General features: G+C 35.5%; 1 protein-coding gene across 1 annotated transcript; it reads left to right on the top strand.

Moving 5' to 3' along the window:
* Window positions 1–15,228: 15,228 nt before the first annotated feature.
* On the top strand, window positions 15,229–119,966 carry LOC149779439 (pre-mRNA-processing factor 40 homolog A-like). Its single transcript, XM_089940100.1, has 26 exons — window positions 15,229–15,282; window positions 18,392–18,445; window positions 19,135–19,261; window positions 20,951–21,028; window positions 25,644–25,744; window positions 28,723–28,833; window positions 38,285–38,405; window positions 45,556–45,583; window positions 51,313–51,507; window positions 54,202–54,316; window positions 57,142–57,279; window positions 63,778–63,869; window positions 64,808–64,916; window positions 70,419–70,569; window positions 75,112–75,245; window positions 77,211–77,325; window positions 85,170–85,261; window positions 88,652–88,768; window positions 91,947–92,003; window positions 95,186–95,266; window positions 100,222–100,398; window positions 110,420–110,522; window positions 111,730–111,791; window positions 115,943–116,023; window positions 118,920–119,043; window positions 119,720–119,966. Exons 1-25 carry the CDS (start codon window positions 15,277–15,279, stop codon window positions 119,010–119,012), a joined length of 2,538 nt encoding a protein of 845 aa, XP_089796226.1. The 5' UTR covers window positions 15,229–15,276; the 3' UTR covers window positions 119,013–119,043; window positions 119,720–119,966.
* The last annotated feature ends 698 nt before the right edge of the window (window positions 119,967–120,664 follow it).

The following is a 120,664-nucleotide window of genomic DNA, read 5'->3' as shown; positions in this document are numbered from 1 at the left end:
ATGATGCCATGAAAACATCCACTATTGCCACCACAGCAGCCATATGTAAAATCTTGTTGCTTTTCCACCATTTATCAACTTGAGAAGTTTCACTAAAAATCATATGATGTATATACATGTAGTTGCTTCAAAATAAAAATGGTTCCCCTTGGACATATAAAAGGCTTGAGGTGTTTTGTTGGTCTAAATAAATATTGTGTCAATCTTATATCAAATATGGTCACCATATATGCTACCTTTAAAATCTTCCTTCTAGATGGAAAGTCATATAAAACATTTGGTTTTCACAGAAGACTTCTAACGTCTAGTTGTTATTAAATGAAAATAGTGCAGACCTTATATCCAATATGGCAGCCATCTTTAAAATTTTCGTATTGGCACTCCTCCTACATGAAATGTATAATGATGGGGTTTTCACCAGAAGAATAATTGTGATATCTAGATGGTCCTGAATTAAATGGTGCTGGTGTGATCCAAAATATGGCTGCCACAATAAACATATTTAAAATCCTGTTAATGATTCTCTTGAATGGAGAGTCGTATTAACATGGGGGTTTTCACCAAAATTATTCTAATGTCTAGTTTGTCCTAAATGAAAATGGTGCCTATCTTTCATCCAGCATGGCTTCCCACATGAACTGATTTGATAGTCTTGTTGCTCATGTATACCAGAAATAGTTTCAGCACATGGCAGTTAAAAAGTAAAAATGGTGTTGAATTTCAGGAAATTATTTTTGAACAGTAGAGAGTCAGTTCCTTCACGAGGCTTATGTATGATTGACGTGTAAAACTTGTTCAGCTGAATGCCATTGAAGTTTTGCAACTTTATTACATAAAATTTATCGCTGAAATATAGTAATGCAAGTGAAGTGTAACATGTAAGTCACAGCAGTGACATAGTTTCTTGGCATCCATCCGTCTACAGGAGACGATGGCGTAGCTCCAAAGTAAGCATTTGTCTATCCTTCTTTCTAGCTCTCTTTTCAGCTTGTTTTATTCTTCTCTCTTCCTCTGCATTTTGAACTCCCTGCCTGACAGCTAGGCGCCAGCTGGAACGGTTGTTTGCACAGCTCTCCCAGTCGTTGACATTGATGTTTGCCGTCTTCATATCCTTCTTGCAAACATCTTTGTAATGCAGATGTGGTCGTCCAGTTGGTCGTGCACCTTCTGCTAACTCCCCATATAACAGGTCCTTGGGGATGCGACCTGGGTCCATTCTTTTGACATGGCCAAGCCTTCGAAGGCGCTTCTCGCTGAGAATGGAGAACATGCTGTTCATGTTGGCATGTTCTAGAACCTCTGTGTTGGGTACTTTGTCCTTCCACTGGATGTGCAGAATGCACCACAGACATCTCGGGTGGAAGCTGTTGAGTTTCCTCTCGTGTCTTGCATAGGTGGTCCATGTTTCGCTGCTGTAGAGAAGTGAGCTGAGTACGCAGGCTTGGTAGACACGCAGTTCGGTCTTCTCTGTGAGGTTGGGGTTGTTCCAGACTCTCTGGTTAAGTCTGGCCATCACTGCTGCTGCCTTGGCAATCCTGCCGTTCACCTCAGAATCAATGGAGAGTGTGCTGGAGATGTTAGACCCGAGGTATGTGAAGTTCTCGACAACTTCCAAGTTGTACCCATCGATGGTGACAGAGGGAGGGGAGTCTGCGTCCTGCGCCATGACATTCGTTTTCTTCAAACTGATGGTCAGTCCAAATTCCTTACAAGCATGGGAGAGGCGGCATACCAGCTGCTGCAGTCCATCTTCCGTATGTGATGTCAAGGCTGCATCGTCGGCAAAGAGCAATTCATGGATGAGTACCTCTGTGACTTTAGTCTTAGCACGGAGACAGGCAATGTTGAACAGCTTGCCGTCAGCCCTGTTATGGATGTACACTCCCTCGCTGCAGTCCTTGAATGCGTACTGGAGAAGCATGGAGAAGAAGATGGCAAAGAGCGTCAGTGCAAGGACACAGCCTTGTTTGACTCCGCTGATGACTGGGAATGCTTCAGATGTTGCGCCACTGAAGCACACTGTGCTGTGCATGTTCTCGTGGAACGACATGATGACAGCAAGCAGACGTGGGGGGCAGCCGATCTTCTGCAGGAGTCTGAAGAGTCCACTCCGACTAACCAGGTCAAATGCCTTTGTCAGGTCTATGAAGGCAATGTAGAGGGGCATCTGCTGCTCGTGACACTTCTCCTGCAGCTGACATAGTGAGAAGATCGTCTACAGTTGATCTGCCAGCTCGAAATCCACACTGGGACCCTGGGTAGACGTGGGAGGCTAGGATCGCCTTTTTGATACCCTCATACATTCCTCTTGTATCCCCGGTGTCAGCAGCTGTCTGTATACTGTTGCAAAGGTTCAGCTAGTAGGTGTTGGCACAGCAGCGGGCAGTCTTCTGGGCATTGTTCCTTGCAATCCTGAGGGCTTGTAGTGTTCTGGGGCTAGGTGCAGCCTTGTATGCCAGGAGGGCTTTCCTTTTTGCCTCGGTCACGGGCTCCATCTCCTCCCAGTTTGCCTCATGCCAGTCGACATTCTTTCGCTCCCTCTTCCCGTAAGTTGTGATGGCTGAATTGTACACAGAGTCACGGATATGGGACCACTTGGAGTCAATGGTGTCATCAGGTGTCACTTTGGTGAGGGCTTCCTTCAGTTTGCTGATGAACTGCTGTGTTTTCTCTGGGTTGCTTGCACAGCAAGTGTTGATGCGTGGGTGACCCTTCTTCTTGGCGTGGTGCAGCTTCTTGGGTAATATTCGCACCTTGCTGGCCACGAGGGAGTGGTCCGTGTCACAATCGGCACTGTGGTAGCTGCGGGTGAGGAGGACACTGGCCAGTTCTGCACGCCTGGTGATGATGAGGTCTAGCTGGTGCCAGTGGCGTGAACATGGGTGTCTCCACGACACCTGGTGGATCTCCTTGCATTTGAAGAAAGTGTTGGTCACACATAGGCTGTGGGAGCAGCACATCTCCAGCAGTCGCTGACCATTCTCATTAATCTTGACCCTTCCGTAAAAGCTGAGACAGGTGGACCAGGCCTCATGGTCAGCTCCCACTCTAGCATTGAAGTCTCCTAGTAAATAAAGGCTTTCATTGTTGGGGATACTGGATATTGCCTGATCCAGAGCCTCATGAAACTTGTCTTTCTCCTCGTAGGTGGAGCAGAGGGTTGGGGCGTACACGCTGAAGATGTTGACCGGGCCTAAGGATGTTGACAGCCGGAGGGCAAGGATTCTCTCAGTACCTGATGATGGAGGTTCAATGAAGGCGATTAGCGTGTTCTTTACGGCAAAGCCTACACCATGCTGCCTAGGTTCATCCGAGGGCTTCCCCTGCCAAAAGAACATGTAATTGGCTTCCCTGATTGTGCCGCTGTCAGCCAGTCAGGTCTCCTGGAGGCAGGCAATGTCAATGTTCAGTCAGGAGAGTTCTCTGTCAATGACGGCAGTCTTCCGTGCATCGTCAATCTGCTGTAGGTCAGCGGTCAATCCAGGACACATGGTCCTGATGTTCCAGGTTGCAAAACGAAGAGTTGGAGTCTTCTTATTTCTTCTTTTAGTCTTTCCTGGTGCGGAGTTTTGTGGCCCACTTGTTGAGATGGTTCTCTAAGCTCCACGCACCCAGTGAAGCAGGCAGGCCATGGTGGGCAGCACCTTACTGACTGGGGGCTGCCCAGCTTGAGGCGGGCGGTAGCTGTCCAGTGAGACCTGATGATCTCTCCCACCATCAGAAGTAACCCCTGGCGCCAAGCTCTACGCCAGTCGAGCTTTGACTTAGAACTGGTAAACTGCTACTTCTCATGTTGTGCCGACACCGTACAACGACGCTGGAGTGTCCTCTCCAGTGGAGCTATGAAGCCTGGGCAGGGTGGTATGGAGAATCAGCTGTTGTCCATGCAGCAGATCCCCCCTCTCCATGCAGCTGGTGTGCCCAAGGGAACGACGAATGCCGATACAGCTTGGCACCAACGGCGTCGCAAGAGTTGCCAGAATGACATTGAAGTCAATGTCAGACCGCCTTAGGGACTCCATCTCCAGACTTTCTGTCGGGGTTTACTCCCTTAGCCTTTCCCATGAGTGGGTATAGCCACAAGGCAGCAGAGGTTTGGAATCGGAGTTTTCCTTCTCCTAGATGAGCTACCATCCAAGGTTTACGAGTCCCATCTACCCGAAGTGACATAGTTACTACCCATGAACCCCCATAACTGCAGTGGGATCCCAAAATTCCTATCCAACAACTTCTTTTATTTGGATGGGGCCCCAGAATTAAGTTTGGGTGGGTTTGTGAGTGGGTCCAGAATTTCTTGCTATTCTGACCTTTTGTGATTATGGATGCATGCATGTGCTTCCTTGCAGACTTGTAAAGTTTTATTAGTATCAGATCTCAATTGACTTGCAAGTTATGCAAGTAGACACTACCAGTGTTGAATTAAGCATAGTGCAAGGCATTTGGTAAAAGAAACACAAGTCAAAGATTTAAATTCATAAAATGTTTCAAACAGAAGATCCTAACATTAAATCATGATATTCAAACATGATCGGGGACCAGGGTGGTCGAGTGGTCATAAGTGATCGCCTTTACCAGTCACTGCCATTTTCACCTCTGTTGGTGTGGGTTTGAGTCTCAGGCTTGGCCAGTGTTGGTATGTAAATAAGTGGTTCTTACCGGGGTTTTTCTTCATCAGCCAGTTATTCTAGCTGTCATGTATAACCTATCTTGCACTGAGAAATGGCATTAAACACAAAACAACAACAAACAGATGAACAAACTTGGAATTCATGATACATTTCAAGCATGTTAAGATTTCTATCTGAAATGTAGTTGTGAGAGATGATAGCTGCACACAAGCAAAAGGTTCAAGATTTTCAGGTATATTTTATAGGAGAAATCAGAACCAAAATTTGGAGCAATTCTTGTCATCTTTGGGGATGTTAAAGCATCAGAGGTGTAAAAGTACTATCTCAGTTTTGTGAAATTACAAATTTCTCCAAAACTTCTGAAGTACAGTAGGGTTTGTTTTCATTAGCTGTACTGGTCCATTATGACAAGCTTCTTATTGATACTCTTCCTAAACTACTTAAAGGATTGTCAAGAAACTTGACCCACACATTCATCCAATGGTCTGAGTTGATCCTAGATGAAAATGGTACTGATTACACATTCAATATGGACACCATATTGTTAGGGCTTCTCCTGGATTGATGGTCATATCAACATGGAATTTAGACTAAACAAATTTGCAAGATATCTGTTTGGTCCTATATGCAAATGATGCCTTTCTGATGCTCAATATAGCCACCACAGCATCCATCTATAAAATCTTTTTATTGCTACATTTAATATGGCTGCCACAGTGGCCAGCTTGAAAATCTTGTCACTACTCGTGAATGAATGGTCATATTGTCATGAAGTTTTCATTAAAAGACTTGTGATAATATTTTCTAAAAATGGTGCTCATTATGTGGACATGTTGAAAATCTTGTTTTTACTACTTCTCTTAAAGGGAAAGTCATTATGACATGGAGGTTTTATCAGAAGAGTTAGTCCTAAATGTAAATGACTAACTCAGTATGTCCACCATGGTATTGAAAATATTGTTATCTTTGCTCCCAAAGGGTGTTTTCACCAATAGACCTCGTACAATAACTAATTGAAATGAAAATGGTGACAGTCGTACATCTAATATGGCTACCATGACCGTTGTCAAGAAAATCTTGTTGTCACTAATCCCCAGAATTGAAGATCATTATGACATGGGGTTTTCACCAAAACACTTGTAATGGATGTCGAATTTGTCCTAAGGGAAAAAGGTATTAATTTGAAATCTTGTTATCACAGAAGAATATTAAAGATATTTTCCACACAGGAGTTAAAAGAAAGAAATGGTCTTATCTTGAGTTTATAAGAATTCTTTTCTCCCAGTAAAGCATCAGTCCCTTTAAAGAACTCGTTTATTTTATATGTACAATGGTTGTGTTTACTTTGTTTTATCTCAGTTTTGTACTGTATTAGATAATGTCAGTGCACATTTTGTGGGGGAAAAAACTGAATGGCTCTCAGCAGATTTTAAAAAACAAACAACAGTTTTAAGTAATAATAAAGGCACTTATACAGCACCAAACTGGACACAATGACATATTTTCATTTTTCATTTCTGTCAAATCCTTGAAGAGAATAAAAAGCTATTTCAAGTGCTTTTATATCTTAAACTTTTTTCATTTTGTGGCAAATGCTGCATTTGTGTTACACAGTATAGCAGACATTGAAAGAATTTTTGAGCTGAAAACAAATCTTTGCTGTATTTGACACAATCCTTTCTAATTATAATTGCAATTGCATTAGTTTGTAAATGTAGCAAAGATTTCCACAGGTCAGAAATAACCATGTGATCAGGGTGAGCTGCATTTATTTCTTTATAAACTGTACAAAGAACTACTTAATACTAACTTCTTTAAATAGAGTCACGTGCAGAGTAACCAACTTAAATACTGAAATGTGAAGGCAGAAACACTGCATGCCTTCAAAATGAAAAAAATGTGTTTTTTTTAAATGGAATAAAAATTATTTTGATAGACTCGTATAACTAATCTCTGTAATTTTCTTTCTACTTTGACCATATGTGCTATAAATCTGGCTAGAAATGTTACTTGTTGTGTCCCCAGTACTCTGCATGCATCTGTTGTGTCCAGAATATCAGAATTATGAAATTTTCCTCAGATTTGGCCACAGATTAGTTTCTTACATAGCAATCCATTAATATCTAACCACAGGGTTAGGTATAGTTGCTAATACAATTTGCCTGTATGTGTGATTTGACATGCCTTCTGATGTGGACAATATGTCACAAGCTGAGTTATGAAGCATGTTGAATGAACTAAGTAAAATTTAGTCCCTTGCCAGTTGAATAGCAGAATGACCACAAAACCAAAACGAGCTAAATCTGTCCAAGAGGGAGGATGACCAGAAACCAAAGCAACTTATATTTCTGAAGAGGTGAAATATCTTAAGTAGATCCTTATCTCAGAGCTGCGGACTGCTCCAGTGGCTTAATGGTTAGAGCACCCGCCTTTGTTGCATGAGGTTGCGGGTTTGAACCCCAGCTGAGCCATACCAAAGACTTATAAAACTGGTACTAACAGCTGCCACGCTAGCTGCTCAGCATTAAGACGTTAGTGTTAGGTCAGCCTGGTATCAGGATAATGTGACTGGGTGGGACATCATGCTATATGTTTGTGGCATGATGCCCCAGTGCTAGACATCACTAATAACTGCCACACTGCAGAAATTTTATCACTATGACTGACAAATTGTTAAAGCTACATTAAAATTCCAAAGCACAGACACACATCTCAGAGCTGCAGCACTCAAAATCTACCGATGAAAATACAAGGGCCACAACATTTAATTTCACTGGGGTTTGTTGCCAATGAAATTAAAACTATAGAGTACTGGAAAAGTGGATTGGGAGAGGGGTCCAAACACTAGCAATGTGATACTTGGACCACTAGTCCTAACATGTAAGATGCCATCTCTTGTTAGTTACTATGTGGGGGTGGGAAGTAAGTCCTGCCCTATCCACCAATAACTGGCTGGGTTGATATCTTACTTTATATGACCATTGGTTTCCATCGCGGGGCATTATCTGCTGTGAGATTCAACAAAGTTTATAAGAGATAAACACAGAAAAAAACATCAATAAACTCTTGAATGATTGATAAATTGATGTTCCATTATTTCCATAACAAGTGTATGATATTTTGTCCAAATTGTAAATTGTATTTCCTCAATTCGGACATATCCTTCATAACACAAGAATGATCATAGTAATGGTGGCCTCACCATCAAATCTATCAGCTGCCCATCTTATAACACTGGTTTGAACATCATAATGTTGGCCTTCACTATGGAACGTATCAGTATTACTATGACTACTTACAACAAAAACAACAACATATTACATATACATGTACTATCATTCAGTATTATTGTGACTACCTACAGCAACAACATATTACATATACTATCATTCAGTATTATTATGACTACCTACAACAAAAACAACATATTACATATACTATCATTCAGTATTATTATGACTACCTACAACAAAAACCACAACATATTACATATACTATCATTCAGTATTATTATGACTACCTACAACAAAAACAACATATTACATATACTATCATTCAGTATTATTATGACTACCTACAGCAACAACATATTACATATACTATCATTCAGTATTATTATGACTACCTACAACAAAAACAACAACATATTACATATACTATCATTCAGTATTATTATGACTACCTAAAACAACAACATATTACATATACTATCATTCAGTATTATTATGACTACCTACAGCAACAACATATTACATATACTATCATTCAGTATTATTATGACTACCTATGACAAAAACAACATATTACACATACTATCATTCAGTATTATTATGACTACCTACAGCAACAACATATTACATATGCTATCATTCAGTATTATTATGACATCCTACAACAAAAACAACATATTACATATACTATCATTCAGTATTATTATGACTACCTACAGCAACAACATATTACATATACTATCATTCAGTATTATTATGACTACCTACAGCAACAACATATTACATATACTATCATTCAGTATTATTATGACTACCTACAGCAACAACATATTACATATACTATCATTCAGTATTATTATGACTACCTACGACAAAAACAACATATTACATATACTATCATTCAGTATTATTATGACTACCTACAGCAACAACATATTACATATACTATCATTCAGTATTATTATGACATCCTACAACAAAAACAACATATTACATATACTATCGTTCAGTATTATTATGACTACCTACAACAACAACATATTACATATACTATCATTCAGTATTATTATGACTACCTACAGCAATAACATATTACATATACTATCATTCAGTATTATTATGACTACCTACAACAAAAACAACAACATGTTACATATACTATCATTCAGTACTATTATGACCACCTACAACAAAAACAACAACATATTACATATACTATCATTCAGTATCATTATGACTACCTACAACAAAAACAACAACATGTTACATATACTATCATTCAGTACTATTATGACCACCTACAACAAAAACAACAACATATTACATATACTATCATTCAGTATTATTATGACTACCTACAACAACAACAACAACATATTACATATACTATTATTTATAAATTATAGTTTCGTTAGAGTTGTTTAGTTAATAATATTTTAAGTAGAAAATTTGTTATAAGTATTAAGTTCACACTGTAAGATGAATCTTGTATCATGGGCATTGATTCATCCATAAAGTTTCAGTGTTGAGATGTATTATAGTTCAGGTAAACATCATGTGACCTAACTAGAGGATAACTAAATTGTCTTTACTATAAAACAATTTTGGTCTTGGTTTGAAATACTGAATTCTTACTAAAATTAAAGCATTTGGCAATTTTAGCTCATTGAATATTTAATTATTTGAATCATTAAACACATTTGCTATCATTAATTTATTCAATATTTAATTATTTAAGTCATTAAACACATTTGCTATCATTAATTTATTCAATATTTAATTATTTACATCATATTCTAAAAGACAGAAATTCCCAAAGTGTCTCAAGTAGGTCAACTTTTAAGGACTATAATAATTTTATGTGTAATTTGTGCTTTGAATGTATTATTTTACATGAGTAATTTCCTATGTAGAGTGGTTTTTGATTTAATTTAAAAAATATGGTGTAGCTGAACACCAGCTTTGAATTTTGCCTTCCTTACAGCTCAAAACTGGTATCGGGGACCCTGAGTGGCCGAGTGGTCTAAAGTGCTCAACATTACAGATCATTGCCATCTCACCTCTGTCTGCATGGGTTCCAGTTTTGGGCTCAGCCAATATGGGTATGTGAGAAAACTTGCCAATAGCTTCTCGTGGGTTGGTGGTTCTTCCTGGGGTTTTCCCTGGTTAATCCTCCACCATTTATAATGGCCATCATGTATAGCCTATCTTGTGCCAAAAAATGGTGTTAAACTCTACAACAACAACAACAAAACTGGTATCCTCTTACACCTGAGCAATGTAACCATTGGGCATTGTAATGAGTGACACCTCTGTAAGGGAGGACAGAAAGCTGTATCTCTCTTTTGGTCTGAGAATTGTCCCACCAATAAATTGGAAATGGTAATTTATAATTAAATGATTATTGGTTGGAAAGGTCATTCTAAGAATTTATGAAAATGTCTGCATACCAGCCAGTCTGATTAAAATTAGGTCTCTGCTGTCTAACAATGAAGATCTGATTTTAATCAGATTGGCATAATAGCTCTACCTTTAGTTTCAATGTGATTATCGTGTGTGTTGATTCTCAAGGGTGTTGAAGCATGGACTTACTTTTTAAACCTGAGTCCTGTCTGCGGCGGTTCGTGTCTAAGATTCAGCCAATGTGGGTATGTGAGAAAGCTTGCCAGTAGCTTCTCTAGGGTCGGTGGTTCTTTCCGGGGTTTCCTGGGTTCTTCCTCCACCATTAATACTGGCCACCATGTATAGCCTATTGTGTGCTGAAAAATGGCGTTAAACCCAACAACAACAACAACAACAACAATAAACCTGAGTCTAGAAAAAATAATAGTTTTGCTAGGAGAAAATAGTTTTATACGCATTATTTTTTATGTCAAAGATCAAGCCATCCATTTGCCTGCCTCTGTATGTGTGTGTGTGTGTTTGTGTGTGTGTGTTTGTGTGTGTGTGTGTGAGAGAGAGAGAGAGAGAGAGAGAGAGAGAGAGAGAGATTTGAACTTTTAATGTAGTGTTTAACAATTTTCCAGTTGTATCACTACGAGGTGAGCAGTGTGGCAATTTATAGTGATGTCTAGCAGTGGGGCTCAGAAATGCTTGCATCATGTCCCACCCAGTCACACACAAAAGTTTTGTAAAATTAAACAAATTAATAATTAATTGCCTTAGAATATGAAATGAAAATTAAAACAACTTACAGTATTATGAATTAAATCCCAGATACATGTAGTTTGAAAAGATGCAAAATAAGGACCAGGATGAGGGTCATCTTAATGGTAATGTCCATCCAACTATAATCTGTTGCTAGAAAATTCTAAGGTCAGAATCAAGGCTGTATCTAGAATTCAAACTTAGCAAACATTTTTACCCTACATGACATTAGGCATGTTGGCCCAAACTACTATCTTCAATTTTGGACAAAGGTCATTCATGCAATACAAATTAAATATACATTACATATAATCATTGGCAAAAGCAGACATACAATACATAGAGAAAAAAGAAAGATTTATACAATAAAGTTTTCTTTTACACAGTAATCAATATGCATACAATGCTAAAACAATTAAAATTATATAGAAAAAAAATGTCTTATAAATAACATAAAATATACATTAAGCAATATATTACTTCTGTACACATGACAGTGCATCTGGCCAGTATCTTTGAGCCAATGGTTCTTTTAATGTTGACACTGTAATACAAATTGTAAATCAAAGCAAGTGATTTTTACAATAAAAATAAATAAATAAATAGATAATTGTCGCATCTACTATTATACATTATTTTAAAAAAAATTCTACATATGAGAGGTCAAAATGAATCAACACTGTATGAACTTGATCAGGCAGTGTAGGACACACGGTACTAATTATACGGAAGAACTGTGAACCAGTCTAGAAATGGGTGAAGAAATAATAGAGTATTTACAGGTTTGGTGGTCCATAATTGGTTAATAATGAAAATTAAAATTTTAGGAAAAATATCTTTTGAGAGCCTATCCTATATGTAATGTAAAAAAAATATTGACAAATTTCTACTGATGCAATTATAGCATTTTTACAGGCTTGACTCAGGAGTACTCAATACTGAAAGTAGCACCTGATTCATTTGGTGTAGAATCAATAACACGTGTTTCATGCACATGTATGTAAACAAATTGCCGCGGGTCATATGGTGTTCTCCACACATAAGCTTGCACCAAGGTTAGATGTGCACGAAAAATTATAGGTGTCATTATCAGCACCCACAAATTTTAAGTTATTGAATTTTGAATATGACAGTGTTTCCATATGTTTACCATTGGAGTGGAATTAGTACCGTGAGTCCTATATGTGACCTATACCATAATAGGAGCTTGTTGTTTCCATGGTTACCACGTGCATCCAGGGTATCAATTTGGTGGTTTTTACATATGACAATCATAATGGAGTCTTTTTATCATGGTTTACATGTGATTTTGGAGAAAAATTCTATACAAAAGACAGATGGGGATGGTTTTATACACTGGAGAGTGGAAGTAGATAGCTCAGGCCATAGGAAAAAGAGCATAGTATGGCCTGATGGCAGAATTTCATATGATGGTACCCATAGATTGGCCTGTATGGCTAAATACCATTTAACACATGCAATAATTCCCCAAAATGGGGTGGGGTGGGGTGGGGTAGATTTTATATGTAAGCCACTTATGTCACAATCACTTATGTATCAGCACTGATCATTTAACTTTAGAGACACACTCAGCAGATCAAAGCAGAGAACATTGTAAAAATAAGGACTGTGCACAAAACTGCACATGCTGCATTGCCTCAACCTGTAAATTGAATTATTATATGTCAGGTCACATTGAATATCAATTATACCGGTCTTATTTCTTATCCTAGAATTAAACTCCTTGACACCTATGTTCAGCATGTTTCTCATATTGGTACATTACATTTTTGGGCAAACAGTATTGTAACTTTTCTGCATTCCTTTTGCTGAGGGAGCAGGGAGGGATATTTTCACTTAAAATAATAGTTTTCAACCTTCATTCCCAATATAAGTCTGTAAAAGTCCTATCTGTATTGCATTCTTTACACAGGCAGTTTTTCTTCCCCAACCTCTCTTCATACAGTTGAAACATTCTTGATGTATAACTGCATGGTGAACATACTGCTCTCTCCCACCAAACCAGATCTCTTTTTTCTTCATGTACCAAGTCCCATGATAGAAAACCTTTATACTCAGGGTATTGCAACTTGTGGTCTCAGAACACATTATTCCAAATCTCAGCATTTGATTACTGCGTGCACTAAGTGATATGTGTTTTGTTCACCATATATGTTGTTGTGAATAAATGAAAACAAGCTTCATGTCAGAAATATGGTTTCATATTTGAAACAAAAGCTATTTATAAAACCTACATTGCTCTGTTCTTACCATCAAGTAATAGTAAGGAATCATTTAGCTGTAAATTAGAGCTTGCTATTTGGTTTGCCAAATCAATGTGTATTACCTCCCCTTTGACTGTAATTGAGTGATTGCAGTGTTTGCTTTGTTTCTCTTTTGTTCAATAATATATGCACTTTTTCAGCTTTATATTAAAAAGTAAGTAATTTAACACTGCTTATAGTGGAAAGTAGCCACAGTAATGATTTTGAGACTTTTTCTTAACTTTTTATGAGCTTTGGGTAAATGTAGGTATATATTTATGTATTAGACAACTTCAATAAGCAATTCAATTCTATTACTTAAATTTAACAAGTAGTGTATTCAGTGATAATTTTTATCAGTGTCTGCTTATTGCATAGAGACATGAACTTGTCTTGGCATAGCAAAGTTTTTCACACATTTCTCCACCTCCAGCATACCTAATGGCTTGAGTCATAACAGTTTGTGCATACACTTTCTGTCTCCAACATCAATGTCAGCATTATAGGAACTTTGGATAGCTTTTTCAAATTTGTCTCTTGTTGTCCTTATGTAACATACCTCATGTTGATGTGTTATTTGGGTTGATACACATTCCCCCCCCTTCCCCCACTTGTTGTGGGGAACATTACCAGGCTTGAAGAAATTACTCTGTCTATTCTTTGCTTATTCACCCTTCCCCATAGTTTTATACTAAAAAGTAGCACTGTTATTTAATTATTCAGTATAATAAAGCTTATGGAACTCTTCCTTGGCTTTTATACCTTTTTGATAACATTTGGGGGTCATGAATCACATGTGATGATAGTTTAAATAAGTTTGGAATGTCAGCATCTCTTGATGCTTTATGGGTGTGTGTATTTGTTTTAGTCACAAAAGGGCAATGGCCTCTTATCATTTTGACCTGTCATGTGGCACACTTATTTGTTTTGTTTGATTGATGTGAATAGGGATGCACTGTATCTTATTTCTGTGAGAGTCAGCAAGAAAAGAAATGCAATTTTGAAATTTAAAACATTTAAAACTTGTCTTATAACCAGTGAGAGATGAAAATACAATGCGTCATGTAATTTGATACCCTGTGATGTCATACTTGCTGATGTCAGCATGCTTTTGTTTCTTTTGTGTAGCATGCATTCCATAGAAAGATAACATGAAGATACAAAGGCAGAAAACAATTATTTTAATAACAAGAATAAGCCATTAATAAGTACAATACAACACAGCAACATGTAATGCGGATGCAATTTAACTATAGATATTGGTATCACATAAAATGCTATTGCACTATTATCCATGCACAAGCATGGCCAATTCTTTCTTACAATTATGCTCTAATATCAAGGAGTAAAATACAACTTTTTAAAAAAAAATTAAATCTGGTTATAGGACACATGGTACTAATTATACGGAAGAACTGTGAACCAGTCTAGAAATGGGTGAAGAAATAATAGAGTATTTACAGGTTTGGTGGTCCATAATTGGTTAATAATGAAAATTAAAATTTTAGGAAAAATATCTTTTGAGAGCTTATCCTATATGTAATGTAAAAAAAATATTGACAAATTTCTACTGATGCAATTATAGCATTTTTACAGGCTTGACTCAGGAGTACTCAATACTGAAAGTAGCACCTGATTCATTTGGTGCAGAATCAATAACACGTGTTTCATGCACATGTATGTAAACAAATTGCCACGGGTCATATGGTGTTCTCCACACGTAAGCTTGCACCAAGGTTAGATGTGCACGAAAAATTATAGGTGTCATTATCAGCACCCACAAATTTTAAGTTATTGAATTTTGAATATGACAGTGTTTCCATATGTTTACCATTGGAGTAGAATTAGTACCGTGAGTCCTGTAGCTGCTGAGGTGTTTCATTCATTACTGCGTCTTGGTTAGTAGTATGTACCCAATATAGACTGGTGATAAACTTTTTAATACTATAGAACTCTTAAAACCAAGTTTGTGAAGTATGTTTCGTAATCCAGTCAAAGAAAGAAGTCATGGCGGTATGTATTTTATAGCGTTTAACTTATTTTAAAATCAAATCGTATATCTGTAGCTCTTTTCACCAATTCAGTTAGTATCCATTGAGAATTGTTTACTTAGACTATACATATTGCCATATTAGACATGCATGGCCAGTCTGCATTCAGTAAGGGTTGCGTTACGCAACTGTGTCGCAGGAGACGACATTTGGTCATAGATTTTTTGGGCCATACAGTGTATGATATGTAGAACACAATAGCGTGTCATTTTTTTGTAAATAGTAATAACTACAACCATTCACAAATATATTTCTTTCTAAAAATCTATAAAAATTACAAGTAGTTCGAGCGTAGCAAAAATTCGGAAAGTTATGAAAGAGAACCGTACGTTTAATAAGTCAAACTGGATTTTGTGTTCATATTGTCAAATGATAAGCCGGTGTGTCTGATATGTCAGAATTCTCTCTCTGTTTTGAAAACAAAAACAATTTACAGAGGCACTACACGTCCATGCATTAAGATTTCGACAGACATTATCCAATCAGTACGAAGGTAATAGAAGACAAAGTTGCTTCCTGAAAAAAGAATCTTAATGGCCAGCAAAGTGCTTTTGGTCGACTGTTGAGCTAAAGTGACTGCTACTGAGGCATGTATAACGATAAGCTGGGTTTTAGTTAAAACGCAGAGACCATATTCAGATGGTGAAAACTGTTCAACTATGTTTCCAAGAAAGTGCAGATTCTTTATTAGCTGAGTTTAAGAACAAAGATGAGATCAAGAAACAGATATAAAATCTTCAGCTGTCTTACCAGTCGGTAGCAAGACGTGTTGAAATTATATCGCATGAGATATTTGAGCAGTTTCATTTTTTGTTGTTGAGGAATGCAGCTGGTTTCAGTCTAGCATTGGATGAGTCATGTGATGTCACTGATACAGAACAACTTATAATTTGGGTTAGATTTGACTTGGAACATAAATTAAAAAAAGAATTGCTGGCACTGGTTCTTTGACTTGGAACATAAATTAAAAAAAGAATTGCTGGCACTGGTTCCATTGCAAAATACAACAAGAGTTGAGGATATAAACAAGGCATTGAAGGATTGTTTATTAAGAAAGGGTATTGATATGAAAAAGCTCTTATCGGTTACCACGGATGGTGCCCCAGCAATGGAGAGTAGGCCTGATCGGATTGCTGATGGCAGATGACAATTTTCTAGGTTTCCAAGCTTATCATTGTATTATTCCCAGATCTAGTCAAAAGTGAGCAGTTCAGAATATCTTTAAAAAAGTTAAAATTGAATTTCTCTGCTCATTTCAAATGCCTTTGTTCAAAACTGAAAGATGATGCACTAAAAATTGTAATGGATATTGTTGTTAAACTTTATAAGAGCAAATCCTTAAAATCAACTGCAGTTTAAAACATTGTTAGAAGAGTATGAAAGCAATTATGGTGATTTTGTTCTTCATACTGATGTTCGTTGGCTGAGCAAAGGGAAGGTACTGGCAAGATTCTGGGATCTAATTGAAGAAACCAAAATCTTCCTCACGGTGAAATCCAAGGAAGAATTGTTAAATTATCTGGAAATGCCAGTGTTCATTGTTATGCTAGCATTTCTTACTGACATCACAGACAACCTGAATATATTAAATTTGAAATTGCAAGGGCAACATCAAATATTGCCAAATCTGATGAAGGAAATTAGTGTTTTGGAAACAAAGCTGGGCTTATTCATCAATTGAATTGATCAAATTTTACACATTTTCCTGCACTTTTCAATACAGCACAAGAATTTCCAGATGTAGTGAGCAGTTCAAAATATAATTAGAAAAGTTTAAATTGGATTTCACTGCTCATTTCAAAGACATTCATAGTATGACTCTGCTACTTTTTTTTGAAAGTCCATTCACATGTGATATTTCTATCATAGCCACAAAGATGCAGTTTTTGGGAGAGATGAGGGTGCAGTGCAGTTTGAAGTAATTGAAATGTAACATAATATGGCTCTTCGTGACAAACATAAGGATATGCCACCAACTGAGTTCTGGATGACACACATTTCTTCTAATGAATTTCCACACAGATTGAAATGTTATAAAAAAAATAGGGACAATGTTTGGAAGTACTTACGTCTGTGAAGCTGGATTTTCTGCAATGACTAATATCAAGTATTTAAAAAAATGAAACTCTTTGATGAGCATTTAGAAAATCTAATGACAGCAGCAGATACTGAATATTAACTGCAAATAAATAAAATAGCAAGTACATTTCAAACTTTTATTGCTATATGTTTGTGCTCTGAACTATTTCAAAGCATACATACATTATTACTTAATCAGTTTATATAAAGATAAACGGTTGTGAATAATTTTTATAGTCATTGCTTTTAAATTTTCTGCTGCGGCCTTCGGTTTCAAGAAAAAAAATCAGTGGCCCATGGTGTCAAAAAGGTTGGACAGCACTGTGTTAAACTATGGTACGTTTCATTGTACATTAAAAAATACCACAGTACATGTTTCATGGTACCCAGCTCTACTGGATATGTCTCCTGCACAATGACATGAAGTTAAGTATCGTTTTACAAGAATTTAATGTATTCCTTATTTGAGAACAGGTGCCCAGTATTTGCAAATTATAGCTGGAACATGGCTTATATTTGTAAACAAAACAGCACTCTTTCAAAATTCAGCTAATTCTCAACTGACATTACAAATATGCATGTACGTTAAACGGTAAAATATTTCTTACAACTTTGCTGCACTTCTCTCTGTTTGAGGTAAAATTGTGGTAATAATTATATTTATTTTGATAATTTTTAGTGTCACATGTCAGTGTTGAGGAATTTGATGATAGAAAGGATTCAGTTTTTAATACTCCCCAAAAAATACACTAACAAAAAGTGCAGTTTTCACTTTCTGGCAAGGTCTTATTAATACCACATATATTAAAGTAAGTAAAAAGGACATTAAAGATTGAATAAATAGTATATCAGTACGTAGTATCGTATCTCCCAATAGGATTTTGCATATGAAAGTCCAGGGACACATTTCTCAGAACACTGAGTGTCTGGCATACAGAAACAGTACACAGATCTCTCAGTATTTACTTTTCTCTGTTGTTATTTCATTTCAGAATCCCATTGGAGGACCTCCAAACCCAATGATGAGACCACCTGTTCCATTTGGGGTGAGATAATTTTTAAACAATATGGGTAGAATTTGGGTTAAGGAAGTTTGTGTCCTTTTTTAACAAAGTGTTATATTTTCGTTTCTTCATTTAATACAAGACCATATGAAAAACTAAAAATCCAAACAAACCAGCTTGTTTCCTTTTTTAGTTTTCTGTTGTATGCATGTGAAAGATTCCTGTATCAATTGTGAGGCTTTTCTTAAAGCCTTGATGTCCAATTTGAACAAACTTTAAAATTAAGTTTTAATACGTGTTAGCCAAGAAAAATTAAGACCAAGTGTACAGTCAGACATTTTGTGTTGGTTTTTTGTTTCTATCTACACAGGGTGTAACTGTAGACCAGCAGATACATTGATATACTCTGGATAATTTTTTTTATATAAAATTTTTGAATTACTTGTTTCTTTCATAATCTTCCAGACTTCAGATTTTAACATGACATTACTTTATGAGGAATGAATCAAGTTCAGTTGCAAATGGCAATAAATTTATGAAGTAATACAGTACATTTACCATGCAGCATTAAGAAACAGAGAATCAATTTTATTAATAGAGGAATGAGTAAAGCTTTGTTAAAGACCATCTGATCTATGAAGTTCAATTTCCAATATTTTGAACATTCTTAGATTTATTGTGCAGGTAACTTAAGGTACAGTTGTGACTTGTGTTCTTTTTTTTTCTTTCAGATGGGTGGACCACCAGGTTTTATTGCAACCCCATTAGGAGGACCAGGACCTGATTTGGGGAAAGGACCGATGCCACCAATGATGCCACCAGGCCTGCCTCCAGCTAGTATACCGCCATCCAATATTGGTAAGTATGATTTACCTGGAATATTATCATTATTTGATACAGTTAGGATGTCTCTGCATGAAATTTGGCAAGTGTAGTATACAAACTAAGATTATGGACAGAATATTTTCGATAGGAGCTTTTAAATATGCTGTGGACTGAGATATGTAAACTCTAGAGGACTCATGTTAATACATTTACCTTGGCAGAGTTTTTAATTTACTTTTTATTGCCTGGATTGCAAAGGAATTCATGGTTCTGGGTTGATGATGCAGATGTAGAACAAATTGGAAATCTATGGTTGACCTTGGGCAAACTTCACTTTGAAAATCAGGTTGTCCAGTGGATTTTTCTGGTTGGCCAGTAAATTTATGTTGTTTCATCTTGCCAATAATATATAATAAGAATAACACAATGAAGAAGATGGAAAGATGGCATCAGTACAAAATAATCATTTGGCTCAAGCATACGTATATGATTCCTGCAAGGAAATTAGAGACTGAAGTTAAATTTTGATGGCTTGTGACAAAATCGTATCAGTAAGTGCTATTATAGTAAAATAGAGATATACATAACATGCTACAGGGTTGTAATTATTCTACTGTCATCAGAATATACACCCCCAGTTTTATGGTTTTTACCCCTATTCATTTCAGAGCATACATTATTCTCTGTAAGTACTTCCAGTACATCCTGGACCCTAAGATGCTTATCTATAACTCTCTGTTTTCTCCATCTCATCATCCTGTTGGCTCATGATAACTAGTTTTAATCTCTATTATCCATAGACCAGAAGAGCTCATGTGATAGCCTGTCATATGGCAGAAGGTTGTCATTCCTACTCCTCCTGAATTACAGGGAGTATTACCAAAAACATTTACAAACACATTCATCCCAAGGTCATAAATGAAAATACCTCTCCACAGACATCCATTCTGGCCATCTTGAAAACCTTGTTACTACTACCCATGAATGGATGGTCATATTGACATGGAGTTTTCACTTAAATACTTATACGATGTTTGGTTGGTCCTAAATGAAAATGGTGCAGATCTGATTCCAATATGGCTGCCACAGCAGACATCTTAAGAATCCTGGTTTTTCAACTCTTCTTGAATATAATATATGTATTTTAAAAAAATTAAAATAATGTTGATTGAAAGACTTTCTGTGGCATCTTGTTAGTCCTAAATGAAATTAGTGCTGATATGACATCCAAAATGACCACCATGGCAGTCGCCTTCAGAATATTATCTTTACTTCCAGATTGACGGGTATATCAACAAAGGGCCTTCACCAGCAGTCATTATAATGGTTGCTATGATGGCTTTCTTAAAAATCTTTTTTCACTATACCCACATTTCCCAAATGCATGATCATCATGACAGGGTTATCACCAAACTGGTTACCATCTCAACATAAATTTTAATTTATGAACAGGCAGACATAACAAGAAGTATTTGTGAAAAACCATGTTTCTAAGGCCGGCTGTTTATGAGTAGCAATAGCAAGATCTTTGTGGACCATGCTCACAACAGACAGGGAAAATAGAGCAGAAGTCAGGATAAAGGTCAAATGTGAGGCTGGATGGCCCTAACCTGTTATTTATATAGTTTGCTTTGTGAATAACAGAGTGCCATTCAAGCTGCACTAGCTATCTGCCTTTTTGTAGATCTAATTTATAATTTATGTTGTTTTTTTTTGTTGTAGGTTTTAATCCTCCACCAACTGGATTTCCACCTGTACCCCCAGGACTGGGCATGCCTCCATTTCAGCCACCAATTGCAGGTAATGATGATGCAGTAAACTGTATTGCATTGATATTTTGTTCTAATGTCTGTCAATCAGTCAATAATACACCCATTTGTCCATTCATCAGGTAGCCTTCCCCACTGGGCTGCCAGATATAGAATATATTTGAAGTGCCTCCTATATGTCATCAGAGGCGACTAATGGAGGCTGAGCTGGCTCATTGATAATGTGCTGTACCTTGACTATCAGATTATCCCAGGTTGGCTGCCGAGGTGTGGGCAAGGTTCATCAGCACTAGATAACCTATTTTTATTGTATGATAAAACACCAAACCATACCATCATTTCTAGTTTAGCCTTTGGCCTTGTGTAATTTCAAACAAGAATCCATACAGAAAAATATTCATATTAAATAAAATATTGCTGAGGAAGTAAACTGGATCCTAGAGTCTCCAAAATTTACAAGAATTTTATATTTGCATTTAAGGAGATAGTATTTATATATTAATTGCTGATCAAAATTTCAAAAGAATAGTTTTTTTTTTATCTTTATGTAAGATCAAAAATGTTGCAGCAAACCAGCTGTTTTGGTATCTTAATTTTTGTGTGTCATGTAGAAATTGTGCTTTCTATTTCAATTTTTATTGAGGCTAATTCATTTGTATTAACTTGCCATCTGCTTCTTAGTGCTGAAAGAAATATTAGAATATTCAAATAAAAATACATTTTTGGCAGATACTGAAATCAGAAATTGGTTATTTTTATTTGACTGTTTATACTTTTATTGCATGGAGAGTTATTTGAACTTTGAGAAAACTTCCAGTATGAAAATTGCCATCAACCCCCTGGCTCGATGCTAACCAATTTTACAGTGGACAGAGGAAAAAAATGAGTAACCAATTCATCTACCCTGCTGGAGTTTTAGGCATATCGAGTAATATTTAATCTTCAAATTATATATGTTTATGATATTTAAAGAAATAGTAAAAACCAAGTGAAAAAACAAGTTAAATGTTAATAATTACAAATTGTTTATGACCGCTGGGTGATATGAAAAGATGAATAGCTCATGTTTAATCTGCATACACTAAATGCTTGTAATTCCAAATAAAGACCATGCTGTGTCTTTGTGATATCTGATGGCACACATGCTACTTCTGATTCCCAGTTTCAACATGTGGAGGTATTTTAATGCTGGAGGCCACAATAGACTAAACAACCAAACACATTTAAGGAAAAAAGAAAGAATTTGACACTTTAAAACAAAAATGGTAGTTGGGTTACATAATTCGTTTGGAATAATGAAACATGATTCATGCTAAGGCCATGCCAGTACTGTTTTAGTTCATTCAGGTCAGCATCGCAAATGATATCCAAGACTGTAGCTCAGTGAAGTTCTATGGAAGCTGCTCATAATGTAGCAAAAGTTACCAAATATTTTTAGTGCATGAATGATTTCGGCATCATTTGTATCAACATACAGAGCGACACTGCTGTTGCCCTTGAGTTATGGAAAAGTTCATTTGTGATACAGGATAAAGCAGTTATGGGAGCTGTTGCATGCCTCAGGTAATCAAACAGTGTCTACTCATTAGACATATAATACAAACATACAGTAAGTAAAAATATTAATTAGATGATGTTTTAGTTTGGTAAACTTATCACCATTTCAACAGGCTCAGGTGAAAATTCACTGACATAAAGACACGAACTGAGCGGAATAAACTAACTGTTCAGCTATATCTGATTCTGCTGCAAGTCCATTTAGTGCATTTGCACAGGTAAAATACTCAAAGCAGAACAACCCAATTTGTCTGAAGTTACATATATCAGAGAGATGTGCTGAAGACCAGGTGTTATTATGCATCACGACATTGAATGAGAATGTTGAAGCCAACTTCATGATCAGTGGCAACATTTCTTTGAAGTCGGATCTTTACTCCATATACATGTAAAATGCAAAACGATTATTTCATTTGTTAGAATAGTGTTCAGGTATGATTAATTTTTGAAGAGTGTGATTCAGGAAGCAATACTCTATTAGAAAAGCAAACAAATTCCAGGTTGGCGAGTTTTACTTGTTCAAGCACAGCAGCAAGTAGAGCATTTTATTCTTTGCACATACTGCACAAAAATGTAGATATAAGTGTTTGATGTCAAAGTCAGTGCTCTGCTTGTACATAGCATATTCAACACGCTGAATTGAACAGTCAGATTCTCTTATTACTGTGTTTACCTTATATATTGGGACATGATATTTGATGGGATACCATAAATGAATTTTCAAAGTAATTGTTTGTTCACTGTATGTTTGGGACACATTGTTCTTTTAGAGTCGTAAATTGTGGGACACCTTTTAAATTATTCGAAAATTACATGTCAGAAATTGCACTTAAGCTTAAAATTTATTTTATTTAAAATATGTTAAAGTGTGTACTTGGGATTAAACTCTTTAATCCACGGAGCATCATCTCGTCAACCTACCCCTTCTGCATGCACACATATGATCCATCCTTTTGGTGCATGAATATTTTTAGCTTCCTCGTGCTTTATCATAGGAGGCAACACATCTCCTGAAGTGGAAACTGAAAAGACTAAATTAAGATTCTTTTTATCTGCACCAGTCATGTGGAATATCACACTTTTAACCCACTTTTTATCAGTAGACTGTCTAGGAAAATGAGGTCAAAGTACCCTGGAATTTCATCCATGTTATGGATCATATTGTCAGCGAAATCTTATTTTCTGGCCTTCACAAATTCATTGAATGATTTTATTTGCTCCAAATCTTCTGAGAGTTGCTGGGTCAACTATGTCAATGCATGAAGCACTAGATTATGTCACATTATTCCATTGTTTCAATTTTTATTAAAAAAATTCCAGTGAATACTGGTACAAAGGAACGAAAGTTGGCTTCCTTATGTCAGCCAGCTTTGTTTATATAAAATAATTTGCACAATTAAAAGAATCCAAAGTAAGCTTGCATTGTAATAAAATAACCTTTGCATTTGATACCTTGTTGGTAAGTTCAAAGAATAAGTTTATTGCTCACTGCCAGTTATGTTTATTATTCATCAGGGGGGCCTCTATTTGTTTGCCATCTGTAATCATTAGTGATATAAATGTGCATTAATGTTTGTGGGGTAAACTGTATACAGAACAATAACTTGCTTCAGTCATACTTTTTGTTACCCATGCTAGCAAAAACATTGTCATTTGCACTCACAGTTGAAGTATTTTCAAATGATGAATTTTATTTGCGAGATACTGTCATATAGTTAACCAGGATATAATATAATCTTGGTTATTTTGCACCTTACACCATGTCGTGTGTGAATGGCAGGTGCCTTCAAGCAATTGGTTAGTATTTACCTTTCTCTCTCGTTTTTGATTTTGTTGGATCCTGTGTTCAGTCTGATAACATGCTCAAACCTTTGAGTAATTGTATTATTGTGTACCAATATATATATATATATATATATATATATATATATATATATATATGCTATTTTTTATCTTAATCTTGCTAAAAGACTAAATATTATTTGACTGATGATTTTCAGGATGATTTTAGCTATGATTTTTTAGATTGAAAGACAAGAATAAGCACATACTTACATGTGTTCTCAAAGTTGATTTGTGTTGATAAAGCATTAATACCCAAATGTACTGAGTAGTATTGTTTATTATTGCTTGATTACCTGTAAAGACCCCATTAAACTTGAAACTGTTATGTTCTCCTCCTGCCCCAGATAAAATGGTCAGTCCCAGATGTGATGTATATTCATTTCTATATAGAGACAAGCATGCATATCTCATAATCAGACTGCATCAGATACAATGCTAATGTTATGGCTGTTGTCCAGAACAACTCAGTTTTCTACTGATACATTAGGTAGTATCATGAGGAGAAAAATGTTGTTGTTATGATGTGGAGCCAAGTCAAGAGTTGCTAATCAAATGTAAAAGTGCGGTGGACTAGTGGTTAGAGCATCTGCCTCATATGCAGGAGGTCGTGGCATTGATCCCCGGCAGAGTCATACCAAAGACTCACAAACATGGTACTAACAGCTGCCTCGCTTGGTGCTCAGCATTTAAGAGGTTAGTGTTAGGACTGGTCGACCTGGTGTCAGGATACTTTGACTGGGTGGGACATCATGCTTCATGTTTGTGTTATGATGCCCCAGTACTAAACATCACTATAAACTGCCACACTGCAGACATCATAGTGATATGACTGAAAAATTGTTAAGCTACGTTAAAAAGCCAAATCACATGCAACTAGAGGTTGTCTGATTGATAATAATATCACAGTAGAATAATTTCATTTATGTGAAGTGGTTTATTGCTTAAACTTGCTTCCTAATGCTGTTTCATGCTACACTATTTATTGTTTGATTATGCTACTGCTTTTCATTAATTATGATTAGAGGTACTAAATAAAATCAGTCTGTTTTAGTGGAATGTTAATGATAAGTCACCCAATGAATAAAACATAACTTATTCTGTGCATCAGTTGTGTGATTCCTTTTTTTCATCTTAAAATGTTTGCAATTACACTGGTGCATAATTTATAGGTAGGGCTTTAGCAAACCTCTGATGCACTTCTTTCTGAGCTAGCAGGTTTTTAATATATAAAATCGTACTTTCAGGAGGAGTTCCCCCTCCATTAAACCCACAGATTGCAGCAGTTCAGCTAGCCAGTTCAGCATCAAACTCTCCAGTTTATTCAGATCCCAAGCCACCAGAAAAGGTAAGTTAACTTAAGTGCAAGTTTCATATGCCGGATTTTTTGTGGCGATTCAAAACAGAATCACTTTTAATAAAATTATTGTTTCATTTTTAATGTATCTGCATAATGCCACGTCAGACTTTGCCACCCCTTACCAGCTTATCTTGGTATCTTCCCCAGTAGTGTACAGGGCTGTGAATGGTTAAAAACTTGATGAAGGTATCAATAGACCTGCCAACCTTACAATTCAACCGTAAGTCATGGGGAAAATGACCATTAAAATACGGACGTGAGGAATAAAAGTAAATATTATATATAATTGATTGTTGTAAAAAAATACAGATAGTGTCTTCTCCATGTTTGATTTGGATCTGTGACATGGAACATTTTTATGTCTCTTGGGTCATGCTCATCCACTCAGATGCCATATTCAGTATGGTGTTCTGTTCTTTTGGATATTACACTTCGATGGTTTAGAGTAATTTTTGGTAAGATCTTTACATTTCATTATGGCTGGAATTATTAGGACTCTTCATTCTGTAACATTTTTGGACATTGTTACAAACATGAAGTATTGGAGGAAAAAAAAACATTTGTAATATGACTATTATAATCCCTTTGGTTCTACTCTGCTGTTATTAAAGTACTTCTGAAAGCAAAACAGGTACTAGATGAAGTTATGTGCATTTGCAGCAGACACAGTGGAGAGAATGTTGGCATGCCTCTATGCTACTTTCATGTGCTGTGATGGAAATTGGTTTATATGTGGTATTAGGGAAACAAGATTCTGCATAAAGCAAGGGCTAGTGATTTAAGAAACTGCTCTTGTAAATAGTGATCTTTAGATACTGTACATGCAGAGTTGTAAATGGACGACAGTAGCGCAGAATGGAGTAACCGGTTGATAAGATCAAACTGTGTGGCATCTGAATGCAACTTGACAAGTTTTTATACATTTTTACATAAAATCTACAGTGTGTTGAAGACAATAAATTTGCTGCCAGCAGGTGGTTTGTATTGTCTCAATAAACCTGATAAAGATACCTTGCCCCTACTATGAGAGACCCACCACCCCAAGGATGTTGTGGAACCTTGTCTATTTACAGTCCTAAATTTATTAAAGTGAAATTTAATAAAATATTACAAAATATTATAATCAAGATATGCTAAGTAGTGTATAATTTCAGATTTAAGATGGCTGCTGCCTTTCCCATATTAGAATATAGTAGGACATTTTATTAAAGTTTTTCTGTGGCAGTAGCACAGTCTACATTGTTAAGAGCTTGACTGAAAATGATGACAGTAATATAGCAACTATTACAGTGCTGTTATCCTTCAAACAGAGTTATGCATAAATGACTTTACATGAGATGATAGATCACTCTGCCTGCAAATCACATGTCCTGATGCCCTGCTAACCTCCAACAAACATACAGTATTTGGCAAAGAAATATGTTTCAGCTTAAGTGATATGTTTATTGAAAATGATTTGTATTATTCTGAAAAATGAAAATGTCAAAGTTGCATACATTATACTGCTGTATGCAATTTTTATATTTCAAGTTCCTATAGTAATAAACTAATTTTTTATTTCAGTAAATAATAAAAATCAATTTCAAAGCTGCTTGAGAACTTATTCATCTACATGAAAATTTGCTCCAAAAGATGCTAATGTACTTAGTATATAAACTTATCCTCGTTAATTTTATCTGGCTTACGTTCTTGCTGCTTTATAAGTAAATGAATTAAAAATTAATAACAAAATCATAAATAAGTACTGTTTAGAACTATACCGCTGTTCATAATAATTTTAAAGTTAAGCTATATTTGCCAGATGGAATTTTGATCAATGATGTCTCTGTGTGTGTGTGTGTGTGATTAGGATTTTTAACGTAGCTTTAAAAAAAATTCAGTCATATTGCTACTATGTCTGCAGTGTGGCAGTTTATAGCGATGTCTATCACTGGGGCATCATGCCACAGACACATAGCATGATGTCCTACCCAGTCACATTATCCTGACACCAGGCTGACCAGTCCTAACACGAACCTCTTAATGCCGAGCACCAAGCGAGGTAGCTGTTAGTACCATTTTTATAAGTCTTTGGTATGACTTGGCGGGGATCAAACCCACTACCTCCCGCTTCTGAAGCAGACGCTCTAATCACTAAGCCACCTGAGCGGTCCCAATGATGTCTGTTAATGTAAACATGTAAATGCATGCTTAATATATCAGACATAATTATCTGAAACCATTGTTTTTGTATTTCTTTATTATTACATTTTTGTATCCCCTCCTTCAGTCCATTGAGAAAGTAAGGAGTTGCTCAGGTGTCTGGAAGATCAAGACGATAAATGATTGTTTTTGGGACAAACCAAAATTAAAGTGTATATATTCAGACTTTAAAATAATACAGTCTGGGGTTCAGTGCTTCCTATTCAAGAAAAATAATATATATCAAAGTCTGAAAGTTTGGGGCTTATCCACCCATATGTTAGAAATGTTTATTTTTTAATATATTTTTCAATTTCAATTCATTTCATTTTTCTTCAAGCCATCGACAGGACATGCTTTTCTACATACTTTTATGCAAACAAACATGTTATAATTGCCATCAGTTGATTCTATATTCAGCTGATCATACATGCGACCATAAAAATGTCTTTATCCATAGTAATTTCATCTATGTTTTGGGAAAGGAATAAATCTAATTCTTCCATTTAGACAATTAGGATATCGACAGTCAGAATTACAAGGCTCCCACTGCCTTCTTTCCACCCTTATCGATGGAGAAATCAACAAATCATTGCGACAATTGTAAATACTTATCATAATCAATTCATTATTGCCACAAGCAGCTTGTTGGAGGAAATGGTGGATGTAAGGAATGCTTGGAGGTGCGTCTAATTTACTCCCGCTGGTCGGTTAATTGATCAGCATGATTAACAAGTGGTGATAGTTCAATTCTTATCTCTTTATCCTTTCCTGTAATGTTTCAGAAATCTGTGTGGACAGAACACAAAGCCCCAGATGGGAGAACATATTACTACAACAATGTTACCAAGCAGTCCAGCTGGGAGAAACCAGATGATCTCAAAACAAAGGCAGAGGTACAGTTAGTTTGTTCTGTATAGAATCGCCCCTCTCTCCCATTTATACTATATCTTTTTAAAAATCTAAATAGTTAAAACAAAATAAATTACAAGAACTGGATGAATTCAAGGAAACCAACAAAGGACAAGGTACAATAAGGCCCCCCCCCCCATCAGATCCAGAAGAAGCCCATGTAGATAAACGGATAAAAGAGGATGAGTTCAAGGAAACCAACAAAGGACAAGGTACAATAATGCCATCCCCCCCCCCATCAGATCCAGAAGAAGCCCATGTAGATAAACGGATAAAAGAAGCCTCGATTTCTTTCTTTTATATATATATATATATATATATATATATATATGTCGTTTTCACTTGAAGACTTCTTATGGTATTTAGTTGCTCTTAAAGTGAAAATAGTGCTGACCTGATATCCAGTATGGCCACCTCATTGACCATCTTGAGAATCTTGTCGTTACTCCTCCTAGATGGAAAGTTATATCTACATTGGTTTTTCACCAGAAGATTTCTAATGATGTCCAGTTGGCACTGATTGAATATGGTGCAGATATACAGCAATCTTAAAAATCTTGTTATTGCTACTCTTGCTAAGTTGAAAGTTATATTGACGTTGAGTTTTCACCAGAAGACTAATTATGATATCTAGTTGGTCTTGCTCTGGAATGAAAATATTGCAGATCTGACCTCAAATATATCTGTCACTATGAACATAAATGTCACAGATTTTTATGAATGGATGTCATATCAAAATGGTTTCACTACAAGTCTTCTAATTTCCATTGTTCATAATGGAAATGGTTTCTATCTTTCATCCAGTGTGGTTGCCACATGGCTTAATTTGACATTGTTGTTGCCCAGGTATGTCACAAATGGTTTCAACATTCAGCAGTAAAAAGAAGAATTGGTCTTATCTGGAATTCTTGGAAATTCTTTTGGGACATACGGGCATAAGTCTCTTCAAGATTCATTGGGGATTAGTGCAAACAAGGACATGAAATTTGCATGTGTTTGATAATTATGAAGGTTTGTTTGAAAAAACTTTATTCTTGATAGCACTGGTAGCTTTTGAGGACTTTGAAGACACAGAAAAAGGGCTGAAAATTTGAGGTTTGTGATGTGCAAAATTTAGGAACAAATTGTTTGTTTCACTGTGTTTGATTGTATCATTGTGTGTCTGTGCGTGCATGTCCCTTATCCAAACTAGTTCTTCAGGACAGAATGGGACACAAAGATTTTGACTGATAAACAGTGACACCTGTACATAAAGGACAATATTTTATTAACCTTTTTTATATATATGTCATAATGTGAAGTATTATGTTATGATATTGTCCATCATTTTTTTCCCCCCGTTTTATTTCTGCACAATAACTGATGTTGTCCACCATTGCATCTGAGGTAAGGAAGAACCCTATTGATTTCAGAGTCAAAGATATTAACGTCATTGTCATTGAAATAAAAACACCTTGAGTGCTCCACCATGTACAGTTACCAAACTTTATGAATGACTTGCACTTGGGGCAAGAATGAACCCTATTGATTTCAGGGTCAAAGGTCAAAGTTAATAAAAATTGTATCAACACAATAACTTTACTTGTACATTACTTACCTGAACCAAGCCTGTGTAGGGCTTGTACTTTTGATAAAGAAGAAGCCTATCTATTTTTTTTTTAATGGTCAAGGTCACATTGACTGAAAGAAGTTAATTGTCTACAGTCAATAACATTTTACTTCACAAACCTGGACCAAACTTTGTGGGTTGCTGATACTTGAGGTAAGAAAACAATCATTTAATTTTTTGCTAGAAAGGCAAAAGATCAGGGTCTCTATGACTCAAAGAAGAAAGCTAGTTTCTGCACACACATTTCAGTGATCTACACTTGGCAGGTGCATAATTTGCAATGTGCTGTTGAAAGTACTCATGGTTTACATTTACATACAAATTGTAGCTGTGTAGAAAGGACATGTGTCCATAGAGACAAAATTTGTGAACCCATGAATATTCCTGATAGACTGATCTGGGATAAAGGCCAACTACCCACCAAATGGAAACAGGCCATAGTAATACCAATCCCCAAGCTAGGTAAAGATCCCAACAACATAAATTCGTACCGACCCATCTCCCTTACAAACAATATTGGCAAAATAATGGAGACAATAATCGCAAATAGGTTAAAACACCACCTAGAAACCAATAACCTACTCTCCATAAATCAATGTGGCTTTCGGAACAAACGGTCCACCACTGACCAACTTCTCAGATTGGAAACAGACATCAAACTCGCTTTTAACGCACATAGGAAAACCGATCGCAACCTCGTAGCGTTTTTTTTTAGACCTAGAAAAAGCGTTCGACCTAGTATGGACCAATGGACTAATGGCTAAACTAAACCAATTTGGAATAACTGGACGCTTGTTCAACTGGATTGGCGATTTCCTTACAGGCCGAAAAATTACCACAAGAATAGGCAACACCCATTCGGAAGAATTTTCACTTGAAAATGGAACACTGCAAGGCAGTGTAATAAGTCCCTTACTATTTAACCTAATGGTAAACGACCTTGACCTCAATGCAGCCTCCAAAAAGATAAACTTGTCACAATTTGCAGATGATAGTGGCATATGGAGGAATGGAAATCCTGCCAACAACACAGTAGTTAAAGAAATCCAGCAGAGCCTAGACAACATAGGGAGATGGGCGGATAAATGGGGTTTCAAAATATCTCATGAAAAAAACTGTGGCAATCAAATTCACCTCCAAACGAAATAACAACCTAGTCTATCCAAACTTCTATATACAAAATCAATTAATCAAATACGTAACAGTAGTAAAATTCCTAGGAATGTTCTTTGACAACCACCTCACATGGAAACAGCACATTGAACAACTCACCCGGAATTGTAACAAAGATCTCAATTTACTCAGGAAACCCTCCTCACAATATATTAAAGCCTAATTAGATCAAAACTGGATTACGGTTGCCAAGCATGTAACTCGGCTAAGCAGCCTGTACTACAAAAACTTGACAATATCCAGAGAAAAGCCTTGCTATTATGCACAGGAACACTCCCCTCAACATCATTAGAAGAACTACAAACACTAACAGGAGAACTACCCTTAAAATTACGTAGGCAAGAACTGCTTCTCTGATACTCTATTCGATTAGATACCCACCCAGACATCCATCCCACCAAAATAGCTATAAATAAGTGTAAAGTTGTCTTCAAACCCAAAATCATGCCCATCACACCAAGTGGCAAAGTAATCCTTGAACTAAGAGAAAAGATACCTCTACTAAAAAAACAGGTAACAAACAATACAGACCAGAACAAATCACCATGGTTACAAAAACCACCAAGGATTAACATTGAAGCTACCAAATTAGGCAATAAAGAAGGACAAGAAAACTTACTAAAACCTGTACTGGTAAACGAAATCAACCAAAAATACCCGGACTATGTTAAAATATATACCGATGGATCAAAAACAAACAACCCACCAAGAACAGCAGCAGCAGTAGTCATCCCTGAATTCAATATACAAACGGGATCCAGATTACCAGACTATTGCTCCATTTACACCACTGAATTCTGGGCTATACTTGAATCACTACAATGGATCAAAGACAACCAAATACCTAAAGCAGTCATTATAAGCGATTCCCTAAGCGTTATCAAATCGATCCAAAATCGCAATACACACTCTAGGGAACAATTCCTTGACAGAGCATGCCAATTAATCAACGATATCACCACAGCACATCAATTAGTCGAACTCATGTGGATACCATCGCACATTGGAATCTCTGGCAACGAAACAGCAGACAAAGTTGCAAAAACCAATCTAGGAGATCAAAACTCTATCAAGCTTAACTATAGCTCTACAGAAGCAATAAGCTTCGCACAAACATATATAGACCAAACATGGCAAGATTTTTGAAACTCCTCCACAAAAGGTAAAAAGCACCATGAAACCCCAAAAAATGTAGATAGGAACATACAGCTACCTAAGAGTACCTATTTAGAACAGAAAACCATAAACAGGATAATAACTGGAAAAACTAAACTAGCAAGCAGTTTTGGAAGGTTTATAGGACCCAAACCAGCAACCATTAACTGTTTTAACTGCCACACCACCGTAGATCTACACCACGTATTCAATATATGCCCAAAATATCAACCTGCTCGGAAAATATTTATCAAAAACGAAAAAGAGATTGGATCACCACACACATACCCAGAGTTACTTATGGACTTTAATAAAAATAAACAATCAGCATATAAAAACATAAATCAATTCATAGACTCAGCAGGACTTAGGAACAAAATATAATTACTATCCCCACAAAACCAAAAGACCCAGTAACTAGCTAAATAAATTTAGAAGCCACCACATAAAAACCCATAACATATCATTCAATTTTATAAAAGTATTAATAAAAAACTAAGGAAACCACAAAATCAGATGTCCTTAACGAACTGTGTAATCGGCTAGGACTCCGGTCTCTTGCTAAATAAAGTATAAATAACATTCAATCTCTAAAAGCATTAATTAATAAATAACTTAAAGAGGTAATATCTAAAAACTTATAAATAACATAACGTAGGAAACACACCCTAAACACCTCGACTAGTAATACCATAATAACCTTGAAAATCTCTCTTCGTACATGATTTCTACTAAGAACCTCTATAAACAGCATAGAACATCCCCCCTCTCCTTTTAGAACATTTTGAAGAAGAAAAAAAAATCGAAAAAACAAAAAAAACAAAAAAAAATCGCAAGAAACACCAGGCAAATGCAACAAGAAACCAGCGATGTAAAGCAAGCGGACTGTTCCCAAGCTCTCCTTCCCACTAATGACAGCCAACCATTCAACTGTAGGGACCTTTATGGACCCACAGATTGAGGCCAAACTATCAGGGTTCCTTGAATCCATAAAAGCCTGGGGGAGGTGGCACCATCCCCTTCCCCAGGAACAACTAGCAGACTGCGGTGCAGTCAGAAGAAAGTGGCACATGCACAATTGTGCACACGCCACTATAATTAAACTCAACAACAACAACTGATCTCACTGTAGATGTATTGTGTGATCTTTGTTGTTGACCTTCAGTGTGACAGAAAATTGTAACCTTTATTTCAAGGAATTAGGATAAACAGATAAAAACTTTATATTGCCCAAAGCCAAAATATAGACAAACTAGCATTTGAAATTGACATTTGAATAGCAGCTTGAAACCACAATTTCAGAACAGGCATGTAACATTTCGTAGAATCAGCTGAATGTATGTCTAGTACATTCCAAGAGTTCATTTTTAAAACAGAAATACTAAACCATCATACCACTGTACATGTATTCCTAGCATTAATTACAAACTGTTACTTGTTCCTTGAGGCTTATTGTGAGGTTGTGAACTGTACAACAGCTTTAGTGTATAATAAGGTACTCCATTTAAAAAAAAAATCATAAGTGAGTGCAATGGGTGGGAAATGAAGGAAATGTATCAAGGAACATAGAGGTGCACAGCAAGTTTGTTAACCTCTGCATACTATTATATCCTATTACCCAAAACCACAAATCACATGCAAGAAACCATGGTGATTTAATAGTTAGCATGCTGGTCTCTAAAAGTTTGTTAGCTACTGAACTACACACTATGATATGTTAATACCAGTAACCATATATAAAAGTGTGAGAGGGGCCTTGGGTGGCTGAGTGGTTTAAGGTGCTTATCTTTATAAATCACATCTTATCTCTATCTGCATGGGTTTGAGTGTCAACTCAGCCAATGTGGGTATGTTAGAATCTTGCCAGTTGCTTCCCATGGGTTGGATTATTTTCCTGGATTCTTCTTCCACCAGATATACTGGCTACTGTATATAGCCTATTATGATGTGCTGTACAATGGTGTGATACTCATAACACCAAATGAAGAGCAAGAACTTATTATTACATGGATAGTTTGCTAGATTCACAAGCTTGTTAGTCACTGGACTTGGCACATTATGTTATTCTAGTAACTGAAACTTTAAATACAAGAGTGTGAATGCATGACGATTCAATGGTTAGCATGGTTGACTTGCAAGTTTGTTAACCATTGGATTCAGCACACTATATCTTAATACCTAAAACCATAAATACAGGAGAGAAGAAGTATAGCAACTTGATGATTATTTCCACACTCAAAAGTTTGTTAACCATTGTTTTCCATATGCTGTATGTGAAACAAGAAATAGAAGAGTGAGGTTTACATAGTGATCTTCTAAGTTTGTTCACCATTGCGCTTTCCACTCTACAATATTATAATGCTTGAAACCATACACAGAAGAGTGAAGAACCGTGGTGATTCAGTGGTTAGTGTGCCAGACTTGAGGGTTTGTCAACCACAGAACTCTCCACACTTTGATAATATATTTAGCATAGCAGCCACCCATGGGGAAAAGGCAAATGTGGCCTTTGTAAAAGGGTAACCTGTGAAGGCAGGATCAGCTCTCAAACTTGGTTTATAACAAATGTACGTACTATAACTGAATAGCATTAGCATTATTAGTATTAATATTATTATTATTTCACATGTGTTGTTATTAGCAGTGGTAGTATGCCACCAAGTTACATGTGTTTGATTGATCTACTAAGCAAAAAGAAAAATAACAAAATTTAATAACAAAAGTTTCACACAAGGATACTGTATCCTAACTTGTTTTGTTTTTTACTTTCCAATGACAGGAGGTGTTACCTTCTAACTGTAGAGTGTGTACATTCAACATCACTCTATTCTGCTCGTCATTTAATGTCTTATGAAACCAGTATAATTTAAATACACCGCCATCAAATCAAGAAATTGAAAATGTGTACATGCACTCATCTCTCTCACACACACATTTATCTCATTATCGGTAGAAACAGCTCATAAATAAAACCAATTGACAGCTTACCTGTCATTGTCAAACACAAGACTGCTTGATTGGGCAGTTGGTATAATTAGGCATGAAAACAAATGTTCACTTTAAATTGATTGCTCAAACTCACAGAGATCAAAAGACTGTTGGCTTTTGTTTGCAACTTCTGATGATTAGGGAATGGAAAGAAGTTTCCTGTGACTATTGTTAGTAGCGCCTAAAATGTAATGGGTATCACTAGTGCAGTGTACCTGTACTCAATCAAAGATTATTATTTTTTCATTAGAAATAGTTTTGATTCAAAACTGAGTTTTACTGGATTAAGGTAAGTACAATCAAAATATGAAACATTTAAAGGTTGATTAACATAATATACCTTTATATAAACTATGCCTTGCTCATGAAGCAAAAGAATTTTAATTTGCGTGATTGGATCAGTCACTAATGATACGCTTCAGTGTCCACAGAAGGCAGAGTGAAATCATTGCTTGGTCAAAAAATATATGGTCGCTGACTGTTGTTGTTGTTGTGGGGTTTAACGCCATATTTCAGCACACAATAGGCTACGCATGGCGGCCAGTATTAATGGTGGAGGAAGAACCACCGACCCACGGTTGCTGACTGAAGAAGGCAGGTGAATCCACTGCTTCATTATGAAACACATAACTACTGACCATAGAAGGCAAGTGACCACTGATTACATGATATTTATATTGGAAATCGGTTGATTGTTAGAATGGCCATTGTGACCAAGGGACTGCTGAACTCAGGTGACCATTGGGATAGATTTGACTGTACAATCCTTCCCACTTTTATGTTGACAAGCTGTCTTTGTCAGTGAAAATGCAAAGTCCCTGGCCCATGGTCTATTGTTACTACCAAACTTTGACATGCTTATGTTGACATTATTGTATAAAATTACACGTGTTGACAAATTGAACAAATCCTTTGTTTTCTAATCGTTAATGTTGACAAGCTGCCAGTTTGAACCTATACTTTGTTTTACAATTATTTGATGATGCTGCTGCAATAACAAATAGGCATTTGTTTGGTCCTCTGAAGTTGGCCTCATGTGGTGACTTCAGTTACACATGTAATTTTCATCAAAGCCAGCTATAATTTTTAAAACAAAATGCACCTATTATCAAAGGAAACTCATTAAAAGAAGTCAGCACCAAACTTGAATGAAAGCAATGGATTCTGATAAGTTCTTGCATTTTCCAAAGTGATTGGCAAATTCTTTTTGTGCTGTGAAAGTTTCCATTTTGCAAGAAAAAACTCAATTTTCACAGTGGTGGAATAAAATGCAAATTAAATTTCCAATCTTTTGATCTGGCTATCAGGTTAATTAAAGGTGTTTCTGAAAATTCTATTTTGTTTACAAGTTTTTACTTAGTTTTCATTTATTGTTAAATAGCTCTTCCCCTTGGTAGCCTCAAAAGGCCTGAAATCTTAGCCAGTTAAAGTACATCTACAAGTAGCATGTAACCAACAACTATACAACACTACTGCTGACAGTAAATATCCTAGAGCAGTTAGGGATATTTGTTTGTTGACAATGGGATACAGATTGACGAGGACTACATTTTGTTATGTGTTAGATATGATTGATACATGAATTTTCTAACAAATGAACTACATATGAATTGGTGGATTTTTCATTTTCGTGTACAGTTATGAAAGCATTATAGATTTTACTACAATAAATGTAAGTTGTCAATATACAAATATATTTCAGAGTAGTTTTGTCTTCTTATATAAAAATTTCCATTGTTTATTTTCTCTCTGTGTAAATCCTACTCACTGATGACAGGTCTCCTCTTTCACCTGTATGTAAAATTAGATTTTTTTAATCAGCCCCCCCCCTTCATCTCGACAGCTACTTATGTTGACAGTATTACTTTGTTTCAGAGAATGTCAAAATAAACAGGTACCTGAAACCACAAATACAAGAAAAATGAACTGTAGTGACTTGTTGGGTTTTATGATGGACTCAAAAGTTTGTTAACCACTGGATTATGCACACTCTGATATCTTAATGCATGAAACCATTATTACAAGAGTGGGGAGTTGCAGTAATTCAAAGGTCAGCATGCTTGATTTGTAACCAGAAGGTGCATGTTAAAATTCTACCTTTGATTGAATCATCCTGTGGTGGCTACAATGTGTGCTCAGTCTTTTTATTCCAGTTGTCTTGGCATGATTTATCTTTCATTTGTTGCTGTGCTGTAGACACAATTAACCAAACCATAAATATATATTAAAATTCCACGAGCTTATAAATTGTCCTTTAATTATTAAGTTTAGTTTGGAATGTTCCAAACAGTGTTAGGTTTCTAGAATGAATTTCAGATACATTTTTCAGATATGTTATTGAACATCTTAGCAGATAATGTGTCTTGGACAAATAATTACTGATCTGGCCTTGAACATTGATATTACTTCACTGGCAATAAAACAGTTGTACTAGCCTTATCTCTTCTGACAAGAATTAAATGTTGCCAGTGACAAATCGTTTTTGTGCAGTTCATGCTTTTTGTTTTCAGCTGATGTTATCCCAGTGTCCATGGAAAGAGTTTAAGTCCGATTCAGGAAAGACTTATTTTCATAACTCTGTGACCAAAGAGTCCAGATGGACAAAACCGAAAGAACTACAAGAGCTGGAAGGTAGACTACTACAGTTTTTAACTTGTTTATTTTATATATATTATGTCTGTTGAGTTTCTCCCACATGTGATGACATGGATATTTTAAGAAAGAACAGAAAACCTAGAGGAAACCACCTACCTTTAAGTCCCATTTATGTGCTTGAACAGGTATTACTCAGAATGAGATGGAAGCAAGGTTAATACATTACTGCTTCACTGTCACACAACTGTCATATTCCCAGACAGTGTTGGGAAGAGTTTGAGACTCGGAAAGTGTGTTTTGACCCACCCACCCTAAAAGTGACATCCAATTAAGAATATGCTACATTTTCATATAAGCATATTGAAAATGATTCGAAATTCAAACCTGAAAAATAAAAATAACTTTTCTGTTTTCTTTAAAGTATTTAATCCACTTTTAAAAAAAAGTTTTTAGTCTTAGCATTGTCAGATAGCAGTACCATACACAAATTTGCAAACACTTACATAATCAAAACCTTACTGACATTAATAAAAACATACAAGTTTCTGTCTTTAAAAATCCATTGGATGGCAAAATATGTGCTTAATTTGATGTAGTCTTTGCTACTCTCAGTAGTTCAGTAGCAGGTTTGAGGCAATTCAAATGTCATTAGTATTCATCTTTGCACTCACTTGAGACTGGGTTGTACTGTTATTCAAACTTCTTCAGGATTCTCTGAGCGAATCCTGTTAAGAACCAAGCTGTTCTTGACCCTTTGTTAGCAAAACTGTCACATCTGATGCAGTCTGATTACAAGATATGCATGTCTCTATTTTGAGATATAATTTGGGCTTTACAGGTAATACAGCAGTAAAATAAACTCCTGTCTAGTACAGGGGTTAATGCGTTAGAAACACAAATCCACAAATCGATTGTGCAGACATGAGCATGTGCTCATTATGGTCTTTCATTTCATGGCTACAACAGTGTATCCCCCAGGGGTGTAAAATTGAGGGTAAAAAAAACACCTTGGTGTCAGAACTGGGGGTCAAATAAAAAATGTGGGGGTCAAAAATGTACTGACAAATTTTTATACGATTTGCACTTTTTCAGCTTGAAATAGAATATTGCAACTTGCACAACGTACTCTCTCTCTCTCTCTCTCTCTCTAAACATACAAATAAACCAACATGCACAATTAACAAACAAATGCATTGTCCATTCAAAGAATAATTGTATTAGTTTATTTTTGTTTTAAAGTCGTACTTTTAACAGTCTCCTTATAATCATTTTGAAGCAATATTATAGCCCAACACAGTACATACAAGCCAATACAAAAAACCAAATAAATCTTTTAAACAAAATGGCAGTCAAATTACTGCCTTTCATAAAATGTGTACTATCATCGGTTTCATTGTACTTCATCCAAGAACATATTTATCCAAATATCAAGGAGGATAATGATTCATCTTCTTTCTAATAAGTTACACTTGAACTTTAAGATCTATCTTTTATTGCAGCAAAGTTAAAAACCAACAAAATCTGCAATGACCCGTTGACTTTGTAATCCAAATAACGCATTTGTCTATGCAAGTTTACTGATTTCTTTGCTGTGAAAGAATGTCTTGGGTTATAATGTGTTCTCCAGATATCTTGTGGCGAACGAGGGCAGATTTTTTAAAATTCTAAAACCCTGTCACGAAAGGATTATTCACTTTTGCAGTCTTCGCAATCACGTGATCATAAGTCACACTGGTAATCCTAATGTATGAATTCCGTATTCCAGTCAAGGGTATTATTTTCTCCATTTTTCATTAAAGTTAGATCCACAGTTACTCTTTTGTGTTCTGCTTCTTTCACTTTCTTCGCTAATGATTTTAGTGCATGTCGTTTTAATCTGGAGATCACTTTCTAGTGCATCAAGCATTGAGATTAAACATCTAGATGCCAGCTTGCTGAGCTCGATGGAAATCGCGTGAGAGCTCACGAGATATGGGGAAGCTACTCCGTCATAATATTGCCTATGCTAGTCTAGTTCATTGTTTTGAATGTTCCCTGTGTTGCACTCTGCTATATGAACAGAGGAGTGCAAGGCAAGAAACAAAGTGGGGAACCAGTCAATGCCTATGCTTGAAGTATATACGATGCCATCCCTCGTCCAATGCATTGGGTATTAAATAAATCCTGATCACATTATGAAAATCCATTGCATCCAAAAAAACGCACGGAAACAAAATGTGTGTGTCAATTTTCTCCAGCGTGCGTCCCTGACGCACAAATGTGCGCAAAGGGAAACACTGCTACAATTGTCCTGAAAAGTATGGGTTTAATTAATAGCTACTGTGTTAACGTGATTAAGATTCTTGTTCAGTTCAGCATGTTAAATATGTTACATAACATGCGGCCTTACAGTTACAGGTGGGGCTTCTATTTTGATGGATGTTGTACAGTCCATAATGACTTGTGTTGATATGATGTTTGCAATATGTGCATAAGATTAAATGCCCCTGCCCCCACTTTGTGAAAGTATAACTCAGTCAGCCAGGAGTTCTTAAATTTATTTTTTGCTGGGCTTTGCTGATAGCTTTATTGCTTCCTGAATCTCCTTCCAAAATAAATTACATATGAACAGTTTGCAGTTTATATATGGAATAAAATCTTACTTCAAAGAATCATTGCCACTGTACACAAAACTGCCAATAATTTGTAATACCAATGGCTTAAAGTTATCCTTAAAAGCAATATGTAATACTTTTGTTCTTCAACACACATCTAGCATCTCTTTGATATACCTAAATGAATTGGGATGTTCCAATTTGTGAATTTTGGGCCCCAAGTATCAGAGGGCTATAGCACTCACCATTATGGATCACTGCCTTCTCATCTCTGTCTGTGTAGGTTTGAATCTAAGGCTTAGCTAATGTGGGATCATGAGAAAGCTTGTCAGATGCTTCCCATGGGATAGTGGTTCTTTTTGGGGTTTTCCCAGGGTCTTCTCTGCCAGTTACATTATTTACTTTTTGAGATAATGCTTCCTAAAAATGACATATTTCATGACAAAACATATTGGGAATATGCAAAATTGAGTTTTTTGCGATGTTTGTTGCTCTGTTAGAGCTTTCCACTTTATCCAAAGTCTGCAGATGTCTTTTAGTTTGATCTTGATATGCAGTACTATGTATCTGAGAAAAAAGAACAACTCTGGTAACTTTACTGTTATTTATAAACTGTGTTAAAAATCTGAAAAATGGCAAAATCTTTTAAAACATACAGCATTTTTTCATGTTCATGAACCAAAATATTTTACTAATTGTCACACCTTTGTAGGTTATCTTTAAACAGTTTCATCTATGCATACAATTCTAAAAGAAAAACCACTTTTATGATGTACATCATTGCAAACAAATAGACAATATGGTCTTAAAAATGCCACATTATGCCTTTTTCTTTCTATTAAAAATTTGAAGTCCAAGTGTCCATCACCAGGAAATAGAAAGACTTTGTCAGGTGGCCTAAATAATAAAATACCAAAAACATGTTTAAAAAATATCTACATTTCCTATATAATTAACTGAAAAATGAGTTTTCTCAGACTTTTAAGGGGAGATAATAATAAAAATATGGACCCAACTTTTCTCGAAATTTAATATTTTTTCTTTGAATAATAAAAACCATTATACTTAATTTTCTTAATGCAAGCATAAAAGGATGGATGTGCCAGTTCACTCAATTCAATTTAGAAACTGTTTACTAAATAATGTAACCACTCTGGTGGCATAGTGGTCAGAGTGTCCGCCTCGGATTGAGGTCGTGGGTTCGATCCCCAGCCGAGTCATACCAGAGACTTACAAAAAATGGTACTAACAGCTGCCTCGCTTGGTGTTCAGCATTAAGAGGTTAGTGTTAGGACCGGTCAGCCTGGTATCAGGATAATGTGACTGGGGGGTGGGACATCATGCTACATGTCAGGACTCCGAGTGGTCAAAAGTGCTCACCGTTCTGGATCACTGCCATCTCACCTCTGTCTGCGTTGGTTTGAGTCCAAGGCTCAGCTAGTGTGGGTACTTGGGAAAGCCTGCCAGTAGCTTCTTGTGGGTCGGTGGTTCTTCCCTGGGTTTTCCAGGGTTCTTCCTCCACCAGTTATACTGGCCGCCATGTATAGCCTATCTTGTGCTGAAAAATGGCATTAATCCCTAGAACAACAACATGCTACATGTCTGCGGCATGATGCCCCAGTGCTAGATCTCTATAAACTGCCACATTGCAGACATCTTAGCAGTATGACTGAAATTTATTTAAAGCTATGTTAAAAATCAAAATCACATCACATCACACACTAACTAATGTACAATGCAACATTTTGTGAAATAATTTACAGTCTTGTATTTTTCAAAAGGTTGTAACATCTGATGCTGCCAGTTACAATCTTAAACATATACATACATGCAAACATTATTAATTTGTGTTCCTCTACAAAAAAAAGAAAGACAGTTTGCAAGAATAATAAAGATTAAAAATACAACAACAAAACAAGAAAAACGGTCCAGATACTAGTCTTGCTCACTATTTGACACAATGTCAAACTAGAAGGATAAAAACACAGTGCCTAATAAGCCTAAAACAAAACATGACCAATGTATATGATAAATTGACAGACAACTGTAACAATATATGGCCTTACACAGAATCTGACTGAAAGTTGAAAGTTTCAGGATTTTTCTCATGTTCATGGCTCCTCATCTGAAAAATTCCACTTATGCTTTTAAACTTTCTCACCCACTTTACATGCCGTGTGATACTTAGAATGATTCTGACACAAGAGGTTGTGACATATCTAATGTCTCCTCATCTGATGAGTTTCACTCACGATCTAAATCTTTTTTACTAAATGTACATGCACTGTGGGACTTGATGATTCTGACACAAGAGGTTGTGACATATCTAATGTCTCATCAGATGAACTCCAGTTGCTTTCACCTGCAGGAATTAACACCATTTATATTTGCCAGTGTATTCAGGTCTAGCTTGTGATTCTGAATTATAACTTGCTTCATGCATGAAATTCGTTGGGACCTTGACATACCAGTAAATGTTTTAATGCAGTCAAGATTTTCAACATGACTTAATCTACTGACTGCCCTCCACATTCGAATTTGGTCGAACTGTTGCCGTTATTCATATTTTTCAAAGCTCCGTGATCTCTACACAAGTATGTTCCTGCTTTTAATTTGCTCCTTCTGTTTTCGTTCATGTTCCACTTGCATTAGTCTACAGTTTTTAATTTTAGCATCCCTCTCGACCTTCCGTTCCTGAAATCTGAATGTACATTCTTCTTTCTTGGAAGCACTATTTTCGAATTTAAAAACAAAATCATAGTATCCTTTACTCTACTGTCACCACGAACATGGAACCTCTTCTATTTTTTTGTGAAATGCTTGTGATGCCTGTTGTACAAAGTATATAGAGCTTTGCCTTCTATCAGAGAATTTGTAAAATGACAAAGCCATGTTGTCATAATTTCATACCATAATGACCCACAAATAACAGAAAAGAGGGAAAATGAACAAGTTTTGTAAAATTTAACAAATAATTTATTTCCAATAAACACAAAGTGAAAATTTAAAAAGATCTTAAAGTATTATGAATTAAATCCTTAATACATAAAATCTACTATCCAATCTTGAAATGTAAATACGAATTTCAGCAACTGATGCATGTCAAGTTCTTTCTTTCGATAACTGTTGTCTTTTTTAAATCCCAAATTTGAAAATTGACACGATTAATTATTTTCTGATTATGATCTTTGCCACAAGAATATTAAAATCATGTGTTTCTAAACAAACTACAGAAACAGATTTCCTATGATATTCTCTACACCTGCTAGAAGATTATTCTTTATTACAGTTCAGTCTCATTTCCAGAACAGCATTTTTACCAAGTTAGTTTAGAAGGCATTTTGGTTTGAAGACCTTACAAGTTTGCAAAAGATTTGCATGAAAGATTTAGCTAGAAAAGACGTACATCAATGGATTGAGCTGAAAAAATGTACACTGGTGGGGAAGTGAGGATATTGTTGCCAGATACTATACACAACTTCTTTTCTAGCTCAGTCCTTTTATCTAGGCCTTTTTCAAGCTAAGCCATTTATGTCTTTTCTTGCTAAGATCCTTTATGTCTTTTCTAGTTAACACATTAACCCCTGGAGGTTTTGTTGTTTTCGCCAGAAATTCGAGTAGGAAACACATTTTGAGAGCTGTTTCTGAATACACCCTAATACATCAACTTCCAGGTGATTTTCTAATAACTTATGCCTAGTTGTGTTAGAAACATCATTTTTCTTGGCTATTTGGCTTTGGATTTTTTTTTTTGCTTAACAGACCTATTATTTTTATATAGAGACCACTCTTTATTCCAAATGCACATCTTATCTTACTTTTTGCAAAGGTTCATCTGCCTGTATGCAGTTCATACTTGTCTGCCTTAGATCTGAGACCAAAAAGTCTAAAATCCAGACACATAATCTGATTCCGACCACAGACGAATTTTGGGTAAAAAAACATCTGGTCCAAAATATAAGGTTTTTCCCTCTGTATTTTGTAGTGCAAACTAGAACTTCCAGATTATTTGGTATCATTATAGAGCTACATCTGTCTACCTTTCTATAATACCACCCACTTTAGTGTATCGTACATAAAATTGACGCTACAGAGCTTGACAATAGGCTACTACCTCCTGTCACTACAACTTGTCACTAGGGGTTAATGAGTAAAGTCCGTTATGTCTTTTCTAGCTAAGTCCTTTATGTCCATTCTACCTAAGTTCTTTATGTATATCTTTTCTAGCTAAGTCCTTTTTGTCTTTTCTAGCCAAGTCCTTTATTTATATCTTTTCTAGCTAAGCCCTTTATGTATCTTTTCTAGCTAAGTCCTTTATATATATATATCTTTTCTAGCTATGTCTTTTATATATGTCTTTTACATCTCAATTCGTTGATGTATGTCTTTTAATCTCAATCCATTGATGTATGTCTTTTCTAGCTAAATCCTTCATATGTCTTTTCTAGCTCAATCTATTTATGTTTATCTGTGTATTTGATAAACCAGGTTTGATAACTGTTTGTTTGATACATTGCAGATGCCATGTTTGAAAATGTTTATTGCTTATGACATTCTCACAAAGATTAAAGTGTTTTTCTTTTTTTTTTCAGAGATGATAGCCAAACAAGAACAGGACCAGTAAGTTTATTCAGTATTTTATTTTTCCATCCAAATAGCCTGATACAGCAAAGCTGAATTACAACTTGTCTTTAGGAATAAAATTGTAAAAAATATATGTCCCTAATTTTCTCATAAATGTGTCATTTGTGCATAAATGAGGCATGTCGTGTGTAATTTCAGATAGATGTAGTCATTCAACACTGTACATTATTGTAATATGCTCACTTGTAAGATGTTTCAGACTGCAGACAGAACGTAATGTGCTGGCAAATCTAGATCTGTGCTGCTTGTTAGGAGTAATCAGTAAAACAAAACAACATAGACCCTGATCTGCCAACACATTATGTGGCAGCAGATCAGGGACAATGTTGTTTACAGTTGGACTTAAAAGTGAGAAATTTATCAATTTCAGTTTATGTGTTGGCTTTCAAAGGTTTGACTTTACCTGTATTAACTAATTCTCACTAGTGTAATGTTTCATTGGCTTGTTTCCAATATTATAAATTTTATATATATATATATATATATATATATATATATATATATATATATATATATATATATATATATATATATATATATTGCCCAATGTAAATATATACACACATTATACCCAATGTAAACAGTTGAGATCTACATCTGCAGTCATGTAATGTCTAGCTTAAGACATAATCAGATAAGACACTGATCAGCAGACATATTATCACCTTTAAAGATGTCAAAATTTTAGAAAAGTTCATCCTGGTACCCATCAAGATTTGTGTAAGTTCATACATGTCATTCCCCCCATAGGTATAAGTATAATTATTAGTAATATGCAGCAAAAATGTGCAATCTGAGCATACAAGGTGTAATCTGTATATATTACATGCCATAATTGCAGAAAACCATATGAAAAAATGCACATTTAATTTTGCTACTAACCTTGATCTGCAGTTAGGTAAAATTCTTGTACAAATTGGCTAACTCCATGTCAGTTGGAGTACAGACAAAAAACAAAACAATAAATTGTTTATACACAACATTCACTTTAAATGGTCTACATCGCATGTTTACCTTTCACTGAAAGGTCATAAAGTCAAAGTCCACAAATTCTTAATGCTGATTTACATTACTAGAATTCCTCTTTCAAAATTTTTAAAGTGCTGTTTTGATTTGTCCTTTTCCTGAAGCAACATATTCTTCAATTTAACAAAATCCCTCTCCTAACAATTTTAGGCATATAAAATCCCCAAGTCACCTTGATAAAGCCCAATTCAGTTCATATTGGGTGCCTTTTTATTTCCTGTATAGACTGGTTTGCTACTTAAGTGCATATCAAACTATAATGAATTGTTTCAAATTTGAGAAACCTGTCTGTTTTCTTAGAAACATATCATGTACAGTTGCTTTGAATAGAAAATAAGGAAACTGTTTGACATACATAGCCAAATGGTCGCACACGTTGAGAATATAAGATTATGTGGATCAGTGTCACATGACATGATCCTTGAACTGTACTCGTTATTCTTTGTCTTGCTCACTCCTGATGTCACCAGATACAATCTTTGATCTGAACTGGAAACATCTTGTTTTTTTTTTTTGTTTATTGTTATTTTTACATGAACTTAAACGGGTACCAAATAGCTAATTTTATTACCCTGGTAATTATGAACATTCAGGTACCCAAGTACCAGGGTACCCATGGACACCTTTAATCATCATAGACTTTTTGGCTTTCTATAGCAGATGCAAATTATAGAGATGGTCTTTTATTCTGTTGCATCTTCTCCCCCATTTACTGCACAGTTCCTATATCTTGCATGTTTTGACAACTGTACATCACTAAGTAGGGAAAATCCATGATTGATTTAAAAGTTCAAACTTGGCAACAAATAGTTTTTGCTGGCAGGTCTAAAATTTGTGACCAGGTATAAGTGTGCTTAATTAGTTTCCATCTGCAATGTCTGACATGGAATTTTAATATGTGATTTCTCCATCTTAATGCATTTCTGTCCACAAAGTCTGACCCGGCGTCTTTATGTTGGATATCAGTCTTTTTGAGTTCCTGTACACAAAAGTTTGCATTTTCGTTTTTTTTGTCCAAAAAGTTTGAAATTTCTGTGTCTTTTTGAGTTTCAATCTACAAAGAATGACCCAAGTTCGAATGTGGAGTTTCTGCCTTGTCAAGTTTCAGTCCACAAAGTATGACACTGAGTCTTGGTGTGGGATGTCTCAGTCCTGTTGAGTTTCTGCCTACAGAATCTGACCCTGAGTTCGTCTGTGGAGATTTCTTTGTGAATCAGAGTCCTTTGAGTTTCTGTCCCCAAAGTCTAACTCAAAGTCTGATTTGTTTTCTGTCTTTGTTTTGTTTAGTTTCTGTCCACAAAGACAGTCCCAAAAAGGATTCTGTATCTTATAGTTCAGTCTGCAAATTTGGACCCAGAGATTGATTGAGAGATTTCCTTCATTAGGTTGGGTTTCTGTCCAGAATATGTTACTCTTTACTGCATATTCTCCAACCCAAATTATACCCATCAATCATACACCAAAATAAATGAAATTAAAAGTTAAATGCCAAAGATAAACTGTATTTTTTATATAGCCTGGATTGTATTTGAGGAAAATCTGGATCATTCTTTTTCTTTACATATCAAATACTATGCAAATTAAAAACTGGAGTGCAGAACCTTTATGTTGAAGACTTTGAATTCAGCAAAATTACTCATCCAACAATTGTTGGATTTCAATCAAATTTGGCATGTTGCTATATATTGACAAATCCTTGAACTAATTTGATTTCCAGCATTCCACAACATTCAGAGGAACTATGGGCCCTGATTTTCCACTACCAATTTTGTTGTTGTTGTTTCTGCATCATAATTTGAATAAGAATTTTTTGGATTTCATCCAGATTTATTATTCTCATTTTCAATGATGAGACAATGGAATAATTTGATTTCTATCATTCTTCAACATTAGGGAATTACTGTAGGTCATTTGGTAGAGAATTAGATTCATAATCCAAAGGTTGCAGGTTAAGGACCTGCCCAGGCCAGATTGGCCTTTGTGTGTCCTTGTGAAAGGCACCTAGCTCCCATTTTTTTCCGCATGTTATAGACAGTAATATTTTAAAACATAGCAAGCAAGTATCTAGAAGATATGCAGTAGTTATGTCCCTTTTTGTCCTCTTGACTTTATTTCCACAGTATTAATTTAGCATGGATTGTTGGTAGTGTTGTTCCAATTATCGATTATAATCGATCATCAGTTGGTTAAGCGAACCAATAAGATAATCGATTGTGAACTCCATAATCGAGTGTGTAAAGGGAGACTACTTTTTAGTTGTATGCAAAAGCACGAAGGTTAGTAAAAACTCCCAGCCACTAAAGTTGACCTCAAAATTTATTAATTCCCTTCACAATTACAAATATAAAACCATATGATATTTTATAGGTGCAGAATTTTATAATTAGGAACATTTAGTCATTATTACATGATAAAGTTGTTAAATTGTTGAGTTAATAAATTTAAACACATTTTGATGATTTGTTTCAGTTTAAATGCAACATCATTCAGGGATGGTCCTGGCTTTTAAAAAGCTGTCGCTAAAATAATCGCCAACCTCAATATTTTGTCGCCAATTTTCAAAAAGTGTCGCCAAAAAAAGTAGTGTACATTTTTCCAAGTGTTAATTTAGTCTATTAATGTAACAGGTAATGAAAATTACAAAAGATGGATTAGTTAATACTTTAATTACAACAAGCATTAACAAAATGTTACAAAGTGTAACATGAAGATCCGTCGCGATTTTAGGGCTGCCCACTTGTTGAATGCAGTTTCAAAGTCTAATTTTTCACATCTGTACATGCTGATTCTCATTAAATTCTCAAGAGATGAGATGCAGAGCTTATTTCTGATGTCAGATTTTATGAGGTTCATCTTACTGAATCCACGTTCACAGTCCTCAGTGCTGACAGGTGACACCAGTAGTCTCTCAGCAGCCCCCCCCCCCATGGCTAGCTTCACAAAGCTTGTAGCGAATTGCTTCCTAAATCCCAAGAATGATCACTGAATGCTGTATAAATTTTCTCGACAAGAAAAATAGGATCTCCATTCCCACGAATGAAACTTACACGAGTCAACACCTGGCAATATAGGACCGTATATATAAGCGTAAATTCACACCCAATTTAGGGATTCTTTCACTCCTGTATTTTGAGAAATAAATAATTATTATTAATTATGCAAAACTGTTTTTTTTTTTGTTGCTATTTCTTGTTGCGGAGTTTAAGTCTCTGCAGCCGTAACACGGGACTGATGACAAAAGAAAAAGATCAATGAGTAAAATGCTGCACTGGCGACAGATGTAATTGTGATTGAGATTTTTTCCATTTGCTTTGTATTTATACACAGTAGTCGGTACTTCAAAGGTTATCAGTTTTCTATGAAGGTTCAGCAAAAATATTGTATTGGTATATGTATAAAAAAAAAAACAGAAGGATTAGCCATACAATTAATTGTATCTGTTCTATTCGCGTCTTCAGAAGTCGGTCAGTTGTAGGTATAGTGCGGTAGCATGATTGACTGTATCGCAGCATACAGTACTCAGCCCAGATGTCAGCATAAGCAGATTATGATGTAACAATGCACTGTAAAGATAGGGTTGTCAATAAGAACAAAGGATCGTTTGTGTAACAGATTGATTCCAATGCATTGCTTAGTCAAGTTTATGGCTTCCTTTCGTTCTGGCTTTAAATTTATTCAGTCCAAATCCATGATTGTATGTACAAATTAAATAACCAAAAAGTATGTCGCCAAAAAAATCGCCAGATGGGATATTTTTGTCGCCAATAAGGAAAAAAAATCGCAATTTGCGACATTGGCGAAGCCCAGGACGATCCCTGATCATTTGTAGTATTTGTAAACAATGACAAACGAGAATACCATGTCCTTTAACACTTTAAATTATAGACACATCACATGACTGAAAGGATTTTTGGGGACTGTAGCAGTATTTCAGTTACATATGACTGATCAGCCATAAAAAGTTTTCATTTAACAAAGTTGTAGAACAAAAATAACTCACAACACAATATAATTTTTTAAAATATTATTATCAGGTTAACATATACATGTCATTAAAAGAGATTACTCCTGAAATTTATTAACATCTTGAACTCTTGATCAAAGATAACAAAAATTAAAACTTGCTCTTAGTAACTGATTATAATCAGTTATCAGTTGGTTAAGTGGAACCAATTATCAATTATGAATTTCTGACCAATTCCCATCACTAATTGTTGGATTAGAACCAATTAGTGCATACAGCTTTATATTGTTGAGAACTATGAGTATAATTTTCATCATTCCATATTTTGTTTTAGAAGAGTTATGACCCCAGATTACCTATTTTCCTGACTTGATTTCTGCAGCATTAATGTGCTAAGGATTGTTTGATTTCAACAAGTTTGGCAGGAACATTTATGCTAATGATATCTGGACTGGTTTGGATTTAAAGCCTTTCCTGTTATTCGGAAGAGTTATGGTCTCAGAATACATATTTTCCTAACTTTTTCCCCAACAAGTTTAAGACTAGCTAAGGAAATTATAGTTAGCTGTGCCTTGTTTGATGCACCTTTTGCTGTTAGTTTTAGATCTTATACAGAAGCTTAGTAATCCTTATTCCTTTCCATAAATTTTGACACATTCGGGTGGTTTTTCCCTAGTCACTTGTTTGGAAGAATGAATGTACTTATTATCTTTAGGAAGCCAGGTGCTGCTGACACTTCCAACACCTCATCATCCACTGATTCCAAGACAACAACACCTGGTACAGAGTCTGGTAAGCCTTCCTCTGCTATAGAGCAGGCTATGTTAGCCACTCTTGCCTCCATAGAGTTACCTCCCCCTCCCCCTACTGACTATAAACAGCCAGACAAACCAGCGGACCCAGAGAGCAGGTAAGAAACACCATTCATTTTATTGTCAAATGTTATAAGGCAAAGTTATCTTGAAATTTTCTTTTTGTTGCTGCTGGCATATTTACTTACCTTAAATTATGTAAGTTTTACTAACAAAACTTTGTAGCTAATTTATGAAGGAAACTATATTTGTGTACATATTAACTGTGATGCAGTGCATCATTTGATTTAGTCCATCATTGATTCATGGCATTTTGGGGTTACATAGAACTGGTTTCTGTGACTGCAGTTGTGACACATGAGGAACAATCCCTTGTCATACTTAAGCTTGCTTAACGGTCTGTTTCAGTGTTTTGTAAGGATAACAATAGACATTGCTAGGCAGATAGTTCTTCTATATGGGTAGCCTTTTATAGATAGTGTTAGAGTAACAGTCCTTCCACACGGTCAACCTTTTATTGATAGGGCTAGATTAACAGTCCTTCTATATGGGATCCCGTTATAGACAGTGCTGGACTAACAGTCCTTCTGTATGGGCTGCCTTAATAGACATTGCTAGACTAACAGTACTTCTGTATGGGCTGCCTTTATAGACAGTGCAAAACTAACAGTGCTTCTATATGGGCAGCCTTTTATAGACAGTGTTAGACTAACAGTCCTTCCATATGGGCTGCCTTAATAGACATTGCTAGACTAACAGTACTTCTGTATGGGCTGCCTTTATAGACCGTGCTAAGCTAACAGTGCTTCTATATGGGCAGCCTTTTATCAATAGTGTTAGACTATCAGTCCTTCTATACGGTCAACCTTTTACTGATAGGGCTAGACTAACAGTCCTTCTATACGGGCTGCCTTTATAGACAATACGAGACTATCAGTTCTTTTATATGGTCAACCTTTTATTGAGAGGACTAGACTAACAGACCAGCTATATGAACTGTCTTTTATATTAAAAACTGCTAGACTAATGGTACTTCCTTATGGGCTGCCTTTTATAAATAGCATGGGGCTAATGGTACTTCCTTATGGGCTGTCTTTTATAAATAGCACGGGGCTAATGGTACTTCCTTATGGGCTGTCTTTTATAAATAGCATGGGGCTAATGGTCCTTCAATATTAGCTGCCTTTTTGTGGCACAAGTTGATAGAAGTTAATAGTTAAATGGTAACTTGATGTCAGCTTTGCATTTTGTTTGACTTACAGAAGAGCTTGCCAACATAAACTTTCTAACTGAGACTAGAAGAAATTAGATATGTGATTAATTTGCCATAAATGTCATTTCCTTTGCATTTATTCCAACCAGTTTGGTTTTGGTATTGATTATATATTTTTAATGGTGAGTAATATTTATTTCTTAATCTAAATTCAGTACTTTGTTTGCAAAGTTGATGCAAGCATTCGACAACCATTTTGAAAATTTCTTCATGATTACAGTCCATTCAGTAGGGCAAAATTCTCTTCTATGCTGTTGTTATTGAATCCATCCAATACTTTACCTGGCTGTTACTACTTCCAAATTTGAAGATGAAGGATTTGATTTGTATAGGGTTAGTTAATATATAGATAGGTAATAGGAAAAATATAATGGGGTGGGGGGTCAGAAGGCACTTATTTTTAATTATATGTGGGGGACAGGTAGGTAATGCAGATTAATCATATTGTTCATTGTTGACCAGTCCAGTTAAAATTATGTGGGCCATGGAGACTTTAAGTAGTGCCTTCTGGCCCCACATAGCCTTATTTCATTGCCAAGTTAAAATTTTACATATTTATTAAACTGTTTGGTATAATCTCTGATAGGGCTGGGCAACTACAGCTCACTTCTGACATGACATATCAGAATATACAACTTCCAGTACAAGATTTGTATTGACAATACATGAGCATATTATGTCATGTTGTCCATCTATCTGTCAGTCCATTTTCCATCTCTGTCCATCCATCTGTTACCAGTTTCATTCCACACAAGTACCAAGTTCTCCACCATCTACAGTTTCAAAACTTTCCTGATAACTTGGAAAGGGAGATGCCTATTGATTGTGGGGCTGAAAAAAGGTCAAGATCACCATCACCTACCTGGGTGAACACTTGGATGACTTGCACTTGTGGTAAGGAAAAAGTTGGTTTTGGAATTAAAACAAGATCATGGGTTAAAAAAAGAGAACCTTGCTTCTATGTTAAAACCCCGGATCAAACTTTGTAAAATGGTTTCTGTTTAGGGTAAGGATGAAGCCTAACAATCTTGGGGTCAACATAAAAAACAAGGTCTCTGTCACTGCCACTGAAAGAAGAAAAATGGTTTCTGCACAGTAACATTTGTTATATATGACAGACATGGGCCTGCCTTTCAAGTAAGAAAGAAGCCTGTTGATTTTGGGCATCAAAAGGTCAAGGTCACTATTATGGAAAGACGAGAGATTATTTATTCACCTAAATTTGAGTTTTTGGCTATGTACATTCACCAGACTTAATGAGTAACTTGCATAGTGAGTAAAAAGAAGCTTCCTGATTTGGGGGTTGAAAAAGGGACTTTTAAATATGGGTGGTCATATTATGTGCTGAGTATTCTTGTTGAATTATATCACAGTGGAGTAAGTGAGATATATCATTCTGCAGTATTCTTGTTGAATTATATCACAGTGGAGTAGGTGAGTTATGTCATTCTGCAGAATTCTTGTTTATCTGTTTTATCTTTTAAAAAGTGTAATGCTTAGCATTCAATTTTGATTGCAGTAGTGAGGAAAGTGAGGAGGAGAAATCATATAAGAAAGCATCCAACAGTGCTCCGATTAGATACAAGAACAAAAAAGAGGCAATAGAAGCATTCAAAGCTCTATTGAAAGATAAGGTAAAGTAAAATTGCATGTGACTTAAAGCATTTGTAAGCACACTACATTTATGTACCTTTGCCATCATTTTTGGAGCCAGGAAGAGTTACAATTCTTCTTCTGCAAACAAATACAGTCTATCAAGTCGGTTGGTCTCTCATAATAGGTTTGTACAAAAAGACCAGTTTCCAAGGTCAGATTTAATCACTATTTAAGAAGGAATGATAACCCAATAACTATACATATATTCCATTCTTTATTCTTGTTTATCGATAAAATATTGATTGCATTTATCTGAAAACAAAATTATACAGCAAAAACGATATACATATATACATGAATTTATTTATATTTGAAAATCACATATAATAAGGTGTTGGTATATTAAATCATTTCTAATTTACACTGAGCTTGTTTTACCAATGTTTAAACTGCAATTTTGTGAGTAGTCTCATCATTTTCACTTTTCAGTTACATTAATTCTTTTCACCAGTGTTAATTTGTCTCTTTTTAGTTTGAATTTCTGCCGTTGTTTTAAGGTGCAGGTGATAACATTATCTATGCTCTGTTTGTAATGACGACTGCAACAGCGGTTTTGATCAGGCTTTGGGGAAATATATATATATATATATATATATATATATATATATATATATATATATATATATATATATATATATATACACACACACACATACACACACATATTCTCACACACATGCACAAACACATTGCATATGTACCAATGAATGTACACAAACACACACACACATTGTATATGTACCAGTGAATGAAATATAAAGACACAGTTATCCAGAAACAGAATCATTTTATTCAGAGACATTAGTCAGTGGCTTAATTCACAGATGACATAAAGGGATTAACTCCGTAAAGAAGGGTGTTAACATGTGCACAAACTTGAATAGATTATGGCTTGGTGTGTGGAATGTAGTCACAATAAGAAAAACACCCAAAAAAAACAAACAACATCACAATCATTTAACATTATCACTTGAATCATGATTCTCACTTGCTGGTTTAATAGACAAATACCTCATTCATTCTCTTGTAATGGACGGACTCCAAAGACAATGTATGCAACCACTACCTTGACTGAGGCACTAAAATGGCAGTTTATGATATGTACTTTAGCCGGTTCTACAGTCTGTAACAAAACACTAAATGCTTTTCCTGCCAAAATTACAAACCAGTAGCCAGACTTCATTCTCTGCTTTTTTTTGGTGGTTTTGATCAAAACAGTTTTTACTTTTCAAGTGGTTTGGTTACAAAGGGTTAAATAAAGGTCAGTGGTGTTTGTCTCTGTTCTCATTGTACGGACATTCAAAGTGCTGGAAGTTACATGTACTTTAGTTGGGTTTACAATCTGCAGTACATTTCACTACATGTATGACCTATTAAAATTTCAGAAGACTGTAGACAGTCTCTGTTTTCGTGATGTGGTCATTCGTAGCAGTGTTGTTATGCATATTTTGCCAAGACATTGTGGTTGCTGGTTGTGTTCAGCAGCTGGCTACTCATGACAGTAGCATTTATATAGTAAAATCTATCTGTGCATTATGATTGTGATCATAAATGACAGATCAGTGCTCATAGCAGACGCCCAGGCCTGGTGACTTAAATGCCTTTACCCAGTTTCTGTATGCCCACATTTCCTTTTTTTTAAAATAATATTTGTCACACAACTCAAATATAAAAAGGCAAAAACAAAATCATATATTGCCTTGTGTGTTTATTTGGATCTCAAAAATATTTAATGTAAAGCAGTGTTTTCCTCCAGGTCCTGAGGTGAGCCATTGCCTAATTGTTCCAACAATGCTCAGTGGATCAACAGTAATTATGTTCATTACAATTGGAAGCATGTTTTGATTTATTCAGTTTCTGTTTATGCATCTGATGTTATTCTTAGGTGTTACTTAATATGTTTCATTACACTAGTGTATGCATGAGCAGCTGAATTATTATTCATTCAACTTGAAGCATCTTGAACAACACAATAGCAATTTTGACAAGACCGTAACAAAATTAATATACTTTAGTGTTTTTGTCAAATCATTTGAAGTCAGTCTTTCTTGTTTATCTTGCCAAAGGATGGCATATTTTTAATCAGTTACTCTAAAGTGAACATGGCCACATTTGATCCCTTTGCTACTATAATACCTCCAAAAAACACCTGGCATTTGGCCGTAACTCTCCAGATTACAACAAGAAAGTAATCAGTTAACAGCTTGTTGTGTATACATGTTAGCCGTAAACCCATTATGTGGCCAAGCATCATTGCACTGGTTGCAACAATTACTGGAATAGCTCCAATACCAGGTAGAAAAGGTTTGTGTACTGAACATAAATATTCAGAATGGTATATTCAGATCACATGTATGTTAATGCCATGTGTGCACTAGTTATAGAAACCCAGGCAATCTGTTCCCCATTCCTAGGTCACATCAGAATTCACAGCATTAGGTCAGAGTATGATAAATACTCAGTCTTCATAAGGGTAAGGGCATACATGGGATAAATATCAACATCTTGAAAATAAATGTCTGCATTTCATCAGCATGATTGAAGTTTTCTCAGGTAAATTATATTTATTTTTGGACAGGCCTGACAGGCACCTCATTTTGAATGCAGGAAGGGCCAGATCTGAAATTAGAGGGGCACCTGGCCATCAATTTTTTCAGTACTTTATTATTGTTCACTATCTTAGATTGTTTGTCTTGAATTGCAAACATGAACACCATGTTATTAACAAATGATCTCTTGCCAATGAAGAAAAGGAGGAAACAATTACAAAACTTGTATGTTGACAAAATGACTTCTTTTATAGGACGTGTCTTCTAATGCATCGTGGGAACAGGCCATGAAGCTGATTGTAAATGATCCTCGCTATGGTGCCCTAAAACACTTAAATGAGAAAAAGCAAGCTTTCAATGAGTACAAGACTCAGCGAGTTAAAGAGGAAAAGGTGAGTTGGTTGCCAAGTCTGTATTTATATCATTGAATATGTATCAGATGTGTTGCTAGTTGGTGTATCCACTTGCTTATAAGTTGAGTCCAACTCCAGACATAGACTTTGATCTGTCATTGCATAATGCACCAGCAGATCAGGGTCTGTGCTGTTTGTTCTGATGATTAGTCTTAACAAATTGCATTGACCAAGATGCAGTGACAGATCTGGGTCTGTGGGGTTAACAGTTTGATCCAACTCATAAGTAAGTACTAAGGGTAGTCGGGCTTGGTTAGGGGAAGGATGATGAGGAAAGTATTCTTTCCTTCTAACTGTAGTTTTATAAACATGCCCTTAAAATGTCTGAACAATAAAGAAATACACACTGTGCTATATTTGTTTGATTTGACAGATGTTACCCATTTGATCAAATAAGTATGACCGTGACATGAGTTATCTGTCTGATACTGTGTTTGCTTTTTTTTACGATTGATATTTGTACATTTGTAATTTAGGCAATTTTGTACTTTTTGATATCCTCAATTTTTACCCACAAAATATTGATGTATATTTTTTATGCATCCATTGCTTGCAGCGGGGGTATCTCCTTAATTTGCTCCAGTCTGTCAAGAAGCTATGTCAGCTTGGTTGTGCAAAGCTCACTCAACGTGGATTGACTGGTTTCTAATGGCACATTCAGCACTTCATGTAGCTACATCATGTATAGACAAATTAAATTCAATTAGCATACTTGTATTCATATTTGGATGACCAGGACTGAATTTCACCAGCATACCTTAATCCTAGGCTTAAATTTGTGTTGAGAATCCAGCAAATAGATTGGCTAAATTTTAAGTCTGATGTAAAATTGATCAATCAAACATTGTAAATCTTGAATAAAGACTTATTCAGTGAAATTGAGATCTGTTAGATTTACATCATATAGGAGAGTGGTTTGTCACCTCTTTCAAATCAATAATGCTTTGTTTGTTTTTTCTGTCTTCTTCAGCTTGTATTATCTTGCAGTTATCTTCATTAACATTAATAACTCCCCAAACTGCCATACTCATTGCTAAAAAATGTACCAGAACATGTGCAGATATATTCAATTCTGACTTAAATAAAATAGGTGAAGGACAGTTAAACCTCTCGATTAAGATCATTAGTGGGACTGGGGAAAGTAGATTTAATTCGTGAGTGGTCTATAATTTGGAGGACAGGCTCTTGCTTGTAATTGCAGAGTAAAGTACCAGTGGAAGTTAATTTTCTGACTGTGAAGATTCATACATATACATAAATGAATGGTAATGAGTGGGTGGGTATCTGCTGGCGCAAACAAAAGAAAAAAAGGAGAAAAGAACACGAAAAAAGTATTGGATATGCACATTTTATTTTTTATCTGTACTAGTCATAGACCAGAAGATCTTATATGATGGCCTTTTGTCTGGACTCTAGGGTCTGATTGCACAAGTCTGTTATCAGGGCTTCTCCTGAAAGTAACTATAACATTGCAATGAAATGTTTTCAACATATTAATCACAATGTCTAGTTTGACCTAAATGATAATGGTGTCTCTCAGACATTCAATATCATGACTGTGGCAGCCATATTGAAAATCTTGTTATTGCTTTTGCTCCGAAACAGGTGGGGTATCAACATTGGGTTTTCACTAAAAGAATTCATATGATGTCTGGTTGGTCCTGAATGAAAGTGATGATCTAACATCCAGTATGGCTGCATTGGTGGCAATAAAGAAAACCTTTTTATTGCTACTTTCTAAATGGATGGTTGATATGACACAATTCAAGTATGTTGAGTCTAACCTAAAACAAATAAAAAATATAAAAATATGATAATTTTGTAATGAATTGAGTAACATTTTACAGTTATATAATCTGATTCCTTGGTATAAATGTCTGCAATTTCATAAAATGAACTCAGTATATGACGTATCATTTCACTGTTATTTTTATGTAGCCAATTTTTCAGGAAGAGTTGTAGTTCTTGCTGTCACACGTGACCTGTGCAAAAAGACAGGGTTTTTACACAAATATTCCCAAACATTTTGCCATTATTCACATAAACTGAATACCAAAGTATTTAAAGAGCAGGCTTAGCTTTTTGTATATGTTCATTCTAGGTGTTTGTTTCTGCCAAACAATTTGTGGAAAAAAAATGGCAGTGCATATGTGTGCCCAATGGACAGTTAACCTATCAATTATGAAAACATGTCGATGTAATAATGTCACCGTTTCTACATATGAAAACAGAAAGTTAATCTTGATTGCCAGCTCATGTTGCCATTTTGAGGAGATGAGCTTGTTGCTATCACAACTGTTCATTTGCAGCACATTGGCTATTTATCTGGATCGTAAGCAACCATGTTGGTGCCACATGACTTGTGATTTTGCTTGAAACAAAGATGTCAGATTTAGCCCTTCAAGCCCTTTGACATGACCTCTAGTATCAATGCCCAACTTCAGGTTCAAAAACTATATACATACCATCTTTGGGGTTATGAGCCATATCAAACCATTTGTAATGAAGGGCTCCAATAACATACCCAACTTGGTGTTATGAACAGTATACATGTTTTGGGTCGTAAACAAGATACATTTCCAACTTCGGGGTCATGAATCGTTTCCAGTAATATGTTTGATCTCAGGGACACCAGATATAGGTGCGATGTCTCCTACAAGAAATAAACCCTTTGTTTGGCTGTACTTTTTTGCAAAAGATCCATGTCAGGTTTTTGGTTTTGAATGCAGCACATCATTCTGAGACAGACTGTCTTTTACAGTAGTCTTGAAACACTAAGGAAAAATTTGAAGTAATGGAAAAACTGCACAAAGTTTGTTAGTAGATCAAACCACAAATTGACCATCACTTTGGACTTGTGTACTGACCAGTTACTTGACCTATGCTTCATCTCATGGGGTCCCTAAGGGTACAGAGGTTTAAGTTAAACGATGCAGCATACTGTAGGTGATTTAAGCTGTGCATTTTTTTGAGAAAGAAACTGAAATTTTTTGAGAAAGAAAGATTAAATTGCATGCCATAATGATGGTAAGTCTTTGGGACAAGTAATTATTATTTTTCATGACCAAGGACGTGATGCATGTAAAATTATAACATTTTCAGTGTCCCAACTCATAGACAAAAATGACAAAACAAAATTGGCCTGATTGTCATATATCACATAACATTAACTAGCTCTTTTTCAGTTGTCATGTCCATAAACTTATAAACCACCATGATTGTTTTAATTTTTTTAAATATATTTAATATATGCACATGCATATTTTCTGAAATCTCTGACATAGAATAAAATAAAGGTAAGTAAAGAGAGGATAAATGCTTGAACTGTGTGAAAATGAACATGTTTCATCAATTGGGTGAAAATCCCAGTATTTTCACAAGTTGTGATTCTTTTGTACCCATGAGTTGAAATATATCACTTATTACTTTTTCATTTATGCTCAGACATATTGGCTAATAAGATGTATAACATGTTGAAGTAGCAGATTTCTTACCATATCTTGTGCAATGTCAGTAGTTTAACTCTTATATTCTGCCGTATTTTGTGAATATTGGCAAAGAAAATATAAACAGTAACAGATTTCTCCTTTCCAATTCAAAGTAAAATAGCACATTAAGATAAAAAATAATAATTTGCACCTTGTTGGATTTGAACATGATTCATCTCTAACAGGAGGTCACTATACTTACCGGTCTAAGAATAACTTCAAATTTCTTGGTTACAATTTTATCCCTATCTGTTTACTGTCAGTGAAAAAATATATTTTATTTTGATCAGAAAATATTCACGGCTTAGTATAAAAGAAAGACTTCATAATTTATCTACCAATTAGACTTTACCATGAGACCTGTGTACAGTACTTACAACGTGCATAATCGTGCTTAGTGTCACTTATATCTTTGTTTATTCCCAAAAATATTAGACGAAGATTTTGCTGTATTCTTTCATTTTTACTAGATCTTATTCTTCCAGACTTTTGTTTCACATGTTATCTTTATAAAAAGAAACATGTTTAATGAATATTTATAAATATATTAGGTACATAGCCAACATATTTTCCACATAACAGTCACATACATATTCATTAAAGAATGAATATTATACATGTTTAAATTCTGACTATCGACTGCTTAGATCATCACCAATAATTTTAGTTTTGTGTTTTCATTCCACTTTTGGATGGCTGCTCGTTTTAGTTAGAATTGGTTTTGTCTTTGATTTCTGACTAAAATCCAGAACAGCTAATTTTTTATGTCTTGAAACTGGCTTGGGTAAAGAGGGAATTTTGTCTGAAGGCAATGCTGGTACACTGTCTTTTATGGCTTTTTGGTAGATAATACACCTCCCCCTCGATAATTCGCACACAATGGGTCCACAAACATGGACTATAAGCAAGGGCATGAGTTACTGAGGGACCTCCAAAAATTGAAAAAAGTCCTCATATACATTGAGAAAACTGAGGGGTTTGTGGTTGGCGTAGGGAACTGGGCTGTTTAATGACTGAATCCTCATTTAACAATCACTTCGATAATAATTGTTAATAATGTGCTTTTTCTAATGAAGTTGTTTGTTATTCTGTATAAACAACATTTATTTTCAACATGTCCAACATGTGAAGGATTGTTCTAACTGGTTTCAACAACCATCATGTGTGAGCAAAAACATTTGTGTATTACATCACTGCTTTTTGTTTTGTTGATTAGTCTGGTTCCCTGAGTGGTATTTAATAGTATACTACCAAGTAGGCGGTCCAGGAACTAGACTATCTGTTGATAAACCACCAAATAAGATTCCTTTTTTCTCTCTCAAAAATTAGCGACATTTATTTCGTGAGATAATCTGTGTTGAAATTCAATTTTCCTATTGTTCAGTTAGTACCATATTGATTTTGTGATTTCATTAAAGTAATAATGAAACTTCTTATCATCTTGGGGATATCTCTAAGTGCCAGTTCAGGAATGCTCTGAAAACCGCTTGCTCACAGTGGTCTGTATCTATGAAACCATGCTTTTTATTTTATGCTTGGTTATCTTGTTATTTTTGATCACAGCTATGAATGAGTGGGTTAATTTAAGGTAGTTTATGTTGTATAGACAATAACATTTATAACAGTGTTCGACTGATCAACTAAAGTCAGTTCACCCGACATATGACCCGGGCTGCTAGATTTTAAGTGTGTAGGCTTTGCATGCCTTTTAACATTTTTATTATTTCACTTCCTTTATTTGATTCAAAAGACATAATTAACATGATAATACAAAGGAGGCCAGCAACAGTACAACAATAAAACAAATACTTTTGCAAGTCAGTTATCAAAACATGGTAAGCACTTTATTAGGTTCTCATAGAAATGCTTGCGGACATAGCTCTTATATTAGATTGACACATTTCACGTTGAAATACACATTGCATTATGATGATTACACTTAGGAAGAACTAAAAGATAGAATTAGAACACAAATTTATCCTATTAAAAATTATTTAATTGGCATTTAAATATTAATGTACTGCCTACACTAGGCGTAAGTGACATTTTCAATGATTGAAATTTCCTTGAATATGTTTAATTATGGCGTACTAAGAATGTTGTTTGGAAATAAAATGTAACCAATTGTATGACTTATTAAAAGTTGATAATTTCAAAATGTTGGTTAAAATTTCCATGTCATATCTAACGTTTTCGACCATAAAACGAGCAATATATTATTTCAGTTACCAATTTTGATTGTGATTTTTTTCAAGTTCAAGAAATATGGATAAATTTTTGAGGGGTATTTTCTGGTTTAAAAAATTGGGATCCACGCCTGACCCTGTTATAAGCAGGTTCGCAAGTTATTAGGGCACGTTATTGAGGGAGTGGTTATTAACATGATTACCATAGCAGAATAAGCATGTATTTGTTTAAAGGTCACTTATTTGGAAGCAAAACAGGACTTCGTTATTATGGCAGTTGCAGTGGTGCTGCTAATTAGAATCCAAGAGATATACTTGATTCATTGCAATTTTTTAAAAAAAGTATTGTGACCAATATGCTATGCAATCAGTAAACCCTCCCCAATTTATTTTTCAAAGGTGTCCCAGGACTTATAGTACATGAAAAAATTGCAATAAGTTTGTCTACCAACTTTAACAGGTCATAAAGTTTGATATGTCTCAAAATATTATAGATCTCTTATATGAGTTTGATCATGAACAGTAGTCTGATAATTATGCCTATAGCATTAGGACAAAATTTGCATTGGGATATAGTAAAATGGATAAAATTGACATGATATTAAGTTTTGGAGGTTGTTTACATAGGGTTGTATTCTTGCAGCACTAGATAAATCTGCTTAGTGAGATGGTTTGTTGTTAAAATACGTTATCCAGGAAACCAGTATCAGGCTCCTTGTTTGAATTATTTGCTCTGTTCTGGAACAAAATGGAATTCTTTTCTTATTAATTATTTGAATGTCTTACTGTTTTTTTCCAATTAGGAAGAGCAACGGCTTAGGGCAAAGCAAGCTAAAGAAGACCTAGAACAGTTTCTTTTGAGCAGTGATAAAATGAATTCCAGCATAAAATATTGGTGAGTTCTTCTAGTTATTTTTAATACATTGTAGACTAGAAAATATTTTGCTCGTCAATATAATTTGTACAACACTTCGCTGACACTAAATATTTTGTGAAATAGCTTATGCTTTGAATTCACTATTTTATAGATTTCATGTTTGCTACAAACTCCAGAATTTAAGATCCCATAAAAGAGAACCATTTTGTGGAAGTATTAGAACCTCTTTCCAAATCCATCAATTACAAAACACTGAATGGCAGTTTTCACAAAACTGAAAATTGGTACTAACGAAAATAAATGAATTCACAATACCATTATATCTTCAAGATTTGGAACAAGTTAAATAATGAGTGAGATACATGCATATTAATGAGGTGATGTAGCATTTGATTGGCTGAGTATGTCACTCTAGAAGATATGTCTGAGTCAGTTCTGATTAAACTTGAAATATGTGTTTGGTAATGAGCAAGATAAGTGAATTAAAGGTGACCTTCCCTTCTGATTGCCTTAGCATTTTAACACTTGGAAAGCCATACTTTTTATCTGATTTTGATCAAACTTCAGTTTTGAGTTCATATCATCTAGAACTGCATGAGTTTGATAAAGCACAGGATCTACACATAATATTACAGTGTTCTTTCCTGTGATTAGCTCAGCTTGACACCATTTAAGAGTCAGTATTTATCCACTTTAAAGTAACTTGGTAAATAAGCCGCATGATGAAATAAAAAGAAAATGATGGCATTCAACATGGCCTACAAATTCTTAAATGGCCTACTTGCCTAGAATCCAGATTGTCATAAATTGTATCTTTTGTTTAACATAATGGTTTTTGGTCAAGTGGTGATTTATTTTTCCATAATGATAATGGTTCCATCATTGTATTAAACTTATCAGGGGTCGTTGTGAAATGCCATTAATTTGTATTTATCAACCTAATATCTTATTTTTAGGAAAGCAGACAGTATGTTTTGTGAGGAGGATGTTTGGCGAGTTGTGAGTGACAGGGATAGAAGAGACATATTTGATGATGTCATTCACATGCTGGCCAAGAGGGAAAAGGTAGGACAGCCACATAATCTGACCAACAGTTTATCATATTATACATGCTGGCCAATAGGGAAAAGGTAGGAGAGCCACATAATCTGCACAACAGTTTATCATATTATACATGCTGGCCATTAGGGTAAAGGTAGGACAGCCACATAATCTGACCAACAGTTTATCATATTATACATGCTGGCCAATAGGGAAAAGGTAGGAGAGCCACATAATCTGCACAACAGTTTATCATATTATACATGCTGGCCATTAGGGTAAAGGTAGGACAGCCACATAATCTGCACCACAGCTAGCTAGTTTATCATATTAAACATGACACAGAGCACATGTGATTGCCTGGCAAGATAAGTATGTTTTTATATGTTGTGGCAAAAGTTCTTAAAATGGTTCAGAAATTAATTTAATTTGGGTTCATCTGTCATTTTGGCCATACTTATTAAAAACTTCACAGCATTAACTGTGCATTGTAATTAATTCTTACTGTTATTGGTACCTAAATTACATTATAATACTTATGAATAGGTCAAAATATTGAATCAACTTCACAATAATTTCTTTGTTAGTTTCTAAAACTTTGCAGAAACGTTTTTGCCAACTACAGTAAATTCACAGATTTATTTTAAATGACTCCTCATATGTATGTAATGTTGAGGTTCATCACTTGTAACATGAATGACTGCTATGGTTTGAATACATAAAATATTTCTGTTGTGGAGATATTTGTGTATGTACTGTCCTGTACAGCTTTGAAATGTTTGGCATTTGTTAATTTTTATTTAAGTTTTAAAAAACAAACTAATTTGTTTGACTAGCAGTTAGAATTTATTACAGTATATAGTTTCTCTTGTGTTCATTGAAGTCAGATGGCCAAAATAAATGGTGTAAATTGCTAGAATGGGAACATAAACTTTACGTAGTATCTATCTCTTCTTTGTTCATATTCCAAGTTGTATCAGGAAAGAAAAGATCAGTATTGAGTACAGGTTTCTAACAGTAAATATTGTTGCTGAATGCATTGTTGCATACATTGTGTGTCATCCCAATCTCAGTTGTAAAGGCATGGACTCATAACCTAGTGACACAGTATCTACAGCATTCACACATTAAATGAATTCACCATTTCAAGCTACATTAAAGTCATTTAAAGTGATACCCTAAAAGAAATAATATTTACCCATAGCAATGTTATAGCTAATAGCAATGTTAAAGCTAAATTCCGTCTCCTAGACGTGAACAAGATTGTCTGATACATGTTCATTTGTCAAATAACCAGATTACAGCCATTTGTCTATTTTGCGTCGAGTTCATGTGATACATTCAAGTCATGCCCAGGTCTATAGGTAATTTTAGAGTTGTCTCTGACTGTATGACCTGCCCAAGTTAATAGGAAGTGCATACTTATTAGCTGTTACAGTAACTTTCACAAAACTTAATTAGTACCATTTATTCCTGATGCAGTGTAACAAAAGTCAATGGAAATTAGACCAAGAAGAAATTTGAAAATCTATGATGGAAGGAGCAAATGTGAGAAGCATAAACCTACTCCTTACCAGTAGTGAGGAGAAAGCGAACTCTTTATATATAAGCCATGAGAGAACAAGAATGTATATTATCCATTTAGTGGAACTGCAACGGAATTTCTTTAGATTATCATTGAGCTCCAGTCTACCAAGGAAAAAAGTCAATTCTTGAAAGGAACCAAGAGAAAAACAACCTGAACAGTCTTGCAAAAATGGTAAGGAGCCATCAGGAACAAAAGAAACAAAGTCAGATGGTATGAAAACCATTGGTTGAAAGAAGAGCAAGGAAAATTTGTCACCCTGAAGTAATTGTCATTCAAGAGGCAAGACCAAGAAGCAATATAAAGGAATAGATGACATTTTATGATAGTACCACAAAAGATAATGCTGAAAATAAGGATGAAATCTGTTGTATAAATAATCAGTTTCATCAGGGATTGGAAGATCAGTCAGAATTAAGTTACATGAGATATACAAGACTGTGATGGCTGAGTTCATCTCCAGTACAGTATCAAAGTGAGATCTGTTGCCATTGAGAGCAGTTAACCTACTCCAGGAGCTGTTAAGTCAGTGAAAGAAAACAAAGTTCCTGTCTGTGAAGATATATATTCATGTTGCTTGAACTTCTACCAAAATTTTTCAGTCCCAGTGTCATTGTCAATAGAAGGCATCAGTAAACATGGCATAGAACATCATGCTAAAGAGAGTTTGGGCTTACACACATCCATGCTTGACTCCATTGGTGACTGGGACTGGTTCAGATGACTCATCATTTGCCATGACACAAGGAAACATGCGATCATGGAATTGCTGAACCATTATGATGAATTCCTCTTGGAAACTAAATTTTATCATGATCTTCCTGTGGTCCCCATGGCTGAATGTGACATTGGCTTTTTTCAAGTCATTGAATGTTGGGTAATGGTTGGAGTTCTGTTTCTGGCATTTTCTTGAGTTCACAAACTGCATACATAATGTCTATAGTACTTTGTCCCTTCATGAAGTTACACTGACTCTCAGGCAGAAGCCTATGATCAAGGTGATACATAACCCAGTCTTCACTAGCAAAGAGTCATCATTTCTTGATTAGTAGTATAGGGTAGAGTCCTTCTCTTTGCCTTCCACATATGGATTGATTATATCTATGGAAACACCATTCTATTAGTGTGAGACAGTTTGGTTGTGGTGTCACACCTCTGTAAGGGGGAACAATTATCAAACCTTGCCTCATGGTAAGGGAATTTCAAAATAGATAGGTAATATTCAAGTCCAACACATTCCTGGTCAACTGATTATTAAGGGAGGACAACTGTTTCATACAGAGTTATCCCTCCAGGAATCTTCCATCAGGTCTGTGCCCTTTGGGGCTGTCCAATGCTTGATATTTTTAATTTTCCCATCCCTAGAATCGTGGATCATACATGCTGTTTTGACCAGCTGGGAGGTAATGTGGCCATACACCATCCCTCAGTCAGTTTTAATTATGAGGATAATTAATAAGTGAGGGGCACTGATTGCAACTGCTCTGAATTCCCCACTAAGGTATGTTAAGACTACAGGGTCTTAAGTAACAGAAAAAGCAAAATCAAGTTTCGTAAAATTCAACAAATAATTTATTTTCCTTGAATACAAAATGAAAATTTTAATGAAAATAAAATCCCAATTAATCCTGAAAGTTTGGAATTACAGTGTTCTGAATGAATTCCTGTGGTCTTCCAAATTAATTTGTCTTGAATGTGCTGATATAGCAAATCTTGAATACACCAAGAGTCTTGATATATCACAGTGATATAATCCAGAATATCTTTGAGTGAGACCTCAGTAATCCTAAAGCAGTGTTTTAGTCCAAAAGTTAAAGAGCACTTTGTAATTCAAATGAATAATTTAGATAAATTATTCCTCTCAAATTATAACCGAACACAACTAAAACCTCTGATTATAGATTCCAAAAGACTGATATCAGGATAGGAATATATAATTTTGTTTATCAGAACCTAATGTAAAAAGACACAATAAGATGTCCAGGATGTGGGTCATCTGTCCATCAAATTTGTAAACAGGCTTGCTTCTAGAACCTTCTAAGGTCATAATCAAAGCCACGTCTTGAACTTTCTCAAGTAAACATATTTTGATAACTTGCGAAAACCAGGCAAGTGCTAAAACTCTGTTCTTAAACATGGACAAAGGTCTCACAAGTACATAATAACAAATTAAATGTACATAACAGGCAAAAAAAATGCCCAATTTAAAGACAGATGTACCCAGATGACTTCACATTGACCTCCACTCAGATCATGCAGTCAAGATAGCCTCTAATCCATCCATATACTAAGAAACCCCTTCTTCACTCCTGGCTCATTTCATGGATGTCCTGATCAAAAGGAGTTTGAAGCTTTTGTCATGGAGAGCATCGCAACTGTTGAAGATCCTTCACTTTGAGGACATACAAGGTAAAATTGTGTGTTGTCAATGACTGGTGTCACAGTATTGATGTCGTAACACTCATTGCCAATTCCCTGATGGCAGACTTCTTTTTCTTTAAAGACAAGAAGTTAGCCTTATCACAATCAAGGGATACTGTTCCATGATTGCAGACACATTCACTGTCACTAGTCAACTAATAATTATTTTTTCTCTCTCCTTGATCGATCTGTCAAGAGAAGCAACGCTGCAGAAACCTGTATGTGCACTTACCTGGGATGCATGGACAGTATCCTCATAAATTGTAAAAGACTGTTCCTAATGCTTAAGGCAGGAATGCAAGACATAACCCTACAAGTACTGGCTGCTTGTCTAAAGAGTTTTGAAATCAGTAACTTACACAGGAGCAGGTATACTAATGAGGATTTCATCTCACAAAATTAAAGTGACTTAAATCAGTTTAGCTTTGAAGGTAATGTCTCAGTTTTGGACATCTGCCTTATTGGCCTTGTGGTTAGAGCATCCACCTTTGATGTGGGAGTTTGTGGGTTTGAACCCCAGCCAAGTCATACCAAAGACATAAAAATGGTACTAACAGTTTGGCACTCAGCATTAGGAGGATAGTGTTAGGACTGGTCAATCTGGTGTCAGGATAATGTGACTGGTTGGAATATGATGCTACATGTCTGCGGCATCCTGCCCCAGTGCTAGACATCACTGTTAACTGCACACTACAGACATCAAAGCAGTATGACTGAAAAATTGTTACATTAAAACTCTAAATCACATACACACAGTTTGGGGTATAGTGGTGTCGCCTGACTGCCATGCTCAGTATGCCTTCTCTAGCTTCTATTGACATGGCCTCACTGAACCTTGTTGGGTTAGTGGTAGCTTCACAGACAGTGACCATTCCCATCCATGAGAGCACAACCTTAGACCCAGACATAAATTTGCCACTTTTGCTGGATATCCTGTGAAACTTTATATGGTGAAACAGTAGTCAAGTGCAGAATCCTACATGGATCTCTCTTGTACATGTATAAACAAATTGTCACTTGATGTGTTAAAATAACATTTGGAGAAATTCATCCTTTCAGTAGGGCAGTAATGGTGAACAGGTAGATGTAGGATGCAAAGCGTTTCTTCCTTGTGCGTACCTGAGCTGAAATTGAGCTTGTCCCAGGAGTTGGGCTGGTAGATTTGTAAATCCCTGCTTACAAGTCAAGCATAACTGCAAACAACATAGACACTCCATTGCATAATGTGATGGCAGATTTGGGTCTTTGCAGTTTGTCGTTATTTTGACTTATGAGCATATATCATGCTAAGCAAATGGAATGGTCTTGTTAGCAATATTTACTATGTTTAACTTAGGAGGTACTTTGAGAACCTAAGGGAGTATTCAGCATTTCATTTTTTATGAGCCTGTAATACCTTGTTCATCGTTCACCTGACATCAATGACAGTTTAAGGGAGATAGGAGACTTGGTGACAGTACATTTTAATATTATTACCAAGATGATGTACTAACAGTCACCTTTGTTTCTGTGTTGAAAAGGAGGAGTCCAAAACCTTGCGGAAGAGAAACATGAAGGTGTTCTCCGAGATCCTGGATAGCATGCCAACTCTGATGTACTGCACCACTTGGTCAGAGGCACAGCAGATGTTACTGGACACACCACGTTTCACAGATGATCCTGATCTTCAGAGTAAGTTTAATTTGCCTAAAAAGGAATTCATTTTATAAAAATTGATTGAAAAGTAATTTTAGCTTGAAATTAATAGTTTAACAGGATTTCTGTATAGAAGTAAGTCTTGGCATTGTACTAACACAGAATTAGAAAACTTTTCGCAATGGGAATACTTCCTTACCTGTCACTTTTATTAAGCCTTATCTTGCTGCATTGGAAATACTTTGTTACCTGACACTATTATTAAGCTTTACCTTTCTGCACTGGAAATGCTTCATCTATGCTAGATGCCCAACTGCCTGTTCTAGAGATTTCTTAGAACAGCTGCATTGATACAGTTATAATGCGTCTTCATTCTTTTTTGGATGACCATTGAGTTAACATGTGGAAAACTCTTTGAAGAGTAAAGTATCTACAAGTGATAGATTTTCTAAATACCAGAGTTTGAGATTCATAATTCATTTTAGTGAAATTATAATTTGTATCTGTTAAAAAATTATTGTTTGACAAGATAACTGATAATTTCAAAATCATGCATTTTTGCATGATGAGCTCCTACCCTACATACCCCAAGTAAGGGACAGTGTGGTAGGAATATGTAATAATTATTATTTGTCATGAGAAATATAGAATCAGTGTTGGGGTTTGGACTGAGACAAGGAAATTTCAGTCAAGGGGTTGCATTATTTATCTCCCTATGAGGCTTGCCGGGGGGATATAATGTAACACCATGACTGGGATTTCCTGGTCTCTGTCCAAACCCCAATGTAGATTCTTTTTCTCACCCAATAATTTCCTTTAAAGTAAAAAAGAACTTCTCACTTGTGCAATATAGTTCATGCGCCAGTGTTTACATGTGGTGCATTAATACAAATAAGTTAATGAGAACTGTGGCGTGACCATGTCATCCGAAGTACACAGTTTTTATGCGTGAGCCAAACAAAATAACAACATAAAACGTCTCATAGTATTGAGGTATTATTACATTTAATATATGGATGTTATATGAAATTAACAATAAATAGTTAATATTTATTACAAGAAAATGTTTCATTCTCATCAGTTCCAATTTAGAAAATTATATTGCAAATAATGAAACGATACTGGGCCCACACCTATGTTGTATTGTATAGGCTATTATTATAACAAAAAGTTACATGTAGCATGAGTGTCTGTGCTTGGATTATTCAGAGGTAATTAGTGATCTGTGTCACTGTCGTATATAACTCCTTTTCTTTGGAGGAGGTGAAACTGTTTGTGACATACTTGTGTTTTCCTTAATATTGATTGTAAAATTACCCCCGTTTATAAAAGGCCCTTCAAATATGGACCCTGGTGGATAACCATGTGCTAAACTTTCAAGTTCGTGGATTCTTTGGAAATTTATTTTTCTGCCTTGGAAATATGGCAAGTGCTACCGTGAAATTTGCTTATGGATTAATGTGTTGACAGATAAATGATTCCTTCTGGCTGGTAAATGCATTATTTGTCATTAAATATTATAGGTATATTTTTGATTCAGCTGGGGCACAATGGAGATACCTAATAAAATTAGAATAACGCATGTTTGACAACACATTTTCTGGCTGTTACTAAGTTTTTTGTTGTTGTTAAGAGAGTTGGGAGGCTATGAAGTGTATAGGTCTATAGTCTATGTGCATGGATCAGTGTTTTCTGTCACAGTTCATTTCACACAGCATCGAGAATTTTATCCTATCTGCAGCAGTCATTTTTCAGGTCAGTGTCATTAAATGTAGTTAACAGTATATAATTTGTTTCACATGAAGTATTTAAAACTAGTTACTCTAATGACGCTGACCTGAAAATGTATTGAGCTAGGCCTGCGTATAGGATAAAATTGACCATGCTGTGTGGAACAAACTAGCATAATACCAAAAAGTTTGACATTGTATGAATGTGTCTTTGTCTCTCTTGAAATGTTTTTGTATGGTGTGTTCTCAAAGATGGATTTACCTTAAGTTACTATGTTTTTGTTATATATTTGTTGTTGTTGTTTGATTTTAGAACAACTACATCAGGCACGGCAGAAGACAACAAGGGTTTCTTTTTTAAAGTAGTTCTGAGTGCATGGACACCTTGACTGAGACGACTGGTCTGAGATGACTAGACTGAGATAAGAAAAGTAATATTAGCAAAACAGCTATATTTCTCTGTCGCATGGGGAGAAATGTTCTGTTCATGGTTTACACAAAAGTGTTTACAGTTTGAGGGGTGTCCTGATATTATTGTGATTAAACTAAGCTAACATTGTCTGTCTGCATTAGAGTTGTGGTGTTTCATTGGTTAGCATGCCGGGCTCAAGACTAGAAGGGTGCGGGGTCAAAACCTGCCAATGGACCAGCCTGGATCAGCTACTGTGTTATGTCCTTGGGCAAGGCACTTTACTCCAATTGCCTTGGCACTAAATAACCTACTGGCATTGCTGTGCTGTAACATACCAAACCAAACTTTTCATTAATAATGGATACAGAGAAAGGATAAATTAATTTATCATTGGTCTCTAAATAACTTGCTCGACAACAACAGCAATGATGATTGTACATAGATATCAAAATGTATTGTGGTATAAACAACACATTATCATTTAAGTTTCAGTTTCATGATTTTGCTTAACAGAAATATGTTAGGTTTTAGATTTACAGAACTGTAAATAATAAATTTACAATATAATAAAATTATATTTTCTTCTTTCTCTAAAGTTAAACTGAATACATACATTCATATTTTAAAGATATGGTATAAAATCAGCTTTAATGTCTTAATATTATTGTTGCGTTTTTTATTGTTACCATAGTAATCAAGTTATATGGTACAATTTCTTTGTTAGACAAAAATACTTTTTTTTATATTGGAAATGTTTCATATGATACAAATACATTCAAGACCAAATACAGGCATAGAATATAAAGCCAAAACTTTATTGACTTTAAGTGTTGAATCTCAACACTTTACTGAAAATAAAACATCTGTTGTGCTAATGTTTGGTGATACTTGGACAATTCAAGTGAAATAATGAGAAATATTTTGCTTTTCTCAATCATAAATTGCACAGATTCACAGCATGATTAATTGTCACACTCATCAACTTCTTTAAGTAGAACTGGTAAGTCCTTGAACTTGCCACATAGCTACTGCATAACATTTCACACATGTACCTGTGACTTTAGAAAAATATACATTGATATATACATTTTAACAGTGTGATCAACTGAGACTGCTGCAGCATTATGTTGTATTCATGGATCTGAAGCAGATGAGTATTGAAAAGCATCGCTCTTACACTGCATCATTTGAATTTTCTGTTCTTAAAAGGGTGGGCATTCATTAGAGAATATACAGGAAGTAACGTTGTCATGATTCTTACACATTTTATGTTGGATTAGGCTGCCATGGCAACCAACCATTTTATTCCCATGCATGCTGAAAGAATATACCCAATACTTGTTCAGTGTCTGCTACAGATGTCTCACCATGAATAAATTTCTTATTGCACAAGAAGTAAACTCTAAAGGTATACCAAGTTATGGAGTTAATGGATAAATCCTGTACAAATCAGACAGTTTTATCTCCAGACTGATGCACAGTAAAGAGTAAAGAGCTAACATTTCAGTATTCACTGACTCTTGATGGATTTAGCTCACCATCAAGAGAGTTTACATGTGACTCACAGAGAGAGACTTTTCAATCACGAGGAGAAAAGAACATGAAGTCAGGGATATCACTACTTTCAGGACAAATTTTGGTTACTCATCTTTAGGTGATATTACACAACCATATCTTTTTAGCAGCGTTCATTAGCAAACTAGAGTCAGGGTATATTTTCTCTGGGTCTTATAGTTGCCATGCAACAAGCAACCCAGATTAATACTGCATAACAGCAGTTGAGTGGCTGGGCAACAAGGTGAGTAATTTTTCTATACTTTTATCCTTTTTAGTCCATTATCCCTCCTCCATACTAACGCATTCAGCTTAATAATAGAGACAGGTAAGTTATTACTACATTAAAATGTAGTTTTTGTGGGGAGTAAAATTAATTTTAATTATAATAATACTTTCCTGTCACGATTGGTCAGACTGGGTTCATGTTCTGAGAAATCCCGAGAACAGGGTTGTTGCAACTAGTTTGGACATAAATATTTCCATTGCAGTAAGGTAAAGCTTAATAGTGACGGGTAAGTATTACATTATTATAATTAGTTTTACTCCCTCAAAAATGATATTTTCATCCTTCTCTCTTGTGAAAGTTAAACCAGTTGAAAAAAATCAACATGCCTGAATTAAGTCTAGCTTAGAGTTTTCACTCCCTGTACTTGTGCAGTGTTCCAATGAACTCCAAGGTTTCTGAAGTGTTTGACATCCGTGATGACCTATATCATGTAATTAATTTTAAGATTCTGTTTGTGAACCCACTCCTGAAGAATGAAAGTGTGAGATATGAAATTAGAAAAAGCTCATCAAGATCAATCCTTGCTTGATTTGCTGAATGTACATGTATTTACATAAAAAATATGACAACTTTTTGGTTATACTTCATTATAGACATGGACAAAGAGGACGCCCTTGTTTGTTTTGAGGATCACATTCGCATGCTGGAACAAGAATATGATGATGAGAAAGAAAGGGAGCGACGAAGACAGAAACGCCAACAGCGCAAAAATAGAGAGGGCTTTCTTGTGAGTGGATAATGACAAATACTACACAATAATTGATGATAAGGCATCACTAGTAGTATTTATCACTAATATTTACTAACTAATACTTCACAATAATTGATGACAAGGTCTTGATTTATCACTAATATTGCCTTACTAAAGGTTCCTGGCAGTTTAACCTTGAGGAATTTTGGAATAGTTGCTATGAGTTTGGTCTTGTGACATCTAGGTAATGATTGTTTACTTACCTGTTTCTGTTATATATTGTTTTCACATATCTTGCATGAAATAATTTAATTGGCTGTGTTTGTTATAAAGCTGTTTGCTGCCAGAGTGTATTGTTTATTCTTCAAATGCATTACTGATTCATAATGAATTAGTAGACCATCCATTACCTCACAGATGCAGCCCTTTTAAGTGAAAATAAATATTAACCACATATTTTGGATTTCTCAAGCAATAAAAATGTTGACTGAGGTGCTGGTCTCCAGTCATCCTTTTAGAGAAGTGAGTAAGGTTTGTTATTTTATCTTCCATCCGATATACACCAGTCTGCTTGAGATGACTTAATGAATAGCAGACAAAATTAGTGAAATTCTTGCCTTATTGGTAAATCTGAACTATTGGCAGTTCCATCATGGTGGTTTGGTGTCAGTGATTGCTGAGAACTGGCTCCTGCTTATAGGAGATTAGTCTCTTTTGCTGTCTTTAGACCATTTTTCCCAGGAGCATCTTTAAGACCCTGTCAGGGTATGGAGTTGGTAACTTAACTGTACTGAGCTAATCAGTAAATGGAGATCTCGTCTCACTTGTTACCCTTCCCAGAAGGAATGGATAATTCCTCTTTTTCTCATTCAACCTGTCAGCCATGAATTTTTTTAATTTGATGATAACACTTTTTAAGCAGACTTGTGTCTTAAACTGAACTTTGTATGTATTATACTTTGAGGTAAATTGATAAAAACAAAATGAAATAATTCAATCAAAAGCTGGGTTGTCTTTAGCTCTTTGAGGAAAACTATTATAGTACTACCCTTTATCCTGCCATTGTGTTGACATTTTTTTATGAGATCATGCATGAAAAAATAAAGGACCTCAATATGGGAGGACTACACAAAATCTAAATGATTATCAATATTAAATTCACATGCATCCAAAGTAATTGCACTAAGACTATCATGAACGATAAGTGGATATTGCTTTATACAAGTGTGAAAATGGATAGCTATGACATGGACATGGGTATCCTACTATTATACCTTTTTTCTTAAACCTGATTGAAATCATTTAGGTCCTTGATATGAGTAAAATCCAAATTAGTGAATGTAGTTCATTTACTTTGGCATGACGCAGTGAAATTGAAGTCCTTTCCATGCCATTTTGCTCATTATACCTTGTTTTAGATGCCCTCATTAGCTGAATCTTGTGTTAGATAGAAATCAATGATGAAATAGTAGATGGAAATTAGAAGAAGAAAAAAAAACGCTTACCTGGCTGTGTTAGTTTTTGAGAGATCGATATAAATATTCAGAGTATTCGTATCCATATGTATTCTGTGTTTTTGTTTAAATCCTAAGGAAGAGGATCTTGAATTAGTCACCTCAACATGCTGTGTTGTTTTCTCTGCCAGTGAATGATGTCTACATTCCTGTCGAAGAAATATTACTAGGACCCATTTCAGTTTTGCATCCAGGCTGCATGGTTACAGGATTCCCATTCTGTAAGAATACAAGTTTAGAAGGGGAGAAGTTATGCAAAAGAAACCAAATTCATACATTATATATAATGGTATGTGATAGTTATAATAAAAATGGTGTAAATTCAAATAGTTGTATGAGTACTTTCTCTTACTTGGGTCAAGAGTCGGTCACAGTGATTTTGACTAATTATGGATCCTGCATATGAGGAGCAAGCAAGATATTCAGCCAAATTCTTGTTCTATTAATGTTTTCCATTGGTTCACTGTTTTTCTTTTCCATTTGCCAGGTGCTCCTGGATGAGCTACATGAGCAGAATAAGTTGAACTCCATGTCTCTATGGATGGACCTGTATCCCATCATCAGTCAGGATATTCGGTTTCAAAACATGCTTGGCAACCCAGGTAAATTGGTTTATGGCTCTCTTTAAATTCTCATTCTCACAACCCAAAGTTTTTTTTATTGTATTTCTTATTTTAGAACTCGACTTCTAATTAGCACTATATAGCCAGTTTTGTGCTGATGGGGTTTTAAACCCTTTGCATACATACATCCTCTTTCTCACAAAATAAAGATAGAAAGTGAAATAATATATCATTACAGTTGACCTCTGCCCTGTCTATGCTTTGCTGTTATGAACAACTTCTGTTGCAGTTTCTTCTTCAGAAACATTTTCCTAATATATATTAGAAATACATCCAATAGGGAAAATCTGTGCAAAATATTTGTTTGTGATGATAGAGTGTGAAAAAGATCAACAGTTGGAGTAAACTTCCCTGAGGTGAAAATTCGTAAGAATCACTTAACACAGTAGGTAGAATTGAGTTCATTGGTTGGAAATGGTTAGAATTGGCAAAAGACAATAACTTTATTTGTATAAATTGCATATTGTGCAATTAAGGCTATACATATAACAGTGTTTATGCTGATATGGAATGTGTGGGTGACTCGTTGCAAAACAACTTACTTGTGCACATGAGAGAGCTACAAAACACCTGATGAAAGATGTGGATGCTATCAGTTTTTCAGCAATCCGGACTATTGCAGCCTTCTCACATAGTGCCATCCTTGCCATATTGATCAGTTGTAGATGTACAATTAACAAATACACACCCCAGTAGTGGCTACAGTTATCTTTCCTGGGACAGCCAGTATTGGACTCAGATATCAGCAACCAACTGATTGAGGGCAACACCAGCTCCAGCACATCCTAGACCTATGCCATTGACTTTCAGACAGAGTAAAGTGATCTATTTTCCCAATATATCCATCACAGCTTCAGGACGTAAATATCAGCTTGCATCCGATAAACACCAGCATGGTACAGCAGTGAACCTAAACCATCCCTGGACATTCCAACACCTCATATAGACCCTGTTACTGACTGGTGATAATTCCCTCAATAGCTAGTGCTGGCCTTAGGCAGCAGAAGTCTGCTGGCCCCAGACCTTGTCTGAAGTTCCTGCACAGTCTTGATCTGTGCCATCTTACAACTGCGACTGAGTATGGGGATATGCCCAGTCCACAGTACCACAACCTGAGCATTCCGTCACAGTATGCATGTTAACAATTAAACTTTTTTTCACCAAATTAGTTTTACACTTGCCTGTATACGAAGTACGCTTTTCTGGTAGGTTAAAAATAAAGTAATAAAAGTTGTGTTGGTAATTTATATTATCATCTCTTTAATTCCACTTATGAGAATATTCTGAAAGAAAGACTGCTTCGTAAGAATAGCATAAGAGCTAATTTAGTCATCATAGAGCTACATGTATTTTCCCAGTCTTCTATTTATAGCAACTATGTTACCCATTTCCAAGAAAACAGGCAGGTTTCTTTAATTGAAAGTTTGTCTCGTAGGTTCATTATATTGGTAATGAATTTATGTAACAGACCAGTCTGTACTTTTAAAGAAAATGATGCCAGATATTTAGCGAAATGGACTTTTACAGCTTGTCTTGCGGATGAAAATTCTTAGAGTAGATGAGTCTTTTTAATTTCAAAACATGTCAGATCAGAAAAAAGACAAACCACTTTAGAATTTGTAAAGAAGAATAAGAGTGATGTAATACAGCAATCAGATTGAGGACAGAATGTGTGGACTTAATGATCATTCAGCAAAAGTTCTAAACATGTAGAATAGTTAAGTGAGTGTTGAATATAAATAATTTCTCAGTATGTTTTGTGTTTGTATTCTGGTTCTAATCCACATGGAATTTGCCCATTTGTATTTGTATTCTGGTTCTAATCTACATGGAGTTTACCCATTTGTGTTTGTATTCTGGTTCTAATCCACATGGAATTTGCCCATTTGTGTTTGTATTCTGGTTCTAATCCACATGGAGTTTACCCATTTGTGTTTGTATTCTGGTTCTAATCCACATGGAATTTGCCCATTTGTGTTTGTATTCTGGTTCTAATCCACATGGAATTTGCCCATTTGTGTTTGTATTCTGGTTCTAATCCACATGGAATTTGCCCATTTGTGTTTGTATTCTGGTTCTAATCCACATGGAATTTGCCCATTTGTGCCAAGTATTTTAAGCTGCAGATCCAGATTAGTTGTAAAAATAAATTACATTTTTCATACATAGTACTGTAATTATAGCATGTAATGTATTAGCTATGATGTAGCCTCAACAAAGTATGGGGTAATAATGTTTGTAATAATAATATATATATATATATTATGCTTTTTATGCACAGATTATGCTTTTTGCCATTTATATTAGCAAAAAATGCTTATACATCTCTCTGGGTTGGCATATATTTCACTGTATAGACTGCTGGACTGGTGCTGACATATTACATCAGCTCAGATCAATCTTTTCTGTCATTGCATCACCACATACAGAACCTGGTAGTGGCTATGGTGATCATGCCCTTGAAAGCCAGTGCCAGATGATTTCGGCACCAAAAATCAGCCAGTCCAAGATAAATCTCCAGCACAGCCTCAACCTATAGCATCTACCACATGGAGCAGGTATGGATATCCGTCCTCTTGAAATACTTATAGTCCCAAAACTGTGTTCAGCACCTGGTCATACATTGCACAGCCCTGGGCTCTGTAATGAATGTGCACATAACCAGCACAGGAATTGGCGAACCTTTATCCGACTCTCCAGTACCAGAACTGGACAAGCCCATCACCAATCATTGCTCCATTGTGACCCCCCAAAAAGCTACAGTCTCCATTCCTGGAGAGTCACTACCCTCCTTGGATCTTTTGATGATGCAGAAGTGAATGTGTGGAGATAGCCATGACCTACTATAGATGGGATACCAGCTTTGGTCACTGTTTTGACACTTTGCCAGCTAAGTTGTCAGGTTTTCTTCATACCCCACTGTACACTGGAAATTCAATTTGGCATGCAAGAACAGGCTTCCAATGTCATAGTGACTGGATTCCTGAACTCAATTTAGGCAATTCAGAACATAGCTTAGACCTTTTCTGCATTGTTAGTAACAGCTGATAGAAGACAATGGAAAGGCCAACTTCAGATCACACCTTCTATCTTCTGTGACGGTTGCACGCATTGGGGTGGGGTTCTTCCAATATATATTAATTAAATTATGATGAAAGTTCCACCTGGGCTCGTGGGGTTAGAAAGTTAAATTAGTAACAAGGTAGATTTACAGCTCTGAGCCCCCAGTCAGCAATGCCGACGGTTAAATTATAGAGAACACGAAGATGAAATTCAATTAATAACAATTTAATAAATTCGATAATTCAAAACGATAAACTTTCAGTCACCTGTCTTTCCCTCGGCCAAGTGACAGCCTAATTCATCCCATGATTTACAGTGTGAGTTCGATTTTCCCCCTGTCCTTGTGTCTACTCATCTCTTTCTTTCCCGCTAATTCCTTCCTTCCTTCCGTTCCTCCAACACCTCCTTCGACTCCGTTTCCCTCTCGACTATCTCCTCCTCCAATTTCGCTCCCAATTTCCTCTTCCTTCCTTCTCTCCCCTTTTCCTCCTAGACTTCAACTTCTCCTGACTTCTCTCCTTTCTTCTCCTTTCCTCCGTCTCTCTATCTGAGACTACGGGACCAAACTGTAACTGGTCTGTCCCTCAAAGCTTCCTTATTTGAAGCTGTCTGTACTTGGAATTTCCTGTTCTAAGATATTCCCGCCAATAACGAATGGCTGTTCGGAGTTATGCTATATCCTCCTCTGGGCAATCTCTCTAGCGAACTAATTCTTGCCAGAAGATGCGGAGATATCATTCTAGCCAAATCAGGGTCTCTCCCCATCTCGATTCTGATTGGGTGGTGCTGTGACCCTGTCCAATCGTCTTAGCGGCCAGTTCAACCTGGCTGTCTGTCTGCAGGGAAAAGAAGTTAAGACACTCCCACTTCTTCGGGCAACTTCTTTTGATCTGGACAAATGTTTCCACATCTAGGTGACAACTGACTATCTGGCGGCCTCACAGCTCCTAGGTCTGGCTGTCCACTTCTAGCCACGGCAATCTTACGTAAGGGATTAGTGCTAGCCTGCGGCAATGTTTAACATCAAACAATGGCTTGTCAGAACAATGGCTTGTCAGAATTACCTTGATTATACATGTTTCAAACTGGGGCTACTCTGGGTCGGGGTAAACGTGACACCTTCCAACAGCTTATTTTATGGCCAGATAAGAGGAGGCAAGTAAAACAGGTTACCAAAAAGGAAAATCTTGTTCTGGCCTAGTTTCCTAGCTCATAATACAGTGAGATAATATGTTTGATCCATCAAATATTTGTCTATCACTGTAGTTTATGTATTCATTTTAAAGATAATTGTTAATTGTCAACATAATTACTTTGATTCTGACCTTGGAAGGTTCCAGAAATGACTTTTGTTTACAGTTTGGAGTGATTTCCCATTAAGATGACAGTGTATTTTCAGTATATGGTAATTCCAACATAGGTCAAGTGGAGAGGTATATAAAGTTGTTGAGATCAAAAGTTACTCCTTCCTATCTTAACATCCAAAGTGGCGTCAGTGTTATTGTTGTGTTCAGTTTTTATTAGCATTTATTTTTTTATTTAAATTATTCATAGGAATTACAAAGTACTCAAATTTTTACTAAATCACTATTTTGGGGTTAATGTGAATTCTTTCAAGGATATTTTTGATTATATCAGTGTGATAAATCAAGACTGTTGGCACGTTTGCACATTTGAGGCTACTGGCACAACAGTACACTCAGAATTGTAATTAATTTGGAACGCCACCTGAATTCATTTGGAACTCTATTGATTTGGACTTGGGATAGAACTTTTAGGACTGTTTGGGATCTAATTTACAATATTATAAGTTCTTTTAAATTTTCACTTTATGTACTAGAGAAATAAATTATTGAATTTTATAAAACTTTTTGGTCATCACTATTCTGTTAGTTAGTCTGGGAGCATAGAGTAATAACAATAGAGTGTAACAAATAATTTCCATCTTGAATGTGATGATGTACCACGTCTTGAATGTGCTGATGTGCTAAGTCTTAATGTATCGCAATATAAACCAGAATGTCTTTGAATGAATTCACAATAATCTCAAAATAGCGTTTTAAACCTAAATGTTCTATCTCAAGCCCAAATGTATAGAGTTCCACTTGAATTCCAATGGTATTCCAAATAAATTTCTATATTGAATGTGTTGATGTGCCTATAGTCTTGAACACGCTTATGTGCCACTGGCCTAGCATGTGTAGCATTTTTTGATGTATCACATTACTATAAGCCAAAGCAATCATACAAGTGCCTTGAATGTAATGTCTCAATTTGGGAAATAGCTGAGTCTGCTGACTGGCACGTCCAGTCTGCCTTCTCTAGCTTCCATTTGTGTGAAATGGCCTTGCTAAGGAGAGAACTGAATCTTGTTGGGTTAGTGGTAGTTTCACGGCAGAGATCAGTCCCCATTAATCAGAGTACAACCTTAGACACTGACTTGAATTTGCCACTTTCACTGGATTCACCTGGGAAACATTTGATTGCAAGATTATACTCAAATGTTGATTCCCAGAGAGATCTCCTTTGCACATGTATAAACAAATTATCTCTCATTGTGGAAAACTTACTGTTACATATATTTAATTTAATTGTTAGTTTGTTTTATATTTCATTACATGCTTTTGTAATGTAACATTGTATGCTGGACCTTGTCCAAAACTGTGTTCATTTCTGCTTAACCTGATTGACTTTTTTATATTTTATTCATTGTAAACAACTAATACATAGCTAAATTATTCTCTATTTGTATGGGCTTAATATCAGGATCTTTATTAATAGAAGTTAATATGTTTATTTGGGTCAGTGTTTTGGACTTTCCTAAGTGAATTTTACAGGTTATGGTTTTGATTTTGCAAACATCAGGATCATTCTAGAAGTTTATTTTCCATTAGGTATTTTTTAAAATAGAAAATGCTAATTGTGACCTGAGGTCAAGTAGAGAACTATATAATCTTGTAATTGTGAGACTTGGTCATTTGTGCTTTAATATCTAGCACTTTCAAGTTGTATTATGTTGTGACCAGTTGGGCTGAATTTTATTTTCTTCAAATTACTGAATTCAAGTGATTATTTTCTCTGGAAATACAAAAGTGCTCTGATAAAATTCTTGGATAAAGATATTCACTGGAATTTATACTGAATTCAAACCTGGAATTATATTACTGTGATTCAACAAAAGACTGACACATCAAGACTTTAGTAGCTATTACAGACACGTCATCAACTTCAGCTTTTTATATTTATTCTGGAATTTTATTCAGGACTTGTGTCTGTAATTCTTGGATTATTTTGGGATTTAATTTGCAATACCGTAAGTTCTTTTTTCTCATTTTCACTTTGTATTCTTGGGAAATAAATTATTTGATAAATTTTACAAAGCTTGTTGTCTTTCACTCATTTCTGTTATTTTAAGAGCAAAGACCTTGTAACATAACATTAGGATAAATTCACCCTCATAGTAAAGCAATCCTGCTGTTACTGGGTGACACAGGTAGAGGTAGAATGCTGAGTGTTTTCTCCACCTCTTATTCTCCTAATGTAATTTGATCAGGTAATTTATTTGATGGAGAAAGCAGATAGTTTTAGTAAATTATGTTTCTCCAATAATACTTGCTGGACCACATTACAGCACTTTCTGGATCATATTACAAATAATCTCTCCTACCTTTCCCAACTTTGTGAGCATCCTTTAAATTTTGCTCAAGTAAAAATCTGGTACATCCAGGTATAACTGTTGCCACCTAGTGAGTGGAAAGGGCAGTTAACATATTGGAAGAGTTGTTTCTCTTTGCCTATATAATATATAGACAGAAAGACATTTTTTATCTTTGTAGCAGAGAATGTTATCCTAACGTAATTTGATCAGGTAAGTATTATCAGAGAAACATAATTTACTAAAATATTTCCTTTTCTTTCATGATTTTTGTTCTTTCTTGATATTATAAATTATTATGAATACCAGTTGGTGTTAAAAGAAAGAAACATATGAGAGCTCTTGCTAATAAATGATTTAAAGTGATCTACAGAATATTTGTCATATAGAACCATGTATCCAGGTCAGCAATACCAGGTATACATTGATGCCTATCTTGTCCTTGTAAAAATGCTAATATATGATTTAAAGTGATCTACAGAATATTTGTCATGTAGAACCATGTATCAAGGTCAGCAATACCAGGTATACATTGGCCTCTTGTTAGTTGTTATTGTTGTAGGGTTTAACGCCATTTTTCAGCACAGGATAGGCTATACATGGCGGCCAGTATTAATGGCGGAGGAAGAACCCGGGAAAACCCCGGAAAGAACCACCGACCCATGAGAAGCTACTGGCAAGCTTTCTCACATACCCACATTGGCTGAACCCGAGACTCGAACCCATGCAGACAGACCTTTTGTTAGTTAGATCACAGATTGTATTTTCATGTTTTGTGCATTTTTGAAGCATTTGTGGCTTTATATGCAACTCCACCAAAAAAAATTTGAATTTATTGTAAAAAGTATTTTTAGGTATCTGTAGTTGTTGCCATTTTTTAAAAATTGTTTATAATAACTTTTATAGGAACGTATGTTGGAACAAAAAATCTCCATTTTATTCCAGGAAGAACATAGGAGAATATGGGTTATTCTTGGCATTTTTCCTTCAGATTATCATTACAAGAAAGTATGTGTATCTTGTGAAACAACAATACTTTTCTTTATAAAAACTGAATGAAAGCAAGAGGTATCAGTATTCTATAATTAAACATTTTTGTTTTCAGGTTCAACTCCTTTGGACCTGTTCAAGTTTTATGTTGAAGATTTAAAGTCTCGTTTCCATGATGAGAAGAAAATTGTAAAAGAAATTTTAAGAGTAAGTCTCTGACAGTGTTTGTAAAATTGTTATTTTACCAACTATATCCATCATACTCATTGCACGCATATTCATAATATGAATATAGCCTACACAGGTAAGAAGGAACTCAGCTTTTCATGGAAGGGAGTGGATATTACATCTAAGTGATAACAGAAATGTAAATGGTGTTTATTTACTTACATATTATATTTTATCAAACTGTACTAAATACGTTGGTCTGAGGTGAGAAGTTTTTGTAGTATGCAGTTTGTTTACAAAAAATTCAGACATTCCCAAACCATTTTTATTCCAGATAAAAAATAAATTAGAAGGAAGCTTAAAATAAATAGTGAAGCTCTCTGAACGTTGTACATTATTACAGCTTGTTTATAACATGCAGTTTATTACCAAAAGTAACAGTATGTATCACAGTTGAATATTTTATCTACCAAAAATCTTGCACTTTTGTAGTAAATATTAAAAATTTTAAAAATTAAAAATAATGGTGCTTTTTCCTTAATATTTGGTGATTTGTCCCGTTGCCCTTAGAATGTGAATTTTCTTTATGTGACATGGAATGATACAGGCTCCAACTCCTGGACTAAGTTGATTTGATGACATTTTCTAGGTCTTGCTTTCAAACTGATATGAATTTATGTTGTGCCTAAATGTACACTTTAAATAACATGACTTTGAAATTAGCCTAAATGTACACTTTAAATGATTTGGCTTTGTGTTGGCCTAAATGTACACTTTAAATGATTTGGCTTTGTGTTGGCCTAAATGTACACTTTAAATGATTTGGCTTTGTGTTGGCCTAAATGTACACTTTAAATGATTTGGCTTTGTGTTGGCCTAAATGTACACTTTAAATGATTTGGCTTTGTGTTGGCCTAAATGTACACTTTAAATGATTTGGCTTTGTGTTGGCCTAAATGTACACTTTAAATGATTTGGCATTGTGTTGGCCTAAATGTACACTTTAAATGACTCTATGAGCCCTATTCACAGCGTGGATGATATCAAGGGCAAACAGTGTCCTTAGCTGTTTCTATTTTTTTTATATTTATTTTCTTATGCACAGTCTGTACAATTTTAATGCCATGAGCTGTCATGAACCCCATATCATCTGAGTGGAATATGGTCTGGTGGGATGCTAAAAGATTAGGCTGCAAATTCCACTCATACTTAACTCCATAAAAGTCCCATTTGATTGTACCCTATCATGGCCTTGCACACATTGCTGAAGATGACTTTCTTCCAGTGAAATTGTCCAGTTTAAAAGAATTTTCCATTGCACCATGAAATCCTGTTTCTTCAGTTCACATTTCTTATCCATAGGTTCTTCCTAAATACCTCAATGTCCACAGATGAATGCCTTCCCCATGTGATCTTCTGTTAACTACAGCTGGTATAAGTCTCTCTGGGAGAGGGTTGATGTTAGCCACTTTTAGGCTTGTTTCTACCAAGGGCTGTTTTGTAAAATATACTTGGGACCCAGGGAAGGCACTTTTAATGCATAGTAGCCACCCATAGATGCAGTTTAAAAATTTGTTATTGTTTTTATATAACTCTGTATTCTGAGTACCCTGGCATATATTTTCACAAAAGTGCCTTCCCTGGGTACCATATATGTTTAAATTGACACATACACCCAAACAATTTTAATGAAATCTGTCTTAGACATGGTAGACTGTAGTTGGAGGTACAATTTGGTAATTTCATAGGGTCTGCTCCATTTTTGTGCCAACTTATTATTGATGTTTTCTATTTTGCTGCTTAGTTCTTTGTGTTTAAAAACCGTATTGTTTATATTCACATCTAAATCAGAAGCAGTTGACAAAATTCCAGAATAAACCAATCGCATGTACTGGAGTGTGATAGCTTTCTATTGTATAGCACATGTTACCTTATCATGAGATGTAAAAGTGCTTTCATTGTTAGGAATGTTACACCACTTGCCTAATGCTCCCAGAACCAAAAAGACAAGTCCAGTTTTGTTGTCAAAAATTGTTTATTGTGCACAAGATTGGTAACTAATGATAAATGTTGTATTTTCCTCAGCTTTCTTTTATGCTGCAAATACACTAAAATACATTCGATACAAAGATACATAATATAGTCATCAGCACATTACTGTTTTGGATGTACATAATTCATCTAATCAATATGAATAACTACCTCTTTTATTTATTAATTATCCATACAGAGTGAAAAAAATAAATCCAAATGCAAGCATATAAATTACAGATGTAAAGCATTATTGTAGAACAAAATAGAGCAGACTGACAGACAAGTGTACATACAGAATGGTAGGTCCAGAAAAAAAGAATATGCAGATTGATAACCTATTAAGTGTACTAAAATACATACATTAGTTCATTGGAATATATATAGAAAATGCATACAAAAACTGATACATCAACTATATTATATCTTATAAATCTAGGTGGCTTATCATATGGCACAAAGGTCATGGTCACATTTTTTTCCATGAAACAAAATCATCAGGCACTCCACTGGAATGCAAAGAAATAAAAACTTTAATAATTACCATAGATATACATTTGGTATTGAAACTTACTGGCATGCATATTGAGAGAGTGATCAAATATATACTCTACCAGTTTTTGTACTATGCAAATGCATACTGTAGATGTAGATCACTATGCAGTTAAATAATACGTAATATATATGTGATACATTCCGTCTTATTCCTTATGTGAAACGTCTTCACAAGATGCTACCTTGTCGTAGTATCACAAAACAATATCAGAAGTGGCAATTTAAGGTGATCATACATTTCATCCCTTAGAGCTTCTAGCTGAATTTGAAAAACAAACTAAGATGAGAAAAATGTACAGTTTATAAAAGGAAACATTGACATAATAATAACTGCAGAAAGTAAAACTACTAACCTTACTGCAATCCTATCACCAGCACCCATCATAAACAATCTATTGGACTGACTTTATCACTATTATGCTGTACATGCTATGTTGTTTATACAGACAAGTTGTAAACTGACCAATCAGAAAGTTACTTATTACTTGTTCTATAACAGAACAAATTAGCATGAGTAGTGATCAGGCAGCCTCATTGCTCAGTGTGAGCAGAATTTAAAGAGTTATTCCTGGTTCAAGGTTGCCTAATTGACACAATGTGTGCAAAGTAAGAACAACACAATAATTGCAGCTTGTGACTTCATTTCAGCTAGCAGTGAACATACATAAAATAATAAAATACATAATTCTGCCTAATTAAAACTTGAATATATAAAATCCTTAAGTATATGATCCTGCTACATGAATGTAAACAATGGCCATGTGTGACATGAAAATCACATGTTTGTATGTACATGTTTGGCACTGACTTGTATTCATATCTTTATATATCTGTACTTTACAGGACAAAGGTTTCTTTATAGAAATCAACACTGCCTATGAAGATTTCTATGCTTGTATCAGTGAGGACAAGAGATGGTTTGGATTAGACACTGGAAATATCAAACTTACATACAACAGTGTAAGTATGCAAAGTGAGACTCTTGTGTTCTGTCCGTGGACACATGATCTGAGTAACTTTGATTACAGTTGGATAGGCAGTATTTATACTCTCACAGTTAATGCATCCATTTTTGCACCATAATAATGATATCTGAGGACATATTTAATCCTTTGTGCCCATGGAATACTTACAGCCACTGCTGTTGTATTATTTGATTTGATTATTATGGATGAAGAATTTGTCACGTGAAGGGTAGTGATCAGTACTGACTTCAACACCTTTTGATAGTTTAACTTGATACATAGCATGATGGTGTTTCAAAAATATTGTTAATCTAACAAAAACTAAATTCACAGTCAAAGGCATTCTAGATAAAAAAATATTGTTTGCTTTCTTTGCATGCATGTCATTGTGTAAAAGTATTTTGTATTTCTTTTAATGTACCAGCAACTCCTTTAACATTAGGTCCCTGCTATTAGTAGTAGCCAAATTTTGGGTATGCGAATGAAATTATATAAAATTTTATGTTAAAAAAACTTGCTTTAAAGATGTCCTATTCTCATTTGCAGTTACATATTAATCTCATTTAATTTGTACAAGCTATTTTATGTGTCAATTTCTCCATCAAATACATTATCCAAGCATATTAACATTGGGAATCACTGCTACCTCTGAATCCAGTCCTCCCTGCAAGATAAAAAAAAATTGTCTTTCTGTCTCCACATCTGTTAGATAAGGGAAGTAACTCTTACAGGTTAACTCCCATTTTCTGCTTGGTGGCACTGGTATTCCAGATGCAACCAGTTTTAAACTTTAGCTTGCAGCTGTGAACAGTGAGTCAAAGAGTTCATTGAAACTTATTTTATTCTGACCTACCATCATTTATTTTCAGCAGTATTTTAATCAGCTTGTGTGGGGGACATCAAGATGCTGCCCCCACCATCCTATGAAGATACAAAAAACAGCAGCTGTGGCATTTACATCAGAGACAGTTGATGTCATAACAAGTAGTTCTAATCAGGTTTTTGAGTCATGAATGATTCACATGTTATGGAAAATTTTATTGTCAAGAAAGCTAACAGGTTGGATGAAAATACAAATTGGCAGCCCTTGGGTATAAATTCCTATCCCCGCCCATACAAGGAATTAGAAACGCTTTAAGCTCTGCATGTGGAATTATCTTTTGATTTTGCTAGACAGACTGGCACACAAGTCATATTTTCTTCTTTATATTCCATCCTGGCTGCAGACTAACTATTCTGGCTGTTTAGACAGTTAATGTACAATTTTGGCACTCATGAATTGGTCATCTTAGACTGGTGAGCAGTCCAGCCATCCAGCTGATTACATCTCTCAACAGTTCCAACAGCGATGGTGTCAAATGCCCACCAGACTGTCCAAGTGACCAGTCACATCAGTCTCTTGGAATTTAAGGCCATTCTCAACACCTTCCACACTAGACTAAAACCAGGTGTCCCATCTCAACAAACAGGAGGAGAAATCACCAGAACTTCTGCTTCATGCTATTGAAGTACTTTCATGGGTGTTACCAGTAACACATAAATAATGTCTGACTCATCAGATATGCTCATTGTGCTGGTCAGTTCATCAAAAACTAACTCGACAATTAGCTAGACAACCCACCACCTTGAAGGCATTTGAGGATAAGTGGCAGGTTTTCAACGACTGGTGTCACGTTAATGATGTCACACCACTCTCCTCCATTCCCCATCTTGCAAACATTTTTCTGTTTCTCACTGAAGACTAGAAATTAGCCCCTATCACAATCAGGGGGTATTATTCCATGGTCTCAGACACATTTAGACATCGAAGAAAACACATTGGCTGTAACAAGGACCATTCTGGTTTTGCTGTTTAATTTTGACATGTCTCAAAATGGAACCTCTCTTTGGGTCTTGATGAGGCTCAACTCATTAAGATCAAGCCAGTCTGCCACCTCACAGGGAGTTATACAAGGCTTGCTTCCTCATAACACTGGTTTCAGCTTGCAGGGTGAGTGAGCTACATGCACTGTCTGTGGATCCAAACTATATTAAGTTCCATTCCAACTGTTCAGCCATTCTAACGATGGAGCATGGTTTCATTTAATATAAAAAAACCCAGGTTACTATCACTAGGCAAGCAATAAATAACATATTTGCTCTCTCTGTCTCTGTTTAATTGAAATGTTTAGAGATATGAAGCTGCAGGAACCAGTATATGCCATCAGATGCTGTCTAAGGTGTGGAGTGTTCAGTGGTTGTAAAAGGCCGTTCCTACTATTTGTGGAAGGAAAACAAGACAACCCAGCATGTGATCACTGCCTGGCAAAAGGTGATTACTCTAAACTCTCACAGGATTAGGTTCAGCACACAAAATAAGAACAATTTTCCATGAGCCTGGCTTGCGAAAATATTGTCTCAGTTGAAGACATATTGGAATAAGTTGACTGGCACACCCCATTTTTCACCAGCTCTATTTTTGTGACAAAAGAGAGCTGAATTTCATCAGGCTCCTGGTATCTTCCTAGTTAGCATGCCCTTTTCCTGAAAGCACTACCTCATCTCTGGGCATGATCTTAACAACTTTAACTGGATTTGCCAGGGAAAATTTTTAATGTAAAGTAATAGCTAAATGTGGGATCCCACAGGGATCTGCCTTGCACCAGGATAAACACATTTTCTTGTTGTGCAAAACTCGCATTAGAAGATGTTCAGCCTTTTAGAAGAGCAGTCATCATGTTCCTTCAGGATAATGCAGGTGTAGGTTGGATGCTCAAGCATTTCCTCCTCTTACCAAGCCTCCCAATGTTGATGTGATCTGGTATTGTATTTGACAGAGGAAGTTAATATTTTAGTAAAGTATGTTTCTCAAAAAATACAAAATCACATTGCTGTAAATCATCCCGCACTTCACCACAATGTGATCTGCCTATTGAAGGTTTGTTCAGTTGTAAACTGGCTACATCTAGGAAGAATTTGAGTTAACCTGTAAGACTTGATTCCTCAATCTATGATATACAGACAGAAAGACACTTTTTCAACTTTATGGAGAAGGCTGGATTCAGAGATTACAATAATTCCTATTGTTAATATGATCAGGTAAGTATTTTCAGAGAAACATACTTTACTAAGAGAAAATATTTCTGTTGTTAATAGAGATTTGCAGACTTACATTGTTTACATTTATTTTGCAGCTGATAGAAAAAGCTGAGGCAAGAGAAAAGGAGAGAATAAAAGAGGAGGCCAGAAAGGTATTAATTAGAGGACAGGGAAATATACTTAAAAGAACATCTCTGCACTAAGAACACTTATATATAAATGACACTCAAGGATACCCAGATAGTGATTTCCATTTTTAAAAAATTTATTAAGAGATGTGTCTAATGCAGCCAGAGGACTGCCTGTAAAGTATCCCTTTCTATGTTTTCACTGCATGTAATGTGAACTTGTCACAAGATCATTTAGGTTTAATTTTCATTTGTTTACAAGTCTTTTTGAACTAAAGTTTGCTAGTTAACCACCTTGGTTAGAACTGAACATTGTGATCACTTTAGCATCCATGTGCATGCCCATCCACATGTCTGTAAATCCATCTATCCATACCCTCGATTAGGCTTAATATTAAAGTGTCTTTACTTTCTGGCTACTATATAAGTTTGCTTATAAGACAAGGCAAACTGCATAGACCCAGATCAGACATTGCATAATGTGCCATTAGAATGGGTGCTTCTAGTTTGTTTGGAATAATCAGTAGATTAATAAACAGCATAGAGCATGATCTGCAAGCACATTATCAGTGTTTCCCTTTACCCTCATTTGCGCTTCAGAGACCCCCAAATTTTTAATTTGACCCCCACTTTTGATACCAAAGTTTGTTTTTAACTCAGTCTGACCCCCACTTTTGACACCAAGGTGACTTTTGACTCTTAGTCTTGCACCCCTAGGGGATACACTGACATTATGTAATGGCAGATCAAGGTCTATTTTGTTTGCAGTTAGACTTGACATATAAGCGAGTATAAATAGTAAACAAAGGTGGATTCATGTGTTTTCAAGACAACGACAGGTCATAAGTTGATAACGGAATACTTTAAAATTCTCTCTACTGGAAAGTCTTGCTTCCAACATGGCCACCATGGAGGCCATATTGAAATCCTCGCAGTTGCTAAGGGGGCGCTCACCAATTAATATGTACTTTAGAGAGAGTGACATATGTAAGGTGAGGTAGTTTGCATTTAAAACATGCACAATGGAGAGAATGTTGGCATACCTCTATGCTACAGTAATGTAATGTGGATGATATTTCTTTGGATATTGTACTTTTGGAAATTTTACATGATTTAAGCACACTGCTAACTAAAATGACTGCTCCCTTGTGTTAAAAAATCAGCCTGAATTAGTCTAAAGTACACTATACATAGCAGCTATTAAAATAGGGAAAATGAATTTTGCCAGACTAGACAATACCATCTTCTGAAAGTGCAATGAATGAATTACCAAATATGTAAAATGTAAAAAAAAGTTATCAGCTCTTTTTTATACAATTTACCTCTGAAGTTCAGGAAGTGAAAATGACCAAGTAGAGCTAGCACTTTTTTGAAAGGTGCACATTTGAAGTAAGGCCAAGCTGTATGCTCTATAACCCATAGTACACCCATCAATCATACATCAAAATAAAGGGAATTAAAGGTTCTTTTAATTATACCTAAGATATACAAGGTCTTTTTTAAATAGCCAGTATAACCAGTGAGGAAAGCCAGGGAAATTTTTTTTCTTTAAAATCTTAACCCTATGGAAAATGCGAAACTGTATAGTGCCACCTAATCGTCATTGATGGTCATATCGAAATGAGCTTTTCACCTGAGGACTTCTTGTGGTGTGTAGAGCTGGAAAAATTTTTGTATCATCTAGCAGGCATCCATCGATCTTAGTTATAGGTTATGCAGCAGTATAAAAATAGTTCAGAATGATCTGATTCACAATAATGTCAATTCCACATATCTTACAAATAAACAATGAAAGTTAATTCCACATTTGTTTTTATTCACATTATCCTAAAAATGTCACTACCTAATGTCATCTGGTACAGTCAAAGAATTCATCCTTATTATCTGAGATATTTCTGAAATCTTCCATCTTTGTCTAGTAAATCATCATGGTCTGGTCATTGTAAATATCATCTGACTCATTCCTTGGCCTTGCTGTCATATGCAGGTGCTTATGTAGAGACAGCTTGGGCTCTGTAAGTAACACTTTGAACTATAAATCTATTAAAGGTTGCAACTGAACACATCAAGATCAAATAACCACCCTCTGTTACTTGCCACTGAGCAAGTATCACCCAAAGCTCAATTAAAGGGTTGTCACATAGGAAAACAAGCTAAGTGATTAATGGAATAGGCAGAACTCTACTTGGCACAGAATAAGTACATGTATTAAATTCATGGCTCAGTAAAAAAGGATTGTCAACTGAAAACAAAATGAGTGCTGCCTTTACAAGCCATGGGATTATGGGGTCACATGCACTGGCGGAAAACTTGTATACATGAAATTGGTACCCGATTGCTCATTTTATTACCTGGGTTATTATCAATAGCTGAGTACCCAGGAACCCATTGACAGCTCTAGTCATGTGAAGCTGTTCCTAAATGTAACTGGTATTGATCTGACATCCATTATAGCTACCAAGGCAGCCCATTTGAACATCTTGTCATCACCATTTATTCTGAATGGATTGACATGGGGTTTTGATCAAAAGCCATCTTATAACTAGTTAGTCTTAAATGAAAATAGTGTCAATGTAATATGACCGTCATGGTGTCCATCTTCAAAATCTTATCTCCAGTTCTACTGAATGGATGGTCTTGCTCACTTAGGGCTTTCACCAAAAGACTTATAATGATGTCTACCTTTTTTTAAATGAAAATGGTACAGATGTGACATCCAGTATGTCTGCAAGTCGGCCAATTTGAAAATCTTGTTATTGCACCAGAATATCATGGAGTGTTTCAGCATTCAGCAGTTATAACAAAAATCAAGTTCATCCTTGAATTCTTTAGCCAGTAGAGCATCAGTCCCTTCATGGGACTCTTGCTAACCTCAGAACTGGAGAAATATTATGGAAATGTGTCCTAAAATTTTCTTTAGGAAAAATTTCCTAATTAAATGCACATAGCATTAATATATTTATTAAATAGTGTCCCATATTGTGGTAAAATACCTATGCCTCAAGAGAACTGCATTCTGGTAAAACCACATGATGTTATGTTTTTGTATTAATCCCCAGAAGAATCATTTGGATATTAAATATTAAAGTTAGAATTTGTTTGTCCTACCTGATTATTATGATTACATTGATGATATTAGTGTTGAGGATTGGACATTTGTTGTTAAAAAGGTCATTAATGTTAGCAACTTTTATCATCTTTTACAGTTGAAAAAACTGGAGACAGCCTTCAAGATAATGTTGAAAAATGCTTCCCCTCGCATCGAAGTAGACACACCATGGGATGAGGTTAGTAAGGTTATCAATTCTAGATGACTGCTAAGAAGTCCTGCTTTCATAAAACTTTTAAACATGAGTACATTGCTCAACTAGGATTTTTGTTCTTCAAAAGTAACATTTATATAAGTTAAGTTTAAGGTCAGTATCTCAGTGTTAAGCTTGAAAAGAAACATTTTCAAAATGACTGTATTCTGTTAAAGTTGACAGATAATTGACATGTGTTTCTGCACCAAGTTGAAGTATTATGTGAAAGTGGGACCTAATTTTGAAATGTTGCTAGATTATATAATGTTATAATTGCAGTTTGTAATTTTTTTGTGAAAATTCTTTCATTCTCCACAGTTAACAATCATACATTCTATCAATAATTCAACATAATTAGCCCTGTCTTTGGTTGCTACAAGAATTTGTGTGCAGAGGTTATAAACCTCACAGAAATGAATACCTTTTAGAAGGCATGTTTCTTTTTGGCTTTAAACTGTTCCACATGTATTGTAACTCTTTGGGGGACTTGTTAGCATATTTTCATTAACATAATCTCAATTCATTATCTCAGCTGTATTGATGGATACTAGCTAAAGTGTATTTTTTGTTTGGCTGGCATTTTTATGTTTGACAGTGGCAGCCCTTAGGTAATGAATATATTTGATGGAATATATCTTTCTGGGTTCATATGGTATCATAGCTTGTTGTTTGCCAATTGCCATTAATACTTTTATTCTTCCAGGGTTCCATGGCTGTCATTGCCTGATGTTGGCCGATTACCATTAATACCTGTATTCTTCCAGGGTTCCATGGCTATCATTGCCTAATGTTTGCCGATTACCATGAATACCTGTATTCTTCCAGGGTTCCATGGCTATCATTGCTTGTCATTTGCTGATTATCATTATACCTATCCAAAAGGTTTAGTAGTTTATAACTTAGATTCTTCAAAAGTAAAATGTTTGTTCATGAGCTACTTCATGAACCTCATTTTGTTTTATCTGTACTCCACTGTTTTGGTTAGTACGTGTCCCTCTCAAATAAAATATGTGCAATGTGGACAGAATACATGGTCTAATGTCCTTAGAAAACAGCTCAAGGGCTGCAATAAAAAGATCTGAGCCTTCAGAATCTCTCAAAAGTCTCACGGTGGATGCCAAGATTCCCCCTTCACCACCATGATTACTCAGAAGACAATGCCAGATCTTGATGTAGTTGGAATACGAGACAGTTCCAGCCAAGAGCTGGAAGTGCACACGATTTCTTTAATAAGGCTATATCATTGAGATTGTCTACATTGGAATAGGCAATTTTTCAGGATCCCATAGTTGATAAGCCTTTAGCTCTGCCCATAAGGCATGACAATTCTAAGTCAAATATCCCCCTGCCTATGGGGCTTGAGGGTGCAGAGTTGTACCTATCTCTGTCCATGAGGCAGGACAATTCTAAGTCAAATATCACCCTGCCTATGGGGCTTGAGGGTACAGAGTTGTACCTATCTCTGTCCATAAGGCATGAATATACAATATTCTATATTCCATGTGTGCACGACAATGTTCTTGCTTTTCATGAAGGTGTATTATTTGACTCTTCTGATGGATGGAACAAAGAAGCTGCTGTTTGACTTGTATGTATGGACAGCCATGGCATTATCATCTGCTGTATGCCATTCTAGCTGTCAGCCAACTGGTCCAGCTACATGAATGGTCAGTATATGACTACAGTGAGCACGAATCATTTGTCTCAGACTGGCAAACAGAGTAGCCATGTATTCCAACAGCTATAGTATTTTACTGCAGTGAAATTGATTAGATGATCCAAACATTAATATATCTCTTCAGAGCAAATTGGCTTTATTCACAGAACCAGCCATGTCAAACTGGCATTCTGATATACCACCATTATTAATGGCATATCCTGTGATGCATGTTGATGATATGGCATCATCGTTGCCATATGGATTGCCCTACCCATGGACCTAGTCCAAAGATGTGGATAGTCCTCAGCTAGATGAATGGGGTGAAATGAAAATGCCTGATTCATTTGATCCAACAAAGAAATAGATGGAATTAAGATTGTCAGCATAGAAGAAATTTGTTGCATTTTGTCTATGTCCATTTGTCTGCTTCCACCTAGAGTCATCCTACATACAAGGTCAAAGCCTCTGTTGTAGATGACAATCATAGTCCATCATTTATTAGGACATTGCCTTAGTCAGCAAAAGTTGCAGAAATCACATTATGTCTCAGGACAAGTTTTTGACCCAAGTAATGCAAAAGCTTTATTTTCCAAGAGTCACTTGCCAACAAGCTTCTCGTCTCACAGGTATGAGTTGTACTCTGATGCATACTGTTTGGAAATACGTAATGTTGACAAGGATGTTTCCACTTTCGGCATGACTTCACCACTTTGTTATAAAGTAAATTGGCAAGTCTTCAATACTACCTCCAAGCTAGTGAGGAACGTTATATCAACTTTGTCACTAATGGACTTAGCATCCTTAGCAATGTTTGCCTCACTGAAAAGGCCATAAACTATCATGCCTGGGATTTGGTGAGCCATATTACCAAGGTTGTGAATAGGACTTTTCATCACACCATGGCTAATGCCTGAATACCTCCTGCAATATGGAGTTAGCCAGATGAGATGCTCTCTTTTACTCTTCCTCTCTGAAGTCCCACTATGTAATGATCACATGCAACCTCCCCTTCATCTTGCGTCTTCTTGTTGGGTCTTGAATTGAGGTCAGTAAACAGTCAACACAAGAGTTGTCACAGTAACTGTCAGCACAAGATCTGGGTGTCCTACTCAGGCATCATTCTAAAGAAGGGACAGTTGTCAGCAGGGATACAGTGGAGGCAGTTCCCAAAGATGACAGAATAGCCATGACCAGGCAGATTATAAGAGGTCATACACCCCTACTTCCTGCCATCAAGCAGGGTGAGGAGATAGAAAAAATGTTTCTTCTTCGGTGACTTACATTTTCCTCCACCCATTGGCAACCTACACATGGGCGCCAGACTCCTTCTTCATTGGGGTCTTGAATGGATGAGTGGTCTAAAGCGCTCTCCATTACGGATCACTACCATCTCACCTCTGTCTGCGTGGGTTCAAGATTCTAGGATTCAGCCAGTGTGGGTATGTGAGAAAGCTTGCCAGTAGCTTCTTGTGGGTTGGTGGTTCTTCCTGGGGTTTTTGCGGGTTCTTCCTCCACCATTAATACTGGCTGCCATGCATAGCCTAGCTTGTGCTGAAAAATGGCGTTAAACCCCACAGCAACAGCCATCTTCATCAGACTTGAATCAAACTTTCTCTGCAAAACATTTGGGTGATCCAAGATGTGTCAGAGAGCCTAAGAATATCTTTCACTGGGCCTCCAAATTCATTGTCCGCCTTCATGATGGATCCCATAAAGGAAGATGGATGTACTAAAGATGGAGATAAATAAAGTGGACAGTGGACATTGCACGAAAGCCATTCACTTGAGACTACTAAAATGTTTTTGATGATGATGTCATGTTGCAGATTGAGACCTGTGATTGACTTCTACGGTTTATACATTTTTAAACTTTATTGACAAAAATTTTGGTGGCAGAATTTACTCAAAACTAATTTGAATTAGCTTTCTCTTTGCTTTTTAAACTACCTGAACTGTTTAAATCTCATAAGAAGAATGCTAAAACCCAAACTTTAAATAATTAGAATTTTAGTATCATAGCCAAAACAAACTTTCATTTTATTCACCTCGATTGGTGATTTTTTATTGTTTGTGAGGTACCACAATCATGACACATTAATTGTCATGGCAGGTAATGGAGGTGGGGTCATTTGTGGCTTTCAGTAACAAATCCTTTTGTAAGTTTTTATTCATATGAACAAAAGTACCTTAATTTTCACGCATATATTCTATGGATTATTCATGATTTTAATACCCCACACCTCCCATTTGAGGTATCTCTGTGGGTGGGCTATATCAGTTGCTTTTGACACCACCATTAGTCTTCAGGTAGACCATGGCTTATGGTAGTTGGCATACGTAGGGACAGGTATTTCATTTTCATGAATCTGTTATACCAGGTGAAGCCTCATTTGAAAGTCTCTCCATTGCTATCAGCTTGGCTTTAATTTTTATAGCAGTCATAAACACAGCTTGGTTGTTTTATCATTGTGCATATTTTCTTGGAATTACTGAATGGATATTTCATCCACTGAAAATTCTCAAGCAGCTGCTCTATTGCTGGTTTCAAATGCTCTGAAACTTTAGTTTAAGATTATGATGAACACTAGGACATGATCAGCTGTTATTTAGTATGCTTATGTATGAATCTAAATGCAAACAAAACCTGGTTTTTCAATCCCACTATAACATTTTCACAGTAGTATAAAAGTCTTGTTTATAGTAATTAAAGACAATACATCCACTAATGTATAGACCCTCTGGTAGGTATATTGCATCTTATGATACCATGTAAACTTGTACCCTTATGCAAACCAGATAACTTCTAGCAACCATTCTTTTCCCCTAAACATGACAAAACTTAATAGGAATTAATATTATTTTACTGAGAAGAAGGCTGACAAAAAAATGCAAAACATTTAAATCTAGTTTAATAAAAGTTTGGAGAATTTTTTTTTTAAAGAAACTTTGTGATGACATTAACATGTCTATTCTGTATAGCAGAGGATGGTGCATTGTGATGTGAATTTTAGCACAAGTGGTCAGTTTATGTGAACTTAAGTTAGGTTTTTCACAAGGTAATAGTGTGGAGGGGGTATTGTCATTTTTTTAAAACACAAATAGTGACTTTCTGCAGGGTATATGGGGTATATGCATGGACAGGGTATATGTGTGGAAAGTATGGTGATTCACAGTGTTGATTATTCAAATTTCTATTATCATTTATTGCATTAAGATAGTAATTACATATCAATGGATAGTCTTGGTAGCTACATTTTGACATTGTTTATATTTTATATAGGCTAGGTCACGAATTGAGAATGACCCCGAATTTGAGATGATAACCCTGGAAGCGGAACGTATACGCTTGTACAAAGAGTACTTGATGGCCTTGGAAGAGGCATGTGCACATCACCATGCCAAGAAAAAGAGATCAAAGAAACACAAAAACAGACGATCTCGTTCCAGGTCAAGATCTGTAAGTAGTTATGGCAACAACACCAAGAAAGAAGAAAAAAATCCAGGATAAAAAGAATCTTTTATTTTCATAAATAATTGGTGTAGAAACAGGTTTTAAGTCACATAGAAGATAGAGACTGGTCACAAGATTTGATAATGAATTAATAACCAGTTAGATGTCAGAATCTCTTACTTCGTTTGTGTTTGGCTTCAAGAGTTTTTGTTATGTCCATGTTAGTGGAAAAGCTAAACACTGCAGCCACTTTTCTGCTAGTATCATTGTCATGAACAGTTAAAGCATGATAAAGGATTCTACTCATACTGGGGATAGATCATTATGAAGACAGTTGATTCAGCAACATACATACTTGCCCATTTGATTTTGGGGTCTAGATCACTAGGTGTAAAGCAATTCTTGAAGTATTGGCTTGACATGCAGCCCCGGTCCTGGCATAGGCTCAGCGTATAGGCCTGATGTATTCATGGGCTTCACATGCTTTTCCAGGCCATTTTGTTTGTAATTCCATTCAAAGTCTCAGTCGAACTTTTAGTTTAATAATCAGAGAGCGATTTTTAGAAATGTTTGTTGTTATTGGCTGACACACAGTCTTGGTCTGATTAAAATCAAGATCTCCAGCATAATGGAAATTTGACAGGAACCAATAAAAGTTTATGTTCTACTGAGCTTTGACATTCTCTGCCCAACTTTTTCCAGCAGCCCTACAGATTGGGAAGACTTATAATTAGCCACTTTTCTCCTTAAGATATGTTCCCCTGCCACATTAACATTAGGAACATAGCTATCACATTAATGTTGTGAATATATGCTTCACTACATTTTGAATCAAACAATGCCAGTAGATGAAAATTTCTTATTTTCATGTCTATATACACCTCTCCCTATAACTCACACACAACAGGGTCCACAAACATAGACTGGACTTGAAAAAATCTGCTTATTCATCAAGAAAACCGCAGGGGTGGTAGGGAACTGGGCTATTGAATGACTAAATCCTCATTTTACAATCATGTCAATAATAATTGTTACTGATGCACATTTTCTAATGAATGTATTCATTATTCTGTATAAATAACATTTATTTTCAAAATTTCCAACAGTTGTAAGATCATTCTAACTGGTTTGAGAAACCATCACGTGTACGCAAAAACGTGTACTACGTCACTGCTTTTTGTTTTGTTGATTAGTCTGGTTCCCGGAGTGGTATTAAATAGTATACTACCAAGTCGCGAGTCAGAGTAGCTGGGAACTAGACTATTTGTTGATACACAACCAAACAAGGTTCCTTTTTTTTTCAAAAACTAGTGACATTTATTTTGTGAGACATTTGCCTTTGTCGAAACTAAATTTTTGTATTGTTCAATTCGTACAATATTGATGTCGTGATTTCATTAATAGTAATAGTTTAACTTATTATCTCTTAAGTGCCAGTTCAAAATTCTCTGAAAATCGCTTGCCCACAATGGTCCATATCTGTGAAACCAAGCTTTTTTTATACAAAGTATTCATTTCATTTGGTTGCCTTGCTATCTTTGATCACAGTTATGAAGGAGTCAATTAATTTAAGGTAGTTTATGTTACATACACAATAACATTTATAACAGTGTTTGATTGATCAACTGAAGTGAATTCACCCTACATACGACTGGGGCCACAAGATTTTAAGTATGTAGGATTGCATGCATTTTAACTTTTTTTTATTCCACCTCCTTTATTTGATTCAGAAGACATAATTAACATAATAATGCAAAGGAGGCCAGCTTTTAATTCAGTGCAACAATACAACAAATACTTCTGCAAGTAAGTTATCAAAATATGGTCGGCACTTAAGTAGGTTCTTCGAGAAATGCTTGCGAACATAGCTGCTATGGTAGATTGACAATTTTATGTTTAAATACGCATTGCATTTATGAAGATTATGCTTTAGGGGAACTAAAAGATAGAATTAAAACACAAAATTCACCTAATAAAAATTATTTAATTGGCATTTAAATATTAATGTACTGCCTACACTAGGTGTAAGTCACATTTTCATTGATCAAAATTTCCTTGAATATCTTTAATTATGATGTACTAAGAATGTTGTTTGGAAAGAAAATGTAAGCAATTATGGTTGCAATTTTTGTTCAAGTTCAAGAAATAGGGATCTGTTTTTTTCTTTCTATTTTCTGGTTTTAAAAAAATGGGATCCACGCCTGACCCCACGTTATCAGAGGGTTTGCGAGTTATTAGGGTGCAAGTTATTGAGGGAGTGGTGTACCGTACAAAGGGAAGAAACTATTAACCATTACCTTCTTTTACCACTGCTAGGTGGCACCAGCAGTAGACTAGTTAAACTATTGTTGTGGCACAGGTTACGTTCATCCACATTGTCTTTTCAGATCTTTGTGTTTTCAAACTATCCATCTATTAGTGTGGTGATTGTGTATTTAAGTGTTTGAATTTTTTGGTGAGTAGATTTCCATATTTTTTTAAGTTTGTTGACTTTGTGTTTTTCAAACCTAGAAAATTGCACATGATAGTTTCACATGTGTGCAAGCTGTAATTTTGAATTGCAAACATGGTTTGAATTTGATATTTTGTCATATAATAAGTATTGTTAAATTTGGGTTATTTTCCCTTTTTTCTTCATTGTTCTTGTCTTTTCAGAAGCAGTGGTGATGAAATATAGTCAAATGTCAGAAGTACATGGTTAGCAAGGACAAGTCTTATCTTGTCTGTATAATATCATATAATGTTTGCAGGTCTTGGTTGGAGGGAATGTGGTCTTTTGTCCTAGGAAAGAATGTCAGGGCAAAAGAGAGGAAGATGAAATTGAGGCATGATACCTAGGAAAGGGACATCAGCTACCATTACATCAAGTCAGCTAAAGACAGATAATGCAGTGACTCCAGATGCATCCAGATGATATGTGATGGATATCTTAATGGAGTCACACATAAGGAGATGATCTAGAAGGCAACAGTAAAGCTGCTTTCATCAGTGGAGTTGTTGCCACCTCATTCTTCATGTATGACAAATGCTGCCTTTTTATGGGAGGGTGTCCTTCCATATTTAGGGAGCCCAGTGGGTGCAAGTCCCCATGCATGTCTGAAAATGGCCTTTCGGTCTGTAAGGTAGGATGAGTGTGGCATGATTCTGATACGGCCGATATGTTTCCAACTATCACTATTCCTTTAGATATTTTGGCAGCAATGCTGAGAAAGTTCATCATTTTGTCTTCCACATTTGGTAGAAATTCATGAGCTTTTTAACTGTCTTTTATCCATGACCTGGGGATTGAAGGGCCTTTTTTTCTCAGAGAGCCTATTATCAGTGTCATATACTGTGTGCCGGTGCCATACATACTTGGACCTGTTCATCATTTTGAGAGTTGATAAGAACATTGTATGACTATAGATGTCAAATCTGAAGTTGCATAAAGTTAATTGCAGAGTATTTAAGGTGGCTTTGAAACTTGTGGGAAATGTGGTGGTGATGACACCGATGCTTGACATAGCATCTTTGGTGATGTTTCTTCATGAAAGAAAAGTGGGAAACAAAAATGCTTGGGAGTGAACAGCTCACATAACCAAAAAGAGTAATTGATTAGCTCACCACCTCAAAACCTTTGCCCTTATGGCTGTATTGAATATTGACACTTTCTTATATTTACAACACTCCTTGGATTTACAGATATTTTAATTTGCCTCACCCCCCCCCACCTTGTTTGGGGTTAGAAGGATATACAGAACTAGGTGGTGCCAGAAGTGCCCTCCAGCTCTCCTTACCACCCTCTCCACCTGTTCATATGCAACAATCTCTGCTACAAAGGAGATATATTTGAAGGTAGAATGATTGATAGCAGTCAAGAAGAAACAACAGATTTGTTCAAAGCATGACTTGAGAGAAACATTCATGTCAGTTTAGAAGACAATTTAATAAGAGTGAAAGTTTTTCTTTCCCCAGCAACTGCCATTGACTTGTTAGCCCCACCACCCATTAAGAGGCTCTTGTTGAGAGTCCCTCATTCTCTATTTCTGTCAAGCTCAGATCAACATTATCTCGAACAACAATTGGTGATCCAAGTATGACAGAATGACTTCAGATTTCATTTATCTAGCCCCACTCGTCTATTGTGTTCCCTATCTATAAGATTCTAACATTCTGTGATGGAGGAGATCACTTTTTGGTATTCTCCAAGTGGACAGAGAAGAGTTCACAAAATGGCTCCAAGTTTTTATTTGAAGGCTTTCCCTGATACAACTAACAAATTTTAAACCTAGACGATTGATAGACCAAAGGCAGCTAATTATATTCATATTAACACCAAATTTCAAGATGGAAACATCATGATTGGTTCACCTTTACATAACAAGGAATGAGCTTTAAATCAGTCTCAATGTGAATGATGTTTACTTTTATGTCCATATCTATCCATCCTGACCTGACAAAATTTTTATTTGATTCATATTCCAAGGAACCATGTACCAATTTTGAGTGCTGCCATGCAGACTAAATCTCAGCCCATGAATGTTTACAAAAAACAGTCAATAGCATCTCCTTGTTCTGGCCTTCCTGTCACCAGCCACTTCAGCATACCTAGACAACTTCAGGAACACAAAATAAGTACTGTTTTGCTACAGGATATGAACAGCCTTATCCCATTTTTCACTTGCCTGGACCTTTTAGTGAATTGTAAAAAGACTGATCATATTCTGTCTCAACATTTCACCCATCTTGGTATGGAATTTTTGATCCATCTCAATCTGATTCACCTTCCTCCTTGGATTATCAAGCTGTCATGATTGATCTCTAACAGGAGGGTCTTCCAGTGAGGGATTTTCTGCAACTCAGTTTGCTGATACTGGCTGCCATGTATAGCCTATCATGAGCTGAAAACTGTGTTAAACGCATAACCAAGCAACCAAGCACAGTGGTAGATTTGATTCCTCTTGTCCACATAGATATGTGCCCATTGCAGATGGCATTGCTTGTTCAGTGAGACCCATTTTCTGGTGGTCTAGATCAGCACAGCTTGATCTCTACAGAGATGAAATGGTCGGATGACAGGCAATGGCTTATGGCAGGAATTTATTCGAACCAGACCATGATTTGTATGGATGCCTATTCTTTCACCTGGGGGCTCACCTGTCGCTTTAGCTGGAACCATGGAGGAGATATCTCTTCATTTAAATCTTTTGTAAATTAAGGCTGTAAGGAATGCCTTTCATTCTTGATTAGAGATCCTATATGGGGAAAGCGATCCTCCTTATATTGGACAGTTCTGTTGTAGACACTTACTCTCGCAAACACAAGAGATCAAATCATCCAACTTATGCATCCTCGTCTGGGAGTTTCTATTGCTGGTGCACAGGATAAGTCTAAATCAGACAGTCTTGTCAGACTCATTGTTCTGGCAGATTCTCTGTCAAGAAGGGGTCAAATTCAACACAATTAGTGGTCCCATTATCTTTCAGTCCTTCAGTGGATTTCCACACTTTTAGTGGCATTTGGTGATGGATCTTTTTGTGATGAGGTTAAATCTCAAACTGCCCACCTTTGTCTCTCTAATGCCTTATCCAGAAACCAGATTCTTAGTTAGTTGTGATGGGATCTGGGACTATACCTTCCTGCCATTTGTTCTGAGTCCAAGAGTCAGTCAGATAATCAAGGACCAGATTTGCAGTGTGGTTCTGGTAACCTCACTTAGATGGCACAAATCATGGGCACTTTGAAAGTGTATGAAAATATTGACCCTTTGAATGCCTCAGTCTCATAGATAACTGTTTTCTTTCCTCTGGCTTTTCAATGAGAAAAAATTTAACTCTCGTTACAATGGCTAACTTCTTTTTCTGACTTTTCAAACAGGAAAAGTTTGTTCCAGTCATTGTTGGAGAATATCACTCCATGACTTAAACAGACTCATGTGTCATGATTAAATGAATATAGGGCACAATAAGGATGTCATTCTTGTTGGTCAACTTGACCGAAATAGGTGGTAATCATTCACCATGTTTCCTAAATGGAATCTTTTATTGGTTCTAACTTGGCTGAACTCGATGAACTTCAAGCCTTAGCCACTGTATCTTTGAAGTTTTTTTACACACTTGCTTTCTGATATTACTAGCCTCAGTATACAGGGTGGGTGAGTTGCAGACCTTTTCAATGGATGTGAGCTATCTCTAGTTCTGGTTGGATGGGATCCATATTCCTCATGATACAGTAAAGTTTTGAACTGGCTGCTATCTTTGGACAATCAAAAGTTGTCATCCTCTCATTCTTTCTGTTTCTCTCTCTCTCTGTTTTCCTCACTCTCTCTCTCAGTTGATGTTGTCAAAACAGTGAAATGCACTGAGAAGAACCTTGGGTCCAAAAAAACATTTTTTTATTCTTGCTCTGACAGGAAAAGATAATATAAGCCCTCAAGCTCTGGTGTGTGTGGCTGAAATGAGTATTTCTGTATTTGAGATTCAAGCAATCTCAGCAAGTCTCACTTTTTAACACAGTTTTCTGATCCAAGATATATTAGAAGCCATTTTGTTTGTCATGCACAATCAACCATCTTAAGATTTGATCTCCAAGATCTAGCATTACAGAGATGTGAATTGAGTCTGGTGGCTGTGGGCCAGTGGACAACCTGACCATTTTAAGATTTGATCTCCAAGATCTAGCATTACAGAGATGTGAATTGAATCTGATGGCTTTGGGCCAGTGGACAACCTGACCATTTGAAGATTAGCATAAGCTTCTCACAGATGCATGTTTATAGCTTTCTCTGGATTCATCCATATTTTTTTTTACTTGATAAGGATAAGTTATTTGGGTCATGTGACCATTGGTTGTGCTATTGTTACATTAGCAGATCAGTTTATCATTTTTAAAATGAATTCTTGTTTTGAATCCAGTGGTAACAGTTGGATGTTCATACAGGTCCTTATGCTCCTCCTCTTACTCCTCAATCTCCTACATAATGTTAATGTGTTTGGAGAATATATTTGGATGAGAAAGTGAATTTTTTAGTAAATTATATTTTTTGAGTATACCCATGCACATTACGGGTGAACCCTCACACACCTACCCCTAACTTCAGGCATATTCTTTATTGATGTATCACTCAGCTTAAACTGGTCTACTGTTGCTATCTGGCGGTGAAAAGGTGCGGTAATGGGTAAGAGGTTTTTCCCTTTATATGTATATTTATACCACATACATTAAAAATAACATGGCTTTTAAAGTGTTGGTATAAAGCATTGTTATATCAAATTGTGATCCGCCCATGGTGCAATAATGCACATATATAAACATTCTTAGAATTGTGCGCTGTTGGGTCTATTCCTGTAGATCAATGATGAATTTCCACTCATTAATTATCAGTGACATATGAAAACAATGATAAAAAGTAATAATAATCCCTGTTTTCTAAATGAATTGAACATGGTACACAATTTAATTGCAATCGTTTCTTTTACCATTTCCCCCTCCCTTCTCATGCACAAGGGACAAAATATGCAGAAATCTGGAGTGAGAGAGAAAAATAAATTGGGTTGGATTTTTTTAAAAAAATGAAACTGAAATCGCACCAAGTAACCTACAATATCATTCTTCATAACATTATGTTTACACTTCCTTTGGGATCTATCTAAAGTGTTTATATAATCAATGATACAAAGTTGCAGTTGCCTAACGACACAGTATGGTTAATGTCTTAGTTACAGGGCACACATATGTAATGTGTTTAAGGCTTTGTTGATGTTGTTGTTTCTTAAACCTATTATAAGGTTCTAAAAATCAATTATTATTAATTAAATATGAAAATATCCAATGGCTGCCTTCCCTCTCTTTCTCTGTTGACCATTATATCAAGATAATGGCAAAATTCCATGAAATGATGAGAATAGAGGATTTTCACTTGTGTAATACCACAATGTCTCTGGACCTATGAGGAATGATGGTAAATGTTACGTCAAACCAACCAAAGGGAGAGAGAGAAATTTATGGTCGGTAGTAATGGTAATTAAAGCAGCATAATGACTTAGATCAACTTTAAATATATTAAAATATTTTAATTATCTCTTGTTGATTCGTTGTTTCACTTGGATCCTATTCCACACTAATTTCCTTGTGCCTGTATGTCAATGCATTGATCAGCATAGTATTAAAAAATCTATGTGTCTGTAGGCCTAGTGCTCTACTTTCTTCATTAAAACCATCTTTCATGTATAAATCATAAGTGTAACTTATATCGATTTAATCAGTGTGAATAAAAATAGAAACTCAAAAATGAAAACAATTAACTTATCAATATGAAAAGGCAATTGTGATTAGGCACAAAAAGACAAGATGTACACATTTTTCATTAGAAGGAAATGAGGCTCACCTAGTTTCCTTTAATGAAAAATTGGAGTGATATATATTTGGAAATATGTTGCTTCTTTTATTTTTTGAACTTCTATTTTCATTCATAATGGGGGCCCCCGAGTGGCCGAGTGGTCTAAAGCACTCACCGTTCCGGATCACTGCCATCTCACCTCTGTCTGCGTATGTTCGAGTCCAAGGCTCGGCTAGCGTGGGTACGTGGGAAAGCCTGACAGTAGCTTCTTGTGGGTCGGTGGTTCTTTCCTGGGTTTTCCAGGGTTCTTCCTCCACCAGTTATACTGGCCGCCATATATGGCCTATCTTGTGCTGAAAAATGGCGTTAAACCCTAGAACAACAACAATCATTCATAATGATTAAATAAATAGAAGATACACTTGTAATTCAAACATAAAAGATGTTTTAAATCAAGAAAGTAGAGCACTATAAGCTCAGAATGGTTGAATATTGAACATGCTGACTGACATATTGAAACGAGTGGGAAATATAAACTAAGCAAAATGAGGAATCAGTAAGAGGTAATTCAAACATTTAAATGTATTTACAGTTGATCTAAGTCATTATGATTTAACTAACATAGCTATTTACCATACAATTGTTTGTCGTTGTCTCCATTTCTAACTTTCCCTTTCCATTAGTTTGTGTGACTACATTTTGCCATCATTCATACGACCTGACACATTGTCTCATGACAGTTAAAAATACACCATGCTTGTTTTTTCAATGAGTTTTGCTGGTTTGGTAAAAAGGAAAAGAGAGATATAGAGAGAGAGATGTACTGGGTTGGTCAAACATATGCTAATAGACTGTACAAGTGAGATAGATGGAGCTAGGGAGACATACCATAAAGGCATTTATTCATTGTCTGTCCCCATTTTTTTTATTGGTCAGTTAGTCTGCCACCTTATCAAGCAACACAGTGAGAGAGAATGGCTGGTGCGTGTGTGTAAGCCTTCCTGCTAGCCAATAAATGTACCGTACAGTCTTGACAGGCTATTGGTATTGTGAACACTATTAAATTCCCATGCAATGTGTATACCTAACTATTATAAAGTCCCAGGTTCTTGTAAGTTACTTGGTGTAAGGTCAGTTTTTTTCTCTGTCACTCTACAGACTTCCCCCATATTCTCTCCCTTATGAATGAGGAATGAGAGAGAGAGAGACATCAGAGAGGATTTTGATGAAATTTTGTACGGGTGATTATTAATATTTTTGTAAATTATTTACTGTTCTGATTGATGTTTTCCACTTTCTGCATGCAGTATGAAACTGAAATTATAGCTGAAACAAAAAGATTGACAAAACATGACCTTTGTATGCATGCCTGGCAGATCTCTTATTGATTTAAGTCCATTTTGAGTTTCCATTGAAAAAAATCAGTCTCAAATTCAAGTTTATAAGTTATATGATTTCCATATCAGGGGGAAAAAAATTATTGATCCATCTCCATACTCATTACAGACAGGTAAATGTGGTCATTGAACTAAGTTTTGTGTTTAAGTCAGCAATTGTGGTAGGGTATCAATGTTCCATGAACACATTTCTCATTTATGGTCTTATTTGCCATGTGCATTTCTAGATATCCAGTCTAGTTTCTCTTTTGAATAAATTTTATTTAGAATATTAAAAATTGTATTAAAAGCATTTTCCAAACTTTTTTGTCAGACTGAAGTGTCAGAAGATGAGAGTTCCAGACATAGATCAAAGAAAAAGAAGAAACATCGGTCAGAGTCCAGGTCAAGATCACCTAGCTATCACTCAGAATCAGGTAATGCTATTGTATTTGCACCATTCCAATCACCAGTTATGGCTGTCCAGTGGTGATCAGCAAAGTTGATTGACACCTTACGCTAATGGCAGTAGTGTGTTTCGATATAACAATCTTTGTCATGGTTTGTACAATGTTTTGAAAATCCTTGAAATTGAAAAGTATTTGAAATGTGACAAATTTGATTTATCCTTGATCCTTTTGACATAATCCTTGAATTTATTTTAGAGAATTCAAAACATTAAAATGGAATAAATAATAGAATTTTTAGAAGTTATGCAGTGATTAAGAAACGTATCAGGAAAGTTCATTGTCTCTCATAAAATGTTTCTTGAAAACTTTTCAAAGTCCTTGGAAAGTTTGAGAAACAATAATCTGGGGCTATAGAAACCATGTTTATAATACAGAATGTTATCAATTTTTAGTGTCGTTGCAGTGACAACATATAATGTATATCATGGGAAAAATTTTAATGGGATCAATTTAAATCAGTTATTCTCCAATTTAAAATTAAATTTTATATCTCTGACAAACGAAATCGCAACATATACCTTGTATATCCTATGTTGCTTTCAGTGCAATAAAATAATCTTACAGTGTTGTCCAGAATACTTTTATATCCCAATTTGTATATCACAGCTCAGTTTCATTGTAGCTTGTTCAATACTATTTTTGTTCAGAAGTGGTATGAATGTTGATAGATTATTTGAACCTTGGAGCAACCACAAGAAATACATATTTGAGTTGCTTCCACTTTGATTGTTAGTGATTTTCCATCAAGGATGCCCCAGTAGAATAAAATAATGACTTTCAACTAGTTGAATTTTACCTGTATTGGCATAATCTGCAAGGTAGGTTAGAACATAATTTTGTTGTTTAACCTGCAGCAAGACTGAGCATATTATGTTATGATGTTATACGTTCATCTGTTACTGATTTTGTCACTGCCAATAAGTTTATATATATAGTTGTTTGTGGGAAACTCATTGGTGTATACACCCCCCCACCCCCACCCCCCCGATTGTATGGCTCATTCTAACATGCTCCCCCCGCCATCTGACATGCACTGACACATTTTCCATTTTAGTCACTTACATTCTGCCATGTGCCCTCAAGATTTATAGACGTGGGAGGACAACTAACCAAATGCTTATTCCATCGAATCTTTTGGATATTTAAATAATCATTTTTTAAAATTGTGTTTCAGATAGAGAAGATCGTTCCTCCAAGAAACACAAGAAGAAATCAAAGAAGAAAAAGCATGCTTCTGTAAGTGCATAAGAAAATCTAAATCAATCAGTGCAATTCATAATCTAATAATCAGTACAATTCATAATCCAGTAATCAGTACAATTCGTAATCTAATAATCAGTACAATTCATAATCTAACAATCAGTACAATTCATAACCTAAATGTTTATCTGACCAAGCTATAAGGCCAAGTGGGCCTATAGTATTGCATCCATTGTGCATCACATGACTGAGGTTGTTCATCAAGAGTTGTTGCTTTCAGTTTCTGCTGGAAATTCTCTTCAGCAATTTTGATTTATTAAATTCCTTTAAAATTACTGCCAGCAAATTTCGTCCAATTAACAGAGAGCATCTTGACCTTGAGACCTTTCAAATTTTGTACAAATGTTTTAAGTCAGCCATCAAATATGAACACTGCTACTTAAAATCAGGAAAACATTTCTAAAACCATCTATTAGAATTGGACCTATGTTAATGTAGGCTGTTGAAATTAAGACCCTTCAAGATTGCATCACCAAATATGTCTCCCCTTGCTAAAGATAGTTATCCCTAATGACTTTTCCAAACCAACAGAATTTAAGCAAAATGACCATTTGGTATCATTTTCATATGATCAATACTGATGATTTTGATAGAACATCTAGTTTGGCTTCATTATGAAGGACAGAGAAACTTTATGCTACTCTTTTGTTGCACAGAACCTTTCCCTGTAAAGGTGTTTTACATTGCCATAAATTTTAGAATTCTCAATCATTATTTCATATATTGAAAACCAGAAAAGGACTGCTCATTACAAAATTGACTTAATTTAATCTGATTTAATGGAGATAATTCACGTATCAAAATTACCTAGACTGTTGCTTTATACCAATCTTCTTGAACAAAAACTCTCTTGAATTGTATGGACCATGTCTGAAATTTCATATGAAATTGATTCTGCTTTTGTCTATCAGTCGCCGTCTTTTGATACATCACAAATTATTTTTCTTGTGCTTTCAGATAACAAAAAATGTAGCATCAAAAATATCATATATATTCTTACATTGCTATTCAATATGCAACTTCTGTTTAGTACTGCGACCCAAATATACATGTCCATACAACATATTTTCTCAGGAACTTTACACATTTACTTTTTACCCTTGACCAACTGTTTTTATGCTGACTCTGTGAAGCATGTGATGCCACATTCTATATCCAACAGCTTAATAAATATGTTAAAGATTGCTGGTTTAATCATCTGATGAGTTTACATGTAATATTACCAAATGGATGGAAGTGATGAAAAAAGTGTAATCACTTAAATATTTTTGGGATTGGATGGACTTGTACATATTATTTTCAGTTAATGAAAATGTAATTTCTTTGGTACGTACATATCTTCAGTCTACATGACAAATACTGCAAACTGTGTCCAAATGTGAAGTGGATATTGTGTATCAGTTTAGTTACTAAATTGTTATACTTTGACCCAATTATTCTTTTTAAGAAGTTGATGTGAATACATTTAAGGCATTTTGTTGCCAAGCAACATGGACCTAAGTGTATATTTATACAGGGTTTAGCGATTGGGCAAACGATGTCAAGTTACTGAAATTATGTACATAATCACCCAAGTGGCACTGAATCTTTGGGAACTAAAACTAACCTTCAGGTCACATAAACAAATTTTTGAATAGTACAATTAAAAGCAGTAATAAACAAAGGTGAAAAGGGTGGGGCCGGGAAGTATCTATGGATGTGAGAAAAAACTTCCTTTTCCCCCTGTTGCAGTAGCAGTTAATTTCTCCATTACATCCATCATATCATCATCTTTTGCATTTCAACTGAAATGCCTGCTATTATGCAAATTTAGTTGCAAGATAGATTTTAATGCATTAGCAAATAATAATTTCAGTCAAAGCTTTATTGATAGACATTGTGTGCAGTTTATGTGTAATACAGTACAAGTTAAAGAAACAAAAAACTGTTAACAAAACATACTCTGCTTTTGAAACTTAAACTAAACCAATGTACTGAGATAAGTCATTTTATATTATGTTATAAGTTATTTTTTTGCATATCAAGCAATTTTAAGATTTTTTTTCTTCTTTTTCATAGTACTTTCTGACAGTGGCCCCATTCTTTTCTTGGTATTTAACCTTGGATTATTGTTGCTTTTAATTCCACGTCGGAGTTCATAATTTGTTCAAGAGACTGTAAACTTAAGTTTTGGTTGCCAAAGATTCAACCTTTTTGAGGCAGTTGTTCATTCCATTTCAGCAATTTCATATTGTTGGCTTAGTTTCTAAACCCTGTCTGAACATTTTTACATATTCGTTGTATTCATGTATTGTGGTATGTTATATCGAATGAATAACATACTGTACTAAATGAAGTCATATGTGCATCAACTTAGAATAAGTATACAGGTTTGCCTCATCAAAAAATATTTAATTGAATATGCTTTTTCATCACTCTAGCCTTTAAACTTGTCAATTGATTACACCAGCAATCATATATATTTTTTACCTTTTAGCAAAACAAACTCAGCAGCTTATGCTTATAGTATTCTGACACCATCCCATTTGTTTATACCCCCCTGCCAATTTAAAAAACAGAAGCATCATGGACATAAAAAATGCACAAAACTTACCCATTTCATTCATTGATTTAGAAATTTTAGCCTGATTGATGTTTGGGGGTCCCAAACACCTTGCAGACCTTAAGGCATACAGAAATTGCCCTTGAATTATGAACTTATTATTGTTGATGTAAAATCCTGATATTAATCTGTATAGGATTTGTCTGTATCTAGGTTGTGGTTTTAGACTTGGTTATGTTGGTCAGGAAACTAGACTAACTTTACAGGTGGTATTTTGGGGGCCGCGAGTGGCTGAGTGGTCTAAAGCACTCACCATTACGGATCACTGCCATCTCACCACTGTCTGCGTGAGTTCGATTCTCAGGCTCGGCTAACATTGGTACGTGATAAAGCCTGCTAGTAGCTTCTCATGGGTCGGTGGTTCTTACCGGGATTTTCCAGAGTTCTTCCTCCACCAATTATACTGGCCGCCATGTATCTCCTATCTTGTGCTGAAAAATGGCGTTAAACCCTACAACAACAACAACAGGTGGTATATTGTGTGTGTGTGTGTGTGTCATTTGGCTTTTTATTGTTGCTTTACCAATTTTAGTCATATTGCTACAATGTCTGCATGTGGTAGTTGATATTGATGTCTAGCACTGGGGCAACATGCCATAGACATATACAATTGGACATATAGCATCATGTCCCACCCAGTCACATTATCCTCACACCAGGCTGAACAGTCCTAGCACTAACCACTTAATGCAGAGTGCCAAGTGAGGCAACTGCTAGTACCATTTTTATAAATCTTTTATATAAATTGGCTGGGGTTTGAACCCATGACTTACCACATCCAAGGCAAACACTCTAACCACTTAGGCCACCAGAGCAGTCACAGGTGGTATATTAAATGTTTAATTCCATCCATGTTGTTAATGCAAAATGCCCATGTGATCCAGATTTTGCATTTATGTTATAACATTATCTGGAAATGTCCATCAGACGCTAACTTACTGAAGGCAGAGGGGACTATCAAGGCCCATACAACTGAAGAATATGCACAGAAGTATAAAGGAATATTCAGAGACTGCATTTAAAATAAACTGGAAGTCATTAAGGAAAAATATATTTTACAAACTATTTAGTTGAGTATAATGGTGTCTTCATTGTATCTGACCATACTTCTAAATTTTTCCAGTATTTATTTTCCAAGTCGACAAAAGTATCAAATGAAACTCATTACATCTTACTGAAAATTGGTATACCTTACACATAAATATAGATGGTCTTACTGAGACCTTTTTAGGGTTGGCAGATCTACATTTACTGGCTAAATTGGCCTTGAAAAAGTAAAGCTTAGGATTTAACAAGTTCATGATGCCAAATAAGAATACTACAGTCTTAAAAGTTGGGACATATATACTGACATTTATTGATTCAGTCTGCTGACGGAGAAACTAGTATATTTCAGTAAAGTTTACTTTTTTTTATTAATATGTCCCCATATGATATGCAGTTCAGTGACAGCTATCTACAGCAGTCAAGTTTGCACAGGATAATCACTTTTTTCTGTACAGTTTTTAAATTACTATTGTTTTAGCCAAGTGATGATGAAGAAAGGAGCTCTCGCAGCAAATCAACACGGAAGGAATCCTATACTCCTGAGGTCAGGAAAGACAAGGTGAGTGTTAAACTGGATCTAGTTGGGAATAAGTTAAGCCAGAATAGAAAAATCTGCATCCATATTGATCTTTATGAAAAAGTTCATAATTGTGACACTTGCGTGTCTGTTGTTGTTGAATATATGCCTGATTTGAAAGCAGGTCACTCAGGCTCAGAAATATATATATATGCCTGCAAGGGTCCATATGTGGTTTACAGTCACAGGTATACTTCAGTGTAATTTTAAATTGACCTGGCCAAAGGCCGTGTGAGCTTATGGCATGGCCATGCGTCCATCATGTATCTGTCAAAATTTTCTCTGACCATATTGCTATATTTGACTTCATCTCAAAAACTTCCAGGTCAGTTTGAATCAGACTTTGCAGGAATGTTTTATATGACATGCTCTACCAATATTGTGCATAGTGTGCCTCCCCTAGCAACCATGTGGCTTTCTTGAGAACCAGTTGTAAACATACATTTTTCTTGGGAACTGCTTGACCAATTTGGATCATACTTTGCAGAACTATTCCTTAGGACATCATGTCTGGTGTGGCTTCCCAAACAGTGTTGTGGCTTGAGCAGACAGGTGGAAACCCTTTTTTGAACCTCTTTATAATGACTATGCAATATTTAATCACACTTGATAACAATGTTTTTTGAAGCATGTTTTAAAAAATTGTCTTAGGTGGCTTCCCTAATGGTGTGTGGATACCATAGCAAAGATATGGAAATCTTATTTGCAACTATTTTCATTCTATTTATTTTTTGTGGGTAACAATTTTCATGGTTTATGGGTTTTTTAAAAATAAAAAATTAAATAGACAGTTTCATAAATTTGCATCTTTCAATTTCCTTATTTGTAAGTATTTAATTTCATGGACTAACCTCTGCAATTACCAAAATAAAGAATACAAAAGAACATAAATATGCCAAAAACAAAATTGGTGCTGGTTTCAGTGCTGTAAACAGTACTATTGCCAGTATGAGCACAGATCAAACACCTGTTACAGTTAGTCCTTTTTTTTACACACGTCTAAATGGTGTCCAGTATCTGTAATTTCCACTTGCTGCTTTATATCATTATTTTGAGATAAGTAAGGATAAAGTAAATGCATAAGGTATTCAAACACTAATATTAATGAAAAAGAAAATATAATAAATGATACTAGTATACGAAAATATTTAATTCTTATTCAAATCGATTCTTCATTCATGTGAAACTGATGTCAAAAAATTAAATTCCTTGTGAAAGATCTCATTTTGTCCATGCATGCTTAATCCCGTTGAACAACATGTCTTTAAAACACTAGAACATGTATGCTTAAGCACGTTTAATAAGAAAACACCATATATATACTAATTACAGCAGAGTATTTAAGCTCACATTTCACCGATTTACGAACAGGACCATTGCATCAACATTGTGTCAATATAGTCTGCTGGTACACACAAAGGCTTATCAGGTAAATACTCCTGAAATTGTTGAATTCAATGCCTCCAGCATTCTCAAAGCCAGGGATAATTAGGTCCAGTCTTTCATAAATTTTCAGGGGAGACAATTATCCATTTGGCAGGAATCAGCTTGATTGATTAGGTTTTAAAGTCTCCAGTCCTGTTTAGCATACCTGTTGTGGAAGTGGATTTTAATTTTTCTTTGTAGTCGTTATTTATTGTAAAATCTAGTGGATGAAGTTGGTTTGTACACAAGGTAGGCTCAAAACAATGGAGCAATTCCATCATTTTTTAATTTAGTTAACATCTTCACACTTTGATTTGCTCTGAGGACATCAAACCTGGACACTGCTTGCTAACTGCATTGAGCATGCAGCAGTTGGTCACATTATAGGTTCACATGAGGAATGATGACATTAACCAAACTGTTGGGGGCCTACATTGAATTTTGCCACCCTTAAGCCAGTGTGTTAACATCACAGTCATCAGAAAGCAAGGTACCACTTTATGGATATTTTTTTAAGGAAGAGATCATACATATGTTCCTTAATAACTGACTAGCTTAGTGTTGTTGGCTGCATTAGCTCCCTTTGGAGTTGAGACAAGTGGTACATCTTGACAGATGTTTGATTGGTGCTCATACGGTATTGTAGTATTGTTTTATCCATTGAAGAGACTGCCTTTTGGTGTCAGAATAGTTTTGTTCTGTATATTCTTCTTGTTAGACATTTGTGTAGGTCAATCCATGAAATTAAAGTGTGGCAGGCAAAATTATCAGTTCAAGTACCCACAAAAATATTTCTTTTACAAAATCATGAAAATTGAGATTCATGAAAATAAATGATGCTGCAGTAGGTCAATGAAACTTTGTTGAGCTTTAACACTGTCCTTAAAGTTGTACCATTTTGACACTGATATTTTGTGGGTGATGTCATCATTGGCTTTGTTCATATGTGAACCAAACACATGACCAGCTGTCCCCTTACTTAATGCTGGTAATGGTAGCCATGTGTATTGGTGAAAGCAGCTTAAGATAAAATGAGAGATCAGTATGTGGTTCTGAGAAATGGACTGGTGTGATTTTGGGATTTGTACCTGATAAATGTTTGTGTAATGGAAGATTTGATTGACATGATGTTTATTTAGTGGTTTAAACCAAAAAATATATATTTAATGTGTGCTTCAAGCAATAGTTGTTGTATATAAAAAATAACGTATACAGAATATATATGTCTCTTAATGTTCCTTTTGATTAAAATCATTACAGGAAGTGAGATGTGCTTTCACAAAGATTTAAATTGTAACAGTAATTTGCTTATATAATCAGTAAATATAGTTTTCCATTTATCAATGTAGATTATTCATTCAGATGGATCACGACTGTTAGTTCTTGGCAGCCATAACATTATGCTTTGGAACACATAGGTGATGTACAAATGCCAAATCTTTTTTTTTTTCAGCATGGAGACTGGCACTCATCAGAAAGTGACTTGAGTGAGGGGGAACTGGAAAAGAAACGCAGAATTCTCTTACAGCAGCTAGAGCAGTCCTGAGAATATTTTGATTTAAGGACCCACACATTCGGTTTGAACATTATCTTTATTACAGGATATTCTTGAAGAGTTATGCCCCTTCCATTACATTTGTATTTGCTGTTGGCATTGGCATATATTAATGACTTTGACAGAATTTGCGACACAGATGTGAAATTCATCATTACAGTTAAATGCAGATCAATACTTGGTTTGCATTTTGTTTAAGAAGAAATGTTCTTAAGTATGCACACTTAAAGCTTGGTCATATTAGATTGTATTTATAGGATAGGTTACATTCCATACCATGTTTCAGCCAGTCTTTTTTTATAGCTTTTTGTGGATCAGAAAGTTGTTTGCCCAAGGAAAATTGCTTTTGATTTCATGCTATGGATTCAGTATTTCTTGAGTTTACTTAATACTTCTTAGGTTTCACTTTTTGGACTGTGCAGTCAGCATTAGTTGTACTGCAGAGTATTCACACCCATCCATTCTAGTGTGTGAATAAAAAGAACTCTATTCACCCTCTTTTTTCTGTGGTTTAATTGCTAGATAAATTAATACACTCAGGTTGAATACTATGCTGAGAACTATTTCATGCTTGTATTTTGAATTATATGAAAAAATGAAAACTGAAATAATGAAATAATGAAATTTTTTTTCTGCATTGAGGCTTCATATATTCATGTAATGCTCCACAGTTGTGTATGAATGTTTTTCATTTTCAGATAAATAACGCAGCATGTCATTATTCCCAGTGTCATCAGATGAAAGAAAAAGAATGAATGGGAGGATGGAACTCTTTGTTATATTATGTATATTGCATTATTTTACCAACAGCAAAACAAATTCCTAAAACATTTCATTTTGATTTGATAGCAAAATAAATTTTGTTTTTCATGTATAATTCATTCATAATGTACAAAAAGATCATGTATTTGTGTCACAGATGAGAATAAATTAAATGAAATTGTGTTAACATTGTTATCTTTTCCCTGACCTGAATAAGAATAACTGTGGCAGTCAGACATTGGTCATTGTTGTGGGAATTGTGGGAATTCAAATGCTGACTCTTTTCTTGAGCTCAAAATTTTATTAGCCATAGATGATTTTTAGCTCTTATAGCAGTAAGGTCATGTAAGCTTATGGCATAATCCTTTATCAGTTATGCATTCACAATTGCTATTTCAGTTTCTTCTTCAGAAGAAAAAAATGCTTGGCAAAATTGCACATGATTTTCAGTAAGCATTCTGTCATTAATGTCTTTCAGAGTTATTTAAGGGATCCTGCTCCTTCAGTATGGCAGCCATTACTAAAATAGACACTTTTAAACACCTCAAAACCCGCTGAGCAGAGTTTGACCAAATATGACAGAAAACATCCATGTATGAAGGTTTATCAGATATTTTCAGATGATGCCAACCTGCTGTTTAATATGGATGCCATTACCAAAATACAAAAACCTTTCAAGAAATTGTCTAAAACTGCTCTACTGCATCTGAGATAAGGAAAAAGGTTCATGATGAAAGATAAAAGTCACTGACTGATAGAAGAGAAATGGTTTCTGCATAATTACATTTGTTTTAGCTTGTAGACCTAGACCCTAATTAGTCCATGGCTTGGACTTGGAAAAAGAGATAAGTCTAGTAGTTTGGAGATCTAAAGGTCAAGAT

The sequence above is a fragment of the Sinohyriopsis cumingii genome, chromosome 17, assembly GCF_028554795.1.
Source record: "Sinohyriopsis cumingii isolate HCF-2022 chromosome 17, ASM2855479v2, whole genome shotgun sequence".
Taxonomy (NCBI): domain Eukaryota; kingdom Metazoa; phylum Mollusca; class Bivalvia; order Unionida; family Unionidae; genus Sinohyriopsis; species Sinohyriopsis cumingii.
This window is presented reverse-complemented; position numbering and strand designations above follow the sequence as displayed.

What these genes read in the sequence shown, in the direction of transcription:
- LOC149779439 (XM_089940100.1), top strand. An exon ending in TATACCGCCATCCAATATTG is followed by an intron (nt 19,262 to 20,950) that starts GTAAGTATGATT and finishes TTTTTGTTGTAG; the next exon opens with GTTTTAATCCTCCACCAACT. An exon ending in TTGTAAAAGAAATTTTAAGA is followed by an intron (nt 85,262 to 88,651) that starts GTAAGTCTCTGA and finishes TGTACTTTACAG; the next exon opens with GACAAAGGTTTCTTTATAGA.